Source organism: Mus musculus, chromosome 6, assembly GCF_000001635.26.
Source record: "Mus musculus strain C57BL/6J chromosome 6, GRCm38.p6 C57BL/6J".
Lineage (NCBI taxonomy): Eukaryota > Metazoa > Chordata > Mammalia > Rodentia > Muridae > Mus > Mus musculus.
Window position 1 is genome coordinate 16,138,780 of NC_000072.6, and position 144,179 is coordinate 16,282,958.

At 38.1% G+C, this 144,179-nt stretch overlaps 1 pseudogene; it reads left to right on the forward strand.

The window, feature by feature from the left end:
• On the forward strand, positions 98,846-99,459 carry Gm3148 (predicted gene 3148; annotated as a pseudogene).

Genomic DNA, 144,179 nt, shown 5'->3' on the forward strand with positions numbered 1-144,179 from the left:
TCTAAAGAAGAAATAGAAGTATTGAAAATATAGTCTTAAAAATGTGCATTGGAAAATAAAAATAAAATCATGTTTGATGATTCACATGACTCTAGTCACAATGGTGAAGATCAAAAAAAAAAGAAGGAAAATAAATACTGGAGATGTTGTAGGGAAAAAAGAATCCTCATTTAGTATTGATGGGATTGTCAACTTGTCCAGTCACTCAGGAAAGTAGTGTAGAAAACACTCAGAAAAGTTGAAAGCAAATCCGCTGTAAGAGCCAGTTATATATGTGTAAGACTCAGCTATATATATATATACATATATATATATATATATATATACATATATATATATATATATATACTGTAGTATATATAGTATATAACATATACTTTATTGTATATAAAACATATATGTTAAAACAAATACTATATTGTAGGTGTGTGTATTTAATATATACTATCTAATATACTATATATGTATATAGTATTGTTTATGGTTTTATTTGATTTCAGTCAAGTCTGAATTTAAGTGATATATTTGCTGTCTTATATATCTTCAATAAGATTGTTTTTAAATAAAAATTAAGAAGGAAACAATATATTGATAATTAATTAAAAATATCATTTTAAATGTTGATTTACAAGTGATGCATAAAATTCCATACATATTTAGTCTATTCTACTCTGTGAATTTGAGAGTAAGGGACCCCCATGCAAAAATAATCATCAACATAAGTAATTCACAAATTTATTAGAAAAATCACCTAACTTGGGAGGACGTCTGGGAAACAGGATGTGAAAATCTCAATACTGTTGCAGTATCTACCTTACTCTGCTGTAGCTCAGAACCAAACTGAAAGATTGGCACTTCAAATGTTGTTTTCTTCTTTGATGATTTTATGATCTCTAGATTATTCCTTTTAGCACATATTAGCTTTATGTGACCTCCATTGTTGGTATATAACATTAGTATATTCAATAAAGAACATAATAAATTGAAAGCAGACATTAATAAAAATTAACATATGTGATCCAGCTTATTAAGAGCTTCTGCTTAGTATCCTTTTGATCTCTCAAGTTCCCACAATGCTGTCATCAAAAGCCACCACACCCACATTTCCTGTCACAAAGGAATTGTGTTGATTGCTAAAAAACATGCCAAAGATTACTTTTGAAATTTTTGGTCTGGGTACTTCCATATAAAATGCTTAAATATGAAGATTTTTGATATGTAAGAAATTCCCCTTGAGTGAGGAGAAAACCAAAGGATAAGACAACATCCTTAATTCTTTGCAGAGGAGACAATATTAGATTGTGTTTAGATGAAACAAATAAACAGGGAGTGCCCCCCCCCCTAGATTTTCGTGCATGTGACTCACACATTAACAGCAGTGGGTCAAACATCAGTGACTAATAAGGCTAATAAGACTGGTTCTGTGTTGGAGCTAGCAAATCCTTTATCAGTCCTTCTCCCACTCTGCTTATGTGGCCTCTTTGTTAAGATTATGCCTTTCATCTATGGAACCCAATCTCTTTCATATACAGTTTCAGCAACGAGCTTATAAAATGTGTATTAAAGCAGTATTGACTTGTACAACAATAAAAAGTACAATTAGGCTTCCAACACAGAGAATTTCTAATTTGCATAAAAACCTCTCTAACCTATTCCTTTTACTGCAGAGCATAACCAAAAGGTTATATTCTGTTCCATGCACGGGTAATTACTCTAAAATCACTAGATAGATGTACCTATGTAATATTGTCCCATTCTTTATGCAGATCATTAAAACTGAATTCATATTCAAGATGTATCAATAGAAAAATACTATTAAAATCATTAGAAAAAAATGACCAAATACAATGGATGCCATTTATATAATATCACATAATATAATAATTTAAGATAGATTCTTATTCAAAACTACTGTTTTGATAGAAAATAATATCTTCCCAAGGGCTAAAGCAGACTTTTTAATCACACCTTTTAATTGGTGCTTCTAATTTATATGATGCTTAAGTTTAAAAGACAGCTTTGGTTATGAGAAAGAATAATTATGAAAACACATTGTAAAATGTAGGTAAACCAATTGCATAGCTTTAGTGATTATTTTGAGAAAATTGGAGTATTTTGATGAAACATTTTTGTTTCAGAGTGTAATTTAGTCCTTGTCTGATGAACCTTGTCATACAGAACACTCATTTACCTGGTATTCTTTAAAACTGTAATTTCAAATTCAAGACAATGAAGGCTTGTGAGACCCCTGTGGATTGCATAGTTTTGATATCCTTAAAGAACTTGTGGTGTAACATGTTCAGAGTGTGGCTGGTTCTCTCCTTCTTGCAAAGGTGGCATGATGATGCTGTGTGACCACTGTGGATGGCCTTCCCTATGGTGGTTTAATAAAGAGCAACACAGCTCCACCAGGGTAACACAGAATGACATTGCCTCGGGTCATTGCAGGGCATGTCACATCTTGTAACACAACATAACCTGATCCAACAGGTCAGGTGCCTGTTGCCTATTTGTCGGAAATGCCTTTTATTTCTCTTCCAGCAGAGAGGCCATGTCACCATGTATAATGAAATGTCAGTTCCAGCTCTGGGAGGAAGGAATGCCGATGGAAATCATTTCCTTCCCAATTACAGCAGGCTCTGTTCAGTCTTCAGTTGCGTAGAGTGTGTGTCGGTAATAAGAATGTTGTTAATATTATTGAAAGTGAGCTGAAGGAAGTCTATTTTAATTAGTAAAAACTTAAGAGTCGATAAATGTTGGTATATACACAGGGCTATATTATTTTAAGCTGTATAATAAAACCACAAAAGAGAGAGAACACTATGAAGAAAGTAGTGGTAATTAAACTTATTTTACAAAAAGAGTTGTATTTTGAAAGAATAGGAAAATTATAAATGGCTACGTGATATCTTTTTTCTTTTAAATTTCTATTAACCAAGATTATTAATTAAAAAGTTACTCGTATTGCTCCATTCCTGAATTAACTAACAGTGTTAGTCACATTGGTTAGAGCATTTAAGTATAAGATAGAGACATAAGTCACATCACCTGCCTCCAATGTTCGTTGAGGAACAAAAACAAAAACAAAAAACAAAAAAAACCAAAACAGACGCAGATTCCACATTGGAGAATGAGTAAATATTAGACTGCAGGATTATGTCTGCTAACCCTAGTGATGGATAAGAATCAATTGCATTTGCCGAGAGTAGGAAGCACTGTGTCAAATTTGCTACAAACTACAAGGACTTTTATGTAGAAGAAAGCAGGCTGACATGAAAACATTTCAACTTCAAACAGTGAGAAATCAGGTGTCCTGCATTTGAATCCACTAGGACTTTCTGTGAGTTTGTATACGCTCAGAGGAAATTCAAGTCTTCCCAAAAAGGCAAAACAAATATACTAGAAATGGGCAACTTAGAAAATGTTAAAAATAACTTTTTACACATAAGGGACTTTCTTTTGAAAGTGTATTGCGATATTTAAAAGACATAAGAATAAAGCTATAGCCTAGGTCACTAGAAATTTTGAAAGAAATAAAATCACACAGCAGCACTATAGAAATTCGTGTTAAAAAACTAATGTGTTTATAACATTACTCCATATAGTTGACTTTTGTAATGACTTCATTGCCATGAACTGTGTATTATTTGGCTGTAATCATCTGTTGGGTATTTAGGAAAATAATTCAGAACAAAGAACACAGTACAGAAGAGAGAAGCTGGCTTCTGTTTTGGGCGAGACATGGCACATTTGGATTGGTAAATGAGGACGTGAATAGGGGCGAAGTGCTGAGGACAAACCTTTCGTATTTTACAAAGTAGCTTTACTATTTAATCAGGACTATTACAGATTTTTTTCAGCTCAAAGGTGGCAGATGGACTTGCATTGACTAATAAGTTGTCATCTAAGTCAAATATGAGCCGTTTCAGAATTTTCCATCACTTCAGATAATTTGTCACATTGCTCACAAATTTCCTCCATTAGTTCCCATAATCAAGATTTGACTGTGCATACATTATAGGTAAGAGACAGAACCTAATATATGCATCAAGAAAGAACCATTAATAAACACAGTTGTCAGAATTCACTTCATAATTTTGTTTCAGAGTGTAGCTACTCTGTCGGGAAAGAAGACCACGGTCTTCCTTTGGCTATTGCAGTACTGAAGTAATGGTTCCCAAAGATGCAAACTGTTTCCTGAGAACACGAAGCTGGGGAAAGGGGAAGCCCTGGTATCACCCAACGGAGGTCTAACCACCTCCCAGGAGGAGCCCTACAGTTCTGATAATCTATGGATTGCAGGAGAGACAAGAAACAAGGCAACAATGGGCCATAGATAGTGGGTGGTACCTCACCGGGTCAGGAATGATTAATTAATTGTGAAACTTTGTGCTCTCTTTAAACCTAGAAGTCAGGTCAGTACCTCAAGGATAGGCCTGGGGTGTCACTGGACCATCTTATTTGCCCTTCTAATATGGTCACATCAACTATATTTTCTGTCTCTACTTGCCTATTCTTGTGTGTTTTAGCGGGCATTTTAGAGACAGCTGGCCCACTGGATCTCATTAGGGTTACCACTGTCCAGGCTTTTACTCTAAAACCTTCATTAACAAAAGGACAATGGTTTTTCAGCTTGAACGATATCTATGTCTCCAAATACAAACTATTTGAAGTCCTTGGCATACCTAACACATGCTTTCTTGCCTTGTTATGAAAACTAAAACCATAATCCAGAGCAGTAAAGCCTCCAAAGCTGCAACAGAAGAGTGCTGTTCAAATGCAAGAGGACTGTAGCTGCTGGTTGTCTGCTGACTCAACTCACCGATGCAGCACCATGTTCCCCATCAGGTCTACATTTCCAAGGTGTTGCATCAATAACGCAGATGCAGTTGGAACTGATGAAAGGAAAAAAAAAAACAAAATAGTATCCTCCTTCTTTTCTGCAAGCAAACCGACACTCATAGAGCTTATTAAAGAGTCACAAGTCGATTTATCTGAGCATAGAATGGAATAAGGGTGCCCAGGTGCTCCACATGACTTAGTAGAGTACTTTGAGTGTCTCAGTGTCTGTGTCATCTGTGGCCCACTCTAATTCATTTTCCCTGCTTCATTCTTTTTCCCAAACATCTGAAGAGGTAGATGAATAAAAATTCTGGGGCAATGATCCTGAGGATGATCACGTTACCCATCCTTTCTCTGCCTCTGTCTCCATCTGTCTCTGCCTCTGTCTCCATCTGTCTCTGTCTCTGTCTCTGTCTCCATCTGTCTCTGTCTCTCTGTCTCTCTCTGTCTCTCTGTCTCTTTCTGTCTCTCTGTCTCTTTCATGCCCACTCTGTCTCTCTCTGTCTTTCTGCCTTTTGAGGCTTTTGTTCTTATTGTTGAACATAGTTTTTTGTTGTTGTTGTTGTTTTGTTTTGTTTTGTTTTGTTTTGTTTTTCAATCTGGTATATTCTGATTACAGTGTTCCTTTCTTGACTGCTATCAGGTTTGGTATCTCACATGCCAGATGGTCTGATAAACTGTAAATCAAGCTGGGGATATATAGTGTTGGCTCTTTAAAACTAAAATAAAAACTGAAATATTCACTAATAATGTCCAAAGCATAATTCAAACCATTGTCATATCATGAGACGCTAACACGGTGAGAATTGCATCCCTTAGTTGTCTTCAGACAGACGAAGAAGGATTACTGCTCCCTACTAAATTTCCCAAAACTTTTCTTTGGCACGGTAGAATGGTGTAAGAATTGGAGTGGACTGCTGTGTTTTCCTTTGGCTTTTAACTTAGCTTGCAAAGAAAGTTCACACTATGTAAAGATTATCACAACTACATACCAACAAGTGTGCGGGATTTGTTACACTTACATGAGGAAGTCAGACTGCAAAGTAAAACCGTCGTTCTGTTTGTGGATGCAGGGATGAACATATGGCCCACACCTGGAATTTATAGAGGCTTTTACCTAATAAAACCTTCTGAGACATTCCAAGAGTGACAACAATGTGACATGCGGAGCAGAGCTGCCAGAGCTAATCTTCTTCACCTCCTGCTTCTTTTAAAACAGAAAACATAAAGCTAACAACTCCCTGCCCCTGCGATGCTTATGAAATGTGCATTAAGGAGGTGGGAACCCAAGTCTCCCGACAAAGGTGCCATTATATCATGGCCGCGAGTGTCTTTCTGGATTGTCTCAGAACGAGCTGGTTTATGAGGGAGATGACTGATCAGTAAGCATACGATTAAAACATCGAACAAGTCAGAGTGCAAACTCCAGTTCAAGGTTTAAAATGTTTTACTTAGAATGTTTTTAAAGTGGAAAACATTACTATGCGATAAAAATCCCCATACACACTGACATATGACTTTTAAAAAAATCTATTAAATTTAGCTGCAATTTAGGGGAATGTCATTTGTAAGGTAACACAAGCTCAACCTAGAGTTTAAATCTGAAATTACCAATCAGTAGAAGAAAAGTTGATGAGATCCAGATTGGAAAAATATCATTAAGACATCAGGAAGGACAGCGTAAAAACATGTGGAGGTGCTCACAGACATAAATCAATATAGTAAAAATATTTTTCACATTTTGCAAATAATATTTTCAAGCACTGAAGTTTACTTTCCAACAAAATTACAGTTAACCTGGACCCTATCCTGAACCTTTCTTTGCCCTCGTTCAGATTTGAGCAGATTACAATACAGAACTCTGGTGGAGCATATTTTCATGTTATCTCTCTGGGACTTTCAAACTTAAAACCTAACTCCATTTCAATAATAATCAGTGGCAGATGGGCAGAAGCAGAAGAATGCAACACTGAACCAAAGACTGTAAATATCTCTTGGGGTCTGAAAGGAAATAGAAAGTTCCAGAAAACTCAGCTGTCTATTCCTTTTAGATAACAGGGTACCACAAAAGCAAATTAGCAATGATAATAATAACAGTAATAATGAAAAAGTAAGAATAATGACATTATTGCCATAGCAGAGATGAGCACACCTGTCACTAAGGAACAAACATGTCTGACCGTTAGTTAGGGCATACTCATCGAGACCTGATGGAGAAGCTGATATGAGGCAGGGATCATAGGATCCAAGAGCTAAGATGGGAGTTATAATCTTATTTGTTAACTTTCCATCCCTGTAACATATTCATGAGCAAAACAATGTGGAAAGGTATTTTTTTTTCTTGTAAATTTGGTGGTTTTCATGCATGCTAGCTAGCTCCACTGCTCTCACACACGTGAAGAGGCAGGTCATAATGGTAGAAGAGTACAGTAGAAGAGAGAACTGCTAACGTGATGACCACTGGGAAAGATTGTATAAGAGGAAAGGACCATGTCTACAAGTACACATTTCAAAGCCAGGTTCTCTGTGACCTATTTCCTCCAACTAATAGTTCAACCATTAGTTCAAAGTAGTCCATTCATATTTTGAATCCATCAATGAATCAGATGATGTCAAAACTGTCATGGACCAATCACATCTCAATGTTTGTCTCTACCAGCTAGAGGCCATGTCTTCAACAAAGGAGCCTTTAGGGATACTTTAATTTCAAACCACAACACACAAAGTTCTTTATTAGAGTTGTTTTCAAATGGCCTTATGCTTAAAATCGTCCCTTATTTCTACCAGAATACAAAGGAACAAATTTTATTTTTTAACCCGATGTTGTGTAATCCTTCCACTCAAATAATCCACATGAACTTTCCCATCTAAATTTTAGTTTATCATTAGTCATATCACAATAAAATTGCAACTCAGTGATGTCACGATAGTGATAATCAAAAGTCTTGCCAGAGGTGTGAAGAAAAGGGAATTCTTTTATATTATTAATGTGAGTGTACTGAGATGCAGTTATGAAAATAATGGGGTTCTTTAGGGAAAAAAAGCCCAGAGATGTCATTATACAGTATTTGCTCATATGGTATACATCCATAAGGAAACAAAATTAGCATTCCTAGACATCTCTGTGGTCCATGTTGTTAAAGCATTATTTACACTTGATTTTAGTCAAACAGATAGGAAGTAATAAGCAACATTATTTATGATGAGGAGGATTTGATGTGTACTGATAAATGAAAGGCTACAGAAATGTGAGAGCTATGTATTTATATAAAGCGTATATAATGAAACACAGTTCAGTGAAGGATTAATATCACACTATATATATCATTTTATGTGTAAAATATAAAACACTCAAATAGATAGGAACAGATAATGGAAAAAAACAGTGATTAACAAAGGTCAGGAGAAGTCGCTAAGCACAATTAGTCAGTCTAGAGATATATTACTGTAAGGCAGTACTTGTTGATATGAGTCCTATATTATATATCTTAAAGGTGTTAATTGTATGTGCTTTTACCATAAAAAAGGGAAAGGAATGTAACAGGTATTTAACTACATTTGACTGACTCCTACACTCTGGAAGAATAGTTAAATAATGTGCTACTCTTTGTGGCAATTCATACCTCACAAATTATTGTTTGGTGTCTGGTAGCTAATACATAAACATTTTAAAATTAGTTTGGAGCCAAAATTTTGTTTATTAACTAACCTGAAACCTGTGGTTTAGATGTTGTATTACAAATATCCTTTAGAAGCCTTTGTTTTGTTTGTTCCAATTGATTTAGCGTCAAATTAAAGTCAGTGAGAGAAGACTTCATAAAACATACAAAATAATCTTTTTTGATTAATAATTAAGATTAAAAATAAAACGAGAGCAAATAGAAGGAAAAACAAAATCATAGCAAAAAGTGACTGAAGAATTAGGAGGGGCATTTTCTGAAAATGCTGGCCATAGAAAGCACTCACATTCCTTAGCCCATGCCAATCATTAAAGTTAATGGAGAATTCATAATAACTGCTAATAATTGAAGGCAGTAGAGAATTGCCAGCACATGCTGATCAGCAACGTTAATGGAAAAATTCTCACTCCAAACTGCTCGTTTTCGGATATCATCTCAGAATAGCAAAAAGCCATAAGTGTAAGTTGTGACTCTTTTGTTGACAGTTTCCATTACTTTGTATTAATCACATGTATGTGATGTGAAATAGGCACAGCCTATTGTGGCAACAGGGGTTTAATTATGACTCCATGTGTATTTGCAAAAGTGTATTTCTTAGGACTTTGGTGCCCTGAAAATGGAAGTGATCACCTGCTAATTATGCCCAGGATCCATGAGAGCTGTCTAGCATGATAATCCAGGCTGCACATTTGAAATCCTGAAAGGCTCCATTCTTCCTAGTGCATATCAAATGTGTCTAGTTTTCTCAGTGCATAAGACAACCAACAATTCCCCGGAAAATAGGCTGTGTGAAAGCGTCTCAGCACCTGTCTTCTTAAACAAACACAGCTTTGGCATCTTCTTTTCGTAAAACAATTCTTTTCATGTTAGATCATAGCCTCCCACTCATTTCTGTTATTTAAATTTTTCTTAGATTAGGAGAAGTTATCCAGTGAGCATGATGACCATCAGGCAACAGAATTCAGTCCACCAAGAATCACATATGCAAACACTGGACCAAAACTCACTGCTCTTATCTCAGTTCCATCTGCCAGCAACCTTCTCCAGAAACAACAAAAGTCTGTTTTCCCCGTAAGTGCTCCCTCCGTTGTCAGATTTTCTGCATCCTTCTTGCCTTCCCCCATCCAGCCACTCTATTCTTCATTCTATGTGTGTGCTCCCAACTTATTTACACTTTGACACCCAGTCTTAAGTCAATCTCTACTATTAGGCACTTTCTGATTATCATCTGATACCACTCATTTGAATGAGCTAGCATTCATTGTCTGTGTGGTGGATTTTACACTCATAGCGCCCTGTACTCTCTGTACTCTTGCACATATATTGCTATTTATATCTCCATCTCTTCATATTTCACAACTAGATAGGAAACTTTTTTTCCAGTAAGAGTTTTGCATTTTTTTCTTTCTCATAAGTTCCCATGGCTCTTACAAAATTATATATATATACACACACACACACATAGGAGCTGGAGAGATGGAACTGGAGCCCAGATTCCTACATTTAATGATTAGATCACAATTTAAAACCTCCTTCATGAAGGTTTTGGATTTACCCGATTCCCACATGGATCTGTTTTCTCATCCTTTGAATGGGAGAATTCTTGAGTTATTCACCGAAAACTGAACTATGAGAGCAAATACAGGGTCATGTTATTGGAAATATGCGGTATTATTTTAGTAAGTGCTCAACACAGATGATAGCATTCAAAGCTGTAGGTTTTATCTTCTGTGATAAAGATAGGCAAAAGCATATGACACATAGGCAAATGATATTACAGCAGTCTCTGTGCCCTAGTCCCCAGAGACTAGAATTGTGTGAGTCTGTAAAGCAATGGGAAATTAAGGTTGCAGGAAGAATTAAATACGCTAATAATGTAACCTTAAAATAAGCACTCTGAGAAGCTACTCATGCTCTGCCTTCATGGATATACTGGTAGCACTAAATAGAGTCTGTGTTTTTCAAAAAGAGTACGTTAAGTTAGGAGCAGATAGTCATAGAGGAAATAAGAGAGGAATCTCTGTGAAGAGAATACAGGATAATTGGTCAAAACATGTGCACATCTGCAATTCTCAAACAATAACAATTATTATTACAAAAGATATTGTCTTGGATTGTCGGGGTTGGTCCCGTGTAATCATGAATGTCTAAAAGAGAGACAGTAGGAGGGGGAAGGGCAATTGTGGAACAGTTCAATGTGAGACAGGATCTGTGAAGCAGCTGTCCATGTTCACTCAAGCTCTTGTAAGCAGACCAATAAGCCTGTTTGTTTACAAAGCTCTACTTGGCAGAATCTTCCTTTGATCTGTTAATCCCTTCCTGATTTGAGATGATAGACTTTTCTTATACATTTATCCAGGAAAGACAAACAAGAGGAACAGAGTATTTCACAACTAGGAAAATACAGAATGATAATCTTTAGTGAACACAGCCAACATCAACACGAAGGCAACAGTTTATACCTTTACAATGAGCATAAGTACAGCAAGATAAAAACTGAGGCTGAGACCAGAAATCTGCTCAAGGCCAGGTTGGACTACTAGACTTCACCCTCCTCCTCCAAAAATAAGTTAAAAAGCAACATTGCCAGATAAATTACAAATAAGTATAAACTGATCTAACAGAAACTTGTAAAAACCAATAGTCAATCATCAAATGTGCAATTTTCCCTTTCATATTCATATTGACAGCTTTATAGCCTCCTCTTCGCAATACCAACTACTGAGAGATCCTCTGTTTTCAAATTGACATCTTGGACCAAATATTTATGATTGTCTATGATAATGTATTAATTTGTTTGTTGTTGTTGTTTTGAGACAGGCTTTCTCTGTGTAGCCCTGGCTGTCCTGAAACTCACTCTTGTAGACCAGTCTGGCCTTGAACTCCAAAATTCACCCGCCTCTGCCTCCCAAGTGCTGGGATTAGAGGCGTGTCCCACCACCGCCCGGCTATGTATTAATTTTTATCTGGAATTTTATGTAAGAATAAATAAAAATATTGTATGTTTTTACTGTCAATATATAAACAAAAAAGAATAGGTATAGTTATTTACCTGATAATATGCAAAGAGCAAAGTGGATTATTGTAGAGAAATTCAGTTCAAAAACTTCTTTAACAACTATGGCAGGTTTCAGAAATAGAGAATAATGAAAAAAATGTGAAAGCAATTACTATTTAAATAGTTTTTATACGAAATTCTGGACAGGAAGGATGTGAGTTTCCACATGAAAAGGATTCGATATCTAGAGAGCACAATGAATGCAGTCAGACCAGATGTATGGCAATGAGGAGCAAGTGGAAATCACAGAGCGCTGGGTTAAAAAGGAGCAGCTAACAGAAGAAAACAGAGCCTAATGAAGAATACAAGTGCTTTACATTCTATGGACTGGACCTTAGATGCTGAATTCCTCAATAGTAACATTATTCCTGAAACAACCACCAGGGACAGCAAAGCTAAGCTCTCTTCCTGAAGAGACACAATGGTCTGAAAACCAAATGTTATAATACTGTTCCACAGAAAAACCTAAAAAATGACTCACAAACTAAGCGGCATTTGAAAGAACATAGAAAGGATGTATGGGTCAGGGAGAATGTTGTACCTATCAAATAGTAATAGATACATAAAAGACAAATAAGAAAACCTAAGGAAATAATTATTTAAAAACTAAAAGTGGTTATATTTTCAAAATAAAAGTTGCATAGATGACTGGGGAATGTGGCTTAGTGGAAGAGTGTTTGCTAAGTCCACAGGTCTTTGGCTTCAAGAGTTAGCAGCACATATAAAATTGTTCTGTGTCAGAGGCAGAGATGATGCCATGGTGATTGCAAGCTTGCTGCCCTTGCAGAAAAGTTTGGATGGAACCCCCACACTGAGTGACTCACTATTGCCTGAACTCAAGTTCCCGGGGGGATCCTGTGGGTTCCTGGATGCATATGCATGGACAGAGACACTCAGACACACACTCCTACGTAATAAAGACAGTAAATGAAAATATACATAGAAATTAAAGTTTAACCATTACATACCACATGACTAAGATGTAGTATTTGCCTAGCTGGCAAAGCATCAATGATTTAGTTACTAGAAACTGTCATAAACTACTAAGACAGGAGAGTCTGGATAGTGAAGGGAAGATTACTATGACATTTCTATAAGAGGACATTTAAGTTTGAAAAAATCACTAAACAGTACATTAAATAATATTCTTAGCAATATGAAAATACATGCCATAAAAATAGGGCTGTTGTAATTTGTTATAGTTTTTAGTACTAAATTTTAAAAAGCCTTTATACCTATCAACTTTTATAAAACTGAAAACTACTTTTTAAAATCCACATTTTTAAAAGAATGTAGATTGGTATCTGTAGCCACTAGAGGGCAAGTTTTTCATCAATCTCAGAGACAGAGACAAGGATAGATAGGCATATAGGATTGACTAGTACTGGTCAAAATCAGGGGATCCTTGTCAAAAATTGCATGCTGTAAGTATTGAAAATTTTAAATAATTATAGAACTTCATTCTCATAAAAACAATGTGATATAAATGACAGAGAATCTACCTTCACAGAAGTATTTTATTCTCCATTTATAAAATTAAATTACCAGACAAAATATTCTAGGATAAGTTGTTTGTTTTTAGCCTAACAGTGATTGTAAGTTCTTTTACAACAAACTAATGAAGTCATTTAATCAATTTTTTGTATGGAGGACATTAATCAAATGAGAAAGGGGTCATCTTTGGATATGAAGTTTACCCACCTGATAAGGAACTGTAGCAGCTTCAGGGAGGAAAAGAAGAAGAAATAGGAAAAGAGGGAGAAGGAGAGATACAGAGAAAGGAAGAGACAAGCAGAGACAGAGTTAGAAACAGTGACAGACAAAGTCGGAGACAGAGACAGACATAGACAGGGGAAGACAGACAAAGATAAACAGACAGACAGTGACAAAGAAAAAGTCAGAGATAGACAGACACAGACATACACAGGGAAAGACAGATTGAGACAAAGACAGGGAGAGAAAGAGACAGAGACAGAAGATGAGAAAAAGATGGGGCAAGAGAAACAGAAAGACAAGGAGACAGACAGAGCACAAGGAAGAGTGAAGGAATGTCATTGGATTGCTGCTTTGAAAACTGATGCAGAAGTAGGGACAAAATGAGCAACACTCATTGACTAGTAAAAATTATTAGACTAAACATATCTTAAAAGTTCCTTTTAGGTCTTTCAGGATTCCCTTTGTGTGTGACTTTAACTTTTGTGTGTGGCCATTGCTGCTACTGGACCAGAACCTTGCCGAGTTTACTTTGTTTAGGGCATGAAACATCATGAAAAATAGAATGCCCGTGACATATGTTGTCTAGATTGAAATATTTTGAGAAGACACAAGGGGTGATATTAACAGTTCTAGACCCAGGTCATGAGTGATGGAGAGCTTTCTGTATTACTATGACTGACACCGTGTAACAAAACTTCCATCACTCGAGAGCCAGCAGAAAAGAAGCAGCTGTGCTGGCTTTTAAGGCGTACCTAATTGAGGAACATCTGGTGGCAGGTAGCCAGCCCATTAAAAATCAATTAGACTCAAGCACTTGCGTCTGAGCCATACTGCACCAATCTCCTTCCACTCATCAGATCCACATGTTCCTGAATAAACACGCACACCACTCAAGCCAGGGCCTTTGAACTCCATGTGGCTGGACGTGAATTTCATCAGTGGCTTTCCTCTGACCCATGGAAAAGATAAGTGTTCTTGTTGATCTTCTCTTTGCTGTTGACAGTGTGAGAGACTAGGAAATGGTTTGAATAAAGCTCTCAATGCATGGAAAACTAAAGAATTCACTACTTCTTGTAGCTCTGGCGTGTGTAGAATGTATTCAATAAAGAACAGAGGTTTGGTGATGGTCATCATGGAATAGAATTAGGGGTTTCAAGGCAATCAAGATTTTTTTTTTTGTATTAAATTAGAATGCCAGTTTGGGGCATGGAAAATTTTTATATAAACTCTAGCTTATATGCTGTTTGCACATTTCTGTATTAGAATTCTCCAATGGCTTTTAAATAGAATGATTTGTTAGCCAGCCACTTCTTACGTACGAGATATCATCACAAAAGTTAGTATATGAGAAACAAATCCATGAAGGGCTAAGTATTTAGAAAGCTACACCAAGGAAAGCCAAAACAGAATTAAAGTCATCACTGGAGCGGAGCTATGAACAGCATCAGAGAAGGAGAAAAATAAGTTGTGGATAATTTACAGACCTATGAGTACCATGAACAATTGTCACTGAAGTAGAAGATAAGGATGATTTAAGAAAATAAAATAAGATAAAAGTTTATAATGTGATCATCAGATAACTAATATAGGTCCAAAAAGATATCCAACCAAATCATCACTGAGAAGAGAATAGCAGGACTCTGGGATTTTCTTTGCTTCTCCCTGCGTCCAAGGAACTAAAGGGTAAATCACAACTTAGCTTTTTCCTTTTTCCCAAGAAAGATTTAAAAGGAGAGTAAACAATGTATGTGATTCCTTAAAACTGAGACATTAAAAAATTAGAGATGTTCTTTGCCTTTAATTTGTTTAATCCAGTTTTCCTACAGATCAGGATAATTTTAAACACAAAATGTATAAAACAAATGAGTTAATTAATTATCTTGACTTCATAATTCAAACACCCCTTGTCCTTTCAAAGTATAGTTTAGTGACTGTCTATTTGTACTTATAATTTAATTCTGAAACTTGGAAAAAAGGTTGAAGATAATTTTAGTTCAGCCCCCTTCTACATGGGTGAAGTAATTGCAGCTTTGAAGAAGGTCTGACCTGGGGTCAGACTTGTCTCAGGTCATGGACCTTGTAAATGGAGACTGGACCCTGAAAGTTAGCATTCCTGGCTCTGAATCTGCTGCTGTATTTTTTCAACTGTTTTTAAAATGTAAGGTTTATGTTTTATTGACATGTTTATGAAGAGCTAAGCCTGATTATGGCATAACATAATTTAAACCCATATTGAAGCTTTGGAACTGAAATGTAAGCAAACTAACATTTGTTAACTATTCCTTATTTCCATGATTTTAATGAGCCACCATTCGGTGTTTATAATTTCTCATAATGCTCACTTATGTAGCACATTTATAGATATTTATCATAGAGATACTGCAACAAACATATATATGTATATATTTAAAAGACATATTATAAAATATTTATAATTCTATATTACAGTGTATCTAGAATATGATACCAAAACTTAGTCATATTCAGTATACATTGCCATATATATATATATATATATATATGCATCTATAGGATAATTATAAAAATTATGATTAATAAAATTTGTAGTTGCATCAATGTTAAATAGCTTGGTATATTTTTTGTATAGTGTTCAGGGCCATATTTCCAGGTCTATTTTAAAAATACCCTGCTCACTCATTCAAGGCTGACATTTCAAGTTGACTCTGCCTTAGAAAACACAAGTTTAAGCATTTTATTGTAAGGTATGACATTTTCTGACATGTGTTGCTCTCAAACCGAAGAGCACCCCAAGTGACAAAGGTACTTTGCACTACTTTACCCTCACTGAAAGGATGGGCCAGAGATCTGTAGAGCAATAACAATGTGAAAATCTTTATATGAAGTTGTTCACCAGAGACTTGTCAGTAGGCTGAGCCATATTGGATCTGGCAGTCTTACTACTGGGACAGTATTTGCCTTGAAGTCCTATCTTTTCTCTTTTTCAATGTCAGCCTGAAGGCTCTTAGACAACATATGTTCATTTCATGTCTTAGAGAAATTGCTTCTGGTATTGCGAATGCATTACCACGCCGAGCTTTCTTGTAAAACAGATGGTACATATTAAGGTCTCTGTTTCTTGTACAGTTTCACTAACAATGGCACCACATTCTTCACATTGACAAAAGTATCATCAGCATCATGCAGTGCGGCCCTAGACTGTGTCAGGATGGTAAATGAGCACTTCAAACGGAAAGATCAATGGTGTAGGTGAGCCGACGCCCTCAGAGAACTACAGATTGAAAGTGGTCATTTCTTGAAACTGTTCTCTTAAAATTTTTGCTGGGAAATACTCTGTTCTGCTCTTTAGAGACCGTATGTCAAATGGCTTTTCAAGTAAACACGATGGCAGACATAAGAACAGTCAACTTTCTGAAAAGATTTGAAGTGCACACCCTGACCTTTCAGCCAGCCAGGTTCAGTGTAAGCTATGGCTTATGAATTAAGCAAGGTATGATTCTTAACCAGGCTGTTTAGAACCTACTGGCGGTACTCTAAGAACTGGCCCTCACTGAGGTTGAAAAGCAAATTTGGGTACACTTTAAAAAGTTTACAGAATATGCTATGCTATAACATTTATTTGGAAAACTATAATGACCATTAAAAAGAAATTCTGTTAAATGAGATGTTTGCATTTGGCAAATCTGTGACTTTGGAAATTTACACTCTCAGAACTTTGCAAAATTGATGTCTAATTTGTCTACTAGCTGGTGATGATCTATATTTCTCCCACCTCCCACACTCCCTCTGTGTGTGTGCTGTAATTGTGCTTCATGAGCATGCAGGAGCTGGTGGAAATCAGAAGACAGACATTGGATCGCCAGGAGTGGAAATTACAGGAGTTTTCAATTCACCTGATGTAGGTGGTGGGAAAAATGACTCAGGTCATCTATAAGAACAGAACATTACCTTAACCACTGACCAATCCCTCCAGCAACTCTTCACGTTTTTATTAAACCAAGAATGTTTATTTTCTAATCTTTGTTTTCTGTCCTTTTCTGGAAGGAAGGGGTCATGTGATGTTTTTATTTTGGTGGAAATAATATAACCATACATAAAGAATAAGGGCATTTTTTAACAAGTCAGCTGTATGTAATATTTCTCAAGTCTTTGTTTTGACATCTCTTTTGTTACACACTGGGAATGTACATATACACATATGGGAAGAGAGATGTCTTTTTCTTTCCAAAGTGCTCTGGTCATACACCTATGATGCATAGGAGCTGCAAGAGTTCAATGAAGCGGATCACAGAAGGAAAGAAAAGACATGAGAGTAGGAGGGAGGCTTGTTGGGAATAAGGGTTTTCTTTGTGGGGAAGCCCTAAGGGAAGACAATGGGGGAGATGTGACTAAAATTAATTACACATATGCATGAAAGTTCCAATGAATAAGGAGAGAAAAAGAAGTCACAAGACAGGGCAGGTCTTTTTAGTTTTTTCCAACCAAGAGGAAAATTGCAACTTTTCTCTGTGGACTTTGATGTTATCTGTGGGCTTCTTGTGTGATGGAGGTGGATTCTCTCTGCCATGATTTTGTACGGATTCTAGTCTATTTTTTTCTTATAGTTTTCTATTTCAGCTTTGCCCATCATGTTATCACGTGCTTGAAAAAAACTATGGAATTAATATTCTCATGAATTTCGTTGAGAGAAAAATATGCCTACAGCCAAAAAGTATTTGAGAAGAGTTGGCTTTAGTGTTTTTTTTTTTTTTAATTGCTAGTATTGTTCACTAGTAAACTCATCAGTTCTGAGCTTTTCTATGATGAAATTTTTGTTTGATTCCAATATCTTGATTCTCATTACTGGTATATTCATTTTCTTTTTCTTTAGTGTTCAAACTTCCTAGGCTTTGAGTATATTGAGATTTACTCAATTCTTCCAAGGAAACACACGTATTGGCATGTGAGTGGTCAATCCAGTTTCTTGTGATATTTTGTATTGTTTGATCAACTATAATTGCTTATCTTTTATTTCTTACTGCTTCTGTCCCAATATTTTCTGTCATTTTTGCTGAGCCTAGAAATATTATGTGATTTGGTTTCTTTTTTAGGAAAATCAATTTAGTCTGACTGATTTAGTATCAATTTCAAATACTTCATTTTATGTATTTTTTCTTTCATCTTCATTATTTTTCTCTTTTTTTCTTTTTCTTTGGGTATGGTTAGATTGTATATTTGGAATCATTTATCCCTATGTATTCACATTTATTACTACAGATTTCTCTCATAGAATTGCTATTGCTCCATCCTATAAATTTGAATAGTTGGGTCACTATTTTTGTTGACCTCAAGATCTTTTCTTTTTTGCTTTTTACTGTTCTTTTTTATTGTTTTTGTTTGTTTGTTTCCAAACTGAGGATTGAAACTTGGGTCTTGTGTATGCTAACAAAGTTTTCTACATTAGCTGCATATCTAGCCCCATCTTTGTTTTGATGTTTTATTTCAAGCTAAGTTCTCAGTAAATTTGTCCCAGAGTGACACTGATCACGATTTGGAACCAAGGGCTTATTTGAATGTGTGAGTCCCCTGCCTCTGCCACCTGAGTTGCCAAAGTTACATGCTTATTGCTACCAGGCCTGACTTCTAAAGGTGGTTTTAAATTTTACTTTGTATTTTATTTGCTGACCAGTTCATGATCATGCTGTTGTATTTTCAGGCAGTTTTTTTTTTTAATTTTCCAATGTTTTTCCTATATTGTTTTCTATTTTTTATATAGGATTGTAGTTCCAAAATATTCTCCATACAATTTTAATTTTCTTCAGTTTGTTAAGACTTGACCTATACCTTTGGGGGCTCCCAGGAACTGAATGAACAACCAAAGAGCAAATTAAGGCTGGTCCTACACACACACACACACACACACACACACACACACACACACACAAAACCTCTGCACTTATGTAGCAGCTGTGCAACTTGGGCTTCAGGAGGGTCTCCCAACACCTTGAATAGGCAGCTTACCCTGACTCTGTTGTCTGCTTATGAATCCTGCTCCCCTAATTGTGCAGCCTTTTCTGGCCTTAGTTGGAGAGGATATGCTTAGTCCTGCAGTGGGTTGAAATGCTAAGGTTGGTACCTACTGGGTGGACTTTGCTCTTCTCAGAGGTGAAGGGAAGGGTCATAGTGGGGAGGGCCATATGGGCAGGGACTTAGAGAAGGGGGACTGAGATCAAGGTTGTAAAGCGAATAAATGGGGAGAAAAAATGCTTGCTCTGTTCCCAAGCACATGAGCTACTCTATTCTAGAGCAAGATCTTCAGACTATATATAAATATATGATCTTAAATAAATTCATTAGATATAGATATAGATATAGATATAGATATAGATTAGATATAGATAGAGATAGAGATAGAGATAGAGATAGAGATAGAGATAGATATAGATATAGATATAGATATAGATATAGATATAGATATAGGTATAGATATAGATATAATCTTGGCTTTTGATACAGTGATTTGAGTATCTGATGCTAGCATTTTTTTACATATAGGTAAAGTCTGATGTTTATTATTAATTATTGGTACGGACGGTCTCTTCTGAAAATCTAGTATGGAAGTCTCTTACAGTTTCTGTATTCCTTTCTTCAAATCTGTTGATATCTGTATTTCATATTTAAGATATCCAAAGTTATGTGCAAACATGCTAACAATTACTATATTTTCTTGATAAAGATATACACTTGTCATCTCGAATTAATGTGTCTCATCAAATTCTGGCTACCCTTTCTATCTTTTGGTTTCTATTTACATGTTCTTTAACTTTCAATTCGATCTACAGGTGTCCTTTGAGGTGAAATGAGTCTTGTCAGTAGTATGTATTTGAGTCCATTCAGGCTCTCTATGTTTTAAATGTAGAATTTACTCCATTTTCTTTCAAGGAAATTAGTAATGGAGAAGGGCATAGTACTGCCATTACACTAATTTTTCTGGCTCTATTATAGATCCCCTCTTTCCATCTTCCTATATGATTATGTAATTATTTCTAGATGTATTCTTTGATATTTTACTTCTGCTATTTCTTGTATCTACAGTTCTGTTCTGTGGTGGTCATACGCCTTATAGTTATAACAGGATTGTTAAGTCAATAACAATTTGCTTTGATTGTGGATAAAGATAGATTTACTTTCTCCTCCCTAGCTTTTTCTGATTTTGATGATGTCATAATTTACATTTCTGTGCTAGACATTATTTGCACTATTGTAGCTCTTCTACTTAAGAATATTGTTTTATCTGGGCGGTGGTGGTACATGCCTTTAATTCCAGCACTTGGGAGGCAGAGGCAGGCGGATTTCTGAGTTCGAGGCCAGCCTGGTCTACAGAGTGAGTTCCAGGACAGCCAGGGCTAGACAGAGAAACCCTGTCTTGAAAAACCAATATATATATATATATATATATATATATATATATATGTATATATATATATATATATATAGTTTTATAGTTCATACTAAATATGTGATTATTTACCACTATTAAATATGAGCAATGGACTTATTTTATCTGAAAATTATGTATTTAGTGTTGTATATTAATAATCAGATCCCTTTCTTTTTATTAGATCCCTTCTTGTTACTTTTTAAAAATAACTTTTTCCCTTTCTTCTCTTCTTTCCAAACGCTCTCATTTACCATTCCTACTCTCTTTCAAATTCATGGCCCCTTTTTTTCATTAATTATTATTATGTGTGTGTGTATATGTATTTGTAAACATACACATGTGTATGTATATCTGTATAGATGCACGTGTAATATATACATATGTATGCTAAACACACACAGACACACCCATGCACACACATATTGAGAAATACATATATGCGTAAATACCACCTACTCAGTTTGTATGTTGCATTTATACATGTCTGTAGAGCTGACCTCTTGGTATCCCATGCTCCAATGCCTCATCTCTACACAAAAAACAATAAGCATGTTAAGAGTGGGAGAAATAATCTTCCCCAGGGAAGAGCACAATAAGCTAACATTTATTGATTAATTGATTGATTGGTTGATTGATTGATTGATTGATTGAATGTGCATGTGCAGATATTTTTAAGGACGTGAAAGTAGAAGGGAGATTATTTTGGAAGAGGAAGGGATACAGCAGGAGCAGGTTGGAGACCAAAGCAGGCAACAAGATGGTCAGAGATCATTACATGCATGCATTATTGGACAATTTTAGATGCAGGAAAACATTTTAAAAGAGTGATTACTTGCTAAACTCTATCCTTCAGGTTTCTGAGGTTAAGATTTAAAAATAATTTACAATTAAAGTCTTACCAATGCATTAAAAAACTTCTAAATTTATACAAAATCCTTCCACAGACCTTAATTTGCATGACTAATTTGGAAGTATTCAAGAAAGAACAATAACGCAGGTCAAAAGAGCATGCACCAATAATTATAGATAAATTATAGACCTAGGGAGATTGGTGAATAACCTCTCCAGTTTTGGACTCTCGTGTTTAGTATTTTTTTTGGTTTCATACAGTGTTTTCAGGCTTTTCTTTTTTTTGAAATTCTTCTCACGCAATCTATTAAAACCAGAGCCTCTCCCTCCTCCACGCCTCCCTGTCCTGCACCCACCAGCACTTGACCTCTGATCCACTGCTCCTTTCCCTTGACAAAAGAGCATGTCTCTGTGAGCCCCTATGAACCGTGTTTAGTTGATTCTGTGTGCCATATTCTGCTGGTATCCTAACCCCCTCTGACTTCTCTGTACCCTTCTCCCCATCTTCCATGCTGTTCGCCGACGCTCTGTTTAATGTTTTGTTGGGAGCATTTGCATCTATTCACATAACTTGCAAGAGAAAACCTCTCTGATGACAACTGGGCCAGGTACCGAGCCAATGAGTATGGCAGAATATAATTAGGAATAATTTCATTAACTGTTTATTGTTGTCATTCTACTCTAGGTCTCTGGCCTATCCAGCTTCCTTTCCTGACCATCCAGGCAGTACTAGGTACAGGCTGCCTCCTGTGGTTTGAGCCTCAAATTAGACTAGTTATTGGCTGGGCACTCCCACAAGCCCTAAGCCACCATTGCCCCAGCAAGACTTAAAGGCAAAACAGTCATGTGTTGAAGGTTTTGTGGCTGGCTTGGTGTCCCAGTCCCACCACTGAAGGTCTTGCCTGGTTACAGAGATGACTGGTTCAGATTCCATATCCCCCATTACTAGGAATCTTCAGTAGTGTCAGGTTGTAGATTTCAGACAATTTTCAGTGCACTAGCTTTCCATATTGTCACCAAATGCACCACAAATCCAATCATCTCCTAGGTAATATCTATCTACCTATCTATCTATCTATCTATCTATCTATCTATCTATCTATCTACCTATCTACCTATTCATCTATATCTACCTTTGTATCTACATTGATACCTCCTGTTTCCACCTCCACCTGCCCCTCAGTTCATCTTCAAAATCTATTCCATTTCCCCTTTCCAGTAAGATCCATGAGTCCTCCCAGAGCCTTCTTTGTAATTTAGCCTCTTTGTGTCTGTGGGTTACAGCATGGTTATTCTTTACTTAACAGCTAATATCCACTTAAAAGTGAGCATGTTTGTTTTACTGAGTCCAGGTTCCCTCTCTCAGAATAATCTTTTCTATTTCAATCCATTTCCCTAAAAATGTCATGTCATTATTTTCAACAGCTGAGAAATAGTCCATGGTTTAACCTACTACATTTTCTTTAATCATTCCTCTGTTGAGAGACATCTAGGTTTTTTCCAGTTTCTGGCTATTAAAAATAAAGTTTCTATGAATATATCTGTGACATTGAATGAGCAACTGCCATTGTGGTAAGATGAGACATCTTTATGGTATATGCCCCAAAATTGTATGTCTGAGTCTTAAGTAGATCTAATCAAATTTTCTGAGTAACTGCCATATTGATTTTCATGGTGACTGTATGGTTTGCATTCTCATCAGGACTGCAGGAGTGTTCTACTTGTTCCACATCCTCACAAGTGTGAGATGTCACTTATGTTTTTGAACTTTGTCATTCTGACAGATATAATTGAATATCAAAGTAGATTTTTGTTTTGTTTTTCCATTAACTAATTAATCAGTTTACTTGATATCCTGATAACAGCTTCTCCTCTGTCTTCTCCTCACAGTCCCTCCCTCTCTCCTTGCTCCAATCTCTCCCCTCCCTTTCTTCTCAGAAAAGGGACACTTCCATTGGATATCAACCATCCTTGGCATAACAAGTTATAGTAGGACTTGATGCATTTTCTTCTATGAGCCAAGACAAGGCATCCCAGTTAGGAGAAAGGCAACAGAGTCAGATATCGCTCTTGCAGCTGCTGTTAGTGTACCCACATGAAGTCCAGGATGCACATCTGTTACATATGTGTAGCAGGACTAAGCCCATCCCATGCATGCTCTCTGGTTGGTGGTTCATTCTCTGTGAGCCCTTTAGGTCCAGGTTAGTTAATTCTGTAGGTTTTCTTGTGGTGACTTTGAACTCTCTGGCTTTTTCAATCCTTCCTCCTCCTCGTCCAGCTGTTTGCATCAGTTTCGGTGAAGGCTCTCAGAGAACTAATTTACTAGGCTCCTGTTTGCAATTATAGCAGAATATCATTAATAATATCAGGAGTGAGCTCTCCTTCATGGCCTAGATCACAAGTTGAACCTTGTTGGCAAAATCCTCAATTTCTGTCCCATCTTAATCCCTCCATGTCTTGTACACAGGACAAATTGTGGGTCTACGGTTTTGTGACTAGGTTGATGTCACCATCCCTTCATTAGCTGTCTTTTCTGGTTAGGGAGGTTATATATGCCCCATTGTTGGGGTCCTTAGCTAAGGTCACCCTCAGAGTTTCCTGGAAGTTTTCATTGCCCTATTTTTCTAGGTTGTTCCAGGGTTCCCTGCTCCCAACCAGTCTCAATTTTCTCTCTCACTGTAGTTTTGATTTGTGTTTCCCTGATGGCTAATGGCTAAGGATGTTGAACATTTCAAGTGTTCCACAACCATTTGAGTTTCTCTACAGAGAATTCTCTGTTTAGGTCTATACTCCATTTTTATTGGATTATTTGGTTTTTAGTCTGGTTTCTTAGCTTCTTTATATTTTGGGGAGATAAACCCTCTGTCAGATGTAGACTTGCTGAAAACTCCTTACTATTCTTTAGGCCCCTGTTTTTCTATTGAAAATGCCCCTTGCTTTACAGGTTTTCAGTTTTATGAGGTCCCATTTTTACTACAGAGTGGTAATAAAATCCCTTGGCTTCTGATTAAATGTATCTCTCCTATACTTCTTAGTTACATGTTTTTGGCAAAATACTCACAATTAGGCATAGTTTATCCATTTTCTTAGAATGTTGTATGTGCCCTACTCCCCTAGTCTATAAGGTGTCAGTGGAGAAACCTGTTACTAGTCTTTTTAGAACTTCCATATGTGTGCTAGCCTATTCTTTCTTGCATGTTTAAAGATTCTCTCTGTCTTCTATTTTGCAGTCTAATTAGAATATAGCTTGTTAAAGATTTTATTTTAAATTTGTAATATTTATTTGAAATAGAATTACATTACTTCCCTCTTCTCTTTCCCACCCACAGTCCATCTCAGCTACTCTCCCTTAAACTCCTCAGGTTACCTCACTCCCAACTTGATAGACTTTTTTTACGTTTTAATTGTTATACACACACACACACACACACACACACACACACACACACACACACATATATGTATGTGTGCACAAATATATATATCAGTGTGTGTGTGTGTGTGTGTACACACATATATAAAGTGTAATTAGGCTGATTCTATTATTGTTTGTAAGTATATGGCATCATGGCTGCTGAAGTCTTATTAGGATTGAATTTTATTGGAGACCTTTGACCTTTTGATTCTGAAATATTTATATATACATACAGAATATATACATACATATTTAGATTTGTGAACATTTTAGAAACTTTTATGCTATAATTTTCAAATAATAGTTTTAACATTTGCTCTTTTGATTTTGTTTCGTGTTTTCTAGGTGATTTTTTTCATTCCTTTTGAATGATTTGTTTATTTTCCTATTAATTTCTAAGTATATTTTCCAACAAATTTATTTTGAGCTCTGAGATGATGATGATGATGATGATGATGTTGTTGATTTGCTTAATCTTTACTGTTGGAGCTGGCTATCACATTCCTTTATTTGATTGATTAGATTTTTCAGCTATAGTTTTTTTTTCACTTTAAAATTCATTTTCTCTTTTAAGTTTCTTGCTTTGGTTGATTGATATTTTTCCATGTCATTAATTTTTTCTGTATTTTCTTAATATTTGTTAAATTCTCTTAAAATCATTTTTTGAGTCTTTATAGCTTCATTCCGCTTTGATCAGATTGTGAAAGCATTATTCTTTTGCGTGCTCATGTCTCCTTGGATTTGTTTCTTGGCTTATATTGATGTCTGTACATTTGGTGAAACAGACACATGCTTCAGTTTTCACAAGCTAGCAGTGCTGTAAAAGGGTCTTCCCAGAGGATGGTGAAGTTACAAGGGACTATAGTGAAAAGAATACAGTGCCTCTGTCATAAATTAGACTGAATCGGAATGTTTTTTCAAGGCCTGTGGTGGTGACGATTGCAGGAGTGATATGTATATCTAAAATAGTGCTGCTTGTTGCTGGGGTCTTTGGCAATGGTGATTCATAAGCTATTGTTCTTTTCTCTCCCTGCAGTATAGATTTATTTGAAGAGATCCTTCTCAGCTTTGGCTTGGATTTGCCTAAGATGACCCTTGTCTCAGCGGCATCTATTTAGTATACATATGGTTGAACCCTAAAGCACAGTTTTGCATGGAGTAACCAAGATGGTTACTTGTAGAATAGGCTCATTTTTTGCTATGTTCTCAGAGTATGTGAGACATCAGTATTTGTGAATTGTTCATAGAATCAAGAATGAGCCTTCAGTTATATACAGAGTTCCCTAGATCTGATGTTCCCGAGAGGCATGGATATTACTGGCCATTAAAACAGTATTCAACATATGGAACAGGAACTTGGCTTCAGAGCTAACAGTATGAACTGGCTGTCTTATGGTAATGGATAGCATATGGAATGTGAAAACATGTAGTATATTTTTGTAGCCTGAATCTACAGTGTTAGTATTCACAGATCAGCCATGCCTTATGGTGGAAGATATGCGTGGGTTTACCAGAAGTGATGCCTCCATCCCAAAGGTGTGGAAACACCAGCTACTTCTTCATGTTGAAGGCATGCATGCCATGTTTTTCTCTTCAGATATCTTCAGTAGGAATGGCCATTGAATCCATAGACCTACCATATGCTTTAACTCTCTTTTTAATAGTCCCACTGGGGACCATTATCTCCAGTGATAAAGCTTACACAACATTTACATTTAGTCCAACTTCCAAAGTATCCATGGTCTATAGCAGTCTCAACAATGTTAAAAGTCCAAAGTTCAAAGTGTCTTCTGAGATTCATCCAATCTCTTAACTATAATCCCCCAAGGCAAGACAGGAAACCAGCCGGGCAAACTCCAAACATCTCCATGTCAGATGTCTTCAGATCTCCACTATTTTTTCATCTTTGCTGACTGCAACAAACTTCTTTCTCCTGGGTTGGTTCCAATCCCTATTAGCAGCTTTCTTCAGCAGTTAGCCCAGGGCTCTGGCATTTTGGGATCTCCAAGGCAACTTTAATGTTACAGCTTCTTGTTTCAATGTCTGGGATCCACACATGATCTTCTGGGCTTCTCCAAAGGGCTGGCAGCACTTCTCTAGCTCTGCCCTCTGTAGCACTCTAAGCTCAGGTTGATCCACTCCACTGTTGCTGCATTTCTTCATGATCATCCAATGGTACTGGCATCTCCAATATACTGGAGTCTTCTGCTGTAACTAGGCTTTACCAATCGCCTTTCATAGGCTTCCTTCATGGTGCCAAATGTCAACTCCTTTGCATTACCCCTTCAGTCCTGGTCCATCAATTGCATCTAAGGCTATACCTTGACCAATGGCCTTCCATGACTTCTCACAGTGGCAAACCTCAGCTGCTCTTCATGACACCTTCATACCTTCAAAACCAGTACCACCTGGGTGACTCTTATAGATTACCAAGTCTATCTGCAGCATGAGGTACAAACATAGCTCTCTCTAAAACACAGCTTCTTTGTGCTCTCAAAAGACACTGCCCAGAAGATTTTTACATCTGTAATGCTGGTCTCTTCCTAATCATGGCAAATTTCTTAGCTCCAGGTAACCAGTATCAATTGTCCCATTATCCCCTTCTATTTTTCACTAAAGCCAGAGCCACTTGGACAAAGCTGCTGAGTTCTGCTGCTTGCAGGAGGTGGAACATGATCCCCTTGTTCTATTACTGTATCAGTAGCTTTCTGATTTTCAAGTCCTTCACTACCTACACTTGGCTGTCCTAGATCTTGCTCTGTAATTGCCCTGGAACTCAGAGATCTGCATGCTTTTCTCAAGGTGTGTCCTACCACATCTGGACTTAAGCTTTTCTTTACCTCAAAGTTACTCTGTCCTAGGGTGGTCTTGAGCTCAGAGATCTGCTTGGCTTTATCTTCTGGTATTAAATGTGTGTACTACCATGCCCGGATCTAAACTTAGCTGTGTAGGATCTTGCCCCTAAAGTCCCTTCATCTGTTATCTAGAACATAAGATTCAATTTTATTTCACTTCCGGGTGCCCCTTTAATACTTGAACCATATAATTTATACTTTTCCATTCTAAGCTTTCTATACTTGTTCAAAATGTTCTTCATGAAACTTCAGCAGATAGCCCAGGGCTCTGGCATCTTGGTATCTCCAAGCCAACTTTAATGTTACGTCTTCTTGTTTCAATGTCTGGAATCCACACATGATCTTCTGGGATCCTCTAAAAGGCTGGCAACACTTCTCGAGCTCTGTGCTCTGTAGAACTCTGTGAAATAAATAAAGTTGAAATTCACATTAATTTCCTTGATCTTTATTTTACAAGAAAAGAAGAGAAGAAGTGCAGGAAGGTTAAGAAGAAGAAGAAGTGTCACGGTGTCTAGTTTCTGTTTTCCTGTTCTGTCCATTGATGAAAGTAGGGTGTTGAAGTCTCTCACTATTATTTTGTTAGGAGAAATGTATGTTTTGACTTTTACTAAAGTTACCTTAATAAATATGGATGACCTTGCATTTGGAGCATAGATGTTCAAACTTGAGAGTTCTTCTTGATAGATTTTTGCTTTGGTGAGGATGAAGTGTCCTTCCTTATCTTTCTATCTTTTTTTATGAATTTAGGTTGAAAGTTGATTTTATTCTATATTAGAATGGCTACTCTAGCTTGTTTCTTGGGACTATTTGCTTGGAAACTTTTTTCCAGCCTTTTACCCTGAGGGAGTGCCTGCCTTTGTCAGTCACTGAGGTTGGTTTCCTGTATGTAGCAAAAAGTTGTGTCCTGTTTATGTATGCAGGGATGGTTCAATATACTGAAATTCATCAACATAATCCAGTATATAAACAAAGTCAAAGAAAAAAACACATGCTCATTTCATTAGATGGTAAGAAAGCATTTAAAAGAATCCAACACCCCTCCATGATAAAATTCTCGGAAAGATGAGGAATCTAAGTTCCATACCAAACATAGTAAATGCAATATACAGGAAACCAGTAGCCAACATCAAACTAAATGGAGAGAAACTTGAAGTAATCCCACTAAAATCAGGAACGAGATAAGGCTGCCCAGTCCCTCCCTCCATCCCAATCCAATATAGTAATAGAAGTCCTAGCTAGAGCTATTATACAACAAAAGGAGGTGAAAGGGATACAAATTAGAAAGGAAAATGTCAAAATACCACTATTTGTAGAAGATATGATAGCATACTTCACTGACCCCAAAAAGTCTACCAGAGAATGTCTAAGCTTGATAAGCAACTTCAGCAAAGTGGCTAGATATAAAAATTAACTCAAACAATTCAGTGGCCTTCCTCTATTCAAAGGATAAACAGGCTAAGAAATAAATTAGGGAACCAACACCTTTCACAATAGTCACAAATAATATAAAATAACTTGGTGTGACTCTAACTAAGCAAGTAAAAGATCTGTATGACAAGAACTTTAAGTTTCTGAAGAAAGAAATCGAAGATCTCAGAAGATAGAAAGTGCTCCTATTAGCCAGGTGTGGTGGCGCACACCTTTAATCCCAGCACTCCTGAGGCAGAGGCAGGCAAATTTCTGAGTTCGAGGCCAGCCTGGTCTACAAAGTGAGTTCCAGGAGAGCCAGAGCTATACAGAGAAACCCTGTCTCAAAAAACAAAAAAACAAAAACAAAACAAACCAACCAAACAAACAAACTGAGAAATACTGAATGGCTGAGAAACATCTAAAGAAATGTTCACCATCCTTAGTCATTAGGGAAATGCAAATTAAAACAATCTTGAGATTCCTCCTCATACCAAGCAGAATGGCTAAGATCAAAAACTCAGGTGACAGCAGATGCTGGTGAGAATTTGGAGAAAGAGGAAACTCCTTGGTTGCTGGTGGGATTGCAAGCTGGCATCGCCACTCTGGAAATCAGTATGGTGGTTCCTCAGAAAATTGGATATAGTATGCACTCACTGATAAGTGAATATCATCTCAGAAGCTCAGAATACCCAAGATACAATTCACAGAACACATGAAGTTCAAGAAGAAGGAAGACCAACGTGTGGATACGCTGGTCCTTCTTAGAAGGGAAGACAAAATATCCATGGAAGGAGATACAGAGACAAAGTGTAGAGCAGAGATTGGAGGAAAGGCCATCCAGAGACTGCCCCTCCTGGGGATCTATCCCATATGCAGTAGTTACCAAACCCAGAAACAGTTGTTCATGCCAACAAGTGCTTGCTGACAGGAGACTGATATAGCTGTCTCCTGAGAGGCTCTGCCAGTGTCTGACAAATACAAAAGTAGATGCTCTCAGCCAACCACTGGACTATGAACAGGGTCCCCAATAGAGGAGCTAGAGGAAGATCCCAAGAAGCTGAAGGAGCTTGCAGCCCCATAGGAGGAAAAACAGTATAAACCAACCAGTATCCTCAGTGTTCCCAGGGACTAAACCACCAATCAAAGGAGGGACCCATGGAAACAGCTGCATATGTAGCAGAGGATGGCCTTGTTGGATATCAATGGGAGGAGAGGCCCTTGGTCCTGTGAAGGCTCAAGGCCTCAGTGTATCAAAATGCCAGGTCAGCCAGGGGGAATGGGTGGGTTGATTAGCAGGAGGAACAGGGATGGGAAAGGGGGTTTGCAGAGAGGAAACGAGGAAAGGATAGACCATTTCAAATGTAAATAAAGAAAATATCTAGAGACATCTTTGTTCCGGGACCCCTCCAAGTGTATCCTGCACAGGCAGCTGGCCACTTTTCTGGCCAGAGGATAGGGATCTGCCCGACGGGTTTGAGAGTGCTTTGTCTGAGCATCGGCAGCAGACATCTTGGTTCTGGAACCCTACCGAGTGTATCCTGCACAGGTGAGAGTATGAAATACAGAAGCTAAAAGCTTCTGGGACAGGCGGGAACCACAGAGCTTCTAAAGCAGCCCCCTTTGCGGCCTGAGCATCGGCAGCAGACATCTTGGTTCCGGACCCCGCCGAGTGTATCCTGCACAGCTCCAGAGAATACCAGGTGGCGAAAGGCAAACATAAGAATCCTACTAACAGAAATCAAGACCACTCACCATCATCAGAACGCAGCACTCCCACCCCACCTAGTCCTGGGCACCCCAACACAACTGAAAAGAGTTGGCATTCTGTTCTTGTGGCTGTCTTCTTTTTGGTTTGTTGAGGGATTACTTTCTTGCCTTTTCTAGGGCGTGATTTCTGTCCATGTATTGTTTTTTTTTTTTCTGTTATTATCCTTTGAAGGGCTGGATTTGTGGAAAGATAATGTGTGAATTTGGTTTTGTCGTGGAATACTTTGGTTTCTCCATCTATGGTAATTGAGAGTTTGGCCGGGTATAGTAGCCTGGGCTGGCATTTGTGTTCTCTTAGTGTCTGTATAACATCTGACCTTTCTCCCTTACTTATTTTAATATTCTATCTTTATTTCGTGATTTGTTTTTCGGATTATTATGTTTCGGGAGGAATTTCTTTTCTGGTCCAGTCTATTTGGAGTTCTGTAGACTTCTTGTGTGTTCATCCGCATCTCTTTCTTTGGGTATGGGAAGTTTTCTTCTATAATTTTGTTGAAGACATTTGCCTGCCCTTTAAGTTGAAAATCTTCATTCTCATCCACTCCTATTATCTGTAGGTTTGGTCTTTTCATTGTGTCCTGGATTTCCTGGATGTTTTGAGTTAATATCTTTTTGCATTTTCTTTTATAGTTGTGTCCATGTTCCCTATGGAATCTTCTGCACCTGAGATTCTCTCTTCCATCTCTTGTGTTCTGTTGCTGATGCTCATATCTATGGTTCCTGATTTCTTTCCTAGGGTTTCTATCTCCATAGTTGTCTCCCTTTGGGTTTTCTTCATTGTTTCTACTTCTATTTTTAGATCTTGGATGGTTTTGTTCAATTCCATTGCCTGTTTAGTTGTGTTTTCCTGTAATTCTTTAAGGGATTTTTGTTTCTTCTACCTGTTTAGCAGTGTTTGCCTGTAGTTCATTAAGGACTTCTACCTGTTTAGCAGTGTTCTATAATTCCTTGAGGGATTTTTGTGTTTCCTCTTTAAGGGCTTCTACCTTTTTAGCACTGTTCTCCTGTATTTCTTTAAGTGAGTTATTAATGCCCTTCTTTAAATCTTCTACCACCATCATGAGATATGATTTTAGAACTGAGTCTTGCTTTTTGGGTGTGCTGGGGTATCCAGGACTCATTGTGGTGGGCGTACTGGGTTCTGATGGTGTCCAGTCTTCTTGTTTTCTGTTAGTAAGATTCTTATGTTTGCCTTTTGCCATCTGGAAATCTCTGGTGTAAATGATCAAGCTGTCTCTGGTTGGAGCTTGATCCTCTTGTGATTCTGTTAGCCTCTGTCAGCACTCCTGGGAGTCCAACTCTCACCTGAGTTCCAGTGGTCAAACACTCTCTACAGGCAAGCTCTCCTCTTGCAGGGCAGGTGTCCAGCAGTCTGGAGCTCTGATCCACCTCCTGAGTTCTGGGGTCAGAACCCTCCCTATAGGCCGACTCTCCTCTGGCAAGGAATGTTTCCAGGGGTCTGGGTCTCAGCTCTGCCTCCTGGCTAAGGATGAAGGCCTGAGGGGACCCTGCCCAAGAAGCTCTGTTGCTTTTATCGCCCACGTGCTCTCAGGTTATTAGGAGATCCTGGGTGTGCTAGAGGTCCTGTAGCATGGAGAGTCCTCTGGTGCCCTAGATGCCCTCAGCCAGGTTCATGCAGAAGATGGTGGGGCTGGCCATGACCAGAATGGATCCCAGCCTCTGGTCAGGCAAGGTTCCTCTGTCCCTGTTCCTGCTGGCACAAGACCCTCAGCAATTCTTTGGAGCTGATGTTGCATTCCACTCACCCATGATCCCGAGGTGATCCGGAGGTTCTGAGGTGTGGAGAGCATTCTGGAGCCCTTAGCAGTCTCCACTGGGCTCAGAAGGAAGATGGCTGGGATGACCCTGACTGGAACGGATCTACAAACAATATCTTCATTTTTTTTTTTTTAGAAAATACCTAATTTAAAAAATTGGAAATAAAAAACAAAACAAAACAAACAAACAAACAAAAAAACCACAGTATCTGAATATTATCCCTTGCAATGTAGTCTCCTAAATCAAAGAAACCAAAACCGTATGAATTCTTACTTAAGAACTGTAAATCCTTAAAAATAGAAGAGAATAAATGTTCAAGTCTGGATAACTGAACAACATAGTAAGTGTCAATATAATGGAAATGGTAATTCAGCTGCAAAAGTGAACTCACAGCAGAGGAGGCTGCGTGCATATGACCAAGGCAGCCGACATGCTAGCAAGGAGAAGTCATGAACTCCACCCCTAAGATAGGAGCTAGCTATAGTTGAAGGGGAAGTGAGAGTCAATTTTTTTTAAGACTGTGATCCCCTTCTAGGTGGACCACACTCCAGTGGTTAGCCCCATGCCTATGAATATATGTTCATTGCAAATTAGAGTCAGGGTTTTGTTTTTTTCCCAAGAGGTCATGAAGTTGAACGGTATTGGGAGATGGGTAGTTGACCTGAGAGGACCTATGTATGGGAAGGAATGGGGGATAATATTGTCAAAAATATATTATATACATGTAGAAATTTTCAAACATATAATGAAAATGTTAAACTAAGAAGGAATGTCTGCCCTCTTTTGTTAAATCAGCCTAAGATTTATATCTACAAAGTTTACTCAGTTGAATTTTGTTTTGCTGTAGTTATACTGAACCTTTCTATTTTAAGTTTTTTTGGTTTTGTTTGTTTTGTTTTGTTTTTGTTTTTGTTTTTAATCTTCCCATATATGACCAACATCTCCGTTATGGTCTTAAAGAAATTTCAGCAAACTACCTTAGAATTCGCCTTCAATTTCTTCAAAATCCTATCACTTGAGCATGAAGCTTTTATTTCTCTTGGTGGTGCTAATAACGTTCAATACTACACTGGACATTTGATACTATTTTTTTATACACTGGATTTTGTTAAGTCTTCTAAAGGGCATGATGTTTCTTTTCTTCTTAAAAGTGGATAATTAACTTGATTTAACTCAATTAAAAATATATCTCCTGAGGAATAGCTCAAATGAAAATTTAAATTTCCTGAACCTGGTTGTGTTATATCAGGTGGTTGTGTGATTTGTGGCTTACCTAGATATGTGATATTTAGTAAAATACAAAATATTGGGCCTGTACATTATGGCCTTTTGTTTTACTGTGTGTGTGTGTGTGTGTGTGTGTGTGTGTGTGTGTGCTTAAAAGAACTTTTCATGAGAAGTTTGAGTCAGTTAAAGACTTATTCATGAGCAACAGTTGCAGTGGAATACTCTAATATACTTTGAAGTTATCTGAACTCTCCCATGGAAATCTAAGAAACCGAACACCTGACCAGTAAAGTTAAAATAAACTCAAGCTATATACAACATGCAGAAGTACTTGCTGCTACAGATATAGGCATCTCTGGGAACAATATGGTGCCAGCAACGCAGTGGCAGGAAGTGACGCAACCAAATATCCCTCCACGTCGTCATAGCCTGCATCTAATGAACTATGAGAATGTGAGATGCATAACAAGATGGGAGATGTGAAGCAGGCTTTGGTGTGCCAATACTCAAAACACAAAACAAAGCTGAAAACCTGCACTCACGTGCTAAGCAGAGCCACCTGCAAGACAAGCTTCTGCAACCTAAATGGAAATCAGAAGCACAGGAACAATAAAGTAAACAGAGACTGCAAGGGAAAGGGAAATAAATTGGAAGCAGTACAGCTCAAAAAGTATCATCATCATGTAGCAAGAGCAGCAAGACCAGAATCACCAAGGACATGGAAAGAGAGAGCTATCCCTGTCTCTCTTCTCTATTGCTTTAATAGTTTCATGAAAAAGTAAACCCTCTGAAGGGAATCCCATATAACAAATGAGAGATTAAAAACATCCAATCCTCTTGGCTAACAAAGCATGCTTCAAAAATATGTCAATGACATGGGAAAAAGTTTGTGAGTAAATATGTTTCCATGAGAGAAGTAAATCAATGGAAGGGCAAGATGTAAAAGCAGACTTTAAAGAACTCTGTTAGATTTGGAATAAAATCGAGAAAGGGGGTTTCTATTTTGAATTCCAGAGAAATAATGGGTGGTACTTTGACGGGGGGCATGAGGAATAAATTGGATCTCCATGTGGGAGCAAAAGAAGGAACTACTGAGCTGAGCAAAACCTACTCAATTAACTGTTCCAGAACAAGAAAACCATCAGAAAGCAAGTAGTCTGATGAAGTAAATAGAGATGTGGTACAAAAGACTAGAACCAATTTTTTAAATCTGTTTTTTACTTATCTTTTTCTTCCTTTACATTTCAAATGTTATTCCCAAAGTCCCCTATACCCTCCCCCTGCCCTCCTGCCCAACCCACCCACTCCCACTTCCTGGCCCTGGCTTTCCTCTCTACCGGCATATGATCTTCACAATACCAAGGGCCTCTCCTCCCACTGGTGGCGACTAGGCCATCCTCTGCTACATATGCAGCTAGAGACATGAGCTCAGGGGAGTACTGGTTAGTTCATATTTTTGTTCCTCCTATAGGGTTGCGACCCCTTTAGCTCCATGAGTACTTTCTCTAGCTCCTTCATTGGGGGCCCTGTGTTCCATCCAATAGATGACTGTGAGCATCCACTTCTGTATTTGCCAGGCACTGGCAAAGCCTCACAAGAGAGAGCTATGTCAGGGTCCTGTCAGCAAAATCTTTCTGGCATATGCAATAGTGTCTGGGTTCGGTGGTTTTATATGGGATGGGATCCCTGGGTGGGGCAGTCTCTGGATGGTAGGACCATTCTTTATTCCTCTTGTCAGTCAAAACTCATAGCAACAAACAACAAATCCAGGGGAAACTGATGTAAAGTACATAATTCTACATAATATTTAATTTCTGTACATAACAATTTTTTGTGTCAGACTTTTTATTTATTTTTAATAAATTATTTTTAGGTTATAATTATATAATTTCCCCTTCCCTTCCTACCTCCTTGTATGTTCTCAGAGCTAAGCATTTAGTATTGGATAACCAGTTAACATGCTCTTTCCTGGTGAAGACTATTTCTCCAATTCTCAGCATTATTTTGTTGCCTGTTTTTTTTTAACCAATCAAAATAAAAGGTTCAAGTTCAGTCCACAGCATAGATCTAAGCCTCAGAGATTATTCCAGAAGTGATGGCAGAAAAAAAATTTAAGAACAAGAGGATCGGGGCTTTGGCTATAAAACTGTGTCTCCTGGGATTTCATAGGCAACCCCAGTACAATCTGGCCAAGTGGCTACATAAAGATGAGCTGAGCAAGGACCACAGCAACAAGCATGCTAAAGTAGATGGGGAAAGCCCACAAAGATGAGGCCTCAACCCTACACAGAGAACTGTAGAGCTGTTGTTAACATCTGAAGAATAATGCAAGAATCAGGAAAAACAGCAGTGTTGCTCATGCTCCCACATCCTAGAAATCCCTTCTTTCACTGTGACTAATATTTAGTCCCAATACCAATTATATTTGAAGAACACTATTTATTCAAACAAGTGGATGTTTATGTTTTAAATTTTCACCATCTCTGGGGCTAACGAAAGGATTCCAGATAATTTACTTTGATGTGCTTAAAATGCAAAAGCTGTGCACATTAATGTTGCTAATGAAATGTGGGACTCATCTGTTTATGTATCTAAAACTCCATAGATTCTAAATCTTCTGCTTAAAACCATGTCCAATCCACATGGAGACATAAATCAATTACTAGGCAACCCCCGTGATTACACAAAACCTTGTTTACCTAAATGTTTTGCTATTCCGGAACATTTCTGATAAACAACCTTTGGAGTCTGGTCTGAGTTTACTAGTGTGCATTCTGCATCAGAGGATTCTGCAGCACACCTGTCTCGCTGGGGTACTTGACTGTGAGCTGCAGTCAGCATCCATTGGATTTGTGAATCATTGCCTTATCAAAAATTTGATTATACAACACTAGTTGCTTTTGTTTGTTCTTTCATTCATGACTACAGGTAAAGTTTTATGTGGACTTAAATACCATAAAGGTGAAACTAAGATGACAATGGAGGCACTTAGAAACTGTCACTGTGATCAGCTATTTGAGAACTTGATCTGGTTTTATTCTCATCTCAGCCATAAAAGAGAAACGTTTGTTTGTAGTGATGATGTTGCTCTTGCCTTAACTACTGGGACAAGGCTTGATCAGTTACAAAGTCAAATAAGTGTATTATCACTAGCAAAATTTTGGACATCCTCGCCTCATCAAAAAATACATGGGGATTTTAATTAGCGGAAGAACAAGATCTGAGTAACTCATATGCCAAGTCTTACTTCAAAGAGATACCACAGTCAATACAATGCTCGGAGGATATTGCTCTTTCATTATTTACAGCACTAGAGATTTAAAACAAGGGAATCGTAATGGTCTGGGGAGACTTAACCAGGTTCTTCCTCAGCAGCAGGAAACAGATTATAAAACTGTGCAGGCTTTCCTTCAAGTGTTATTTTTCAGTAGATTTTTTTTTTGTATATTTCTATAACAAAGAAAGTCTGTCCTCTTTACTCATAAAAGACAATGAAGTAGATTTTCTAAGAAGAAGGATAAAATAGACACTGGACTCCTAAGTCATAGGGGCTCCTTTTTCAATATAAATGCATTTAAATGTGTTCAAAAACAAAGTTTTTAAATAATATCGCAACACTTCAAATGAAAAGATATAGATTTAAATGATAAAAGAGGTGAGTGATTCAGGTAGCCAAAAATTCAGTAAAGAAAATTAGAAAACATTTTCCACTAATTTCTACGCCAGATTTTTCATATGTATTCATTATGTATAATGTGCATATATAGTATATGTTGTTAATTTCATTAATAGATTTGTTTGTACAATTGTAGAACCCAAACCTGGCAAGTCCATAGTCAGTACAGCCAGTGTCCAGGAGCAGCAGGTTGAAAACTGTTAGGACCTGATACTGCGTTAGGAACACTGTCTTCAGTACTAAAGTTAAAACCTTTCTGTCCATGGGAACAGATCTACTAGATTATGCAAGATAGTCTATGCATAAACTCTGATTTTTTTTTCAATAGTAATCACATCTACAAAATATCTTCACAGTACCACCTAAATCATTGCACTGTCTACCTCTTGCTAGGCTCAGCTCAGCTGACACATAAAAACCATCATTGCTATTTGTTATTATGTAAATGAAAACCATAACAAAACAGAAAATGTAGTCTGGGTTCTGAAAAGACCTGGGATTCTAGAGATCAAGCAAGCAGAAGAGCAAAACATAGTTTTCTTCTTAGTAAATGTAGGAGTATATTTTACCGTGTGTGTGTGTGTGTGTGTGTGTGTGTGTGTGTGTGTGTGTGTGTAACTGTGCATGCATACATGTATACAGTCTAGAAGTCACCTTTGGGTATTACTCTTCACGGGCCCTTTAAACTTGTTTTTGAGACGGTGTCCAATTAGGATTAGTGGGTGTCATCGACTAGGGTAGGCTGGCTAGCCAGCAAACGGCAGAGATTTGCCTCTCTGCGTCCCTGTGATACCATGCCTGGCTTTTTATATGAATGCTAGGTATAAACTCTGATTACCATGTTGCAAAGCAGCATTTGGTTGACTGAACCATCCCCCCACCCCCAACACATTTTAGATTAATAGAAGAGATTTGCCAATCTAAATCCTTTTAATGAAACACAAAGAAGTGTGATGTAAAAACTCCCGTTTGCCTATTCGTGGTGTGGAATCATCAGAGGTTTGAGAAAAACACACCAAGAAGGAAGTGAGACTGCCTGGCCCTCCTCCCCCATACGCCATTAACTCGCGGTAGGATCTTGAGTATCCACTTAACCTCTATGCCCCTCAATTTATCTGTTAAAACAAAGACAGTTTAACAAGCAAGATTCTCCAATAGCCACCACAAATTCATTTGGTGACCAGGTGGAAAATATAAACAACTGCTGTGGACTGAGAATATGTAAATAGAGAGTTGCAAACCCAGTTTTCCAAACAAAGCACACTGGGGAATAAAGTCTCCCGTTTTCCATTTCTGAGTGAAATGTTCTTTAATCCTTTCTTTTATAAGACATATCTAAATTATGCCTTTATTCGTCATTCGTAGTAAATCTCTTATCTAAATTATAGCAGTAAGATGAACAGGAAAATATTTTGAGTGTGTGTTTGTGTGTATGAGTCTGTGTGTGTCTGTAAGGGTTTTCTGGGAAATATTCATAATTTATATAATTAAAGAGTACAATGAAGTGAAAGAAAACCTGACAACCATGTTGAAGAATCTACGGAACTGACTCTCTTGAAGAATTTAAATCTAGTTGCCTGCTGTTTTCGTTAAACAGTACACACCATGATAAATACTTGAATTCATGACCTAAGGCCTTTTTCAGGGACGGTTAAAAAGCGGTATTCTAACAAAGCAAGCTGGAATAGTCTTGGCTGGGTGTGCAGCTGAAGTGGAATGGTCATTCCGGTGAGAGGGAGGCTCCTGCTGAGCCTTGTGCTGACCTGCACATCTGAGGAAAAGCCACTTAGAAACAAGAGACTCCCTGCTTATTAGCCATGGGTTGCCGGAAGTCCTTGAGCATCAGTGAGCAGCTACAGACCTCACCTGTGATCCCTACTGAAATTAAATTTTGTGGTCTCTTCTCATACAATTCTTTTCCCCAAACCAATTTGCATAATTTGGTATAATTTGAAATGATTGACACAGGTTGCTAATTGTTAGGGTAGGAGCTAGACCCTTAAAGTCGCTAAGTCTCAAAGGCAAAGGTTAGAATCCAGTAGCTGGTAGTGTGGGTCGAATTGATATTAGTTTAATAATCTGTAAACTATGTAAGAAAATGTAATAGTCCTACATTACAAGGATAGTCCTTCCACTGAACAGTTTATTCAAATGTATAATCTAAATAATTGAGTGCCTCTGCATAAAATAGAACTTCCCTCCATATGCAAACACCATTTAATGGATAGTTAAATTCAAATAGATGGATAAAAGATACCAGGACGTAATTGGTTTGCTTTTGATTATTTCATTGATATCAATTTCCTTAAAGAGTAAGTCTGGACAAGGAAGGATTTATTGTCACAGAGTCTCTTCAACTTGACAGAGAATAGTGAAATGATTCAGCAAGGCTCTGCCCACCACTACACACGAAAGCTTGGTAGAAAGGAAAATCCTGACTAAATGTTTGATGTTGTCTACCCACGCTACTCATCACAAGTACCAGGTAAAATTTAATCTACCTTCTGGTTATGTAATATTTGTTGGAGACTTTTGGGGGATATGTTACTGTGCATCAACCTCCTTCATCTCTTTGGATTAAGTGGAGAACATGAATTAAAGCATAGAAAACAAATTGAGACCAGACAGCCTTTTGCTTTGCTGCCCTCTGTATTCTGTGCAATCCTCAACGTCACTCCCATGAGTTCAGCATAACCTTAAATTTGATCACAGTCTCAGAGGAGCGATGGCATTGTCTCTGTTTTCAATAGTAATCATCAAGGACCCGAACAAGTTTAACTTGCAGAGGTAAGTGAAGGGGAACACAAAGGAGATCTGCATTGTCTTCCCTGAGAAGATGTATTCTTTCCAAGGCAGAAAAATAAATACAGGAAAACACACTTGTTCTATTATAAAATGTATCACAAATTGATATTAGTGGATTACTGTATGGTGTTTGTTTCAATACATACAAACATGTGCAATGTTCAAATCAGAAAGAGCATTTCAACTTCCTCTGATGTTTATCATTTCTTTGTGATAAAAATATCCCAAGTGACTTCTAGCCTCCTCAAATATTCCACACGTATTCATTGTCCTATACAATGTAAGAGGATACTAGATACCAATTGGATGATAACCTTTTTCAGGTTTTCATTTCCCAGACAGTTCTAAAAGCTATTAAAACACGTTTACATGTAATATACAGAGATTTTATTTACTTTTATTATTATTTTATTTTCATGTTTAATCATAACATAATGATCAAACAGTGTTAAGTAAATGTTGAAAACAACCCAAATGTTATCACTTTTAAGTGACCTATGAGCTGTTGAGATTATGCTCTGAATTATCTATAAAATTTATTATAGCCAGTAACCTCAGGCTCAAAGATTAGGATTTAAAACTCACAGAAAGATTCTTTAAGGATATCATTGTGTGTTTAATTGGTAGCAATATATCTAAACTTAATAACTGAAGTATAGCAGGGACCAGTGTGGTGACACATACCTTTAATCTCTGCATTTGAGATGCAGAGGCAGCATGATCTCTGTGAGTTCAAGGTCAGCCTAGTTACAGTGAGTTCCGGCCATCAGGAGTATACAGTGAGATTTTCTCACAAAATAAATGAAATAAAATAAAACATACTAGGATAAAAGACACTTAAAATTGTTTTACAAATATTCAAAAAAAATCTCGTTTTTACTTCCTTTCAACACAAGTGTTGTCATAAACATGCTAAATATGACCTTTTCTAAATAATAAATGCTCATTTAATGAATAGAAATATCAAGAAAACAATTTAACTTAAGATAAAAAAGTATTTTGAACTTGAATACTCTTTAAATTCAACCACTTAGCTTTCAAGATTTTCTTTTAAAATATGTTATGATTGTAAAATGCTTACTTAATATTTATATTTTATTGCAAAGCTAACACAAATATATTGAATGAAATTTGAGATATACAGAAATGTACAAAGAGCTTCTATATTTTGTTTTGAGATATTTAGCTTAGTTTCTCTCCCCTCCCTCCTTTGTGTGTGTGTGTGTGTGTGTGTGTGTGTGTAGGATGGTAGTTGTGGAATTTTTAGGCAGGATCTAATTAAGTTGTCCAAGCAATTTTAGCTCATTCTGTAGTCCAGGCAGTTCTTGAACCTGTGGCCTTCCTCCCTAGTAACTGGTGTATAGGTCTACAAAGGCATTTAGACTCTTGATTGTTATTTCATACATAATTATATTGTTCAGAAGGTTTTCTCCAAGTGTTAAGTTTGGATTCACATTTGAACAGATATTTTGAAAAACGTATGTTCACATTGTCAAATTCTCCTGCAAAAAAAAAAATTCTTTATGATTTTGGCAAGAAGACAAAAGTGTCCCAAACTTGTGTCCATATACTGCTGACAAGCTTTCCTATCCTGCTGAAGCATTTACTGGATAGGTTGCAAAAGGACATGGTCTTGGGGCTGAGATGATATTTGAGAGACAGAGAGAGACAGAGAGAGAGAGAGAGGGAGAGAGAGAGAGAGAGGGAGAGAGAAAGAGAGAGAGAGGAGCTACACACACCTACAAGATTTACTTGTATATTTAATAGCCATGTAATTCTCAGAACTGCTACTTGCCTTTTGACATACAAAGAATGAAAGTTTTTATAAGGCCACCTTCAATGTCTTCCTCCAGCTGTAACACTGTGTCTACTGGAGAAATACGGACTTCATAAAATTCTTCCCTGTGTTACTGTTGAATGTTCTGTATTTTAATATATCTGTGCCAAATATGGGTACAAATTCATGTGTCTGTGAGACTACAAGAATTTTCATAGAGGTGGCAATGAATTAGCATGAACTGAACCATAATTTTACCTCTTTGTAATGACCAAAACAATGATAATCACATTAAAACTTTTCTTGGTGCACTGATGGTATTTTCCAAGATGATAAGTTTAATTTCCTTGAGTTTTGAGTCTAGCAGAAAGAAGTCATTTCTCTCCTGGCTTGGTTTCTAAAGTTGCTTATGAGCAATTTGCAAAGCTTTTGTAGGGAAAATGTTGAAAGTGTTTTATTACCATTAATCTTTTGTTGAGGGTGTGTATAATTCATCTCAGTAGCCATCAGAATTCCCAGAAGGTAAATTACTCTAGAGATCTCCGTGCCCTCACTGTATCAAATTGACCTGGCCCTTGTTTGCCAGTTTTGTGTACTACATTGCTTATTTAACAAGAAACAGAATGATTGTAATTCTGAGAAGGTCCTTTGATAGTAGTTTTGACACTCTGCCTGAATAATGACCCTCATTATAGTGCTGGTGACGGGCTCTGAAAGAGCTGATTTATGAATATATCACAGGTTCAGCGTTAGAGCTCCCTGTTCACTTCCTTCTGATATAGACTCAGATATGGACAGAGCCCTTTGAAATATAGAGAGACTGAGATAATTGCACGATTATGACCATTCAAATCATCTCTTTTCCTGACTTAACAAAGCTCTGCCATTTAATTTTTGACTGTCTCTGAAGTTATTAGGAACCTTTGACAACATGTTTATTAGAAGAATGTATCTCAGAATAACCGCACCAGAACTCTGGCAAAAACCGGTCCCTATTTTTTTTTTTTTTCTATTCTGAAGCCTCAGCTAAATTTCTATAGCAAATACTCATTAATGGCTGATGCGATAATAGAGTCTTAGAGGCAAGATTAGCTAAGAGCAAAAAGTCTGTGTCCTTGATAAAACAAATTACAAGACACTCTGTAAACACTTTTTTGTGTGTGCAGAATGTTGTTGATTTATTGTTTCCTCTATAGTGATTATTTAAATAAATGTAGCTAATTTAGTTCATTTGCCAAACCGTATAATTTTGTTCTTTGTGGAGGGGTTATATGAAAAAGCCTCAAGGAATCCCATCCCGATTAATCTTTTCACAAGTGCAATAAATAAGTAAAGAGACATGGCTTAGTTTTTCCAGTTAGGAGATATTTAAATAGCAGTGGAGGTAAACTGCTCTTAGGAGAAAGTCACATGAATGCACTTTTGCTTGTTAATAGCTTTAAGGAAACACAACAACAACAAATGTAGCACAGCTGTTTTATGGAGGACATGACAAACGAGGAGTTTTGTTCTTCTACCTTGGTCTTTTGGGAAAATAGTGCTTGTCTCATGTTTATGCACCTATCTGTCTCTATCTGTTTTAACAATATTGACTGCACCTGTAAAATATTATAAGACAATTTTCTTCAGAAAATTGTCACCCAACACAACAGAGTACTGTTTGACATTAATAGATGGCAGGGGGGTTCTTCTCTTACATTAAACCCTTTCCTGGCCATGAATAAAGAAATCAGCTTCCTTGTGATTACTAGAACAAATCTTGAAGTTGTCTTATTCTTAGCTGTTTCCTTTGGAGATTACCATCATCAGCTGGCTCTTTAGATTAAAAATACATACTTACTAGGGCATAGGTTGGAAGTTAATTTTAAATGAAGTCTAGTAATGACCTGGAGTAAATTTAATAAGGACCCTCCATTTCACAGCAGAAGCAGTGAGCTAAAACATAGTAAGGTCATTCTGAAACCTTTAAACAAAACAGCAATCAAATTGAATTTCTCTTAAAAGGCTGGGAAATTTTGTTTTGTTTGGTTTTTCAAAATTACCAAAAAACAAACAAACAAAAAAACTTTTATATTTGCAAAGCTGTTATTCTTGCTTCATCAACCTGTTTTTAGAAAGCCCCTTTCTAAAGGAGAAAGTGTTTATAACTTCTGGAGTATAGGTGTCTTAACAAAATGGATCTTTGAAAAACTTCCTTCACATATCGCATGTATATATTTTGTAAAAATTCTAAAGGTGGCATCTCCTTCCTTGCTTTCCTGCTTAAATGGGCCTCTTACAGAAGCCCACTGTGCTGCACGAAAGGATTTTAGAGCATAACAAAACCTTTCAGACCTTAATAACTATACATGACTGATCTGTCCTTTCTAGCAAGGTTAACCACTTCTCCCAAGGAGTTAAGTGGCATATAAACTATTGTTCACACCATTTGTGCTAACAGTATAGGATGACCTCAAATACCATAGTGGCCATACCAGGCACCTGCACTATGCATTTATCAACAAAGGGAAAAAGACCACAGGGCAGATCTTACTGTAAGTGTATTAGGACTCTATAAGGATAAATGTCTAAGCTCATTCCACAGCAAGAAGTAATTACAGAGCCATTGTTTCTATATTGTTAATGTTTTTTATGGTTCTTTAGAAATATGTGCTATTTAGTTCCTGAGTTGACATCTGTGGTGTATTGTATTTTATACAAAGCACCCAGACAAATGTGAAGAGCAAGCAAGGAACCATAAGATCATTTTGCTGTTACAGGAAATCAACAACAGACACAAAATATAGAAATGGGTGTAGTATAAATTTAGGAGTTAATTTTTCTACTTAAATTATCTAATTAACAATTGTCTGAACAGCCATGTTTTAAAGCTTTATTCCTTCAAAAATGTCCTACTCCAGTAAGAGGGTATCATTTTGTCCTTTGTATTCAGAATCTGTCTGATATTTGTGGCTTTATATTGCATCAACTCTTTCTCTGTGTGTCTTCCTATCCCTTAAAAAATCTTACCGTATTTTATATACACTTTATGTGCAGCTACTAAGAAGGACAGAAGTATTGTGATACTTGATTATACCCAGAGAGGCAAACACGGGCTATTCAGAAGTTAAGACAGATATTAGTGGTGCCTCCAGTATGAACCACTGAAGAACACATAAATAGGAAAGCATGAAATGGAAGATCATGTCAAATTAACCAAATACACAATCTTTGTGTTCCGGGAAAAACTGAAAGGTAATTTCATAAACACACACTGCCAAGAACTGACAGAATGAGCAGCTTAGGTCTTTACGTCTTCAGGTCTTTACTTTCTCCTAAAGATTTCAGTTGCACACATCCAGGCTTCATCTCTCCAGATGAGAAAGCAGCAATAACATCCAAAGTATCTGAATGGCAATGCCTTCTATGGGCCCCAGCAATCTCCACTGTGTCTAATCATATCCATACTTTGTGATTTTTAAAAGGAAATAATATGAAACTGACATTATGTGTTAAATAATATTTATTTCACGAAAACATAGCACTTCAGTATCAATTAGAGATGGAGAATCACTCATCTCTGGGGATAAAGCCCCTGATAAGTTACCTATGGATATCCAAATGGATAGCCCCAAACTCATACACATGAACAATGCTAAAAAGGATCCATCAGGTTGTATTTATATACTCACGTCTGCATTTGTATGTGTGTGTGAGAGAGAGAGTGTGTGTGTGTGTGTGTATGTATGTATGTGTGTATGTATGTGTAAGAATGTAATTAAAGTATAAGCAGTAAATTTAAGAGGAAAGGAGGGGACATGGGAGGACTTGGGTGGAGTATAGGGTAGGGCAGAAATCATGTCAATACAGTACCCATCTCTGAAATTTGAGGAAGAGGAGGAAGAGGAGTTGTATATCATGAATGTACAAGGAGACTTTGAGGTAAAGAACATGGAATCAAAACTGAAAGAGCTATGCTACAAGTATGAGGAAAATACTTATTTTTATTCTGAAATGAATTAAGTACTGGCAGGGAGGAACCAGGAAATTTTTGAAAGAAAGCACTGTGTACTTTCTGAGGATGTTTCTGCTAATGTTCTTAGGTCTTAGATATTTTACTCCTGCTTCTGCTTCCAGATATGAAGAGTACATACTAGTTCAGTCCCTTCTGTTGTCCAGCTGCGATGTCTTCAACAAGAGCTTTCATCCAAAAAGGAATAAAAACCTTTCCCATCTCTGCCTGGGTCTCACCACCTCTTTTACTTGTTTCAACTGAATTCACTCTATATTTAGTACTTCCCCTAGGTCAACATAGAATATGCATAAGGTACAGAAATAGCATTGAGGATGCAGGTAAATTTGGTTGTCATAAATTCTACATATATTGGCCATAAGCAGGGACACCTGGTTGAGCTTTTGAAGAATAAAACAGGAGCTTTTGTGTCACCGAAAGGAGCAAAGAGTAAACTGGAGACAAAGTTGGAGATGTCTGAGCCAGAGCAGTAAGTTCCTGGACCTGCAATTAGGACCAGATGAGTAGACCTGAAACTGTAAGGTGCAGAGAGTGAGAAGGGCTGACCCTGAGAGCAAGCACCAGGACTGTCCCATAAAGAAAGCTTAACCTATTATTCTACAATTGTTTGGTGTTAAAAATATGAAGTCAGGGCATTATGTAGATTTGTTTATTTAAGATTGATGGAAAGAATAAAGAGGACAAATGGCAGAAAAAGAGGCAGAGAAATCAGAGACAACATGGAATAGGAAAGATAGTTTAAGCCATTCATCCATCAGGGATCAGATATTACAAGATGATAAATAAAGGAGAATAGACTAACTTCAAATTCTGGAGACAGCATACATTCTGTTCAGTTTTCCCTCCTCCTTGTTTTGCCAGATCATGTTCCTTACTTTGATAGGATAGACTTGAAATATTTGAATGTGAGCACAAGTTGATGGGATCTGTCTCTTCACAGGGTCTCACGAGAAAACACCACATCATTTCCATGCATCAGTCTCACCAGAATCCTTGCATTGCTTCTGTGGACTAATTTATACAGCCTCAAGTTTAAACTACACAATTTGAAGGGCCACCAAGATGGATCCATTAGGAAAGTGCCTGCTACTCATGTATTAGAACCTGAGCTTCCATCTCCATCACCCATACAAAATCTGGGGTGTGTTTGCCTGCATGTGAAACCCCAGCACTGGAAGATGAGACAAAGGGATACCTGAAGCTCACTGGCAGCCTGCCTAGTGAAGCCACAAGCTCCAGAATCAGTGACAGACAGTGATGCAGGAAATGTGACAGAGAGTAGTTGAAGAAGAAAATACCCGGTATTAAATTCTGGCCTCAAAGTCTATGTACACACACACACACACACACACACACACACACACACACATGCACACATACACACATACAAATTAAGCAATATATTCTTGCCTGTTTTGAAAAGTTTATTTCTTTTAAAACTGGTTGTTATTCTCAAACTGTTTTGCGTCTAGCATCTTTTATGTAAAGGATGTTCCAAGGCTCTTAGAATTCCCACCAGAAGAATAGATGCCCTCTTTGGGGGCAAGCTGTTGTATCCAATGCACACCCCTCATGTGGCTAACAGGAACATAGTATATGAGTAATTAAGTTGGTTTGCTGAATACTCAAAATGAGTTATTAGGCAGATTTGGGTCTAAAGATAAACAGGTAACTATGGATAATTTTTAGTGATCTTGCTTATATGCTGCACTGTACCTTGTTTAGCTTCATCTATAAATTATTTAAAGATTAGTCTTGCTATGGGGCATGGTAGAGCACACCTTTAAGTCCAGCATTCAGAGGTAGTGACAGGAGGACTTCTGTGAGTTTGAGGCCACCTAATCAACATAGTTCCAGGATATCCAGTGCTATGTAGAAAGATCCTATCAAAAAACAAAACAAAACAAAACAAAGCAAAGCAAAGCAAAGCAAAGCAAAGCAAAGCAAAGCAAAGCAAAACCAACCAACCAACCAATACCAGAAAAGAAATGAGTCTTATAAAAGTTGTACTGAGACATAGCTGACCAACTTGTGGACAGAGATAGAATGTGCTTGTATCACTAATAATGTCTTGAAGGCAAATTTGCATGCTTGGCTCATTATGCTAACAGAAAGGGGCATGAATGATAAAGGTCAAATTTATAGGAATAAGGAATGTGTGCCCACAGTAATGGCAGCAACAATGAAATCACAGTGGCAGTGTATAAGCAAAAGTTTTCTTCTTGAACCTGGAAGAGGTGCTACTACTGCCCAAAAGATGAGAAAAAATGATGGTGGCTTTTGGGAGGTCCATGGTGCTAGCACTTTTTCTTTCTAAGAAAAATGAAGCTAAATAGTTGGAAGGGAAACTGGATGATATTAAAAATTTAATGTTAAAATATGCTTTCTTGGAGCCAACAGGAAGTTTCTGAGAGGCAGAATGTGAGGGACATGTAGAACCCAGCAAGAGTTCCCTGACTAAGTTGTGGCACAGGCCTTCTTGGGCTACAAGGGCAGGAGGTGGGAGGTAGACCAGAAGTTCTTACATTTTCTCAGGGAATCCATAGCATCTCTACATAAAGAATATGTGCACATACAAATAAGCAGTTCTCATGCTTTGGATAGATATTCTAACTGTTGAAACTTTATAGTATTGATGTCTTGATTTAATCACAGGGCTTAGAGTTTTCCAAAGTGGGAAATGCTTAAGATATGAGAGTAATAAAATAAAACAACTCAGCAAAATGCTTTCTGTATTTATGTTTTTCTATTTCTTTTGTTTCTAATTTTCTGTTGATTCTCACTGTGAATATCAAGCTGTACTTGGACTTGCCTCAGTATCCCCAATACTGGGATAATGGGGATGTGATATCATACATGAAACTAAATGTAAATAAATAAATGACACACATTTTAATGATTAAGAACATGTTGTTTAAAACTCCTATAAAAATTTAGGTGATTAAACAGCATATTCATATTTTAATTTAAAGTAAATGAAATGTATATAAAATGTTTTAACCTTACCTCCCACCCCTGCCCCCCAGCCTCTGTATAATTACAGCTTGTTTTAAGAGTGAGGTCATTATTTTCTTGTGTGTTCTATATTAAATGCAGGAAAATTTCCAGCCATCTCCTAGCAACTCCTCCCTTCACCCACACCACTGCTGCAGTATCTCCGTGAGTCATCATTTCCCATTCTCATCTTTCATTTACATTTAGAGAAAATTAACCTTCATTCCCTAGAAGAGACTTGGCTGCCAGAAACCATGTGCTAAACAAAGAACTTATTTTCCTTCCTCTGGAAGTGAGTTGCTGCCCCTGCTATTATCTGGACCTTGGATAACTGCTCTGTTCCTTAGCTGCTCACTTTGCTGGTGGCAGTGGAACTGCCCGTAGGGCTGCTGTAGGGTCAGCTGGTTGATGGCCTGTCTTTTTTCCCAGGTGTCACTGAGGAAGAATAATCCTGAACTCAGTGCGATTAAAGAGCCACAGCTTGCATTATTGCGTTTTCTGACTTTGTCTCTGGAACCCTATAAACTCTGTTAAAGCAAATCCCACAAGGATCATTTAAAAGGGGGTGGGGCTCTTTTGAATGCATTTTTCATTTTCCTCCACAATAGAATATAAATGCATTTCTTAAAAGAACCTTTAGAAATGCTGTAGGTTGCACAATGAGGTACATTCTTGCTCTATTCTTTCCTAGCAAAACTTTTTTTTCTGCTGGTACACATTATTGTTATTGACAGTTCTAAAGCCTGTAAAATAAAAAGAAATTAAACAGTGAATCAATAAAGATTAGCTATTTTCTCCAGATTACTAGCTTATCATTCTCATAATTGCAATAATGGTGGCTGATGGAAATTCTATTTATGTGAGTCATTTTATTCTTGTTATTTACTATTATTAATGTTACCATTATTATCTTCTTACCCTTCAGTTCACAAGATGTATCTTCTCAGTGAATTTTAATTCCGGGAGCTTGCTATTATACTGTACATAATCCTATCAAAGACTGTCCTTCATGCAACATTTTCAGTGATATATTATCCTAGAGACCATTAATGAATGAGCTTCATATCTTACTAATACTGTTTTAGATACTATTTTTATTAATTTTCCCAGCTGCAATTCTTCATACACTACCTGTGTCTGTCTTCTATTAAAGTTGTGTTTTCAATTTTTACATGGAGATTTCAAAGGGAACCATTAACTTTGTCTTTAAAATGGATTTTATTTCAGATCCTCGGTGATTACATTATCATAATGCCCATGCTTTGTTCTCCTATACTGTTAACAAGTTAATTTTCACCGTTTTTCTTTACTTTGGATTCCAATTTTGTGTTAACAATCAAAATTAAAACAGTAACACTGTGATCTGTCCGACATGCACGTTGTCCTCTCACTAGGATCAAGGCACTGTCATCAAATAAAGGAAAGAATGATGTCGACTATTGTACATAGTATCTCTGAGCACTATTACTTGAAAGTAAATACAGGCATCAGAGAGAGGGTACTGTGCTCCCTAGCGACCATTTACTTCATTCCTTATTTACTTCATATGAAGGGACAGAGTAAATGAGCAGCAAGAAAGTCTTTTAGTTGTCTTTGTTTTTCATTCTTCATTGCCACAGGGCTCAGATCACAAATTGTGGTTACCCAAAAATAACTCTTGTTGAGCTTTTTCTCATTTTTGGCTCTGAACCTTTTCCTGGGAATGTTGGAGGATAGTGTGGGTATCTGTCACATATACAGGAAAGGTCAAACATGGAAAACGTGGATTAAATAAGCTAAGACTCAAGCAACAACCCCATGTAATTATGTTAAAACATTCTGACAGGATAAAATTAGTAGCCAATATTAAAGCATCTTTAAAACTATACTCTATAGAAAGCATGTAAATAAGCTTAGTTCCATTGATGAAAGATTAAATATACATGTAATATTCTGTAGCGTAGATTAATAGCTAGGGAAAAAGCATTATTATAGTAATATCAACTTGTAATATATTTAGCGTATAACAGTAGCTCTTTTATAAACAATATACATATCAGTTTATATTGATATACTCGATTTACCTTTCCACACATTATTTGCTTTTCCATACACCTATCAATTTATGGCCATGTGCAATATATGCATATTCTAGGATAAATGGACTAAAGGCAATTAGAAAGATCAAGAACTGGCTGCACTAAAGAGTGAGAGGAGTAGAGACATCAGAGACATAGGTGAGGGAAGGAGACAATAAGGAAGGAACAAACATTCTGTTTAAATTGAAACAGTGACATTAACCCCCTCACTCTCCCTTTCAAAATAAGAAATCAAAGCACTCATAAAGTTGCCAACCTAAGACCACACCTGCCAGGTGTAGTGGTTGATGATCAATAACGCTAGCACTTGGGGTAAACAGGAGGAGCACCACGGGTTTGAGGCTGGCATGGGCTTCACAGTGAGGTCCAAATGAGTCTGGGCCGCATGTAAATAATGCCACTCGTTTTACCCTGCCAGAATGATTTAAGACAATTGTTTGTCCAATGGAGTGGTGGTATGAAATTGTGTCCAGTTTAGAATATTTGCTTCCTCCAATCCTGACCCTTTATCGACACTAAAAAATTTCAGGAAAAGGAGGAGCTCTTTAAATGAATTTTTAAATTAAAAATGTAGTCACATCATTTCCTCCCACCACTCTGACCTGTGAACCTTTCGAAATCATGGCATCTTTTTGCTTAAATTGTTATTGATTACACATACAGACATACATACACACAGAGAGAGATACACACACACAGAGACACACAGACACGCATGCATGCACTCATGCCCACATGCACATGCATAACTATAACCTCCTCGGTCTGTTTAGTGTTACATATACATATATACATATATATGATTTCAAGGCTGACCACTTGGATAACTAATTAAGGAGCTCACCACTGTGGGAGGCCCTTCTTTCACTCTCATGATTTTATAGTTCTTTGGCATGGTTGGAACTCATGAAGTTTCCTTCTTCTATCTTCAAATGTCTGTTGGTGTATTCATGAGGTCTTGTTTAGGCAGCCATATTATTGAGGTATCATGGGGATACTTCCTTGTCATTTTAGGCAATAACAATTTCATATCAGTTTTCTTGTTCCCCTCTCTTAAAAGTCTTTCTGCCTCCATTTTCAAGAATTTATAATAGTATATTATGATAAATATAGAGAGATAGCCCATAGCTTTGTAAATCAACAAGCTAATCATAGTTATGAACACATTATACAAATTAGCAAATAAATGATGAAGTTAATAAATGGGTAGGACAAATGAAGAAAGGACTCTCAACAGCAATGAAAAATACAATTAAAACAAAAGTTTAAAGTAGAAAACAATCAATCCATGTAAACAACCAAAATCATACACAATAAATTGTCTAAATTAAAAGTTTTATAAGTGCGCCCATGAGATCAACCTAGTTCAGTTGTTAATTACAGCAATAATAAAACATTTTCATTGTTAGTTCTGGCTTTCATATTTAGAAAATTTATTGAAAATAAGTATTATGAGAGTCTTCCAATACTGATAAGGAAATAGAGAAGAGATTCTAAATTTATACTATTGGTAACATGGAGAATTAACAACTAAATTATTATATAGTCAGTTATATAAACATGAAGTTTAGAAATATTTTCTATCTGCATTAGTTTTTTAATCACTAAGAGAAAATGGCTTGATAGAAGCATGACTGCTTGACAGAAATAACTTAAGATGGATTATTTGGGCTCCTGGTCAAGAGTGTAGAGTCTATCATAGAAGAAAGGCATAGTGGCAGGATTGTGGTGACATTGTACTGCCAGAAAGGACACAGAGATGAAGGCTGGGCCTCACACTTTCATCATTTTCCCTTTTTCATCCAGTCTCTTCTAGTCCATGCAATGGTACCACATACATTAATGGAGAATTTTCCTATGACAGTTTAACCTGTATGGAAACACTCTCACAGACATGCCCAAAAGTGTTGCCTTAGGTGATTTCTTTAGCCAAATTAAGTTGACAAAAAATAATTTGCCATCATTTCTGCTATCTCCAGTCTTCCACTTGATAACTACTAACTACTAACTACTAAATTCATAGTACTTGACTAAAATTAATGCTTAGATACATATGTAATTTTTCTACAATACTGTGAATATTGATGCTGTAAAAAATAAAATAGGGTGATTTTTAACAATAAAAATAAATGATAGTCATTCTACTTGTTTTGTGCAGGGTCTGCAATAGTTACTATAATCATAAGCACTCATTTCAGGGTTGGAAAGACAGCTCAGTGGCTAAGAGCCCATGCTCTTTGTGGGAAAGATCAGGGTTCAATTCATTTCCAACATCCATATTGTGGCTCACAATGATACCTGTAATTTCAGTTCCTGACTTCAACAAGCACTGGCATGCACAGGGATCTCACATACACCTAGGTATTCACATACACATATGACATAAAACAAATAAGTAGGAAGGAAAGACAAACAGACAAGAAACATTCATACCAATGAGAACCTGCTAAGGTCTGAGTTTGATTCAGAGCCGGCAGTAGAAAGCCCAGGTATTTTGTCATGGTAAAAAAGAGGATCAGAAAGTCCTGAGAAGATGAGTAATTCTCTTTCTCCCAAAATGTAAATTTTATGTCATGAAAGGGGCAAATTTCAAATGAATGTTTTTTTCTCTATACTTCATAATCAATCTTTTTCTTAATGAGGTAGCATCAAGTAATAGCCACAAACAGAAAATCTATATCTCGTGATTGTCTAAAATGAAGGAATAGAAGCCATGGAGCTGCCAATAAAAACTTTACATCTATAAGTGTATCATTCTAAAGAAATGTTTGTATTTGCTAACTAGAAAGTCATTTTAAGAAATATCAAGTTAATATAAGTTTGCATGACCTGCAACCTAAATTATTTATTATATGCAGAAAGCAGTATTGTCAACAATGATGTTCATATACAATTCTTGCTATAAAAATAATTATTTTTCACAGCTTGCTCACATAGGTTTACAGTGATACTGTTATGTTTTTCTAACTAATTTGTACTTCCTTATATCTTTTTTCGTTTTTGGCTTAAAAAATCAGAAAGTCTGTTTTAGGCTAACTGGAGGTTATATGTTCACAATAAATCTAGACATGAAAATCAATAGAAACACTTAAACCTGTGATGTTGCAAGAAGTGCCTCTCAAAAAAGATCAAATGCTAAAAATTGAATCTCATGTACACCATTTCATGTTATTACCACAGGTGAAAGCTTGTTGACATGATCTTATTTCTGTTTCAAGGCAACCACAGGACACTCTGAAAGCATGACACTATTAAAGGATCCTCAGGCTTAGTAATTGGGCTTCATAGACTTTGAGAGAATCATCAGCAGGCCAAGACTAGCTTCTCCACGCATTCAGGAGAGCACTAGGATTAGTCGTACACCCATGAATCTCAGACAATCAGCAGAGGAGAATGTAAGACTGACACATTAGTCTACATTTTAGGTAGAAATGGAGGAATTTATATTAGTTGCTTGTCTAATGGGTGATAAAACGCCATGACCAAGGCAACTTATAGAAGGAAGAGTTTACTTGCGGCTTATTGTTCTGAAGGGTAGGAGTCCATCATAATTATGACAGAGAGGATAAGAACTTGTAGGCAGGCTACCAGTGGAGCACTGGCTAGAAATTCATAATCAGATATACAGACTTGAAGCAGAGACTCACAGGAACTAGGGAAAATGTTTTGAAACCCTAAGCCATATACTTCCAACAAACTCCCACCTCCTAATCTTTCCCAAACAGCTACCAGCTGAAGACTAAATATTCAAATGTGCAAGCTGTGTGTGTGTGTGGGGGGGGGGGGGTGTATATCTCATTCTAACCACAATAATCCCTAAGAGAAGAAATTGTTCTGGCTAGTTTTTTTGTCACCTTGACACAAGCCAGAGTCATTTGGGAAGAGGAATTTCCATTGAGAAAATGCCTGTGGGAAAGCTTATGCTGTGTTTCTTTAATTAGCAATGAATACGGGAGGACTCTAGCCATTGTTTGTGTAACATTTCTGGACAGGTGGTCCTGGGCTGAGTTGGTCCCAGGCTGACCAACTCATAGAGGCAAGTCAGTAAACAGAATTCCTCCTCCATAGCTTTCCCTTCAGTTCCTGCCTATAGGTTACTGCCTTGAGTTCCTTCACAAGGGACTGTTTTCAGGATAAGTAAGCTGAAATAAACATTTTCCTCTCTGAGCTCCTTTTGATTATGGTATCTTATCACAGCATTGGAAACCCTAGCTAAGACAGAACTGAATGGGTGACCACGGTCCTGGAAAGCAAAGCAGGCATCAGTGTTCTTTGTCAGGTGAATATGTGCATTGCAAAGTAGCCTCTGAGAATCAGCCCCTCCTTTAGAGGCCCTTGTCCTGTGATAGCTTGTTTTAGGTCTTTAGCACTCTCCACCTGAGCAGTTCTATCTGTATACAGGAAATCCATGCAGATGAATAATTGCATTTCCTTTCTTGGCTCCGAAAAAACAATGCATTTTCAAATTTAAACGTAAAAGTGCCTATTTATTTTCTGTTTTAGGGATCTATAAAAGATTCCAAGTGGTAGAATATTAAATAAACTTTAGCTGCTGAGCTTTATCCAAAGGAGATACACTTATGGAATCTGTTTTCAGAAATTATGAGGTGGGAGATAGATAACAGATCTTTGTGCTTTTTAGAATAGCATTCACACATGTGTCAGTCAAAATCACTGTACCAAGTAGTTTTTGTGGACTATGATCCTACTAAGTATGGCAGAGATAAGAATAACATTTAGCTGCTTCTAGAAGAGGACTTGTGAGAAATGTGTATTTTTCAAGAAAAGAAAGAAATTCATAAAGTGTAACATGCCAAAAGCAATGAAGACTATGTTCATCATTATTGAATACAGAAAAATGAATAAGTAAAACATTCTTTTTTCAAAATGTATTTACTAGTTTATCAGTTTAACTTACCCCAATTTTTAATTCCATGATTAATTCAACAATCTCAAGATAATACAGCAAAGAATGCTGAGGAAAGAGGTGCAACAAAAGGCAGTGAGACTTTAAAATATTAAGGTTTATATTTCAATAAAACTGTGATGTGCCATTAAAATACAATGAGGCACTAAAATAAGCTCTCTGTTTATTTGCTTGAATTTTAAGTGAGCAGAAAAAGCAGAGAGAAGACAATAAGACTAGAATAACATGGAGCCAGATGTCAGGTTATTTAAGAACCTACTAGAAATTCAAACAGGATTTAGAATAATATAAAAATTATCAAGTAATAGAAAGGAAATCTGAAATCATCATAGAAAAACAACTCAACATTTTAATGGGAGGTGGTAGCTTCATACACAACACAAATTATTCTTTCCCTTGAGGTAATTAATCATTTAGAGCCATGTTTTATGAAGAATAAAATTAATGCTCAGATATACCAATGAACTGTTGGTCTTTCTACCATACTACCCAACAAAACAAAAGAAGTGATGATTCTCTATCTTAATCACTTACAGCCAACCATTGCAATCATTTAGCAATTTGGGATGAAATTATTTTCTTTTTAACCATGTTTATCACATGTAGATGATTTCTTTTAAGTTGGTATATCATTGGAAGGACATGTAAGAATGTTTTCTTTTTCTTTTTGATTTTTGAAATTATAATGAAATTATATCATTTCTACTTTCTTTTCCCCTTTTCAATCCCTTTCATATACCATTACTTCTTTCTGTACCCTACCCTTCGTTTCTTTCTTTCTGATATATATATGTACATTCATATTCCTGCTTACTACACATGTACATATTATCTCTAATATATTATATATACATATAATACATATATATGTAATCATTCTCACTACATATAATGTTACTTATATGCATATTTTCAGGCCTGACCATTGGTTACTGGATAGCTAATTATTGTGCTCATCCCTGAGATACTCCTTAGTCCCCTGTGGTTCTTTGTCTAGGTCTGAAGCCTCCTAAATGTTCCCTCCTATATGTTAGGATTTCTATTGGTGTGGTGTCATCCTTGTTCAGGTCACCTTTAGGCAACGTGTATCAGACCTACCAAGTGAGTTGTTGAGCCAAATCACAACTGATACATCCCAACACAAGCCCTGCACCTAAAGACTTGGACATTATTAAGGAAGAATTGTCAGGATGATTGTAAGCGCCAAATAACAAGATGCTTGCTGTGGAATTGTGCCTCCTAGAAACACCAGGCATCTAAAACAATATTTGGAGATAAATTAAAAATTAAACAACTTAAAAGTCAACAAACTAAACCTGTAAATTAAAATTTGAATTGGTAGAACTTCTATTAAACAATAGGCTTATAATCACTCTACAGAGAAACAAAATAACAACCCTTATTTTTATATATGTATATATACATATATAATGAAAATCTGATTATAAAGTCAATCATTTACTCTATTAGCTAAATTAATGTGTGAGTATTATTTGAAACCTATTAGTATAAGAAATCAGAAACTCATCAAATTGTATGCACTTTGCTAAGCAAAATTTTTTAACAATCCAGTGTTTCTGTTACTGAGCCACTACCTCAGCAGACAACATTTCACACGGGAGAGGTTATTGGTCAAACCACCACTCAGAACCTGACCCCAGAAAATTTATTATTGAAAATCCATTTTTTAGTGAAATCAGAAATGGCATTACAAGTATGTTTGTGGACCCTCCAGGGCAACATTGTAACAATCCAATCTAAAGAGAGATCTAGTCATATTTGTCAAATTGAGTTTAATTGAGAACTCTATTTTACTCCAACATACCATTTTTATTGGTTTTCTGGGAATATCACACCATATAGCCAGATCACACTCACTTCCCGGTCCTTCCTTGTCTGCTACCCCATCCTTATGACCTCCTACCAAAGAGAAGGAAAAAATAAGAATAAAAAGATAGAAAAAGAAAGTTCAGTTTGTTTTAGCTATATATTCACTGGAACATGGTTCAATTCTCAGCGGCCTTCTCCTAAAATAGAACTGAGTCTCCTGTCCTCGTGCACCCCCACCCCATCCCTACCAGAAACCATTAATTATGGAGAACTATATTTCAGCTGTACTCCAGCAGCACACTTTTAAAGAACTCTCTTCAGTAGCTCCTGTCTAGGCTGTTATGTTTGTGGATTTGCTGAGTGGGCAGGGGGTGGGTGAATAGGGTTTGTCACAGAAGCCTTCCAAGCCCCATTTCTTAACTGTTCATCTGCTGTCATCCATATGACAGCAAAAGTAGCCTCCTTGCTCCTCACAGTCAGAGCAAACGTGGGTCATGGACCTCCACATGGTTTCTGGCCAGAGCGCAGATCAGTATCATGGCCCCAGGCTTCAGAAGGATCACACAGGGTTCTCAGAGGCATTCCAAACCACAGATATCAACATGACTTCATCTAGCAATGCATGTCACAGCACGGCCCAGAAACATGAGTTCAGGCTACAGCGCAATACACAGACATCCATCCCAGTGGCCCCCAGCAAGGTAGGCTTAGCCAGTTGCTGGCTCCCAACATGCCCCCTCTCCCGAGAGCACTCTTTCTTCTCACTGTGGCAAATTTAAGTAATTATTTCAGAATGGGGCTTTTAAGTGACTAGAGGCAAGGGTGGAGGTTAATGAATTAGCAATATGCTTAATTTAATAATCATAAGTTCATTAAATGTACTTGGTATTTTTGCTATGTTTACAAAGTCCACAATATATCTAAGCCATTACTAGAGAATTAATGAGTGAAAATATTGATGTATAAGAAAATATTTATTGCTATTGGTTCTGAATTTTAACATATAAATTTTATTTTATTAAAATTATTTTGAAAATTTCACACATGTACACAATTTATCATGTTCATATCTAAATGCACTCCCTTCCTCTAGCTGGTACTTCAAACATCTCTTATCTTCCTCTGATTATTTTTTTAAATAGCCCACTAATTTCAGTTAGTGCTATCTGTATCACGTGAGTTGCAGGGCAACCTACACGTAGCTACCTTCCCAAACTGCTAAATATTATAGTAAGAGTAGCCTAAGGAGACTCCTAGTTGATAGGCAAGTCTGTCAGCTTCAAAGGTAGATGCAACATGGGGTTGATACCAATACACCATTTGTAAATGCAGAGATTCAAACTTTCCAGCATGCTCGCATCACATCTCCATGAGTATAACTGAGGAAAAGGATGCACAGCAGGCTGAGAGATTCAATGCACTGTTCGGAGGAAGTTGGTCTGGGTGTTCAATTAGTTGTCCACAAAGAAAGCTTGACTAATTTTGCATGATTTCAAAATCATGGCCAAAAAGGAAAAAGAAGAAAAACAAATCACTCTGTTGTTGTAGCAACTCCACCGCATATCTTTCCCTTTGGGTTCCAGACACCTTTAAAATAAATAAATAAACACGACTCACTTTAAAAATATCACCCAAATACAACAATTTCAAAGACGAACTTCTAGAAATTGGAAATTAATAGGAATCTATTCATTTATTCATCCCTAAGGGTACCTCCTTTCAGCTCGACACAGGCAAATAGATTTAGTTTTCCTTTATATAATATAAATAACATTGGAGCAAGATTGCATCTGTCATAGATGAAAATAGCATATTTATGTCTCCTTATCATCCATTCATTGCTTTATGGACCCAAAGTCCTCCAGGGACTATCACAAATCCACATAATGTTCCTGAGTGCTACATTTTGCATTTGGATCTATGATTTAGCTGACAGATGTGAATAAACACGTGAAGTCAGCGAACTCTACGATCACTGCACATACATGGAAACCAGAATGTGTAGATTTCTCAAAGGTGATACCAAGATTTCCTTAAAAGCTTTTTCTATGGCCTCTGCTTAGCTATTATAAAAATAACTGTCTGCCAATGAGCCTGCCTATATTTTACAACATTATGTTTCAGTGTCTAAGTTCTTTATTCACATTTTTGATAAATTTACTAAATGAGATTAGAATTTTATGAAGAAAATCTCTGGATTCTTTAATTTTGAATAATAGTAGTTATAATTACATTTCTAATATTTTCTATTGGCATTATAGAAAGTAACTTGAGGGACATTACAATTACAGTGTCTAATATCAGCTTAAGTGCTAAAATAATATTGCAATATCTCACTGTTTAGTTGTAGAAAACAATGAGACAGGGTACATTATAAAGACTTTTTTTATAATTAAAATCATGACTGTCTTTGTAATCTCTGATCCTTCAATGTCAAACTTCAACAAACAAATTCTTTATGAAGCAAAAATAATCTTTTAAAAGGCCTGCCTGTGCCCTCTTTCCTCCCCATCATTTTCTCTAGGAAACTTGATCTTTACACTACTACTGAGGGTCTACCTTCATCTCCTCTTGTATCTAACATGATACAAAGGCACTATGCTTTTGGCTTTTTCCTGTCTTTGGAAGTAATTGACATACAGATAATATATGCTTCCGTGTATGTTTATGTCCATGTGTTACACTAATCCTTTGTCCCCTTTTCATGTTCATTCAGTGTTCCAAAATTTCTCTTAAAAATATGTACTGTCTTTGGAGAGTTCTATGACATCAAATAGTCTTAACACCTAAAACAATTTATTCTACTTTGGTGCAAGGAACACCCACATCCACATAGAGAATATCTTCAGTAACCCATTCACACACTGTCTTGTCTTTCTTAATGATGACCTGATTTCCCATAAATACTTAGAACTATCTCCATGGAACATTTCCTATAAAGTCTAGCCCACCATTGCACAGCTGAATGGCGCTTGGCAAACATTGTTGAGGATTTTAAACATGGAAGAATGGTATATATCAGTGACAGACAATCAAACAAAGACTAAGGTATTTTGTCAGATATACACATAAATTCTGAAAACTTTTAAAAGTTTCATGTTCACAATTAAGATATTTAAACTCTAAAATTGGTATTTAATAAAGATTGGACATTCAGAAAATTTGCAACAGTATAGAAGTCTAGTTTGTTTATGTTTCTCTGGAATCAGCTGAAGTACATAAATGTCTCATAGCTGTGTACTTCTAAACTACTGATTCAGAACCTATTAAAAGTAATAGATTTCTCAGAAAAATACTGCAGAATAATCAAATTTAATAAATTCCATATTGTTAAAATTCCCGCACAGTAGTCACAGTCTTACTGCTGTTCAATAGTACTTCTGTTCTTATTCAACATTTAACCCAGCTACCTGCAAGACAGTGGGTTGCCATGCTTTGAAAGTACTCTTTCATGCAGGACCAATTCAAGTTCCTGCTAAATTTATATTTTGGGGGACCTGAAGAGGTGACACAGTTGTGAAAAGCACTTTCTGCTTTTTCAGAGGATCCAGGTTCTGTTCCAGAATACACATGACAATCGACAACTGTATTTAACTCCAGTTTCAGAGTCTCTGATGTTCTTTTATGATGTCAATGGGCACCAGGCATGTATGTTGCGCATACACATACAGGCACAACACACATACAAATGAAAACTCTTTACAAATAAATTTATATATTTGGTGTTGCAACCTTCACTTTTTCTGAATCTTACTGTGTTTGAAGGCAGGGATATAGATAGATAGATAGATAGATAGATAGATAGATAGATAGATAGATAGTTTATTCATTATTCAGTATGACTGTTTTCTTTACAAGAACATTGAAACACAGATTCACACAGAGGAAAGAGAATGAAAAGGCACAGGGAGCCCTTCCAGTCCACGCCAGCACAAGGGTACCTTGGTCACTGAGTCCACGGACACCCGCAAGGTACCCAAAGGACCCTCCACAGGATCTTAAGACCTCTGGTGAGTGGAACACAGCTTCTGCTACAATCCAATCGTGCGGGACCTGAGAATGCATTAATTAGGGAAGCATAAAACCCAGGCTGATCAGGGAGACAAGTCCCTTCTGGTCCATGCCAGCACCGGAGTACCTTGGGCACGGAGTCTACAGACACCCACAAGGTACCCACAGGATCCTCCACAGGATCTTAAGACCTCTGGTGAGTGGATCACAACTTCTGCCAGGAGGCAGGTTTGAACACCAGATATCTGGTCAACTTCCCTGAAAGAGGAGAGCTTGCCTGCAGAGAGTACTCTGAACACTGAAACTCAGGAGAGAGCTAGTCTCCCAGGTCTGCTGATAGAGGCTAACAGAATCACCTGAGAAATAAGCTCTGACCAGAGACAACTACAACAACTAACTCCAGAGATTACCAAATGGTGAAAGGCAAACATAAGAATCTTACTAAGAGAAACCAAGACCGTTCACCATCATCAGAACGCAGCACTCCCACTCCACACAGTCCTGGGCACCCCAACACACCCGAAAAGATAGTCCCTGATTTAAAAGCATATCTCATGATGACAGTAGAAGACATCAAGAAGGACTTTAATAACTCACTTAAAGAAATACAGGAAACACTGCTAAACAGATAGAAGACCTTAAAGAAGAAACACAAAAATCCCTTAACGAATTGCAGGAAAACACGACCAAACAGGTGATGTAATTGAATAAAACCATCCAAGACCTAAAAAGAGAAATAGACACAATAAAGAAAACCCGGAGTGAGGCAACAATGGAGATAGAAAACCTAGGAAAGAAATCTGGATCCATTGATGCGACCATTAGCAACAGAATACAAGAGATGGAAGAAGGAATCTCAGGTGCAGAAGATTCCATAGAGAACATCTGCACAACAATCAAAGATAATACAAAATGCAAATAGATCCTAACTCAAAACATCCAGGAAGTCCAGGACACAACGAGAAGACCAAACCTATGGATAATAGGAGTAGATGAGAATGAAGGTTTTCAACTTAAAGGACCAGCAAATATCTTCAAAAAAATTATAGAAGAAAACTTCCCAAATCTAAAGAAAGAGATGCCCATGAACATACAAGAAGCCTACAGAACTCCAAATAGACTGGACCAGAAAAGAATTTCCTCCCGACACATAATAATCAAAACAACAAATGCACTAAATAAAGATAGAATATTAAAAGCAGTAAGGGAAAAAGGTCAAGTAACATATAAAGGCAGGCCTATCAGAATTACACCAGATTTTTCACCAGAGATTATGAAAGCCAGAAGATCCTGGACAGATGTTATACAAACACTAAGAGAACACAAATGCCAGCCCAGATAACTATACCCAGCCAAACTCTCAATTACCATAGATGGAGAAACCCAAGTATTCCACGACAGAACCAAATTCACACATTATCTTTCCACAAATCCAGCCCTTCAAAGGATAATAACAGAAAAAAACCAATAAAAGGACAAAAATCACACCCTAGAAAAAGAAAGAAAGTAATCCCTCAACAAACCAAAAAGAAGACAGCCACAAGAACAGAATGCCAAATCTAACAACAAAATAATAGGAAGCAACAATTACTTTTCATAATATCTCTTAATATCAATTCCCCAATAAAAAGACATAGACTAACAGACTGGCTACACAAACAGGAACCAACATTCTGCTGCTTAGAGGAAACCCATCTCAGGGAAAAAGAAAGACACTACCTCAGAGTGAAAGGCTGGAAAACAATTTCTAAGCAAATGGTATGAAGAAACAAGCTGGAGTAGCCATTCTAATATCGAATAAAATCGACTTCCAACCCAAAGTTATCAAAAAAAAAAAAAAAAAAAAAAAAAAAAACAAGGAGGGACACTTCATATTCATCAAAGGTAAAAACCTCCAAGAGGAACTCTCAATTCTGAATATCAATTCTCTAAATGCAGGGGCAGCCACATTCACTAAAGAAACTTTAGTAAAGCTCAAAGCACACATGGCAGCTCACAAAATAATAGTGGGAGACTTCAACACACCACTTTCATCAATGACAGATCATGGAAACAGAAACTAAACAGGGACACAGTGAAACTAACAGAAGTTATGAAACAAATGGACTTAACAGATATCTACAGAAAATTTTATCCTAAAAGAAAAGGATATACCTTCTTCTCAGCACCTCACATAACCTTATCCAAAACTGACCATATAATTGGTCACAAAACAGACCTCAACAGATACGAAAATATTGAAATTATCCCATGCATCCTATCAGACCACCATGGACTAAGGCTGATCTTCAATAACAACATAAATAATGGAAAGCCAACATTCATGTGGAAACTGAATAACACTCTTCTCAATGATACCTTGGTCAAAGAAGGAATAAAGAAAGAAATTAAAGACTTTTTAGAGTTTAATGAAAATGAAGCCACAACATACCCAAACTTATGGGACACAATGAAAGCATTTCTAAGAGGGAAACTCTTAGCTCTGAGTGCCTCCAAGAAGAAACTGGAGAGAGCACACACTAGCAGCTTGACAAAACATCTAAAAGCTCTAGAAAAAAAGGAAGAAAATTCACCCAAGAGGAGTAGATGGCAGGAAATAATCAAACTCAGGGGTAAAATCAAACAAGTGGAAACAAGAAGAACTATTCAAAGAATTAACCAAACAAGGAGTTGGTTCTTTGAGAAAATCAACAAGATAGATAAACACTTAGCTAGACTCACTAGAGGGCACAGGGACAGCATCCTAATTAACAAAATCAGAAATGAAAAGGGAGACATAAGAACAGATTCTGAAGAAATCCAAAACACCATCAGATCCTTCTAAACACCATCAGATCCTTCTACAAAAGGCTATACTCAACAAAACTGGAAAACCTGGATGAAATGGACAAATTTCTAGACAGATACCAGGTACCAAAGTTAAATCAGGATCAAGTTAACGATCTAAACAGTCCCATATCTCCTAAAGAAATAGAAGCAGTCATTAATAGTCTCCCAGCCAAAAAAAGCCCAGGACCAGATGGGTTTAGTGCAGAGTTCTACCAGACCTTCAAAGAAGATTTAATTCCAGTTCTTCACAAACTATTCCACAAAATAGAAGTAGAAGGTACTCTACACAACTCATTCTATGAAGCCACAATTACTCTGATACCTAAACCACAGAAAGATCCAACAATGATAGAGAACTTCAGACCAAATTTCTTTATGAATATAGATGCCAAAATCCTCAATAAAATTCTCGCAAACCGAATCCAAGAACACATTAAAGCAATCATCCATCCTGACCAAGTAGGTTTTATTCCAGGGATGCAGGGATGGTTTAATATACGGAAATCCATCAATGTAATCCATTATATAAACAAACTCAAAGACAAAAACCACATGATCATCTCGTTAGATGCAGAAAAAGCATTCGACAAGATCCAACCCCCATTAATGATAAAAGTCTTGGAAAGATCAGGAATTCAAGGCACATACCTAACCATGATAAAAGCAATCTACAGCAAACCAGTAGCCAACATCAAAGTAAATGGTGAGAAGCTTGAAGCAATCCCACTAAAATCAGGGACTAGACAAGGCTGTCCACTCTCTCCATACCTATTCAACATTGTACTTGAAGTTCTAGCCAAAGCAATTCGACAACAAAAGGAGATCAAGGGATAAAAATTGGAAAAGATGAAGTCAAAATATCACTTTTTGCAGATGATATGATAGTATATATAAGTGACCCTAAAATTTCCACCAGAGAACTCCTAAACCTGATAAACAGCTTCAGTGAAGTAGCTAGATATAAAATTAACTCAAACAAGTCAATTGCCTTTCTGTACACAAAGAATAAACAGGCTGAGAAAGAAATTAGGGAAACAACACCCTTCTCAATAGTCACAAATAATATAAAATATCTTGGCATGACTCTAACTAAGGAAGTGAAAGATCTGTATGATAAGAACTTCAAGTCTCTGAAAAAAGAAATTAAAGAAGCACTCAGAAGATGGAAAGATCTCCCATGCTCATGGATTGGCAGGATCAACATTGTAAAAATGGCTACCTTGGCAAAAGCAATCTACAGATTCAATGCAATCCCCATCAAAATTCCTACTCAATTCTTCAATGAATTAGAAAGAACAATATGCAAATTCATCTGGTATAACAAAAAACCTAGGATAGCAAAAGCTCTTCTCAAGGATAAAAGAAACTCTGGTGGAATCACCATGCCTGACCTAAAGCTTTACTACAGAGCAATTGTGATTAAAAACTGCATGGTACTGGTATAGTGACAGACAAGTAGACCAACAGAATAGAATTGAAGACCCAGAAATGAACCCACACACCTATGGTCACTTGGTCTTCGACAAGGGAGCTAAAACCATCCAGTGGAAGAAAGACAGCATTTTCAACAATTGGTGCTGGCACAACTTGTTGTTACCATGTAGAAGAATGCGAATCGATCCATTCCTATCTCCTTGTACTAAGGTCGAATCTAAGTGGATCAAGGAACTTCACATAAAACTAGAGACACTGAAACTTCTAGAGGAGAAACTGGGGAAAAGCCTTGAAGATATGGGCACAGGGGAAAAATCCTGAATAGAACAGAAATGGCTTGACTGTAAGATTGAGAATTGATAAATGGGACCTCATGAAACTGTAAAGCATCTGCAAGGCAAAAGACTCCGTCAATAAGACAACAGGACCACCAACGGATTGGGAAAGGATCTTTACCTATCCTAAATCAGATAGGGGACTAATTTCCAATATATAAAGAAATCAAGAAGGTGGACTCCAGAAAATAACCCCATTAAAAAATGGGGCTCAGAACTGAACAAAGAATTCTCACCTGAGGAATACCTAATGGCTGAGAAGCACCTGAAAAAATGTTCAACATCCTTAATCATCAGGGAAATGCAAATCAAAACAACCCTGAGATTCCACCTCACACCAGTCAGAATGGCTAAGAACAAAAATTCAGGTGACAGCAGATGCTGGCGAGGATGTGGAGAAAGAGGAACACTCCTCTATTGTTGGTGGGATTGCATTCTTGTACAACCACTCTGGAAATCAGTCTGGCGGTTCCTCAGAAAATTGGACATAGTACTACCAGAGGATCCAGCAATACCTCCCTGGGCATATATCCAGAAGATGTCCCAACCAGTAAGAAGGACACATGCTGCACTATGTTCATAGCAGCCTTATTTATAATAGCCAGAAGATGGAAAGAACCCAGATGCCCCTCAACAGAGGAATGGATACAGAAAATGTGGTACATTACACAATGGAGTATTACTCAGCTATTAAAACGAATGAATTTATGAAATTCCTAGGCAAATGGATGGAACTGGAGGGCATCATCCTGAGTGAGTTAACACAATCACAAAGGAACTCACACTATATGTACTCACTGATAAGTGGATATTAGCACAAAACTTAGGATACCCAAGATATAAGATACAATTTGCTAAACGCATGAAACTCAAGAAGAATGAAGACCAAAGTGTGGACACTTTCCCTCTTCTTAGAATTGGAAACAACACCCATGGAAGGAGTTACAAAGACAAAGTTTGAAGCTGTGATGAAAGGATGGACCATGTAGAGACTGCCATATCCAGGGATCCACCCCATAATCAGCTTCCAAATGCTGACACCATTGCATACACTAGCAAGATTTTTCAGAAAGGACCCAGATATAGCTGTCTCTTGTGAGACTATGCCGGGGCCTAGCAAACACAGAAGTGGATTTTCACTGACAGCTATTGGATGGACCACAGGGCTCCCAATGTAGGAGCTAGAGAAAGTACCCAAGGAACTAAAGGGATCTGCAGCCCTATAGGTGGAACAACATTATGAACTAACCAGTACCCCAGAGCTCTTGACTCTAGCTGCATATGTATCAAAAGATGGCCTAGTCGGCCATCACTGGAAAGAGAGGCCCATTGGACACGCAAACTGTATATGACCCAGTACAGGGGAATGCCAGGGCCAAAAAAAAATTGGAATGGGTGGGTAGGGGATCGGGGGGGAAGGTATGGGGGACTTTTGGGATAGCATTGGAAATGTAATTGAGGAAAATACATAATAAAAAAATATTAAAAATTTAAAAAATAAAGTAAAGTAAAAAATAAAAACCAATCAATCAATCAATCAATAATGGAAAGCCAACATTCACTTGGAAAATGAACAACACTCTTCTCAATGATACCTTGGTCAAGGAAGGAATAAGGAAAGAAATTAAAAACTTGTTAGTGTTTAATTAAAATGAAGCCACAACATACCCAAACTTATGGGACACAATGAAAGCATTTCTAAGAGGGAAACTCTTAGCTGTGAGTGCCTGCAAAAAGAAACTAGAGAGAGCACACACTAGCAGCTTGACAACAATCCTAAAATCTCTAGAAAATAGAAAGCAAATTCACCCAAGAGGAGTAGATGGCAGGAAATAATCAAACTCAGGGGGGAAATCAAGCAAGTGGAAACAATAAGAACTATTCAAAGAATCAACCAATTGAAGAGCTGGTTCTTTGAGAAAATCAACAAGATAGATAAACCCTTAGCCAGACTCACTAGAGGGCACAGGGACAGCATCCTAATTAACAAAATCAGAAATGAAAAGGGAGACATAAGAACAGATCCTGAAGAAATCCAAAACACCATCAGATCCTTCTAAACACCATCAGATCCTTCTACAAAAGGCTATACTCAACAAAACTGGAAAACCTGGACGAAATGGACAGATTTCTAGACAGATACCAGGTACCAAAGTTAAATCAAGATCAAGTTAACGATCTAAACAGTCCCATTTCCCCTAAGGAAATAGAAGCAGTCATTAATAGTCTCCCAGCCAAAAAAAGCCCAGGACCAGATGGGTTTAGTGCAGAGTTCTAGGACCAGACGGGTTTAGTGCAGAGTTCTATCAGACCTTCAAAGAAGATCTAATTCCAGTTCTGCACAAACTATTTCACAAAATAGAAATAGAAGGTACTCTACCAGACCTTCAAAGAAGATCTAATTCCAGTTCTTCACAAACTATTCCACAAAATAGAAGGAGAAGGTACTCTACCCAACTCATTCTATGAAGCCACAATTACTCTGATACCTAAACCACAGAAAGATCAAACAATGATAGAGAACTTCAGACCAATTTCCCTTATGAATATCAATGCAATAATCCTCAATAAAATTCTCGCAAACCGAATCCAAGAACACATTAAAACATTCATCCATGCTGACCAAGTAGGTTTTATTTCAGGGATGCAGGGATGGTTTAATATATGGAAATCCATCAACATAATCCATTATATAAACAAACTCAAAGACAAAAACCACTTGATCATATCCTTAGATGCAGAGAAAGCATTTGACAAAATCCAACCCCCATTCATGATAAAAGTCTTGGAAAGATCAAGAATTCAAGGCCCATACCTAAAAATGATAAAAGCAATCTACAACAAAACAGTAGCCAACATCAAAGTAAATGGTGAGAAGATTGAAGCAATCCCACTAAAATCAAGGATTATCAAGGTTGCCCACTTTCTCCCTACATATTCAACATCGTACTTGAAGTCCTAGCCAGAGCAATTCGACAACAAAAGGAGATCAAAAGGATACAAATTGGAAAGGAAAAAGTCAAAATATCACTTTTTGCAGATGATATGATAGTATATATAAGTGACCCTAAAATTTCCACCATAGAACCTCTGAACCTGATAAACAGCTTCAATGACGTAACTGGATATAAAATTAACTCAAACAAGTCAATGGCCTTTCTCTACACAAAGATTAAACAGGCTGAGAAAGAAATTAGGGAAACAACACCCTTCTCAATAGTCACAAATAATATAAAATACCTCGGTGTGAGTCTAACTAAGGAAGTGAAAGATCTGTATGATAAGAACTTCAAGTCTCTGAAGAAAAAAATTAAAGAAGATCTCAGAAGATGGAAAGATCTCCCATGCTCATGGATTGGCAGGATCAACATTGTAAAAATGGCTACCTTGGCAAAAGCAATCTATAGATTCAATGCAATCCCCACCAAAATTCCAACTCAATTCTTCAACGAATTAGAAAGAGCAATCTGCAATTTCATCTGGAATAACAAGAAAACCTAGGATAGCAAAAACTCTTCTCAAGGATAAAAGAACCTCTGGTGGAATCACCATGCCTGACCTAAAGCTTTACTACAGAGCAATTGTGATAAACACTGCATGGTACTGGTATAATGACAGACAAATAGACCAATGGAATAGAATTGAAGACCCAGAAATGAACCCACACACCTATAGTCACTTGATCTTCGACAAGGCAGCTAAAACCATCCATTGGAAAAAAGACATCCTTTTCAACAAATGGTGCTGGCACAACTGGTTGTTATCATATAGAAGAATGTGAATTGATCCATTCCCATCTGCTTGTACTAAGGTCAAATCTAAGTGAATCCAGGAATTCCACATAAAACCAGAGACATTGAAACTTATAGAGGAGGAAGTGGGGAAAAGCCTCGAAGATATGGGCACAGGGGAAAAAGTCCTGAATAGAACAGCAATGACTTGTGCTGTAAGATCGAGAATTGACAAATGGGACCTCATGAATCTGCAAAGCTTCTGTAAGGCAAAAGACACCATCAATAAGACAAAAAGGCTACCAACAGATTGGGAAAGGATCTTTACCTATCCTAAATCAGATAGGGGACTAATATCCAATATATATAAAGAACTCAAGAAGGTGAACTCCAGAAAATCAAATAACCCCATTAAAAAATGTGGCTCAGAGCTAAACAAAGAATTCTCACCTGAGGAATACCGAATGGCTGAGAAACACCTGAAAAAAATGTTCAGCATCCTTAATCATCAGGGAAATGCAAATCAAAACAACCCTGAGATTCCATCTCACACCAGTCAAAATGACTAAGATAAAAAATTCAGGTAACAGCAGATGCTGGTGAGGATGTGGAGAAAGAGGAACACTCCTCCATTGTTGGTGGGATTGCAAGCTTGTACAACCACTCTGGAAATCAGTCTGGCGGTTCCTCAGAAAATTGGACATAGTACTACCGGAGTATCCCACAATACCTCTCCTGGTCATATATCCAGAAGATGTTCCAACTAGTAAGAAAGAAACTTTCTCCACTATGTTCATAGCAGCCTTATTTATAATAGCCAGAAGCTGGAAAGAACCCAGATGCCCCTCAACAGAGGAATGGATACAGAAAATGTGGTACATCTACACAATGGAGTACTACTCAGCTATTACAAAGAATGAATTTATGAAATTCCTAGCCAAATGGATGGACCTGGAGGGCATCATCCTGAGTGAGGTAACACATTCACAAAGGAACTCACACAATATGTACTCACTGATAAGTGGATATTAGCCCCAAACCTAGGATTCCCAAGATATAAGGTACAATTTGCTAAACAGAGGATCCAGCAATACCTCTCCTGGGCATATATCCAGAAGATGTCCCAACCAGTAAGAAGGACACATGCTCCGCTATGTTCATAGCAGCCTTATTTATAATAGCCAGAAGCTGGAAAGAACCCAGATGCCCCTCAACAGAGGAATGGATACAGAAAATGTGGTACATTTACACAATGGAGTACTACTCAGCTATTAAAAAGAATGAATTTATGAAATTCCTAGGCAAATGGTTGGGCCTGGAGGGCATCATCCTAAGTGAGGTAACCCAATCACAAAAGAACTCAAATGATATGTACTCACTGATAAGAGGATATTAGGCCAGAAACTAGAATAACCAAGATATAAGTTACAATTTGCAAAACACATGAAACTCAAGAAGAACAAAGACCAAAGTGTGGACACTTTGCCCCTTCTTAGAATTGGGAACAATACACCCATGGAAGGAGTTACAGAGACAAAGTTTGGAGCTGAGACAAAAGGATGGACCATCTATAGATTGCCATATCCAGGGATCCATCCCATGATCAGCCTCCAAATGCTGAAACCATTGCATACACTAGCAAGATTTTGCTGAAAGGACCCTGATATAGCTGTCTCTTGTGAGACTATGCCGGGGCCTAGCAAACACATAAATGGATGCTCATAGTCAGCTATTGGATGGATCACAGGACCCCCAATGTAGGAGCTAGAGAAAGTACCCAAGGAACTAAAGGGATCTGCAACCCTATAGGTGGAACAACATTATGAACTATCCAGTACCCCGGAGCTCTTGACTCTAGCTGCATATGTATCAAAAGATGGCCTAGTCGGCCATCACTGCAAAGAGAGGCCCATTGGACACACAAACTGTATATGCCCCAGTACAGGGGAATGCCAGGGCCAAAAAAAAAGGGAATGAGTGGGTAGGGAAGTGGGTGGGGAGGGTATGGGGGACTTTTGGGATAGCATTGGAAATGTAATTGAGGAAACTATGTAATAAAAAAATAAATAAATAAAAAATGCAGACCAAAAAAAAAAAAAGAAGGGCTTTTGCCTTGTCTTACTGTATTTTGTTTGCTTCTGTTTGACTATTGCCTCTTGGAGGCCTGTTCATTCCTGAAGAGTGACGGAAGGGCAATTGATTTAGAGGAGAGGGTAAGTGTGGGGAACTTGGAAGAGTGGACAGAAGAGAAACTGTGGTCAGAATGTACTGTATGAGAGAAGAATCTATTTATTTTTTTTTAAAGTGAATTTTAAAAATTCTGCTTGTGAAATAAAAATAATTAAAAGACAAAAAAGAAAAAAGAAAAAGAAAAGACACAGGGAAAGAGTTTCCCAATAGCTCCTCAAAGGAAACTAACTGTGATTAAACTGTGATCCTAGAATTCCAGTTTTTACAAATGGGAGAATATGTTTCTCATGCTTAAACCACACAGTCCTAGAACACTCTGGTGACTGGAAGTCCTAAATTGTTATGGATGGAGAAGCATCAAGCCTTACCCCCCCACACACACACACAAAAAAAAGAATTTGGAAATCAATTTCCTGCTAACCTGTTTGAACTATATCCTAACATATAGTGAGGCTCCACCCTGTCATAAGAAGTAGCTTTGGAGAATAAGCTTAGGCTTCCAGTTGAAGCTGTACCAAAAACGGTCCAGGGCCACTTGGCTTGCCACCCATCTCAGGGCAATCACACATAGCAGGATCTGAGCAGCTGTTGGATTTGAGGTGAAGTTAGATGTTTGTAAAACATAGTATTTGGTGAAATTTATAACAAAAGTCTTCAAACTTGGCCAGTTTGATAGCAGACAGCATGTTCCCGGAAGCTTACACCTAAGTATTGTTTTGGTTTGTTTGTTTGTTTGTTTTGTGTTTCTCCAACATATCTGTGAGCCCTTGCTAATCACTCAGTTAGCATCTGTGGCACATTGGTCAGACTCTGTAGCCTGTACTTGCAGATCTCTGACTAAAATCAAGTCAGCCTGGTCCAAAAATGCCTCTGAAAATTCTCTGTGGCTTAGGAGGGGAAGAGAAAGCAGATGATTGGGGTGATTTACATAAATTCAATATGTTAATGAGTCATTCTTATCTAGTTAGTATAAAAGACTAAGAAAATCCACCTGACAAAATAGCCTAGCAACAATTTTTGCTTTTTTTTTATGAAATAAAATAATTCTAACCCAATAGCAGATAACTTTAGGAAGAAAATATGCTCAATTGCACTAAAATTACAATAGCATGGTATTCCATTAAATTCTGTCTTTCCATTTGACCTTTAAACACAGATATTTTGTATAATAATAATGCTCATATCTTATTTTCTATGATTGCCAGTCAGGGTTTCAGAAGAAAATAGACAACACACCAAAATTAGGAAAGTTAAAAATTATCATTCACTAGGAGATCTAAGTGCAGGAGATCTGCTATACTGTATGGTGACTAAAACTAAGGATAATATTAGTCTTGAAAAGTGCTAAGACAATAGATGTAAAGTATTTTATCACAGAACTGTTGCTATGTGAGATAATGCATGTTTAATTAGCTGTTCAACGGTGTTTAGCTACTTCAAAACATCATGTTGTGCTTGAAAAATGTAGAAAAAAATGTAGACTTTATTGTTTACTCATTTTAATCATAAGCAAATTTGGAAAGGACAACACCTTAGAAAAGGATGATTTCTAAAAACATAGGTAGTAACTAAGGAAACCCAGAAGGTAGTATAGATGCCTAGAAAAAGGTCCTAGTCCAGTCCTGGGGCTGAAGGAGCAAAGGCCAATCCAGACATGAAAAGTGCTCTATACAGAGTGTGAGTGGCAGAAATCCCCATTGTCAGCTGAAGAGCTGGTTCAGGCTTCCGTGATCTTGCAAAGAGAAAATGTAGAGGGGCACCCAAGCCCCGCTCCCCCTTTCATTGTGTGATGCCAGTGTTTCCCGTTGTTAGGAGCAAAGGAATGCACCCTTGTTAATGAAGGCTGTGCTGGCCGGGCACACAGCAGAGCGGATGTGCACCTGTTTGTACTATATTTCATCAACTTGGCATGTTTGTCCTTGCCTAATTACTCTCCTATTACAGAGAATGCTCCTGTTAAAAATAAATGAGCAGCAGTTTTATCAACATGTTGCTTTACTAGTCTTTTTTTTTAATCTGAATAATTCATAAGGTAGAGCCCAACAAGTATATGATTGCTCTGGGGAAAAGAATAGTTTCATCGGAGAAACATCTGTTTTCCCAATTTTGTTTCTATGCCATTTTTACAGTGCTTCAGGTGTGATTTATCAAAAACTATACAAAAGTGTATATGCCGACTTGCTTTTAGTTTTCTTAGAATATATTTGCCTCAAAAGCATCATTACAATAAGTAGTAGAGAGTACAGCTGTATCTTTTAGAGATGAAGAAACCAAAGCTAGGTAACGTTACTGACTTGGGTGATGTCATGTGAAGAGTTGAAACAGAATCAAAGGTAGCGTAGCTGATGTTGTTTAGGCTACAGGCTATGCTGCTGTAAAAGTTCCTCCCTGTGATGGATCCCTCCTCATTCAAAATTCACTTCACATCCCCCACACTGCAGACAGATGAAGCAGGAGCAGGGAGGAGCAAGAAACTTCTGTTTCCCAGCTGCAACCACAAGTTTCACATATGGAATCCACTCCTATCCAAATAGCTCATCTGAATCATACGCTCTCGTGAGGATGGCTAGGAGTGTTCTACCAGAACACTGCAGTTCTACAAGAATTATCAGTTCCATCAAAGGCAGTGCGATGGAATGAATGTTGAGGGCAATCAAGTCCCTTTCATGGCACCTCCCTCTGCTCACTCAACTAGCAATAAACATAAAACTCTATCACCTTCACTGAGGGGAAATGTGGTCGCTTGTGTTGTACGATGCATGTGCTAGAGGAAGCACAGGACTCTCCAGTACAGGCAGTGACTCTGTGAGCACCTACAGTTCTAGGACTTAAAAATAAAGCACATGATATACGATGATGAGTCGAAGTAATACAATTGCAACCTAAACTCGGGGGGCGGGAGGAAGAAGCCACTATATGCCCCTGATTATAAATCCCTAAGACATTAAGTAAACTTCCTGTGTGAGCCCACCTGTTGGCTATGGTCCTGGAAATAATTCCTCTATCCATTATTTTCAGAAGTCTCGCTTTTGGCCTTTTCCAAAATTTTCTCTGCGACCACACCAATGCCATGGCTGATGAATAGCCCTGACACAGCCTTATATTGCTTGAATAAAATCTATGAAGATAGGTTGTTTTAGAGGTTCAGCCACAGCATACAGGAGTAAGCCATGCTAGAGGCAAGTAATGCTTTCTTTCGGGAATTTGTTTGCTCTCCGTTCCATTGAATTCTATAGTCGGAAAGTGCACTGGGGAGAGATTGTGACTTAACCTCTTGCCACGATTTGGGCCTGATAATAGCCTTAATGCTGTCTCAGTTTCTCTGAAAGCAGCAAAATTTGATTTGGCTTGTGGATAAAGTTCAGAAATTGTTATATCTAGATGGGGAGAAAGGATTGTAGAGAGAAATGAGAAGTCTCTGCAGCCATCTCTTTACTGAATGCCTTAAGAACGACCCCCTGGGGGGTTTTACATTATTTTTCTGTTTTACATTTGTGTATTTATTGTGAGTGTGTGCAAGAGTAGCTTTGCACATGGAAGGTGGGGACAATTTGCAGGCATATGCTCTCTCTTTCCACTACATGGATTCTCTAGAGATCAGCAAACCTGGGCTGTTAGGTTAAAAGTAAGTACCTTCACCCACTGAGCTCAGGCGCAATCTTGATGTTTGAGAACTATAAAGAAGAGAAAACTGAGAGCCAAAGTTGAAAAGGGGAGCAGCCTTCTGGAGGGTAGGGGCAGCAGAGTGTGAGCAGATATTTACTTCTAAATTTTCCCTTCGGCCAAAATAGCTGTGAACCAAGTTGCTGAATTATAGATCTGGACGAAATTTCAGACACAGTCTTGCTTTTAATTTAGAGTGCATTGAAAGCACCCAGGGACATGTTTGCTCCATTTAGCCTTTTCTGTCTCTGAATGGGGAATCTCATGCTTCTTCCAAGCAATATTTGTTATCATTTAACTCTGACACGGGGTCATGTGATCCCCCAGTCTTGTCTCTACCCTCCCGACTCTCCACAGCATAGCAGGTTGGAAGTAAGAGCATCAGACAGAGCTGGACTGTCTCTCGTCAATGCCAAGAAACTCTCACTCCGACTTGACCCAAACTTCATAATCCTTGAGAAATATCCAGTCCTCCTACAGCTCGTGATCGTATTCGAATGGCTTGGATTCGAACATTTTATTCTTCTGGTAGAATAGTTAGAAATACAAAACACTTTCAAAATATGTCAAGTCTTGATGAGCAACAGTTAATAGGTCCTTCTGTTTTGTTTTTCCCTTGACTCAGAAATAACTCAGAGTAGAATGGATATTGTACCCTTAAATAAGAAAGTCTCAGTAGGAAGCTACTTAAGCAAATAAACTGTGTCAGCTGTGATTGAAGTCACACAAGCCTACGTTATGTTGCAGTTTGTAAAAGTGTCCTATAATAGTACTCATGAAGTGCCGAAAAAGGAAAACTGATAGACTACTTCGGAGGGAAAACCCTCTCTCTTCACAAGGGAGTTTTGAATGAAGACACTGGGATTTCCCTCTGAAGTAGTCTATCAGTTTTCCTTTATCGGCAGTTCAGGAGTACTATTATAGTTTTGTATAAGATGTAAAATCGTTCTTGAAAAACGAAAAAAAAAAAGAAGCTGTAAAACTGTTATATAAAGTAATTGTGATGTTCAATAAAGCACTTAAAAAATATCTTCAAATTTACCCCAGTGCCTCAACTGTGTTTGTGTTCTTTCAGCTGTTGCAGGATGGTAGCAATAAGTGGGTTAGTCTCTGATTATAGGGATGGCATGTTTTTATAGAAAAGGAAACAAAGTTTCAACGCATAGAAGCACAATAAAACATTTCCACTCTAAAATAATCCTCACATGACACATCTAAATAGTTCTTTGCCAATTCTATAAATGAAAAGAAGAAAAAGGCCTTCTAATAATACCGCCTGATCATTTCTCTTCTCTATATAGCACTTTTAAATTGAGACAAAATTATTAAAAATAATTACTTGGAAACACAGGGCACTACCAAAGTTGTGCAAAATCCTGAAGTAACTTCTTTATGAGCTGTATTGAGGGGAAGCTGGGTTTGTGGTTTTCTTTGCTTTTGTTTTTCATGAGGCACTTTGCATCCTGCAGCTAAGCAGTGGAGAATCACACTTGCAACTTTTCCAGGTAGCAGGAGGAGAAGTCCAAGGTGGAATATTTAAAAGAAATTTATTTCTTTTAAATATTTAAAAGAATATTGAAAAATAATCCTTGAAGCAGCATTATCATGAAAGGTTCAGACTCCTAACATCTAAATATGAAATCACTAAATTTATGGCTGTCTATAAACTATATAAAAGGACAGAAGAAAAAGCAGGTAAATAATTAAGGGAGATTCGTCTCTTTTAAAAAATAAAGTGAGCTTTGAGTTTGTTGACATGGTTCAGTGGCACTTGCCACTTGCCCCTAAGCCCAATGACATGTCTTTCTTCCCCAGAACACACACAGTGGGAGGAGAGAACCAGCTCTTACAAGTTGTCCATGGACATCCATACTTGTGGCATCGACCACATGCATGTGGGTGAACATACAAACTTATAAACACACACACACACACACACACACATGCATGCACGCATGTTCATATGCATGGCACACCAAAACTAAAGTAAATGTAATTTTAAAACCTTGAAAAATGCCAGCTTCTACTATGGTCTGTGAAAATCTTTGTCTTAACTATATTCCTCAAATATGCTCAAGTCTGAGAAACAAAACAAACAAAATGAAACGAAACAAAACAACAGACAGATGGACAAACAAGAAGCAGGAGACTCACATCCACCACTCAGAGCACAATACTTGGAACTATGTTAGAGTAGACTATTGCAAACAGTTCTCATTGAGCTCTAAACTGAAAGCGATTTACACGACCAGTGACCAAAACAATCTTTGACTATCTTGTTAAATGAACGTAGTACAGGAGGAAAATTAAATAAAACAAAAGGAAGAGCATGAATGAAGATTTAAAACAGGACAGTACGTGAAGAAAGCCAGGGACTACGTATGTCATGACTGCAGCTATACAGGACTCTAGTAAACACACGGAACAAAGCCCAGTGGGAGCCTGGGCTTGGTTAGGGATCAGGTGGAATTCAATGTGACAGTAGAAGGGTCCATGTTTCACTGAAGAATGATACCCTGGACTCACGTAGTGTGTAAACTCAGAATGTTTTATTCTGCAGAAGTCCAGCATGCTGGGTTCTCCGTTTACCAGAATAGAGAGACACCCACTTGAGCTTGCAGGCTTGATTTAAAGCGTACTAGGAGGGTAGATGACCTCCATGATAATCTGTTGAGTCCATCTCCACGGACATTCCCTCACTGGGGTAAGGGGGCTAGAAACTTGCTGGAGGAGGTCTGGAACCTGCTGCGGACCCATTGTCCTTGCCTCAGGACAAGTGGCAGGGCAGCTTCTGAGGCCTGGACTTACCTGGAATTGCTCAGTTCTCAGAAACAGAGATTTAGGCCTAGTCTCTTTAACTGCCAACTTGAAGCCTGTCATGGAATCAGTCTGGCCTTCTCAACACAGGACTGGATGATGAGATTCCCCCTATAACACTTATGTTTACATTAAATATCCAGTTTCTCCACACTGCTTCTAATTCAAAATATAGATCAAAGTGTCTCTCATGAGGGGCAGTGGCGATGACTCAGTGGCCTGTAGCACTTGCTGCCTGGCTCCCATCCCTGAGTCCCACATGTTGGAAGGAGAACTTGTCCTCTGCTGTCCACGCATATATGTTCATACTGTGGCCTGGACAGACGCACACAGTAAAAGCGCATGAATAAGTAAGTGTTTGAATAAATAGAATGCTTTAGAATCCTCTTAGGAGACTGGAGACGGTACTCAGGTTCTCTCCGACTCGGAACCTTTGTGACTCTTAGCGGATGGATCGCCTAATCAAAAGAATAAGGCGAAGAGGGACAAAGATGGTGCTAGCAGATTTCACAGAGATTTAAAAAAAAATCACAGAAAATTGGAGATCTGATGGGAATCTTAACAATGTGAATGTGTAACACACATATATAATACATATTATATACGTAATATATACATTTTGTATACATATCAGTGAATACAGATTATTCAGTAAAGGTTTCTGTATATGTGAGGAAGACGCATTCTATTAGCCTTTAATGACATGTCACTATTTTGCATACATGTCTGTTATTTACTATCTTTTACTGTAATATCTTTAGATAGCCCTGATTGTTTTTTGTTACAATAACAATACATTCAACATTCTTCTGGATATAACTTTATAAGCTCAGCTATTTTTTTCTCTTTTTGTTAGATTTCTAGCAATGTATAGAATATGGAAATCTGGGTATTACATTTTTGGTATATTTTATCATATGTCCCCACAAACGATGATATAGTAGATACATATTCTTCACATTGCTATTCTTATTAAGACTTCACATTATTAATTTTTGTAGGAAAGAAAACACTGTTGACAGTTTTGTGTTTCTTTTATGTGACTTTTTGCAAATACATTTTTTAAATTACTGTTTCTACTAATTTTTATTTTTAAAATATTATTTTATTTTTTAAAATGTTTATTTTCTTTTTGGTTGTCATTAAGTGTAAATCTGTGTAGGTGTGTGCATGTGAGCACGTGTGCCCTAGAAGCCAGACAACAGTACCAAATTTACTGGAGCTAGAGTTCTAGAACCTGACGTGGCTGCTGGGAAAAAAAAAATAGGTCTCCTGAAAAAGCAGTAAATGTTCCGAAGTGTCCAGTCCCTCACCTGCCATCTACAGTCCCTCACCTGCCATCTACAGCATTATTTGAAGTGTCCAGTCCCTCACCTGCCGTCTACAGCATTATTTGAAGTGTCCAGTCCCTCACCTGCCGTCTACAGCATTATTTGAAGTGTCCAGTCCCTCACCTGCCGTCTACAGCATTATTTGAAGTGTCCAGTCCCTCACCTGCCGTCTACAGCATTATTTGAAGTGTCCAGTCCCTCACCTGCCATCTACAGCATTATTTGAAGTGTCCAGTCCCTCACCTGCCGTCTACAGCATTATTTGAAGTGTCCAGTCCCTCACCTGCCATCTACAGCATTATTTGAAGTGTCCAGTCCCTCACCTGCCATCTACAGCATTATTTGACCATCTGTTTCTTTGTAGACTGCTACTGCGAAGGTTTTTCCACTTAGCATCATTTACATTGCTTTATTGAGTGTTGTTATGCATATATTTTAAGATAATTTTTTTGTCTTTTTACCTTAAAATACCTATTTTGAATTTCAAATGTATTGGGACGTTGATTTCTATGACGTGTCACTCATGCACAGTCTCCATCAGGAGGAAGCAGAAGTTTTGTAACCTCACAGTGTATCTCATGAAGCCTCCTTTATTAATCTCTTTCTCCATAGCCCAGGTCTTTGTTTTGTTACTGTCCTATTTTGGTGAAGAGGCACTCTAACCAAGACAACGTATTTAAGAAAGCATTTAAATGGGGGCCTACTTAGAGTTTCAGAGGGTTAATCCTTGATCTCTGTGAATTTAATGCTACCCTGGTATACATAGGGTTAGGGTTAGCCCTTCCTTCGAAATGGATATGTTAGCATCGTAGTTCCTCAATTTTACTTTGACTGCAATATTCTCAATTTCCTCTACACTTTTAAAGTATAGTTATGAAGGATACAAAGTACTACATGGCTGGCATTTTTTTCCTTCAGTCTGTTATCCAAAACCTTAGTCAACTATCTATCAATTAATTAATTAATTAATTTTTATTAATTGATTGATTGATTTGTGCTTGGCTTGTGAGGATGCATCATCTGCAATTCCTATCTTTACTGGAAAGGTTTTGCAGTTCATTTACCTTGGTGGGCTCTTGATAGATTTCCTGTCCTTTTCCTTGGTTTGCTATAGTTCTGTTATCTTAAACCTTGGTGTGACTTTGCTGTGTCCTGATTTCACTTTCTAGTTTTTTTGTTACTTCTTTATGGTATTCTCTGAGAGCTCTGAATCGACTGTTTGGTGTCTCCTGCTAATTTTCAGATTCTCAGGCATCAGTCATTCATTTGTCCTCCCCCTCCCTCTTTCTTATCATGGTACTGTGTGTCCCCATGATACATGTGTGCAGCTTTGCAAACTCTGCAGTAGTTGTGGGATGCTCGACTCTGCCCTTGTTGCTATTGTGTTAATCTTTATCGTCTTTGCTTTTCTATTTGGACAGCTTCTCTTGTGATCAGAAGAGTTCAGAGATACTTCCCTTACCTGCATATAATCTATGAGTAAGTCAATTGAAGGCCTCCTCAGTTTGGCTAAGGTATTTTTGACCTTGAGGTTTTCTGCTGACTTTAAGGCTTTCTGTTTCTTTGCCACTTCCACCATTGCTTTCTGTTGAAAGGGTTAATGATAACCCCTAGTGTAGTAACTGTAGATGCTTTAAGTTTCATGTTCAATAATTCTCAAGATGACACATTATCTGAGTCCTCATCTGATGGTTGTTCTGCCCTTTCAAAGTTTGTGGTGTGTGTGCTTGTGTGTGTGTGTGTGTGTGTGTGTGTTTCCATTTGCTGTGAATTTTCTTTGTATCTTGTTGGTATAATAGATGATCTGGATACTAAAATAAAGTGGCATATAAGTCTCCAACTCCAGCTTCTGAAAGCAGTTTGCCTTGCAGTCCATCTGAGTCCTTTTGTAAGCCTGTGATGCTGTGCTGTGAACTTCCCATGTGACTCTAACTCATCTTTCTCCTCCTCCTAGAGACTAATGGCTAGAGCAGGCTGGAGCTGTGGTTTCCCCTTCCTCTGGGTTAGCTAGAACTGGCATACACATCCATAGCCACAGCCACACACACGCACACACACACACACCAACACCATCATCCCCAATTAGTTTAGGATCTCATTTAAAAAATGAATTTAAAAAAATGGGAAGTTTCTCTTGAGGATAGTCTCAGTTACGAAGATCCACCAGCTTGTTTCCCAATGGTTACTTTTTGTCTCCCCCTGCTGGAAGGATGAGAATTTTCCCCACTGATCACTGTTGATGTTGACAAGCTCCTTAGGGTAAATCTCTCAAGCCTGAGAACTCTGCACCCCAACATCTGGCCTATAACTGTCAGACTTTTCGACACTTAGCCTCCTGCAACTAATAACTGCAGTTTAGACTTTCCCACCCCATTGCTCATTCCTATTCATCAGTGGAGTTTAGAAAAGTGACACTTCTTTGTATGGGTCTAACTATCTCTCCTACACTGAGCATTTTGCTCTGGTCTTCATTACACTAATGCCCCTTAGTTGTGAATTGTTCAGTTTTTCACCATCCAAGTTATTATTAGAATGAAGCAATACCTCCCAAACTCCCTCTGCTCCTCACTAAAAAGAAAAGTCAGCACATTTAGTTCTAAAGATGTTCACTGGTTTTTAAATTCTAGGTGGACACTATGGCCACCTCCTTACTGCCAGGTTGATGTAGTTTCTGAAAGCTTTGTAAGCATCCTTATTGGGCCTGCCTCTAAGTGGTGTCTGTTATCCTGCTGCTTTCAGAGGTTTTCTTCAATGCTGTCTCTTGGCGATTTTATTATGGAGTGTCTTCTTTTCCAGCGACTGTATGAAGTCCTGGCTTTTAAATCACTTTGGATTTGAAAATGTTTTAAGGTGCTATGATTCCAAATGTTTTGTCTCTTCAGCCATCTTCCTGTGAGACTTCCTTGGCCTATTTTTTTTTTACACATACTAGAAATGCAGAAGGGTCTAGGCTGTGATCTTCCAACTGTTCCTGAGGTCACCCCATTCATGAGGTCTCTTCCCTTGAGACTTAATTACCTCTTTACATGGTCCACACCTTAGCACCATCATCTTGAGATCTCAGTTTTAACATATGAATTTATGTTAAATTCATTCAACCATAGGAGAATTCTAACCCTTCATGAGGTTGTGTTTGGAGATAGAGTAAAGCAAATTTAATAACATGTGGTTAGAAGTTGATAGAACTGATGGCCTTAAAAGAAAAGAGAGAGGTTTCTCTCATGCTAGTTGCATGCATCAAGCAAAGGCCAAATGAAAATACAAGAGAGAGGAGCCACATGCAAATCCCCAAGGATCTTACATCAGATTTCAGGCAGGCTGGAACCCCCATCTCAGATGATCATCTTCCAGTACACTGAATGAGAAGCATTGTATCTTGACAGTGCCTATTGATAGTATAGATTCTCCAGAAATCACTTTGTGACTAGAAGAGATAGAAGGAAAATATAGATTAGGTTTTCACAGTAGTTTGTTGAAAATAAAAAGATAAAACTTAGCTGAAACAATATGCCAGTCAGGAGATTCAAAGCTATAGAATAATTAAGACAAGTAACATCTAAAAATCAATATGTTGCCAGTATAATAAGGTTCAGTTTTTTTTTTCATTTTATTTTGATAACATGGCTTCATTGTGTATTCCAAGTTTTCCCCTAACTCAAAGTGATCCTCCTGCCTTAGTGTCCTAAATTATGAAATTACAAGTATAGTGTATTCTCATCGCTGTGTCCAAATACTTGGTGAGAAGCAATTTAGATAAGAAAGGTTTTATTTTGTCTTACAGTTCAGGGTTGTGTAGTGCACCATGACAAGAATATATTGATGGAGGATGGTGAGGCTGGTGTCACATTGGAAGCAGAGACAGGAATGCTGGTATTTGTGTCTCTATTTCCTTCTTACTCAGTCCTTGAGCCCTGACCAGAGAATGATGTCATCCACATGTAGAAGTTGTTTTTCTATCAAAATGAATTAATTCTAGAACTCCCTCATAGACATGCTAAGAGGCTTCTCTGATGAGTGATTTTGAATCCTTTGAGTGAACAATATGATCCCTCACATTTCACCAGGCATGCTGCAATAGATTTTTGACTTTTGCTTTAGAAAATGCACCAAACAGCCAGGTATAAGGGCTTACTCAGATAATCTAAGCAGTTAAGAGGCTGACTACTAGTAGTTCAAGGACAGGTGAGGTTACATGTGGAGTGGCAAGCCAGCTTATTCTACAGACTGAATAGAAGAAGAAGAAGAGGAAGAAGAAGAAGAAGGAGGAGGAGGAGGAGGAGGAGGAGGAGGAGGAGGAGGAGGAGGAGAATGCAGCGACTTAGAAATATGCTGACACCAGACTAAATACACTCTAATTTACTATTTACCTTTTTATTCAGGGTATGATTGATATGTGGACATTATTATTAGCTAAAGAGACTAAATATAACATTCCAATACACTTTCAAGATAAGTTGTCCATGAAGGTAATATGGTAAAAGAAGAAATTTAGAATCTAATTATTGATTAAACAACAACTGGTAAGAACACCATATGGTGAAGGGGGAAAAACAGACAAAATATATCATACTTTTGTTTCAAAAGATATCACATGGTATCACAGACTTTCAAAATATTTATCTGAAATCTGTTTGGGATCATATTCAGTATAGACAGGACGTGTATAGGAGACCATCATAAACAATGAAATACTCCTATATAGTTAAGCTTATCTCAAAAGGCTGCTTTTCAAAGGACAGGTGAATACCTTTTTTCGTGTTAATCATGTTTCAAATAACTCGCTATTTAGAGAAATGGAAACTTTTTCCTAAAATTTCAACGACATTCACCAATATTGTGTGGCTCAGTCAAAAGTTTGGATTGATGATAGCACATGATTCTGGATGTTTGTGAAATTTGCCTTCTTTAGGAGTGTGTGAAGTATCTGAACAAGAGTCTGCACAGCACAGCACAGCATTGATGACTTTTACTGATGGGGAAAAAAGCAACTGTATCCTTGGATTGTTTGGTATTTGAATGTGTATTCAGTGTTTGGTAATTAAAATGTGTATATATTATTAATTTATTATATTATTATTTATTATACACACAAATACACACACACACACACACACACACATATATATATATATGTATATATATATATATATATATATATATATATATATGTATATATATATATATATACATATATATATATATATATTTGTGTGGAAGTAGAAGTGCAGTCAACTGCAGTTATGTGTTTGAAAACTCTCCTCTGTCTCCTATTTAATACCCGCCCCCCTTTTCTTTTCCTAAATATGTGTGGGTTTTTAAGCATTTACAGTTTTCAAGGTAATTGGTAATACTGTCAATTTGCCCACAAAGGGCATAGGGCACTGTGCTGTCCTTATAGAACTTGCAGTCTCACAAGGGAGGATAATGTAAGCATAATAATAGTGTGGTAAAGTAATGCCCTTAAGAGTGGAGCAAAGAAAGTGCTAACAGAACTCCACTCCTTCTAGGGCTAAGGCCCCAGGGGTGTAATTCAGCTAATCAGGAGGGCATAAATTCCAACTTTGTTCCATTCCTCACTGTCAGATGACAGGGCCAGAAATCTACTCCCATTGAGATCTATGACTTTTGCTATATGAAAAAAAAATTGACTTCTTCTCTGCTGATACGGACTCCTACTCGGCTTGGTTAACCTGCTCTCACTTTCCTTAGGAGGATAATTGAAGTCAAGGAAGTTGCATGGAGTGATCCGGAGGTTTGCAACTAGAAAAATTCTTAGATTTTGGGGCATAGGTAGCCTTTCATGTACAAAGTTCTCATTTTAACCTACCTCGGGCTACTCAGCTTTACTGATTTGTCGTTAATTAGGATTGAGATTTTCATTGAAAAATTGAATAGGAGTATGCTTTTCTGTATGCATTTCAGATCATGTTGGCTGAAGCAAATAATTGTGAAGGCACTGGAGAACTGAATGCATACCACAGGGAAGAACCAACCATCCCTGCCCTTGACAACCTGCCGGGGAACCCTGCTGGGCTCCCAGGTCACAGAAATATCTTTCTGACATCGCATGTGAAAGCTGCAGAATTTCTCTCCCTAACAGCTAAGAAAATACCAATACTACTTCCTCACTTTTTAATCACGTCCCAAACTTCCATAAGAAAAGCTCTGCTGCTTGCTGTTAGACATTCACAATCTAAGAACTTATAGAGGTTTAACTTCTATGTATGAGTTCTAGTTTTGCTATGATAAATGAACAGCAAATGGGGATATAGCTAAGAAAGGAAATCCATATTAATTATGGCAAAGAAAGCAGGACGCATTGTCTCTAGAATGAACCGATGCCATTATCCCTTTGTGTATCCAAGACATTTGAGAAATATAGACTCCCAAGAAAGAAAGAAGGTCTTCAATCTTATTTTAAGGAAGAAAAGACTGAAACATTTCTTCGCATCTTTTAAACATGCCACTGAATGGCTGCCAATAGGACTTCTTCACTACTAAGCATCAAAATATTAAATTAGAATCAAGAGCCAACAGCCTACAGCCGTCTGCACTTAGCAGCAAACCTTTTCATTATTCAAAAGGAGAAATAGTGTTTAAAAAACAGTACACCAGTCAGGTCCAAGAATGCCTTTGCTAGGTTATTGAATGCCTTTCTGCTCTGTTCTCTGTAATTTCCTGCTAATAAATAAACAACAAATTGAACAGCCTAAAATGAAAAGATTTTTTGTTGAGTAATGTTAAACTTATGAAGAAACCATGTGAATTCACCTGATGTTACAGTTACCAGACGAGACTCTCATGACATGGTATACTTTACCTGTAAATCTGTAGTTTAAAAGGACACAAATTTTTAGACATTAAATATCATTCTGAGGAAGAAAGAGTGTCATTCTTATATTACTTGTAACATAAAGGAAAGTAAACAATTTGCCTTTTCAAAGATGAAATTAATGAAGTCCCATAGAAAAACAGGATGCCTTGAACACCAGAGTCTTTGTCGTCTGTTCCTAGGCTCTGAAGCTATTGTGAAGTATGTTTTGCTTTATAGAACAACTCAAATGTATGCTCTTCACTTAACTCTTGACTCCTTAGCCTCCACGGACTAACCAAAACAAGAAGCTAAATATCACTGAGCATTAACCTAGTATCAGAATTTTCCACTTGAAACAACATCGTTCTCACCAACTTGACACTTCACCTCTTAAGATTTATAGTTCAGGACTAAAGCTACAAATAACTTTTTGTTATCTATAAGAGAAAAATTCTGATTGTATGAATGAGTCAAAAATGAAAGTTTTCACATTGTTTACTGTTTCTAACTATAAAAGGAATCTGAGGACTCAGGACCCATGATTGGTTCAGTTTCTCCTGATCAAATACAGATTTACTGTAAATGCACAAGTGAGAACAAACATCCCACACTCCACCAGGTACCTGTAACTTTGTTCTCTGTCTCGATCTATCTCTCTGTCTCTCTGTCTCTCTGTCTCTCTGTCTCTGTCTCTGTCTCTCTCTCTCTCTCTCACACACACACATACACACACACACGCACATACACACGAAGTTCCATAAACAGTTATTTCTAAAATACCTGAGGATATGCTAGTGAATGAAATATATTCATACAACATATAACTTCATTAAACCAGGATTTAAGCCTAATGTTAGAATTGATCATTTATAATTATCTAAGTCAAAGTTAGTTTGTATTCTCATTAATGCCTTTATTGCTTTAGTCCTTGTATGGAAATGTTTGTTATTGTTGTTATGTTCTTTAGAATAATAAAAGAATGGTTTTGTGATTTGGCCTTTATTATTGTGTGTTAATCTGAATGTCCATTTGATCGTTACATTAGAAACCTAGGAATTAGATTCTATCAAATGTCATCATGCATCATGAGGATGTGGTGTTATTTCATCCACACAAAATCACAGCCCCACATTCATGGAGTAGGTGTCAGCATCACCTCTAAACACCATCAACGAATGTATCCAAACTAGTTGCTGTCATCTCTCCTGAACCTTGAAGTGATTAAAGGTTAACTTTCCCTGTCTTTTTTTGTGATTGTTTCTCTACAGTGCAGCAACATTCTTTATCTCCATTGCAGTAAACTTGGAAAAAGTTGGGATATTTTCTATGCAGTGTCAAAAGGAGGAACAACAATATGAACTAACCAGTACCCCCAGAGCTCGTGTCTCTAGCTGCATATGTAGCAGAAGATGGCCAAGTCGGCCATCATTGGGAGGAGAGGTCCTTGGTCTTGCAAAGATTATATGCCCCAGTACAGGGGAAAGCCAGGGCCAGGAAACAGGAGTGGGTGGGTTGGGGAGCAGAGCGGGGGGGGGGGGGGTATAGGGAACTTTTGGGATAGCATTTGAAATGTAAATGAGAAGAATATCTAATAATAAAAAAAAGAAATCCCTGAAATGAAGAGTGGTTCTAGTCTTTTGTCTTTTTCCTGAAATTATTAATATGACTTATTTAGTAAATACCTAATAAAGTCTTATCTAAGGAGGAGTGATAGTTCCAACAGATGAACAATTGAAGATCACTTTGCCATTTGTAGTCATGGTTAGTATATGGTTTTCACTCATATAATTATCATTCTTTCTTTCATTTCCTTCTTTCAAGTTCATAGCATAACTTAAATGTTGGCTGATCTTCTTCATGATCCCAGGATTCCTGAACTTGTGCTCAGGAAACTTATACTGTGGTTACAAAGGGAATCACACTAGCCTCAATTCTCTCCACTGAGGAAAGTCAGTGTTCTACCACCTCATCTAAGAAAAAGTAATCAACTGGGGATGCTGATCAGAATGATTCCTGTGATTCCTCCAGTACTAAGCCTTATCATATTAATTTAATGAATTATATTATATTATATCCTGATATATCAGCTGCTCCAACCTTAAAGAGATACATGGATTAAGCATGTTCCTCATGTATTTACTAAAAATTAAATAAGAACCACGTATAATTCGTGTGGACCTCTTCACCAACAGCATTTAATTCATATGATCCCTTCAACATCATTCTTGAAAATAACTTTTTTGGAAAATGACATATCACTTAGTAGAAGTTAAGAAAAGGATGGCTTCAAAATGCTAAGTCTCTGTGCTGAAATGTTTTTCATGGCGTTATAAGGCCACCTGCACAACCCTGAAGAAATGTATGGCTGCAGGAGAGTGCAGAGCACAGCCTTCCTGCATCTCACTTGTCTCTGAACAACCTTCCAGCAGCACTGACAATTGAGAATGGTGTGGAATGTTTCAGGGAATAAAAAATTAGACCTAATTGAGTAAAATGAAGGGTAATTTAAGATATCATACTTTGAGAGAAAATATACATCCGAATCTAGTTTAACCTGTCTACCCTCTCTTTTGAAACAAAAATTACATCTTCTAAAACATCATTAATTTATCACCCTATTAATAAAGTTTCAATTTGCAGAGGATTTTTATACCTTGCATTTTAGTTTCTAACACATGTGCTATAAGAGAGTGATGAACATATATTTGGTATTTGGAAATATCTCTTTGTGGACTTAAAATAGATTATGTTATAATTGATTAGGTATAATTATCTAAAAAAGACACTTGCCATTGTTTTATATAATTATGAGCAGAAATTTACCAAATTTGAAATTGTTTTAATAGTTGAAAAGTAATTATATATATTTTCTTTCCCAAAACTAATTGGAGGTTAACTCCACAGGAAATCGAGCTGTGATTTATGACAGTACATTTGATAAGGATATTTTTAATGAAGATATTTTAGCTATCCAGTGATCGTGGACCTGACAGATTTTGATGGTAGCTGTAAAGTGATTGAGGCTAGTCAGGTGATAGAAAACGTGTGAATACGCCACCTTGCTTTCGCTGGAGTGAGGTCGAAATTAGTCACAGTAATGAATGTCCTGGAGTGCAATTTCAAATGTAATGGATGATGTGTGAAAAGAAAGAAAGAAAGAAAATGTTACTTCTCTTTAGAAGTCATTTTTAAAATGGAGCCTCTTTAGATGCTGGAAGTGTCTGTTACTGTACAAGTTAACTCTTTCAAGAATGTCTTCTATTATCTCTACCTAGCAACTGGAAAGAGCAATACAAACCTTTAGAAATTTCTTTACAGACCTATGATTCAGAAGGTTCTTCTCCATATCTGCATGTCGTAAACCTCCCATCCACCTCCTCCAAATCCCTACATACCTCAAGGGCTCTTAAAGGCTTCACAAATTCTTCTGCTTATACCATCCCACTAGTACACTGGGGTCATTCTGTGCTATCAGGGCTCTCTCTGTGTCTGTCTCTGTCTGTTTCCCTCTCTGTTTCTGTGTGTGTGTGTGTGTGTGTGTGTGTGTGTGTGTGTGTGTGTGTATGTGTGTGTGTGTGTGTGTATGTGTCTGTCTGTCTGCCTTTGTCTCTGTCTCTCTCTGTCTCTCTCTCTGTCTCTCTCTCTGTCTCTCTCTCTGTCTCTCTCTCTGTCTCTGTCTCTCTCTGTCTCTCTGTCTCTCTCTGTCTCTCTCTCTCTGTCTCTCTCTCTCTGTCTCTCTCTGTCTCTCTCTCTCTCTCTGTCTCTCTCTCTCTGTCTCTCTCTGTCTCTCTGTCTCTCTCTGTCTCTCTCTCTCTCTCTCTCCATCATTTTCACCACCTGAGTTATATCTTTATACATGTCTCTTCAATGAGTTCACTGTCTTGCTCTCTTTCTGCTTAACATCACAATGAATATTGGTTTTTAACTAACAGTCTCTTTTGGGAGCAGAAGTCTGTGCCTTATTCTCTGCTCAGGATTCTTTCTGGTACTGATCCTCAATACTTTCATATGTTACTGTATTTGCAGATAGGTTCTTTATGACACAGCTATGGTAAAGTTGAAGAAGGTAGGTAGCTGTTCTGCATCCCAAGATGAGAAGAAAATACAAACACACACGGAGAAGACTGCTCAAAGACATGAGACAAAGGCATCTACAAAACAATGAACACCAACTCTCAAAATGAAACAACCTTGATAACATCTTGATTTTAGACTCTTATCATCCAGAACTATGAAGAAAAAACTGTTTTCTTTAAGTTGCCCAGATTCTGGTACTTTTCTCTGACAATTATGATCACTAATTTCACTTGTCAGTTTCACAGACACATTTGGGAAGAGAGTCTTAATAGAAGAATCGCCTTCTTCAGAACAGCCTGTGGTCATACCTGTAGGATTTTTCTTTACTGCTAATTGATACCAGAGAGCACAGTCTATTGGGGGCAGTTCCATTCTTGGGCACATAGTCCTAGGTTTTATAAGAAAAATGAGCTGGGTATATACTGGCACATACTTTTTAATCCCAATACTCAGGATACAGAGGCTGGAGACCTCTGCGAGTTTGAGATCAGCCTGATATACATAAAGAGTTCCAGTATTGTCAGGGCTATGTAGAGAAACTCTGTCTCAAAAAGAAAGGAAAGAGAGAGAGAGAGAGAGAGAGAGAGAGAGAGAGAGAGAGAGAGAGAGAGGAAGAGAGAAGAAAAACCAGCCAACCAACCAACCAACAAACAAACAAATCCTGCCTGCTTTTCACATCTGCTCATGAACCAGAAAAAATAAGCCAGTAAGGAGACTTCCTCTGTAGTCTTGGCTCCAGATTCCTTCCTTGAGTTTCTGCCTCTGTAGTCTCATTTATGGATTACTTTTTGGAAGTGTAAGCTTAAATGTGCCTTTTAATTCTCTCTTTTCTTTCTCTTTTTTTTTTTTTTTTTTTTGGTTGTACTGTTTGTCACTGTAACAGAAAAGCAAACTATAACAACAGTCTTAAGCAACTAATAATTTGACATCAATTGCCAATGACTTATTTTCTAGTGTATCATCTCTAGATCATCCAGTCACAAAAAGTAAGGTATTTGTCTTATTCCCAAGATTGTTCCCAATATATTGGGTTAGTAAAGTAGCAATTATTTGGTAAGTTCTCAACAAGTTATGTCTGGATGAAAGAATGGCAGTTAGTAAGCCATATGCATATGTGTAAATTTCATCTTTTTTCTAAAGTAACAGTATACCTTTGGTCAACAATACTGTTTGAAGGATGTTAAAAGTAAAGCAGAGAGTTCTGACTTGTAATTATCCATATAAAGACATTTCAATGAAACAACGCAGGATTCTGAGCTGGAGGCTCCTTGTATTCTATGTGGAGAAAGGTATAATATTAAAGTCCATTAAAATTCAACTTTAGTCTTAAAATACATGCCATCAGAAAATGTTAAGTAATTTAAATTATCCTTAAACTTCAATTATGATATCACTAATCCAAAGAAAACTGAATCTGAAAACAGCAAGGTGAGCTCAGCTATGAGAAACTAAAAAATACAAAGAAGCAAATGGCCTAGAGTCTGAAATAACTCTGAAAACATGTCACCTAGATGTGTGTTCTGTAACCTATAACTTCAGAGAGAAGTTCCTGCCAGCATTATTTGCTTTTCCTGTGGCTGTGATAAAATATTCAGAGAAATGCAAATAAAAATAGAGTCCCTTTGGGGTCCCATTTGAAGGGGCCATCATGATGGGGAAGGCATGTTGGAGAAATCATGAAGATATTTTACCCAGAGTGAAGAAACAAAAACTGGGACTTGAGAGATGGCTCAGTGTTTAAGAATACTAACTGCTCTTCCAGAGGTCCAGAGGTCCTGAGTTCCCACAACCAAATGGTGGCTCACAACCATCTGAAACAAGATCTGATGCACTCTTCTGGTGTATGTCTGAAGACAGCTGCAGTGTACTCATATAAATAAAAATACATTTAAAAAAAAAAAAAGGAAGAAACAAAAAACTGACTGAGGCTCTTGCTTACCCTACTGTTTCTTTTCCATTCATTTCAGGCCTCCATTTCAGGGGATAGCACTGTCCACAGGTAAGGTAGGTCATTCAACTTTAATTAACCCATTCAAGACATTCTTTTATAAGAATGCATAGAAGCTAACTTAATCTAGATAATCCCTAACATTATCATGAATGCTATCTAGAAATGCCCAAAGGTGTGTGTCCTAAGTGTTTCTATATTCTGTCAGTTTGATAATCAATACTAAAAACTATAAGTACAGCACTGTCAACTTGACACATCAGTATATATCACTTTTAAATCATAACCTTTCACCCCTAAGCTCATGGGCATCTCAAAACGCAAAATCCATACAGTCTAACTTCGAAAATCCCCATAGTCACAAATAATTCCTATACTGTTTAATGTGTAAGTGGTTAATCTATTCTGAGTCTCTGACAATCTCTAAACTGTGAGACCCTGAAAAGTCACAAGCTGTATACACCCAACATACAAAAGCACATAATGAGTATTTTCATTCCGAGAGAGAGAGAGAGAGAGAGAGAGAGAGAGAGAGAGAGAGAGAGAGAGAACATCGCAAGAAATCATAGGACCAAAGTAAGAACAAAGCCTAGCAGGAAAATCATCAAATTCTGAAGCTCTATTTCTGGCATATGGAGCTCATCATGAAATCATCCAGGTTCCAATATTCCTGTATAAACATACCAACCCTCTATCTCTCCTGCCAGAGGCTCACATAGTCTCTCTCTGGTGGCTCTATACTCTGCCTACAGATTTTCTCAGTGGATTTCCTATGATCCTCATATCTTTACCATCCTAGACTCTCCATGGCAACTTAGATTCGACTAGCCATCTTCACACAATGGCCTCTCATAACTTCTTTGTAGAAATTATGACCATGTCACATATTGTCTGTCCTCAGGACTTCTTCACTTTTTCATATATCATATTTTAGTCATTCTCTCTCTCTCTCTCTCTCTCTCTCTCTCTCTCTCTCTCTCTCTCTCTCTCTCTCTCCCTCTTGAACAAGAAAATTCATTAATCTCATATTCTTGAAGGCAGCTACCACCTGAGTCTAGATAAATTGCTCCATTCTGAGTTATCAGATTAGAGTCACTCTTTCGGTCCTTGGTCTCTTTTTAGCCTCTCCAGGTCTTGGAGCATCCAATAGGAGCCTCTATCCAACTACCTAAGCATGACACTTTGTCCTGGTGTCCTCCATAAATCTTGGCTATTGAGCCAACCCTTTTACTATCCAGAAGCAAAGATGTTTTGCAATGGAAGCAGCTCACATGTAAAAGGAGCTCTTATCATATGAAGCAAGCTGGGTATGTTTGACCAGTCTGACTATGACCACTCATTTTGGAACTCTCAATTTCTTGTATGTTTTGAGAAAGCAGTCCAGAGCGCAAATAAACTTCTGTGGGTTTACATCTTTTATAGTAGCAATAGGCACCCTGTAGCATCTTTGCTGCCAGCTTGGGAAAGAGAGGTGACTCTTAAAACTTTCCTGTCTGTATACATATGGATGATGCTTCCAAGTTCTGCTGGCAAGCTTGAGTTTCAATCTATACATACCCCCTTAGATTGCACATGACCTTTGTGTGCTTTGGTGACTGTATCTATGAAATCGCTTTCCTAGGCATTTAGTTTTGAACAGGAGTGACTTCCGCAGCATTCTTCTTTCAGGTTTTATGTATTCAGGTAAATTTTCATTTTTATAATGTGTAAGTTGATGAGTGGAGGTAACTTGAGCTACCTTCAGGGTGCCTCTCTTATTGTAGAGGAATTTTAATCCAGCAACAGGACTGCTTTGGCAAGGGATCACACCCAAAGTCCTTCTAGGTCTGAGTCATCTGGCTGGATGGCACACACACCACACACCTTTAATCCCTCTGGCTGTAATACATACCTTGCTCTAGCTAAAATACGGACACACCCTTAGTACACACCTTTAATCGAAACAATGGCTTCTAATTGAGGAGCAGTCGAAGTAATAAATCAGAGAAAAATATGACAGAATGGGCTAGAGATAGGTTAAGCCAAACTCTCAGGAGAACAGCAGAGGAAGGGAGGCTACTTAAGAACAGCGCAGGCAGAGAGAGCCAGTTCATTTGAGCACAGCTGAGCTCAGTTCAATTTAGAGCAGTTTGTTTCTTGCAGTCAGTGCAGTTCAGTTCACTGAGTTCAGAGACAGTTTTTCCAAGCAGAGCAATTCAGTGAGAAGCTGAAAGAAGCCAATTAGAATCAGTCAGTAAGAGAGGTGTTTGAGCCCGAACAGCTGAATTAAACCATCAACCATAGTTCAGAAACAGCTAGAAAGGGTGAGTTTATTCAACAGTAAGTCCCAGAGGCTGAATTGTCCTAGACTCAGGTTAGGAAATGGAAGCTGGAAGCTAAAGCCTTCAAGAGGTATAGAGGCTAGAAGCTTCCAGGCCTAGAACCAGGGATAGTTAGATAGAAACTCTCTGGATTCAGTCCAAGCCATGGATTCATGAAGCTTGGATAGGGCTCTCATTTCATCCCTTCCTCTGAAGAAATAAGAGCAATATTTATACCTACTGTTCCAGTGAAGAGAGTAATGTTTCTCTTTAACAATTAGAATCCCCATATTTTGTACTTCCTTGGCACCAACTTTGAATTTGCTCCCACAACTTTCCCAAGTAAACTATAAAGAGGATATACATATATCCTCTTTATATATATATATATATATATATATATATATATATATATATATATAGTATAGGTATATAATATATATGTGTGTATATATAGCTCCCTCATTATCTATCTGAATAGAAATAAGAAACAGTAAGCAATAGCCTCAATTTTATGCTGTGTTGAGATTTTCTTGCCTACAGAAATTAATCCTTTACTTTTAAATTCAGTGTCTTACGGGTTCTTGGGGCATGACTAGAATTCAGTGCTATTCTTTGCTCTACTATTACATGAGTGTTTACTAACTCACTTCCTAATATAAGCCTTGATCCCTCTGAAACCTCATGAACTGTCCTTTACTGTAAACACTTTCCTCTGCATATTAGTCTTCCAATCTCCTACCAGAAGGTCCCCATTAAACCATGCTTGCAAGACTCTAAGACTTTTGTAGCTCACTGCTGTAAACTTGTAAAAGAACCTTTTATTCTCCAGATGTAATTGTCATCTCAGAGGCTTACTGCTGAACCTCATCCTTTGTAGCTCCCTTTAAACTCTGGCTGGCTGGATAACTAAGCTGTTTGGCCTAATTTCCTCTCCAAGCTGACTTATTCAAGCTGGCTTTTCTTGGCTTCTGACCTTGTTCTCCTTGACCTCAAATTACCTCTGGCAATCTGTTCTAATCTTCTGGATTCTTCTCATTCTCTGGTTCATCTGTCTTCATCTGCTATCTGTCTCTGAAAACCTGTGCCAGTAAACCCCCTGCTCCCCTCCTTCCTTGGTTTTCCTATGTCTCTCTTCCTGTGCTGTTCTTGTTTGAGTTAGATTTTTCCTATCTTTGACAAATTCCATCAAATCTTTGTCTATAGTTACTTTCTTTGTCTGCTCCTCAGTTAGACATCATTTTCAAACAAGCTGCTTGCTTCTACAATCGAAGTTTACATTCATTGTTTGGGATTAAATATACGTTGTTCCAGCTGGATCACACAGATCTAGAAGATATTTGGATGTGATCCCTTGCCAGAAAAGCCAAGTTGTTGGATTGAAATTTCTCTACATAAACTCTTATGAATCTCTCCCAGTAAACTAGTTCCAAGGCCAATGAAGCACATGGTTAGGGCTTTTAGAACAAAGAATTAACTCCTTCCTATTAATTTTCTGTTTTTTGGGTTGTTTGTTTGTTTGTTTGTTTTGTTTTTTTTGTCTGTTGGTATAATAAAATACACTGACAAAATTCAATGTAAAGGTGAATGCATTCATTTTGACCCATAGTTCAAGGATGCTGTCCATCATGGTTGCAAACATTTAAGGTGGCATAACTTATAACAATCACAATCAGGAAGCAGAGACTAGTGAGCGTTTGCACCTTTCTACTTCCATCCATTTGCCTGAAAAGTTCATGATATCTTATTCATTTTTCAGTTGGGAAATATCTATGTTATTTTCAGCTTGTGGCTAATATGAATAAAGCTGTTATGGGTATAGTTGAGCAATTATCTTTGTGTTATAGTGGATTATCTTTTGATATGTTCCCAGGAGTGATATAGCTGGGGTTTGGCTTAGAACTATTCTCAATTTTCTAAGAAACTCCAAAGTTGATGTCCAAAGTGGTTGTACAAGTTTGCATTCTCATTAGCATAGAAGAGTGTTCCCCTTCCTCCAAATCTGAGCCAGTACATGCAGTTCCTTGAGATTTTCTGTTTGCTTGTTTTGTTTTATCTAGCTATTCTGAGGGCATAAGATGGTATTTGTGAATTTTTTGGATTTACATTTCCCTGATGATTAAGGATATTGAACATTTCTTTAAGGGCTTCTTTGCCATTTGAGATTCCTCTGTTGAGAATTCTCTGTTTAGCTCTGTATCTATTCCCTTTTATAACTGAGTTATTTGGTTTGTTTGTATCTAATTTCTTAAGTTCTTTATATTTTGGATATTTGTCCTCTCTCAGATATTTTCCACTCTGTAGGCTGTCTTTTTGTCCTTTTGATGGTATCCTTAGCCTTGCAAAAACTTTTCAGTTTCATGAGATTCTAAGGGGCACATCAATATACTCACAAAACCTTCAACTCCAAATGTGTCCTTCCTGGAAGATATGCAGAAATAAAGATGGAGCAGAGACGAAAGGAATGGCCAATCAAGGACTGACCCAACACTAAACATATACTATGTAAGATTGACAATCCCTGACAGTATTAATAATACTCTGTTTTGCTTGCAAACAGAGCCCTAACATAACTTTCTCCTGAGAGGCTTCATCTAGCAGCAGATAGAAACTGATGCAGAGACCCACAGCCAAATATCAAGAGGCTCAAGGAGTCTTGAGAAAGAGTTGGAGATAGGATTGAGTGAGCTGGAGATAAGGACACTAAAAGAAGAACTACAGAGTCAATTAACCTGGAACCATGGGGCTCAGAGAGACTGAGCCACTAACCATAGAGAATGCACCGGCTTGATATAGTCCCCCAACACACATACACACATTGTAGTAGATACGCAGCTTGGTCTTCATGTGGGTGCCCTAACAATGTGAGTGGAGGTTGCCTCTGGCTCACTTGCCTGCCATTGGCTTTCCTTCCCCTAAATGGACTACCTAGTTTGGGTTCAGTGAGAAATTTTACACTAGGCTTATAGTGACAGGATATCCCAAGATGAGGTTGTACCCAAGCTGGGAGAGGAGAAGAGGGTAATGGGGGTAGGATTTGTAAGGGTGGGGCTGGGAGAAGGGGAAGGAAGGAGGTGAGTGATCAGATGTAAAGTGAATGAATAAATAAATAAATAAATAAGACTTCAGCTTATTTGCTGATTGTCAAAAAGTTTTATTTATTTTGTGTTTTTAAAATAGGGTTTCTTGGCAGTACATTGAGCTCCGTAGAGACAGTGCTGGGGCAAGCAGGAGCCGGGCACTGGGCAACTCTGTGCCTCTGTGCCTCCATGGGCAAAGGAGATCCTAAGAAGCCAAGATGCAAAATGTCCACATATGCATTCTTTGTGCAAACCTGCCGGGAGGAGCACAAGAAGAAGCACCCAGATGCTTCTGTCAACTTCTCAGAGTTCTCCAAGAAGTGCTCAGAGAGGTGGAAGACCATGTCTGCTAAAGAAAAGGGGAAATTTGAAGATATGGCAAAGGCTGACAAGGCTCGATATGAAAGAGAAATGAAAACCTACATCCACCCCCCAAAGGGGAGACCAAAAAGATGTTCAAGGACCCCAATGCATCCAAGAGGTCTCCTTCGGCCTTCTTCTTGTTCTGTTCTGAATATCGCCCCAAAATCAAAGGCGGGCATCCTGGCTTATCCATTGGTGATGTTGCAAAGAAACTAGGAGAGATGTGGCACAACACTGCAGTGGATGACAAGCAGCCCTATGAGAAGATGGCTGCCAAGCTGAAGGAGAAGTAGGCGAAGGATATTGCTGCCTACAGAGCTAAAGGAAAATCTGATGCAGTGAAAAAGGGGGTGATCAAGACTGAAAAGAGCAAGAAAAAGAAGGAAGAGGAAGATGATGGGGAGGAAGAGGAAGACGAAGAGGAAGAAGAAGATGATGAATAATTTGGTTCTAGTGCAGTTTTTTTTTCTTGTCTATAAAGCATTTAATCCCCCTGTACACAACTCACTCCTTTTAAAGAAAAAAATTGAAATGTAAGGCTGTGTAAGATTTGTTTTTAAACTGTACAGTGTCTTTTTTTTTTAATTTTTATTTATTTATTTATTTATTTATTTATTTTTGTATAGTTAACACACTACCGAATGTGTCTTTAGATAGCCCTGTCCTGGTGGTATTTTCAATAGCCACTAACCTTGCCTGGTACAGTCTGGGGGTTGTAAATTGGCATGGAAATTTAAAGCAGGTCCTTGTTAGTGCACAGCACAAATTAGTTGTATATGGGGACAGTAGTTTGTGGGTTTTTTCCTTTAGGTTTTATTTTGGGGTTTTATTTTTTTCATCTTCAGTTGTCTTTGATTCAGCTTATACGAAGATAATTGTTGTTCTGTTAACTGAATACCACTCTGTAATTGCAAAAAAAAAAAAAAAAAAAAAAAAAAAAAAAGTTGCGGCTGTTTTATTGACATTCTGAATGCTTCTAAGTAAATATAATTTAAAAAAAAAAAAAAGAAAAGAAGAGGGTTTCTTTATGTAGCCCTGGTTGTCCTGGAAGTGTACTCTGCAGAACAAACTGGCCTGGAACTCAGAAAATCCTCCTGCCTCTGCCTCCTCAGTGCTGGAATTAAAGTGCACTACCACGATCTGGATAAGATGTATTTTTCATCTATGCTCCTGTTTACTCTGCTTGATCTGTTACTTAAGAATCTCTCGCTATCTGTCGTTCTTTTCACTTCATTGAAAGAGAAGAATACATGCTCATTGTTATAATAGTCAAACTGACTAAATGAATCTCAGCAAAGCTTGCCTCAAAATGGAGTAATTAAAAGGGGTATAGAACAGTCCGTGGAGGGCTGTCTAGATGTCTTCCCAATTTAGGATGGTTGACTTATTGGGATAATCACTGAAATCCCATTTCTAACTCTGAAAAAATCTAAAATAAAATAAAATGACTTATCACATAGAAAACTATTTTTGACATATGAAATATCAATTATAATTTGTCAGGTATATGGTTATTTGACTAAGAGCTGAATTTACTCATTTAACATGGTATATACACATGGTATATACACATTTAACATGGTATATACACATGGTATATACATATTTAACATGGTATATACACATAAGTGAAGAAGTAGGAGCTGCTGAACTCAAATAAATCTTGTAAAGCAAATTATCCATATTGAATTAAGCCTTGAGACACTAAATTTGCCATGTGGGATGAAAAAAAAATGCCCTTAGAGACATTCCTCTTGAAACATGCCAAATGGAACAATGTCCTTTTAGACAGTTTGCCAACAAGGAAGTATTTAATGTAAGAAAAGAGCAGGACACATTATCATGTAATATTATATCTGTATTTGATCTGGGATAGAAAAAATGTGAAATTCAAATACACTCTGTAATGTAGTTAATGTGTTAATTGGTTATATAGTATGAGTATGTTAGCTATTAACATTAAAGGAAATGTTGAGGGGTACATGGAATTTCTCAACTCTATTTTTAAATCTCTTTTAAATCTAATATTAACCAAAGGGAAATACTCTAAAAAATAGGTGTAGGAACATGTTATTACATGGATAATGCTTTTTATGAGCCAATTAATTGTTTCTTATTTTCAATTTGTAGGTAAGAATTTGACTTAAAAGTATCATAATCAATCCATGAATGTATGGAAAGGTTATAATATTTTCTTTTAAGTAAAATCTTAATTTGTTGAATTTAGGGGGAATGTTGCCAATGAGACAAACAGGAAAAAAAACCTAAACTATGTGTCATATTCTGAATAAAGCCATGTACAAAATACATTTAACTTCTAAATCAAGACAGCTACTTTGTCCACACTTAGAAATAACGTGTTCATAACATGACTCACTAAAGAGTCTTGCACATAACTGACAACAATCACACTTTGTTCATTGTCTGTGAAGTCTTCACTGCATTCATGTTCATAATTAGAACCTACATAGGCTTCTGATGGAAAGTTCTGTGACAGAATACTATAATTCATAAAGATAGACTCAGCCATGTTTTCACCAGACCTGGTATACTCTTCGTTCATTTTCTCAAACCTTCCCTTGGCCACGTATGTTTTACTTATATCTTCAAGTTGACAATGGTTGCCCTTGAAACATAGAACACACTAAAGAAGGCATGATATAGAAATCCCCCCAGGAGAGAGCTGGTCTCCAAGGAGTGCTCTCACTACTAAGCTCAGAGGTGAGATCACAACTTTTGTTTAAATAACTGTCCAAATTGGGACCAGCCAGAAGTGCACAGGGCACAGGGACAGTGGAGCAGCTGGAATAGGATCCATCTGGTCTTCATCTCCACAAAGGAGCTAAAGCTGTTCTACAGCCAAATCCTGCCCAGGCAAGAGCTGGTCTTATCAGGAGTACTGATACAAGCTTACAGGCTCACAAGAGGGAAAATCTCCAGGCAGAGACAGCAAGACCAACTAACACTAGAGATGACCAGATAGCAGAAGGCAAGCACAGAGCCTTACCAACAGAAACCAAGGCTACTTGGCATCATCAGAACCAAGTTCTCTTACTACAGCAAGTCCTGGATACTCCAACATACTGGAAAATCAAGATTAGGATTTAAAATCACATCTCATGATGCTGATAGAGGACTTCAAGAAGGTCATAAATAACTCCCTTAAAAGAAATACAAGAGAGCACAGGTAAACAGGTAGAAATACTTAAAGAGGAAACAAATCCCTTAAAGAATTACAGGAAAGCATAACAAAACAGGTTATGGAATTGAACAAAACCATCTAGGATCTAAAAATGAAAATAGAAACAATAAAGAAACCACAAAGGGAGACAACCTAGGAGATAGAAAACCTAGAAAAGAGATCAGGAGTCACAGATGCAAGCATCATGAACAGAAGAAGAGAGAATCTCAGGTGCAGGAGATACCATAGAAAACATTAACAGAACACTCAAAGAAATGCAAAATGCAAAAACTCTTAAACCAAAATGTCCAGGAAATCCAGAACACAATAAGAAGACCAAACCTAAGGATAACAGGTATAGAAGAGAGTGAAGATTCCCAAATTAAAGGGCCAGTAAATATCTTCAACAAAATTATAGAACAAAATTTCCCTAACCTAAAGAAAAAGAGCCCATGAACATACAAGAAGCCTACAGAACTCCAAATAGATTGGACCAAAAAAGAAATTTCTCCTGTCACATAATAACCAAAACATCAAATGCACAAAATAAAGAAAGAATATTAAAAAGAGTAAGGGGAAAAGATCAAGTAACATATAAAGGTAGACCTATCAGAATAACACCAGATTTCTCATCAGAGAATATAAAAGCTAGAAGATCCTGGACAGATGTCATCCAGACCCTAAAAGAACATAAATGCCAGCCCAGGCTATTATACCCAGTAAAACTCTCAATTACGATAGATGGAGAAATCAAGATATTTTATGACAGAAACAAATTTGCCCAATATATTTACCCAAATCCAGCCCTTCAAAGGATAATAAATGGAAAACGTCAGCACAAGGAGGGAAACTACACCCTAGAAAAAGCAAAATATTAATCTTCTTTTAATCTTTTAACAAACCAGAGAGAAGATAGCCACATAAATATAATTCTACCTCTAACAACAAAACTAACAGGAAGCAACAATTACTTTTCCTTAATATCTCTTAATATCAATAGACTCAATTCCCCAATAAAAAGACATGGATATACTAACAGACTGGATATATAAACAGGACCCAACATTTTGCTGCATACAGGAAAACTCAGTGACAAAGACAGACATTACCTCAAATTAAAAGGCTCAAAAAAAGTTTTCCAAGAAAATGGTCACAAGAAACAAGCTGGAGTAACCATTCTAATATTGAATAAAATCAACTTTCAACCAAAAGTTGTCAAAAAAAAAAAAAAGGTAAGGAGTGATACTTCATACTCATGAAAGGTAAAATCTTCCAAGATGAACTCTCAATTCTGAATTTCTGTGCTCCAAATACAAGGACACTCACATTCATAAAAGAAATTTTACTAAAGATGAAAGCACACATTGCACCTTACACAATAATAGTGGGAGACTTCAACACCCCACTCTCATCAACGGACAGATCATGGAAACAGAAACTAAACAGAGCCACACCAAAACTAACACAGGTTATGAACCAAATGTATTTGACAGATATCTATAAAACATTTCATCTTAAAATATATATACCTGCTTCTCAGCACCTCACTTTACCCTCTCCAAAACTGACCATAAATTATTGGTTACAAAACAGGCCTCAACAGATACAATAAGAGTGAAATAATCCTGTCCATCCTCTCAGATCACCAGGGATTAAGGCTGGTCTTCAATAACAACAAAAACAATAGAAAGCCCAAATACACATGGAAGCTGAACAATGCTCTACTAAGTGATAACTTGGTAAAGGAAGGAAGGAAGGAAGGAAGGAAGGAAGGAAGGAAGGAAGGAAGGAAGGAAGGAAGGAAAGAAAAAGAAAGAAAGAAAGAGAGAGAGAGATAAAGAAAGAGAGAGAGAGAGAAAGAAAGAAAGAAAGAAAGAAAGAAAGAAAGAAAGAAAGAAAGAAAGAAAGAAAGAAAGAAAGAAAGGAAGGAAGGAAGGAAGGAAGGAAGGAAGGAAGGAAGGAAGGAAGGAAGGAAGGAAGGGAGGAAGGAAAAAGGAAGGAAGGAAGGAAGGAAGGAAGGAAGGAAGAAGGAAAGAGAGAAAGAAAACACATTTTAGAATTCAATGAAAATGGAGCCACAACATACCAAAACTTACGTGACACAAGGAAAGCAGTGCTAAGAGGAAAACACATCACTCTAAGTGCCTCCAAAAGTTAACAGGAGAGAGCACACACTAGCAGCTTGACAGCATATCTGAAAGCTCTGGAACAAAGAGAAGCAAATATACCAAGAGGAGTAGAGGGGAGGAAATAATCAAACTCAGGGTTCAAATCAACCAAGTTAAAAAAGAAAGAAAGAAAACAAAAAAGAACTAGACAAAGAATCAACCAACATAGATATCAAGAATATCAACAAGATAGATAAACCCTTAACTAGACTAACCAGAGGGCACAGAGACAGTATCCAAATTAACAAAATCAGAAATGAAAAGGAAGACAAAACAACAGAAACCAAGGAAATCCAAAAAATCATCATATACCTCTACAAAAGTCTATATTCAACTGACTTAAAAATCTAGATAAAATGGACAATTTTCAAAACAGATATCAGGTACCAAAGTTAAATCAGGATCAGATAAACCATATAAACAGATCCATGACCCCCCAAAGAAATACAAGCAGTAATTAATAATTTCCCAACCACAAAAAGCCCAGGAACAGATGGATTTATTGCAGAATTCTACCAAGCCTTCAAAGAAGACCTAATACCATTGCACTTCAACCTATTCCACAACATCAAAACAGAAGGAACACCACCCAGTTCATTCTATGAAGCCACAATTATGCTTATACCTAAACCACACAAACACATAAAAAAGAAAGAGAACTGGAGACCAAATTCCCTTATGAATACTGGTACAAAAACAGTCAATAAAATTCTCACAAACTGAATCCAAGATCACATCAAAACAACCATCCATTATGATCAAGTAGGCTTCATCCTAGGGATGCAGAAGTAATTCAATATACAGAAATCCATCAATGTATTCCACTATATAAATAAACTCAAAGAAAAAAACTACATGATCATTTCATTAGATGCTGAGAAAGCTTTTGAAAAATCCAACAGCCCTTCATGAAAAATGTCTTGTAAAGATCAGGAATTCAAGGCCCATACCTAAACATAGTAAAAGCAATATACAGCAAACCAGTAGAAAACATCAAACTAAATGGAGAGAGACTTGAAGAAACCCCACTAAAATCAGGGGTTTTTAAAATGTGGAATAGGTTGAAGTGCAATGGTATTAGGTAAAACATCACTATTTGAAGATGATATGATAGTATACTTAAGTAACCTCAAAAATTTCACCAGAGAACTCCTAAACCTGATAAAAATAAAAAAAAAATAGCAAAGTGGCTGGATATAAAATTACCTCAAAAAAATCAGTGGCCTTCTTCTACTCAAGGATAAACAGGCTAAGAAAGAAATTAGAGAAAAGACACCATTCACTATAGTCACAAATAATATAAAATACCTTGGTCTGACTCTAACCAAGCAAGTGAAAGATCTGTATGATAAGAACTTCAAGTCTCTGAAGAAAGAAATCGCAGAAGATTCAGAAGATGAAAAGATCTCCCACACTTATAGACTGGCAGAGTTAATATAGAAAAAATGGCCATGTTATGGAAAGCTGATTCAATACAATCCCCATCAAAATTTCAACTCAATGCTTCATAGAGTTAGAAAGAGCAATTTCCAAATTCAGCTTAAATAACAAAAAATCCAGGAGAGGGAAAACTATACTCAACAATAAAGTTCTGGAGGAATCACCATCCTTGACCTCAAGCTGTATTACAGAGCAGTAATGATAAAACTGCATTGTATTGGTACAGAGACAGGCAGGTATATCACTGGAACAGAACTGAAGACCCAGAAATGAACCCACACACCTATGGTAAATCGACCTTTGACAAAGGAGTTAAAAGCCATCCAGTAGAAAAAAGACAGCGTTTTCAACAAATGGTGCTAGTTAAACTGGCAGTTAGCATGTAGAAGAATGCAAATTGATCCATTCTTATCTCCTTGAACAAAGCTCAAGTCAAAGTGTATCAAGAACCTCCACATAAAACCAGATACACTGAAACTATTAGAAAAGAAAGTGAGTCCTTCCATGGGTGATTGTTTCCAATTCTAAGAAGGGGCAAAGTGTCCACACTTTGGTCTTCCTTCTTCTTCAGTTTCATGTGTTTTGCAAATTGTATCTTATATCTCGGGGATACTAAGTTTCTGGGCTAATATCCACTTATCAGTGAGTACATATCATTTGAGTTCTTTTGTGATTGTGTTACCTCACTCAGGATGATGCCCTCCAGGTCCATCCATTTGCCTAGGAATTTCATAAATTCATTCTTTTTAATAGCTGAGTAGTATTCCATTGTGTAAATGTACCACATTTTCTGTATCCATTCCTCTGTTGAGGGGCACCTGGGTTCTTTCCAGCTTCTGGCTATTATAAATAAGGCTGCTATGAACATAGTGGAGCATGTGTCCTTCTGACTGGTTGGAACATCTTCTGGATATATGCCCAGGAGAGGTATTGCAGGATCCTCCAGTAGTACTATGTCCAATTTTCTGAGGAACCACCAGACTGATTTCCAGAGTGGTTGTACAAGGCTGCAATCCCACCAACAATGGAGGAGTGTTTCTCTTTCTCCACATCCTCGACAGCATCTGCTGTCACCTGAATTTTTGATCTTAGCCATTCTGACTGGTGTGAGATGGAATCTCAGGGTTGTTTTGATTTGCATTTCTCTGATGATTAAGGATGCTGAGCATTTTTTCAGGTGCTTCTCTGCCATTCGGTATTCCTCAGGTGAGAATTCTTTGTTTAGCTCTGAGCCTCATTTTTTAATGGGATTATTTGATTTTCTGGAGTCTACCTTCTTGAGTTCTTTATATATATTGGATATTAGTCCCCTATCTGATTTAGGATAGGTAAAGATCCTTTCCCAATCTGTTGGTGGCCTTTTTGTCTTATTGACAGTGTCTTTTGCCTTAGAGCTTTGCAGTTTCCTGAGGTCCCATTTTTCAATTCTCGATCTTACAGCACAAGCCATTGCTGTTCTATTCAGGAATTTTCCCCCTGTGCCCATATCTTTGAGGATTTTCCCCACTTTCTCCTCTATAAGTTTCAGTGTCTCTGGTTTTATGTGGAGTTCCTTGATCCACTTAGATTTGACCTTAGTACAAGTAGATAGGAATGAATCAATTCGCATTCTTCTGCATGTTAACAACCAGTTGTGCCAGCACCATTTGTTGAAAATGCTGTCTTTCTTCCACTTGATGGTTTTAGCTGCCTTGTCGAATATCAAGTGACCATAGGTGTGTGGGTTCATTTCTGGGTCTTCAATTCTATTCCATTGGTCTACTTGTCTGTCATTATACCAGTACCATGCAGTTTTTATCACAATTGCTCTGTAGTAAAGCTTTAGGTCAGGCAAAGTTTGGAGCTGAGACAAAAGGATGGACCATCTAGAGACTGCCATAGCCAGAGATCCATCCCATAATTAGTCTCCAAACGATGACACCATTGCATACACTAGCAAGATTTTGCTGAAAGGACCCTGATATAGCTGTCTCTTGTGAGACTAGGCCAGGGCCTAGCAAACACATAAGTAGATGCTCACAGTCAGCTATTGGATGGAGCACAGGGCCCCCAATGGAGGAGCTAGAGAAAGTATCCAAGGAGCTAAAGAGATCTGCAACCCTGTAGGTGCAACAACATTATGAACTAACCAGTACCCCGGAGCTCTTGACTCTAACTGCATATGTATCAAAAGATGGCCTAGTCAGCCATCACTGGAAAGAGAGGCCCATTGGACATGCAAACTTTATATGCCCCAGTACAGGGGAATGCCAGGGCCAAAAAATGGGAATGTGTGGGTAGGGAAGTGGGGGGGGAGGGTATGGGGGACTTTTGGGATAGCATTCTAAATGTAATTGAGGAAAATATGTAATAATAAAAAATATTAAAAAGAAAAGAAAAGAAAAGAAAAGAAAAGAAAAGAAAAGAAAAGAAAAGAAAAGAAAAGAAAAGAAAAGAAAGTGAGTAAGAGTCTTGAACATATGAACACAGGGGAAAATTTCCTGAACAGAACACCAATAGCTTGTGCTCTAAGATCAAGAATTCACAAATGGGATCTCATAAAATTGCAAAGCTCTGTAAGACAAAGGACACTGTCAATTGGATAAAATGGCAACCAACAGATTGGAAAAAGATCTTACCAATCCTACATCCGATAGAGGGCTAATATCTAATATATAAAAAGAACTCAAGAAGTTAGACTCTGCAGAAACAAATAACCCTATTGAAAAATGGAGTAAAGAGATAAACAAAGAATTTTCAATGGAGGAATACAGAATGAATGAGAAGCACCTAAAGAAATGTTGGGGGGGGGGGGGCGGAGGGTATGGGAAACTTTTGGGACAGCACTGGAAATGTAAATGAAGAAAATACCTAATAAAGAAAAAAAGAAAAAGAAAAAGTAATGTTCAACATCCTTAATCATCAGGGAAATGCAAATCAAAACAACCCTGAGATTCAACCTCACACCAGTCAGAATAGCTAAGATCAAAACTTCAGGTACAGCAGATGCTAGCGAGGATGTGAAGAAAGAGGAACACTCCTCCATTGTTGGTGGGATTGCAAGCTGCTACAACCACTCTGGAAATTAGTCTGGTGGTTCCTCAGAAAATTCAACATAGTTCTACCTGAGGACCCAGCTATAGGCATATAGCCAAAAGATGCTCCAATATGTAATAAGGACACATGTTCCACTATGTTTATAGCAGCCATATTTATAATACCCAAAAGCTGAAAACAACCCAGATATCCCTCAACAGAGGAATGGATACAGAATATGTGATACATTTACACAATGGAGTACTGTTCAGCTATTAAAAACAATGACTTCATGAAATTCTTAGGCAAGTGAATGGAACTAGAAAATATCATCCTAAGTGAGGTAACTCAGTCACAAAAGAACACACATGGTAAGCACTCACTAATAAGTGGATATTAGCCCAGAAGCTCGGAATACCCAAGATACAATTCACAGAGCACATGAAGCTCAAGAAGAAGGAATATCAAAGTGTGAGTTCTTCTTTCCTTCTTAGAATGGGGAACAAAATACCCATGGGAGGAGATCCAGAGACAAATTGCAGAGCTGAGACTGAAGGAAAGGCCATCCAGAGACTGCCCCACCTGGGGATACATCCCATATACAGTCAGGAAAACCCATAGACTTTTATGGATGGCAGCAAGTGCTTGCTGACAGGAGCCTGGTATAGAAGCATCCTGAGAGGCTCTGCAAATGCCTGACAAATACAGAGGTGGATTTTCTTAGCAAGCTATTAGACTGAGCACAGGGTATGCAATGGAGAATCTAGAGAAAGGACTGGAGGAGCTGAAGGGGTTTGCATCCCCATAGAAGGAACCAACAATATGAACCAACCAGTACCCACAGAGCTCCCAGGGACTAAACCACCAACCAACGTGTACACATAGAGGGACCCATAGCTCCAGCCACATATGTAGCAGAGGATGGCTTTATCTGGCATCAATGAGAAGAGAGGTCATTGGTCCTTTCAAGGCCTGATACTGCAGTGTATGGGAATGCCAGGAAGGGAAGTAGGAGTGGGTGTGTGAGTGGGGGAATACCCTCATAGAATCAAGGGGTTTACAGAGGGGAAACCAGGAAAGGGGATAACATTCGAATTGTAAATAAAGAAAATATCTAATTAAAATTTCAAAAAAAAAGGATGCATGATGTAGTATTTGACTAAAATTGTGATATCTCAGATGAAGGAAACTTTATCTCTACAATATCTCTATCTCTAACTACAGAAAGAAAAGTAAATAAACAAATGTTTTTTTTTTTTTTAATTAGTGACCAGCTAATGTTAATACATATGATTCTGACCTGAGCAAATCTCAGTGTTATACAAAACCACTGGCAAGCTTCCAATCAAGGTAACTCAATCAATTCGTGCAGAATTTCTTTGTAGCCAGTTGCAAAAAACAAAAAACAAAAAAACAAAAAAACAAAAAAAACAAAAAACCCACATGTAATAGGTTCAGCCAGAAGCTATAAGTCCTACCTCCTTATCAGGATGCTCTCGTTTTCAGGGTAATGACAAATTTGAACCATGAACATCTCTACAATTTATCGGGCTTTTAAATTTTTTCCTTAACATAGAATAGTTGAACACAAGTGGCAAGTGCATCTCATAAATATTGACCCATAAGATGATACAAATGGATGGAGAGCTAAGGAATAGCTCACAGGGCCCATGTTTTAAAAATAGCTCCAAATGCAAATCAAAACAACCCTGGGCTTCCACATCACACCAGTCAGAATGGCTAAGATCAAAAATACAGGTGCTGGCAAGGATGTGGAGAAAGAGGAACACTCCTCCATTGCTGGTGGGATTGCAAGCTCCTACAACCACTCTGGAAATCATTCTGGTGGTTCCTCAGAAAATTGGACATAGTACTACTGGAGGATTCCTCAATACCTCTCCTGGGAATATATCCAGAAGATGTTCCAACTGGTAATAAGGACACAAGCTCCACTATGTTTCTAGCAGCCCTATTTATATAGCCAGAAGGTAGAAACAACCCAGATGTCCCTCGACAGAGGAATGGATACAGACAATGTGGTACATTTACACAATGGAATACTGCTCAGCTATTAAAAACAATGAATTTATGAAATTCTTAGGCAAATGAATGGATGTGGAGGATATCATCCTGAGTGAGGTAACCCAATCACAAAAGAACACACATGATATGCACTCACTGATAAGTGGATATCAGCCCAGAAACTTAGAATACCCAAGATACAATTTGAAAAACACATGAAACTCAAGAAGAAGGAAGACCAAAGTTTAGATACTTGGTTCCTTCTTAGAATGGGGAACAAAATTTCCATGGAAGGAGCTGAGATGAAAGAATGGACCATCCAGAGACTGTCCCCCCCAGGGATCCATCCCATAAACAACCACCAAACCCAGACATTATTGCATATGCCAGCAAGATTTTGCTGACAGGACCCTGATATAGCTGTCTCTTGTGAGGCTATGCGAGTGCCTGGCAAATACCTGTGAGTGGATGCTCACAGTCATCTATTGGATAGAATGCAAGGCCCCCAATGAAGGAGCTAGAGAAAGTACCCAAGGATCTAAAGGGGGCTGCAACCCTATAGGCGGAACAACAATATGAACTAACCAGTACCTCCCCAGAGCTTGTGTCTCTAGTTGCATATGTATCAGAGGATGGCCTAGTAGGCCATCAATGGGATGAAAGGCCCTTGGTCTTGTGAAGATTCTATACCCCAGTACAGGGGAATGGCAGGGCCAGGAAGCAGGAGTGGTTGGGTTGGGGAGCAGGGCAGGGGGAGGGTATAGGGGATTTTCAGGATAGTATTTGAAATGTAAATGAAGAAAATATCTAATAAAAAGGTAAAAAAAAAAAAAAAAAGCTCCTTGGAGAAACATAAAGAAGGAAATAATTTTCACCAAAAAAGAAGTAAAATGAGTAAAAAGTATACTTTCAGTTTGGCTTTCGAGTACAAGACTTATGGAAGCAACATTATATCAAGCACAATGAGGTATTTACGTGCATCAGAAAAGAATCAAACCATTTGAAAGGGATTATCTTCAGTCACAAACTGGAATTATAAAGATTGCCAAAACAAGAAGTGCAAAGCACAAAGAGAAGGAAGTAGACATCTCTCTCTCTAATCCTCATCCATACTTGAAATTCTGAACATAACTTAGGGAATATAACACAGAATGTCCTGATCAATAGATATACTTTTGCTATTGGTGTCAATATAATATTACAAAAAAATAATAAAGTAACACAAATAGTCATTTTAATTGGATCTCCAAATTTTCTCATGTTGTTAGTAACTGAAAGCATAAAAAACAATCCTACATCATGTTATTTTCAAATATGTGTGGTCTCAGGTAGCATGTTCCCTATAAATCATCCTATGGGCTTTCATAGACAAACCTTAAAGGAAGCTTTGGTTCTAAATGTGTGGTAGAGTGCATCATAAACATCACATTTAACCATTACACTCAACAGAAATAAGAGATCTTTCTTTCTCAGAATATTAGCAGTAATGTGGCCAGCTAAGGTGATATAATACCTCTCTCTGCAGATCTCCGTTTTAATAGGTGAAGAAATGGAGTGTGGAGAGAGGGGAAAACAGATTTTAAAAATGGTAAGAGGAAAATGTAAAGAAGAAGAAGGAAGAGAAGAAAAGGTGAGAAGATGAAAGTGGAGGAAGTACAAACAGAAAGGGAAGAAAAGAAAGAGTATGTGGTGGAAGGGATTTACAGGAAACTTTCCCTGTTTAGGTTCATTATACTCAGTCATTAAAGGAGCTAAAACTCCTATCTTTTGGATGTCTCCAACTTGGTCATATGTACCATTTCAACACTAATATTACTTGGGATATAACTTATGACGGGCATGGTGGTGCACACCTTTAATCCCAGCCCTTGGGAGGCAGAGGCAGGTGGATTTCTGAGTTCGAGGCCAGCCTGGTCTACAGAGTGAGTGAGTGAGTTCCAGGACAGCTAGGGCTACAGAGAAACACTGTCTTGAAAAAAAAATTGAAGATACTATTTGAAGTAAGAGTTGATTAACCTTTTTCAGTAGTATTGGTTTAATTAACCACTCATTCTCCTGATATGGTACATTTACAATTTATGTACTTTATTTACAAGATTAGGTTGTGAGAGAAGAGAATAAATTGCTTACTGAATTACCAATTACAAATTCTGTGATACTAAATATACCTTTGAGTAGATATTTTTAAGTTTATGAAAAAACTTCTAAAATATTTTCTTAACCCAAAACTAATTCTCTAGTTACCTTGACAGAAGCAAAGTTAGAATTATGCTGCTTGTTCAGGAAAGAAGCATTTAAATTACAAACCATTCTATTCTGTTGTATTAGGGAATTGATCAGAAAATGATGATCAGCTGAATATGTATAAATTATAAAATTTGTTAATTTGTAGTTAGCCTCAGAAGAAAAAGCACAAGACTTGTAAATAATTATTATGCTCCATTTTATTTCTACTATCATATGTGTATCATGATAATTTACGAACTCAATAGAGAGAAATACAGTGAAATAAAAAGACAAAGAAAATACTTGCTTGAGTTCTGATTCTGCAATTTGCTAGCTATGTGACCTGAGACAGTTGATTTAATCCAGCTCAATGTGTTTCTTGGTATAGGAATGTTTTGTAGGGATAAAGCAGGGTGGTGTCTGAAAACATCTGTTCCATCTAATAGTTGGAACAAAATGCTCAAAATGAGGTCCACTTACCTGGGGCAACACAACAGTATCATGGTGCTTCAACAAGAATGAATTGCTTTCTAACATCAGTCTCACGAAGAGAGTTACACTGCCGCTGCAGAGACTACAAAATTAATTCTCTCAAGCCTCACTGCAGAAGACAGAACACTGTATAGGAGAGGCGGAAGAGCCATGAGGCAGAGCACAGAGGGGAAAAACACTTCCACCCCTAAAATGGTATAATAATACAGCAAATACTGCAGGAAATGTGGGAGAATATAAGCTTCAAAGATCAGCTGATCCGGGCAGTAGTGGCGCACGCCTTTAATCCCAGCACTCGGGAGGCAGAGGCATGCAGATTTATGAGTTCAAGGCCAGCCTGGTCTACAAAGTGAGTTCCAGGACAGCCAAGGCTATACAGAGAAACCCTGTCTCGAAAAACAAAACAAAACAAAAAAAGATCAGCTGATGCAAGGAAGCTGATGCTTGTCTCCTGTGCACAGGGGCGAAATACAAATTAGGAGGCTTATAAGCATTAAGGAAGGAAGGATTGTTATTAAATAAAAGAATCAGAGAGAGAGAGAGAGCATTAGTAAGAATTAGGTTAATTTGAAAGATAAATCGGTTTATCACTTCCTTAGTTTGTATATGTGTGTGGTTGAATACCTATGTATGTATACATAAATGCATAATTTATTATGTAGTAATTGTGCACTAGTTTCATTCCAGAATCCACCAAGTATTGTTTACTATGTTGTCTCCTAATGGGTCCACGAAGTTCTAAGTTACTTAAAGAACTTAGTGAATGTCACTACAATATGTGACTGTAGTTAAAAGGAGGGGATTCTCACACGTAAATTTAGTTGAAATATTTGAGTCTTGGGTGCATAAATGTTGGTGAGCTTTTGTCTATTTCTGGGCATAGGACACAGGAAAGAATGCCTTTAAGACTTATCTGTACTAAAATGTGCCTTGGACACCCGCCAGCTACCCACAACACCCGCAACAGGATCTTAAGACTTCTGGTGAATGGAACACAGTGTCTGTTCCAATCCAATCATGCAGGACCTGAGACTGCATTAGTTAGGGAAGCAGAAAACCCGGCCTGAGTAGGGGCACAAGCCCCTTCTGGTCCGAACAGCACCGGGGTAGCTAAGGCGCAGAGTCGGCTGACACCCGCCAGCTACTCACAACACCAGCCATGGGATCTTAAGATTTCAGGTGATCCGGCCACCCTCCCGGCCAGAGGACAGGTGTCTGCCCAGCCCAGGAGCCCTTGGCCTCAGGATCTGTGGGAGCCATCTTGGTTCCGGGACTCCGCCGAACTTTGGAACTTAGTCTGCACAGGTGAGAGTGTGCACCACAGAAGCTGACAGCTTCTGTGACAGGCAAGAGCCACAGAGCCTCTGAGGCAGCGCCCGTTTTGGGCCCCAGGCATCCGGGCCACCCTCCAGACCAGAGGACAGGTGTCTGCCCTGCCCGGGAGCCCTTTGCCTCAGGATCTGCGGGAGCCATCTTGGTTCTGGGACTCTGCTGAACTTAGGAACTTAGTCTGCACAGGTGAGAGTGTGCACCACACAAGCTGACAGCTTCTGTGACCAGCCAAAGCAACACAATTTCTGGGAAAGGCCCTGTTTTGGGACTTCATCTTCGGCCAGGAGGAGGTCTAAACACCAGATATTTGTGCACCTTCCCTATAAGAGGAGAGCTTGCCTGCAGAGAGTGCTCTGACCACTGAAACTCAGAGGAGAGATCCTGTCTCCCAGGTCTGCTGATAGAGGCTAACAGAATCACAAGAAGAACAATCTCTAAACAGAGACAACTATAACAACTAACTCCAGAGATTACCAGATGGCGAAAGGTAAACTTAATAATCTTGCTAACAGAAACCAAGACCACTCACCGTCAGATCCCAACACTCCCACTTCGCCCAGTCCAGGGCACCCAACACACCGGAAAAGCTAGACCCGGATCTAAAAGCATATCTCATGATGATGGTAGAGGACATCAAGAAGGACTTTAATAACACACTTAAAGAAATACAGGAGAACACTGCTAAACAGGTAGAAGACATTAAAGAGGAAGCACAAAAATCCCTTAAAGAATTGCAGGAGAACACTGCTAAACAGGTAGAAGACATTAAAGAGGAAGCACAAAAATCACTTAAAGAATTGCAGGAAAACCAAAGCAAACAGGTGATGGAACTGAATAAAACCACACAAGACCTAAAAAGGGAAGTAGACAAAATAAAGAAAACCCAAAGTGAGGCAACACTGGAGATAGAAACCCTAGGAAAGAAATCTGGCACCATAGATTCGAGCATCAGCAACTGAATACGAGAGATAGAAGAGAGACTCTCAGGTGCAGAAGACTCCATAGAGAACATCGGCACAACAATCAAAGAAAATACAAAATCCAAAAAGATCCTAACTCAAAACATCCAGGAAATCCAGGACACAATGAGAAGACCAAACCTACGGATAATAGGAGTAGATGAGAATGAAGATTTTCAACTCAAAGGACTGGCAAATATCTTCAACAAAATTGTAGAAGAAAACTTCCCAAACCTAAAGAAAGAGATGCCCATGAACATACAAGAAGCCTACAGAACTCCAAATAGACTGGACCAGAAAAGAAATTCTTCCCGACACATAATAATCAAAACAACAAATGCACTAAATAAAGATAGAATACTAAAAGCAATAAGGGAAAAAGGTCAAGTAACATATAAAGGCAAGCCTATCAGAATGAAACCAGATTTTTCACCAGAGATTATGAAAGCCAGAAGGGCCTGTACAGATGTTATACAGAAACTAAGAGAACACAAATTCCAGCCCAGGCTACTATACCCAGCCAAACTCTCAATTACCATATATGGAGAAACCAAAGTATTCCACGACAAAACTAAATTCACCCATTATCTCTCCACGAATCCAGCCCTTCAAAGGATAATAACAGAAAAAAAAAAAAAAAAACAATACAAGGACAGAAACCACGTCCTAGAAAAAGCAAGAAGGTAATTCCTCAACACATCTAAAAGAAGACAGCCACAAGAACAGAATGCCAACTCTAACAACAAAAATAAAAGGAAGCAACAATTACTTTTCCTTAATATCTCTCATCAATGGACTCAATTTCCCAATAAAAAGACATAGACTAACAGACCTGCTACACAAACAGGACCCAACATTTTGCTGCTTACAGGAAACTCATCTCGGAGAAAAAGATAGACACTACCTCAGAGTGAAAGGCTGGAAAACAATTTTCCAAGCTAATGGTAGGAAAAAACAAGCTGGAGTAGCCATCCTAAAATCTAATAAAATCGACTTCCAACCCAAAGTCATCAAAAAAGACAAGGAAGTGAACTTCATACTCATCAAAGGTAAAATCCTCCAAGAGGAACTATCAATTCTAAATATCTATGCTCCAAATACAAGGGCAGCCACATTCATTAAAGATACTTTATTAAAGCTCAAAGCACACATTGCACCTCACACAATAATAGTGGGAAGCTTCAACACACCACTTTCACCAATGAACAAATCATGGAAACAGAAACTAAACAGGGACACAGTGAAACTAACAGAGGTTATGAAACAAATAGATCTGACAGATATCTACAAAACATTTTATCCTAAAACAAAAGGATATACCTTTTTCTCAGCACCTCACAGTACCTTCTCCAAAATTGACCACATAATTGGTCACAAAACAAGCCTCAACGTATACAAAAATATTGAAATTGTCCCATGCATCCTATCAATCACTATGGACTAAGGCTGATCTTCGATAACAAAATAAATAATAGAAAACGAACACCCACGTGGAAACTAAACAACACTCTTCTCAACAATACCTCGGTCAAGGAAGGAATAAAGAAAGAAATTAAGGACTTTTTGGAGTTTAAGGAAAATGAAGCCACAACATACCTAAACTTATGGGACACAATGAAAGCATTTCTAAGAGGAAAACTCATAGCTATGAGTGCCTCCAAAAAGAAACTAGACAGAGCACACATTAGTAGCTTGACAACACACCTAAAAGCTCTAGAACAAAAGGAAGCAAATTCACCCAAGAGGAGTAGACGACAGGAAATAATCAAACTCAGGGGTGAAATCAACCAAGTGGAAACAAGAAGAACTATTCAAAGAATCAACGAATCAAGGAGCTGGTTCTTTGAGAAAATCAACAAGATAGATAAACCCTTAGCCAGACTCACTAGAGGGCACAGGGAAAGTATTCTAATTAACAAAATCAGAAATGAAAAGGGAGACATAACAACAGATCCTGAAGAAATCCAAAACACCATCAGATCCTTCTACAAAAGGCTATACTCACAAAACTGGAGAACCTGGATGAAATGGACAAGTTTCTAGACAGATACCATATAAGAAAGTTAAATCAAGATCAGGTTATTGATCTAAACAATCCCATATCCCCTAAAGAAATAGAAGCAGTCATTAATAGTCTCCAAATCAAAAGAAGCCCAGGACCAGACAGGTTTAGTGCAGAGTTCTATCAGACCTTCAAAGAAGATCTAATTCCAGTTCTTCACAAACTTTTCCACGAAATAGAAACAGAAGGTACTCTACCCAACTCATTCTATGAAGCCACAATTACTCTGATACCTAAACCACAAAAAGACACAACAAAGATAGAGAACTTCAGACCAATTTCCCTTATGAATATAGATGCAAAAATCCTCAATAAAATTCTCGCTAACCAAATCCAAGAACACATTAAAGAAATCATCCATTCTGACCAAGTAGGTTTTATTCCAGGGATGCAGGGAAGGTTTAATATACGGAAATCCATCAATGTAATCCATTATATAAACAAACTCAAAGACAAAAACCACATGATCATCTCCTTAGATGAAGAAAAAGCATTTGACAAGATCCAACACCCATTCATGATAAAAGTCTTGGAAAGATCAGGAATTCAAGGCCCATACCTAACCATGATAAAACCAATCTACAGCAAACCAATAGCCAACATCAAAGTAAATGGTGAGAAGCTTGAAGCAATCCCACTAAAATCAGAGAGTAGACAAGGCTGTCCACTCTCTCCATACGTATTCAACATTGTTCTTGAAGTCCTAGCCAGAGAAATTCAACAACAAAAGGAGATCAAGGGGATACAAATTGGAAAAGAGGAATTCAAAATATCACTTTTTGCAGATGATATGATAGTATATATCAGTGACCATAAAAATTCCACCAGAGAACTCCTAAAACTGATAAACAGCTTCAGTGAAGTAGCAGGATGTAAAATTAACTCAAACAAGTCAATGGCCTTTCTCTACACAAAGAATAAACAGGCTGAGAAAGATATTAGGGAAACAACACCCTTCTCAATAGTCACAAATAATATAAAATATCTTGGAGTGATTCTAACTAAGGAAGTGAAAGATCCGTATGATAAAAACTTCAAGTTCCTGAAGAAAGAAATTAAAGAAGATCTCAGAAGATGGAAAGATCTCCCATGCTTATGGATTGGCAGGATCAACATTGTAAAAATGGCTATCTTGCCAAAAGCAATCTACAGATTCAATGCAATCCCCATCAAAATTCCAACTCAATTCTTCAAGGAATTAGAAAGGGCAATCTGCAAATTCATCTGGAACAACAAAAAACCTAGGATAGCAAAAATTCTTCTCAAGGATAAAAGAACCTCTGGTGGAATCACCATGCCTGACCTAAAGCTGTACTACAGAACAATTGTGATAAAAACTGCATGGTACATGTATAACGACAGACAAGTAGACCAATGGAACAGAATTGAAGACCCTGAGATGAACCCACACACCTATGGTCACTTGATCTTTGACAAGGGAGCAAAAACCATCAGTGGAAAAAAGACAGCATTTTCAACAAATGGTGCTGGCACAACTGGCGTTTATCATGTAGAAGAATGTGAATTGATGCATTCCTATCGCCTTGTACTAAGGTCAAATCTAAGTGGATTAAGGAACTCCACATAAAACCAGAGACACTGAAACTTATAGAAGAGAAAGTATGGAAAAGCCTTGAAGATATGGGTACAGGGGAAAAATTCCTGAATAGAACAGCAATGGCTTGTGCTGTAAGATCGAGAATCGATAAATGGGACCTCATAAAGTTGCAAGGCTTCTGCAAGGCAAAAGACACCGTCAATAAGACAAAAAGACCACCAACAGATTGTGAAAGGATCTTTACCTATCCTATATCAGATAGGGGACTAATATCCAGTATATATAAAGAACTCAAGAAGGTGGACCCCAGAAAATCAAATAACCCCATTAAAAATGGGGCTCAGAACTGGACAGAGAATTCTCACCTGAGGAATACCGAATGACAGAGAAGCACCTGAAAAAATGTTCAACATCCTTAATCATGAGGGAAATGCAACTCAAAAGAACCCTGAGATTCCACCTCACACCAGTCAGAATGTCTAAGATCAAAAATTCAGGTGACAGCAGATCCTGGCAAGGATGTGGAGAAAGAGTAACACTCCTTCATTGTTGGTGGGATTGCAAGCTTGTACAACCACTCTGGAAATCAGTTTGGCAGTTCCTCAGAAAATTGGACATAATACTACCAGAGGATCCAGCAATACCTCTCCTGGGCATATATCCAGAAGATGTTCCAACCGGTAAGAAGGACACATGCTCCATTATGTTCATAGCAGCCTTATTTATAATAGCCAGAACCTGGAAAGAACCCAGATGCCCCTCAACAGAGAAATGGATACAGAAAATGTGGTACATTTACACAATGGAGTACTACTCAGCTATTAAAAGGAATGAATTTATGAAATTCCTAGGCAAATGGATGGACCTGGTGGGCATCATCCTGAATGAGGTAACATAATCACAAAGGAATTCACACAATATGTACTCACTGATAAGTGGATATTAGCCCAAAAACTTAGGATAGCCAAGATATAAGATACAATTTGTTAAACGCATGGAACTCAAGAAGAACAAAGACCAAAGTGTGGACACTGTGCCCCTTCTTAGAATTGAGAACAAAACACTCATGGAAAGTGTTACAGAGATTAAGTTTGGAGCTGTGACGAAAGGATGGACCATCTAAAGACTGCCATATCCAGGGATCCATCCTATAATCAGCTTCCAAGCACTGACACCATTGCATACACTAGCAAGATTTTGCTGAAAGGACCCAGATATAGCTGTCTCTTGTGAGATAATGCTGGGGCCTAGCAAACACAGAAGTGGATGCTCACTGTCAGCTATTGGATGGATCACAGGGCCCCCAATGGAGGAGCTAGAGAAAGTACCCAAGGAGCTATAGGGATCTGCAACCCAATAAGTGGAACAATATTATGAACTAACCAGTACCCCAGAGCTCTTGACTCTAGCTGCATATGTATCAAAAGATGGCCTAGTCGGCCATCACTGGAAAGAGAGGCCCATTGGACTTGCAAACTTTATATGCCCCAGTACAGGGGAACGCCATGGCCAAAAAGTGGGAGTGGGTGGGTAGGGGAGTGGGGGGCGGGAGTGTATTGGGGACTTTTTGGGTAGCATTGGAAATGTAAATGAGGAAAATACCTAATAAAAAATTAATTTAAAAAAAATGTACCTTGATGGTGGAAATGTCATTCAACTAAAAGTATTCTTGGTGACTTTCGTGAGCAACATTTCTGAGTAGGATGCCCACAGACAAGAAATCAAGTCTCATCAGTTAGATTCCTAATTTAGAGCTATTGAGATTACACATGAACCTTACTGTGAGTAGAGTAGACATGTTCTTATGTAAGGGTGTTCTTATATTTAAATTTGGAAAAGATTATTTTATTAGTACCAGAATTGATCTTTGAAACATAAGAACATTAATGTGTTTTCATTGACTTGCCAGTCTCTCAGTGACCTCGTGAAGTTATAACAAAACAGAAAAAGAACCTAATGTATTTCCTGAGTCTGGATTAGACATAATATCTAAGAGATGAGATGAGTATATCTCTTATAAATGAAGAGATATCTCAACCATAAAATACTCAAGCATGAGTACTTAACATCCTTCTCTAGGACCCCAACATAAAACAGATATCATATGTATCTGTAATCATAGAGTTGGGAAGACACAGAAAGGAAGATCCTGTGACCTTTTAGTCATCAATATACCTTAATTTGTTAGCTATGCTATTGAAAGACTGTGTAGGATGTAGGCTGTCTTTCTGATAATAACTTTCAAGAGTGGCTTCGGGACCCCCCTTATGCACACATAGAAATGCAAGTGGACCTCCATACATGTATATGCACACACATGTAAACATACCTAAAAACATGCACATAGAAACACGCTCTACTGAAGGTCTCACACTATTCATTATGACAAAAATTCTTGCCTGTTAGTAAGATATATTGTCAATTTAAATATTGCAACTAGCAACTGTAGGAAAAAATCAGTGCTCCCATTTGGATTACTTATTTTTCTCATCACTATGGACTTAGGTAGTATAGTGGCTATTTCTGGTTGTCAACTTGACTATATTTGGAATGAACTACAATCCAGAATTGGAAGGCTCACCAGTGACCCTTATCTGGAGGCTGGGAGATAGAAGGTTCTGATCTGGATCTTGGTATGGAGATCTTGAGGCATAATGGCAATGGATTCCAGAAGATTAAATCTCTGAGTTCAAGGTCATCTGGGATTAAAGGTGTGGTGGAACACACTTTTAATCTGGGCTACACCTTCTGCTGGAGACAATATAAGAACATTGGAAGAAGAGAGTCTTGCTCTTGCTCCCTCACCTGCTTGCCGTGTGGGACTGAGTAACTGCTAGATCCTTGGACTTCCATTCACAGCTACTACTAAACCATTGGACTGCAGACTGTAAGTCATCAATAAATTCCTTTACTATATAGAGATTACCCATAAGTTCTGTGACTTTAGAGAACCCTGACTAATACAGAAGTTGGTACCCGGAGTGGCTCTAGAGGAGCAGAAGTATAAGGATGAATCTTTTCAAATACTGGAATTGGCTTATTGATCCACCAGCACTTTTAATGACTGGAACCTCTCCAGATTCTCTTCCTCCTGGGAGCTCAGAGAATTTTGAAGATCCAAGGTTGAAACTATATTTCAAACTTAAAGAAGCTAATGCCCTTGATTTTCTTGATGAATTAGGTGATTCTGTGTACAAAGCTTTCTACATGATGGGGAAAAAAATCGAAAAATGATTTTACTGGCTGGCTGCTCTTAGCATCTGAGGAAAAAATGATGAATGAAAGGAAGGAGTTGTGTGATAACATTGAAAGGCTCCAGACACAAGTAAACAATCTAAAAGTTGCTAAGTGTGTCCTTGAAGAGAATCTTCTCTCCTGCAGCCATAGAGCTCAAGTTGAAGAAAATCAAACTGAAACCCTCATTGTAAGGTTGGCTGAACTACAGCGAAAATTCAAGTCTCAGCCTCAGAGTGTGTTGACAGTTAAAGTAAGGGCACTAATTGGCAAAGAGTGGGATCCTATAACTTGGGATGGGGATGTGTGGGAAGACCATGTTGAAGCTGAGAATTTTGAATCTTCTGATTCTCAAGGGTTTGCCCCATCTGAGGAAGTAGTATCCTCAGCCCCACCTCTTGAAATAATGCCTTCAACACGTGAGGAAATTAATTCTGCAGAGTCTGACAAACCAGCAGTGACTTTCACTGAAGAAAATGCCAGCCAAGACAATAATGATGTTTCTCAAGGCCCACCAATAGTTTCTTCTAGACCTGTAACCAGAATCAAAGCAAAACAGGCTCCTAGAGGGGAGGTAGAAAGTGTAGTCCATGAGGAAATTCACTACACTACTAAGGAGCTTAATGAATTTGCTAATTCATTCAAGCAGAAATCTGGCAGATATGTGTGGGAATGGATTTTAAGGGTGTGGGATAAGGGTGGAAGTAACATAAAACTAGAGCAGGCTGAGTTTATTGACATGGGCCCTCTGAGTGGAGATTCTAGGTTTAATACGGAGCTCACACAGTTAAAAAAGGTGTCAAAAGTTTGTTTGAATGGTTGGTTGAAGTGTTTATCAAAAGATGCCCTACTGGAAATGACTTGGGGATGCCTGATATTCTGTGGCTTAGTGTTTGTACTGGCTAGTTTTGTGTCAACTTGACACAGCTGGAGTTATCACAGAAAAAGGAGCTTCAGTTGAGGAAATGTCTCCATGAGATACAACTGCAAGTCATTTTCTCAATTAGTGATCAAGGGGGAAAGGCCCCTTGTTGGTGGGACCATATCTGGGCTGGTAATCTTGGTTCTATAAGAGAGCAGACTGAGCAAGCCAGGGGAAGCAAGCCAGTAAGGAACATCCCTCCATGGCCTCTGCATCAACTCCTGCTTCCTGACCTGCTTGAGTTCCAGTCCTGACTTCCTTGGTGATGAACAGCAATATGGAAGTATAAGCTGAATAAACCCTTTCCTCCCCTGCTTGCTTCTTGGTCATGATGTTTGTACAGGAATAGAAACCCTAACTAACAGTGTTGATGAAGGGATTTTAAGACTTAGGGAAATTGCAATGCTAGAGTGGATATATTGTGTAAAACCTAATCTTCCACCATGGGAAAGTCCAGAAGATATGCCCTTTACCAGCTCTATAAAACAAAAACTGGTGAGAGGGGCACTGGCACATTTGAAGGGTTTTATTCTTTCCCTTTTCCTGGTGCCATACCTTAGCATTGGAGATGCTGCTGCTCAATTAGATGAATTAAATTCAATGGGTTTAATTGGATTCTGAGGTAATAAGGGCCAGGTGGCAGCATTGAATCGCCAGAGACAAGGTGATCCTAGTTATTATAATGGACAGCATAGATTAAACAATATTTATAATAACATACCCAGTAATGGTCAGTAAAGGAGAGGTGAAATTTATAATGGCATGACTCGCTTGGACTTTTGGTACTGGCTAATCAATCATGATGTTTCCAGGAATGAAATACATAGGAAGCCTACTGCATAGCTGTTTGATCTGTATAAGCAGAAAGATTCTCAAACAAATGAAAGAAAGGCTACATTAGATCGTGGTAAAGGCAATCTCGGCCAGATTTGAGCCAGTTTACAGATCCAGAACCCCTTGAATGAAGGGGTGACCAGGTTCAGCTGAGGAAGGATCTTGATAAGACACCTAAAAGTTTTGTTGTTACCATTTCTCCAGTTCTTCCCCAGAGGACCTATGGCCTTTTACAAAGGTAACTGTACACTGGGGTAAAGGAAATAATCAAACTTTCTGGGGTCTATTGGATACTGGTTCTGAGTTGACACTGATCCCAGGAGATCCAAGAAGCATTGTGGCCCTCCAGTTAAAGTAGGGGCTTATGGAGGGGCAGGTGATTAATGGAGTTTTGACTGATGTCCAACTCACAGTAGGTCCAGTAGTTCCCCGAACACATCCTGTGGTCATTTCCCCAGTTCCAGAATGTATAATTGGGATAGATATACTCAGAAATTGGCAGAATTCTCTTATTGGTTCCCTGAACTGTAGAGTGAGGGCTATTATGGTTGGAAAGGCTAAATGGAAGCCTTTAGAGTTGCCTCTGCCAAAGAAAATAGTGAATCAAAAACAGTATCATATTCCTGGAGGAATTGCAGAAATTACTGCCACTATCAAGGACTTGAAAGATGCAGGGGAGGTGGTTCCCACCACATCTCCCTTTAACTCTCCTATCTGGCCAGTGTAGGAAACAGATGGATCATGGAGAATGACAGTTGATTATCAAAAACTATATCAGGTAGTAACTCCAGTTGCAGCTGCTGTACCAGATGTAGTTCCGTTACTTGAGCAAATTAACACATCTCCTGGCACCTGGTATGCGGCTATTGATCTGGCAAATGCCTTCTTCTCAGTACCTGTCCATAAGGACCAGCAGAAGCTATTTGCTTTCAGTTGGCAAGGCCAACAGTATGCATTCACCTGGCCCCTCCTACAACCAAGAAAGAAGCACAATGTTTAGTGGGTCAATTTGGATTCTGGAGACAGCACATCCCTCACTTGGGTGTGTTATTTAGGCCTATTTACCAAGTGACTCTGAAAGCTGCTAGCTTTGTGGGGGGCCTGGAACAGGTGAAGGCCCTACAACAGGTCCAGGCTGCTGTGCAGGCTGCTCTACCACTTGGACCATATGATCCAGCAGACCCGATGGTACTTGAGGTGTCTGTGGCTGATAGAGAGGCTGTTTGGAGCCTCTGGCAGGCCCCTGTAGGTCAATCACAGAAGAGACCTTTGGGATTTTGGAGCAAAGCTCTACCATCATCTGCAGACAACTATTCTCTCTTTGAAAAACAGCTCTTGGTGTGCTTCTGGGCCTTAGTGGAAACTGAACGTTTGACAATAGGACACCAAGTTACTATGCGACCTGAACTACCCATCATGAGCTGGGTACTATCAGACCCTGCAAGTCATAAAGTGGGACATGCACAGCAGCAGTCTATTATCAAATGGAAGTGGTATATACATGATCAGGCCAGAACAGGTCCTGAAGGCACAAGCAAGTTACATGAAGAAGTTGCTCAAAGCCTATGGTTTCTACTCCTGCTACAATGCCATCTGCTGCCAAGCAGGCGCCTATAGCATCATGGGGTGTTCCCTATGATCAGCTGACCAAAGAGGAGAAGACTAGGGTCTGGTTTACTGATGGCTCTGCACGTTACATAGGCACCACCCAGAAGTGGACAGCTGCAGAATTACAACCCCTTTCTGGGACAACCCTGAAAGACACAGGTGAAGGGAAATCTTCACAATGGGCAGAACTTTGGGCAGTACACATGGTATTATAGTTTGTAAGAAGAAATGGCCAGATATATGATTATTCACTGACTCATAGGCTATAGCAAATGGATTGGCTGGATAGTCAGGGACTTGGAAAGATCACAATTGGAAATTTGGTGAGAAAGACATCTGGGGAAGAAGTTATCTATCGTCATGGTATTCCACACAATATTGCTTCTGGCCAAGGAACTCATTTCACAGCCAGAGAAGTGCGACAGTGGGCCCACGATCATTGAATTCACTGGTCTTACCATGTTCCCCATTATCCTGAAGCAGCTGGTCCGATAGAAAGATGGAATGGCCTTTTGAAGATGCAGTTACAGCGCCAAATAGATGATAACCACATGGAAGGCTGGAGCAGAGTTCTTCAGAAGGCAGTATATGCTTTGAATCAGCGTTTGATATACGGTGCAGGTTCCCCCATAGCCAGGATCCATGGGTCGAGGAATCAAGGGGTGGAAAAGGGAGTAGTTCCACTCACTATCACTCCTGGTGACCCTCTAGGAAAATTTTTGCTTCCTGTCCCCATAACTCTAGGTTCTGCAGGCCTAGAAATTTTGGCTCCAGAGGGGGAAGTGTTCCTACCAGGAGCTTCAACAAACATTCCATTGAACTGGAAGCTCAGACTTCCCCCTGGTCATTTTGGGCTTATAATGCCCTTAAACCAACAGGCTAAGAAAGGAATAACAGTGTTAGGAGGGGTGATAGATCCAGATTACCATGAGGAAATTGGATTACCTCTTCACAATGGAGGTAAGCAAGATTATGTCTGGAATGTAGGAGATCCCTTAGGGAGTCTTTTAGTACTACCATGTCCTGTGATTAAAGTCAATGGGAAACTACAACAGCCAAATCGAAGCAGGATGACAAAGTACTCAGACCTATCAGAAATGAATGTATGTGTGAGAAGCCACATGTGCCGTTGCAGGGTGGTGCTGGCTACTGCTGGCCACCACGCATACAAAGATAGTAAAGTTTTTTGCCAAGATGAGGTTTTTGAGAATTAACCAATCAGATGAGAGACAAGTTAACCAATCAGATGAGAGACAAGTTAACCAATCAGATGAGAGACAAGTTAACCAATCAGATGTAGGCATGCAAATGAGGTGATAAGCATAACCCAAGCACAACCAATCTGGGTGTGAGACACGCCTCTCCTAGGTCTATATAAGCAGCACCAGTTCTGGGCTTGGGGTCTCTTCGCCTCTGCAATCAAGCTCTCCCAATAAACGTGTGCGGAAGGATCCTGTTGCAGTGTCATTCTTGCTGGCAAGTTGGGCGCATACAAGAAGTGGTGCCGAAACCCAGGAAAAGAAACATCTTAAGGCACGAGTGAAGACCTCCTGCTACAGGGAGGATTCAGAACTGCATTGCAGGGAAGGAGCGGTTAATAAAGTGTTCCCATAAAATAGACTGCTGAGAAGGATCTGGCATGGATTCAGAACTCTTCAGCTGAGGAACGGTGGTGCCGGTAAGTCTCCCAAATTGATCCCCGGGTTAAAGGGGGATATGTTTTTTAAGAAAAAGGAAAAGAAAAGGGAGGAAAAATAAAAGGAATCAGTGATAAAGAAAAGGAAATAGTGAAGGAAAGGAAAAGGGAAAAGAAAGGAAAGGAAAGAAAGAAAGGAAAGGAAAGAAAGGAAGGAGAGAAGGAAAAGAGAGAATAGAAGGAAAGAAAGGATTGAGACAATAAGGTTCCCGGCTTTGGGACAAGTTAAGGTTCATGAGTTATGCTTTTTTCTCCCATTGACCCTCTGTGGGTAGGTCTGATAGTTTTGGTCTTGTTTGTTCTGATATATGGACTCTGTTACTGTTTGAAACTGTGTGTAGAGGCAGTCAAGACAGGTCAGAAAATCCTTACAGAGCAACAAGAAAGTATGTTGGAAGAGGAGAAGGGCTTAAAAAGAAAAAGGAAAAATAAAGGAGACACAGTGTTCTCAGGTGGACAGAAAGGACAAAACAAAAGAGCCGAGGCGGAGGAGGAAGGCGAATTAGCTTCTGCGCCCCCTCCCTATGCCTCCTTGGCAGCCACCTATAGGTGGACCTTCTGTTCAAAAGTTTGGAGAGAAGTTAGATTCTCCTTGCTGGGATGTCCTATTTTTACCAAACAAGCAGGGCGGAGATATCATGAGCCTCTAGATTTCAAAGTAATCAGGAATTTGGCTGAGTCTTTGCGGACATACGGCTTAACTGCCTCCTATACTGTGGCTCAAGTAGAGCCCTTGAATAGACACTGCATGACGCCGTCTGATTGGGCAGTCTTGGTGAAGGCATGCCTTTCACCTGGGCAGTATTTAGATTGGAAAGCCTTCCTTATTGAATTTGCAAATGAACAGGCAGCGGCTAACTCTGCTGCAGGAAATTCCGCATGGGATAGGGATATGCTGCTTGGTCAAGGTCGCTTTGCACAACAACAGACAGTGCAGATGTTTGAGCAGGTGAATCAGATTGCCATAAGGGCGTGGAAATCATTGCCCACCTGTGTTGACGTGGGTGAGAGGGTCTGTTTGTGTTTCCCCAGGATCATCGACAACAGCTGTGGGTCCCAGAATGGCTGATCAGAGCAATTCAAAACAAGCAGAGCTATGAGGACATGGATGTTCCTGTGGCTGGAGGTGCTCCTGCTAGTGAGAACTGAAGAGCTCTGTGTTCCTGAAACCATGCAGAAGACGCATTCGGGTGTTTCCTCAATTCTTTACATCTAATGCTAGATTTTAAGCCTTAATGGAACTCGAATAGAACCCATCATTGTTGGCAATTTTACCTCTTGGCTTACCTCTGCTTTTTCTTTTTTTCTTTTTCTTTTTTTCCATTTTTTATTAGGTATTTAGCTCATTTACATTTCCAATGCTATACCAAAAGTCCCCCATACCCACCCACCCCCACTCCCCTACCCACCCACTCCCCCTTTTTGGCCCTGGCGTTCCCCTGTACTGGGGCATACAAAGTTTGCGTGTCCAATGGGCCTCTCTTTCCAGTGATGGCCGACTAGGCCATCTTTTGATACATATGCAGCTAGAGTCAAGAGCTCCGGGGTACTGGTTAGTTCATAATGTTGTTCCACCTATAGGGTTGCAGATCTCTTTAGCTCCTTGGGTTCTTTCTCTAGCTCCTCCATTGGGAGCCCTGTGATCCATCCATTACCTGACAGTGAGCATCCACTTCTGTGTTTGCTAGGCCCCGGCATAGTCTCACAAGAGATAGCTACATCTGGGTCCTTTCAATAAAAACTTGCTAGGGTATGCAATGGTGTCAGCTTTTGGATGCTGTTTATGGGGTGGATCCCTGGATATGGCAGTCTCTACATGGTCCATCCTTTCATCTCAGCTCCAAACTTTGTCTCTGTAACTCCTTCCATGGGTGTTTTGTTACCAATTCTAAGGAGGGGCAGTGTCCACACTTCAGTCTTCATTCTTCTTGAGTTTCATGTGTTTAGCAAATTGTACCTTATATCTTGGGAATCCTAGGTTTGGGGCTAATATCCACTTATCAGTGAGTACATATTGTGTGAGTTCCTTTGTGAATGTGTTACCTCACTCAGGATGATGCCCTCCAGGTCCATCCATTTGGCTACGAATTTCATAATTTCATTCTTTTTAATAGCTGAGTAGTACTCCATTGTGTAGATATACCACATTTTCTGTATCCATTCCTCTGTTGAGGGGCATCTGGGTTCTTTCCAGGTTCTGGCTATTATAAACAAGGCTGCTATGAACATAGTGGAGCATGTGTCCTTCTTACCAGTTGGGGCATCTTCTGGATATATGCCCAGGAGAGGTATTGCTGGATCCTCTGGTAGTACTATGTCCAATTTTCTGAGGAACCGCCAGACTGATTTCCAAAGTGGTTGTACAAGCCTGAAATCCCACCAACAATGGAGGAGTGTTCCTCTTTCTCCACATTCACGCCAGCATCTGCTGTCACCTGAATTTTTGATCTTAGCCATTCTGACTGGTGTGAGGTGGAATCTCAGGGTTGTTTTGATGTGCATTTCCCTGATGATTAAGGATGTTGAACATTTTTTCAGGTGCTTCTCTGCCATTCGGTATTCCTCAGGTGAGAATTCTTTGTTCAGTTCTGAGCCCCATTTTTCAATGGGGTTGTTCGATTTTCTGAAGTCCACCTTCTTGAGTTCTTTATATATGTTGGATATTAGTCCCCTATCTGATTTAGGATAGGTAAAGATCCTTTCCCAATCTGTTGGTGGTCTTTTTGTCTTATTGATGGTGTCTTTTGCCTTGCAGAAACTTTGGAGTTTCATTAGGTCCCATTTGTCAATTCTCGATCTTACAGCACATGCCATTGCTGTTCTGTTCAGGAATTTTTCCCCTGTGCCCATATCTTCAAGGCTTTTCCCCACTTTCTCCTCTATAAGTTTCAGTGTCTCTGGTTTTATGTGAAGTTCCTTGATCCACTTAGATTTGACCTTAGTACAAGGAGATAAGTATGGATCGATTCGCATTCTTCTACATGATAACAACCAGTTGTGCCAGCGCTAATTGTTGAAAATGCTGTCTTTCTTCCACTGGATGGTTTTAGCTCCCTTGCTGGAGACAATATAAGGACATTGGAAGAAGAGAGTCTTGCTCTTGCTCCCTCACCTGCTTGCCGTGTGGGACTGAGTAACTGCTAGATCCTTGAACTTCCATTCACAGCTACTACTGAGCCATTGTTGGGAATTGGACTTCAGACTGTAAGTCATCAATAAATTCCTTTACTATATAGAGACTATCCATAAGTTCTGTGACTCTAGAGAACCCTTTCTAATACAGGTAGATTTTGCAACAATAAGAAAATGTTTAAGAAAATCCCCCTGTAGTTTATAGTTTTAAATTTGTGATTTGTACTTCTGTGTGTGTGTGTGTGTGTGTGTGTGTGTGTGTGTGAATCAAAAAGAATAATTAGAACAATTTTTTTAAAAAGCTATTCAGAAAACACATTGAAACTGAACATCATCCAGACAGTACTCTATGGCTCTTGAAATATACTCAGGGAATTTCAGTAGACTGACTGTCTTCCTATAAGAGGCAATGTTATAAAAGCATTCATTTGTATATCTAAAGAGGTCTGTCCATTTGTATTCCATACACAATGAGCTACTAAGATTTTACTATAAAGCAAATTAAATGCTGTTTTTAGTAATTTGTGCCTATATAAATGTACATAAATAATATAATACATGTGTATATATAAGGTTGATTCCTGTGAGTTCCTCATCACTGGGAAATAATAGTGTTTCCCAGACATGGCTCTATCCTGTTCAGTGTTTCCTTTCAGCCTTGTTTTGCATTATACACTCTTACTGTTTTTCTCTGTGTTTTAACAATTTGGGTCTTGTTCTAGCATCATTGATGATCAATTAATTGCGAGCTACAAACATCCACTGTGGTAGTGGTTCTCAACTTCTCAATGCTATGACATTTTAATACCGTTAATACAGTTTAATGTGTTGTGCTGACACCAACCATAAAACTATTTTGTTGCTATTTCATAACTGCAATATTGTCACTCCTATGAATCATAATGTAAATATCTGACATTTATGATATCTGATATGTAAGCCACAGGTTGAGAACTGCTGCTCTATGGTAGTGATAATCTCATTAATGGTGAATGACAAGCACTTCAAATCTGAGAAAGGATTTTACATTTATATTTCAAATGTTTTGTGCCCCTCAACCCCCACTCATTGTCTACTTCTACATATATTGATATCTCAGGAATTTATATACATGAAAGTTCCTGAAAATTCCTGTGGACCTCCTCTCTGATATAAATGTACTGATTTTTGCATAATTTTAAAGAGAAAATTCCTTGACTAAATTCTTAGAGAATGGGATTATATTAGTATGAATTGTTAACATTTTGTCTACTACTTAGCCTGAATTTAAAAGTAAAGTGAACACATGACAAAAAAATTAGAAGTGTGTCTAGTACTTAGTGTTCTAGTTCTATGTGTTTGGGCTGATTAGCAGGACCAAAGCTTTCCTGGAATTCATGCTGGGAAGAATTTACCCACTGAATAGAATACTTATAGAGTAGCTACCTTGCTGGGAAAGAGAATATTAAGCAAACTTTGGTACAATGTCTGAGGAGGTGAACTTATTTTTCAAGATTGTATTTATAACGTATTCTTAAGCTCTCTTGCGGGCAGGAAAGCTGAGATGTGGAGAGGTTAAGCATCATGCAAAGCCTACTTGGAGGGTTTTAGCCCAGGGGTCTGTCAGGCACTGGTGCACGCACGGCTTCTCATCCTCTTCTCAATGTTCCCTAGTAAGTGCCCTCCAGGGAAATCATCCACTCCTTAAGGTAGAGTGCGGGTCCTCTGGTCTAGTGATTCATTGCTTACTTGTACTTCACTACAACCTTTATAAAGCTCCACATCATGCCTCAACAAGTATGCCATTTCTCTTTTCCATCCTTTCTCCTACAAGATTCTGAATTGCTACTAGGAGCAGCATCACTTTCCCAATGTCACTACCACCCTAATTCACAGGCTTTTTATCCTATTTATACCAGATCATTACATTGTACTTAGTATGAAATTACAATGACTCATACGTAAGTGCAACTTTCTTGAATTTAATTAGACATGGAAGGATTATTAAATATTTTTACCGCATACTGTACATTTGATTTCAACATTAAGTTCTCACTGATATTAATGTATACACCATATAAAAGAATATGTTCCTCTGACTATGAACTTACAGTACTTTTCATAATTTAACACATTTTTTGGGTGCTCTGATTTCCATTTGGCTTGTAAAGTTAGATGTTCCTTTTATGAAAGATGAACACATTTTGAACACAAGAGAAGAGCATACCAAGGCAATCTGAACTCTCCATTTCAAAACTTCCTCTGACCATGTCAAATAGCTTAGATTTGATAGTTGCCTATAAAAAGCAGAAGCATTAAGTAAAATGGCCCTTATTCTATTTTAATTTTAAAATATAATGGTTTAACAAGTTCTCTTTGTAGACTCCATCACAGGCAAGTCTCTACTAACTTATTCAAAAAACTAATTTGAGCAGTTTCAAGTACTCCATAGTTCTTAACAAATTGATAGTAGGTTTGCAATATGAATTCTACTGGTGTTAGCACTGTGCTTGCTTTATGTTTTTTTTAATTGAAATAAAGCTAAATATCTTAAAAATAATATCACATTATATAGCCAAAAAGAATATGGATTAAGAGAAACCATCAAGTTTCAAGGAAACGATCCAAGTAGTAAGGTAACAAAAAGTTCTTCACATTGCAGAAAACACATAGGATGCCTATATGCCCAGCCTAAGAGTATTAAAGGTGTAGTATAGCTCCTGACCATTCAAAACAGCAGCACCTGCAGGAGTATATAGACCTTAGCCATGGCTATTCACTTTTAAAGTTCTTGGATTTATTAGATTCTGAAAATGAATATTATTGAAAAAATAAACACTGATTTTAAAAATCTAACATGAGATCATATACAGATATATGGTAATAATCTGTTTTTATTACAACTTCATCATCTGAATGGGAATTACAGTGTTAGTGCTTTCCAAAGATGGTTTTATATGCATACACAGTGAGGGTGAGTTCACATAACAGTCTGTAAGGCACATCAAATTTATTCTATAAGGTAGATAAAGGTCTTTTAAAGGTCTACCTCTACTTGTGGAATAAATTTCTTGTCACATGTGATTTCTGAGTGTAGCACTTTTTCTTTCTCTCTTAAATATGAATTGTTTCCAGAAACAGAATGGCTAAATAATTTTAACTCTCTGTATTTAAGAAAAATTGCACATGACATAGTTATTAGCATTAAAAGAAATGCTTTATTCATTACACAGAAAATTACTTTGGGTAAATTGGACTAATAAATCAATTCACGCAAAGAAGGAAATGTGATGCTGAAATTTGGCCATCATGAATTAATACATTTAAATTAAAAATCAGAAAAACAAAAAGCATTGTGGCAGGAGCAAAAATTATTTACCTATTAAAAACATATGCAAAGCAAGACTGAGATATGTTCAGAGGATATACTGATTTTAGCTAAAAGTCAACTATCATAACATTCATTTTAGGTGCAGAAAAAGGCTTTGCCATTCTTACAGGTCTGAGGCAATGATATGGCTGTGTACATATTAACAACAGAGATTTTCTTGTTATTTGTTGAGGAAACACACATTCACACATACACATATATATGTGTATGTGCCTGTGTGTGTCCAAGTTTCATATATTCTTTAGTTCATTAATGCTAGTTTGTCTTTGTGCCTGTATTTTATTTTCTGTTGTAATCTCTCAGGAGAATCTGTAGGGGGAAGTGTCTGTGTCTGTATTTCAATCTCAATTTCAATTAAACAGACTCCTGGCTGACTTTATTACTGTGGTTGAAGTTTTGTCTGCATTCAACCTTGCCAAGTCATTGTAATTTATGTTGCTGATAAGACTTACTAAAATTTTATTTTCTCACATTTGGTGGATAATATTCTTTCTTTTCCTATCTTTCTCATTGTAGAAAATTTAGGGTAGGGTTTTTTCTTCAATTTTTAAAAAATATTTTCTTTTATTCATTTTATTATTAACTTTCTTGTATTCATCTTTTCAGTCTTTTTTTGGGGTCTTCCTTCCTTCCTTCCTTCCTTCCTTCCTTCCTTCCTTGGGATATTCTTTTTGAGTGTTGTGTATTTGTTATTGTATTTTATACTGCTCTATGATATACTATCACCTTTTGCCTGATTCAATTAGTAAATGAGGTTTCCCTCACCAAAATGCATTCTATGTCTCATGCCCTCTGCTGAAGATTTTTCTATGAAGATTTTTTTCATACCAACAACTAAATTGTGTTTTTCACTGATCTCTGCTAATTTGCTCCTTTTTTGGGAATATTAATCCAATTTATTTTATAGTCTGTTATGACTCCAGTCATTTTGGAGCATTATTTTGAAAATTCATCATCAGTTATTGCTTCTTTTAGTTTTGTTGATTTTATCATTTTATACTATAAACACTTTTTAGAATTGAGATACATTTGTGAGCCCTATCAACCCAAACTACATAGGATAGAGGAAGAGCCAACCTGGGGCTAGCATTTTGGTATATTTTTTAGTGAGAATAGCTCTGGACATATCTATCAGCTCTAGCAAGGCTTGTGGTCAGGATATTCTGTGTACCTCTCAAAGCAACTCTGTCTAGAAGATTTTCATTCTCTAATTCACGGCCATGCTTTAACTGCTCTCACACAGAGGATATCAAGACACTCTGCTGTTGTTGCAACCTCAAGGATGCACAAGAGGTTTCTGGATACTTGGCATATGACTAGTAAACAGGTCATTTGTCTATTCTATGTTTTTCATTTCAGGTATGAACATGCTTTCTGCCTGTCCAGGTTTTGGATAGTAGGTGTCTTTCACAGGTTTTCCTGCATTCACTTGATGCCATCTGCTTTAAAACACTTCATTGTTGACAATTATATAGTCTATCATATTTGCCTTAATATCAAAGTATGTTATGGTTTTTATAAGTATATTTTTCTGCTTGCATACATGGAATTGAGAAAGGTAAGGAAAGCTAAAGAATATCTTTTGTGTATTTCCTTGAAAATGATGTCTATCATACTTTTCTCAGTGTATCTAGTATTTATCTGTCTCGGGATATTTAATTACACTGTGAATTCTGCATTTGTATTATTTTCTAAAAAGAAAAACTGTTTTTAGTTATGGTGTGGCTCAGCTTTGGCACACACCTTTAAGCCTTCTGGCTGGAATGAAGGCATGTCCTTAGTACACACATTTAATCCCAATCAAGGAAGGTAAACTTAGTTTGGAGAACAAAACACCCATGTTTGAAAGTAATGTCTACTTTTTTTCCCCTTCTAAGAAGGACTAAAGCAACCACATTTGGTCTTCCTTCTTGAGTTTCATGTGGTCTGTGAATTGTATCTTGGATATTCTGAGCTCTGAGTGAGCTAATATCACTTATCACTGAGTACATACCATGTGTATTCTTTATTGATTGGGTTACCTCACTCAAGAAGATATTTTCTGTTGAGGGAAATATGGGTTCTTTCCAGCTTCTGGCTATTATAAATATGGCTTCTATGAACATAGTGGAGCATGTGTCCTTGTTATATGTTGGAGCATCTTTTGGGTATATGCCCAGGAGTGGTATAGCTGGGTCCTGAGGTAGAACTATTGTAGCCATCCAGTGGCCATGGATGAACTGGGTTTTCCAGAAAGGGGGACTGCAAGTGAAAAGGACAGGGCAGGGGTGGGGGTGAAAGAAGGATGAAGCCCCGACAAAGTTCTGATCAAGGCTCCAATTTTAATATTTCAGGACTTTATTTATATAGGGCAAGCCCACAGAACCCTTTTTTTTTGTTTCAGCTGGATTATGTTGCAAAGCAAGTTCAGTGAACAGTCTATTCTATGTCACTGTAGGAAGTAGCACATGCAACCAAGACTGATGACTTCATCTAGGTCAATAAGGTCCAATTTGGCAAACACTCAATGCTGGGAAGGGCACAATTCCTCCTTTTTTGTTTTTAAAGATGAACAGTACAGTAGCTGGATGGGGGCACAAGATTTACTTGTTTTGGGTAATCCTGTCTAGGGTAAAGAATGGCCAAGTGACCAAGCCTGTCTTAGGTAAGTGTCTATATTTGTCCTTCTTACCCGTCATGGAGAACAAACATAGCATTAATGTAGGTCTCTGTCTTAGGTCAATAGGAGCTCAAGAACACTCTTGGAAATCTCTGACTAGCGGCCTTCTATAGCACAGTCTTTCCCATTCAGACCAAAGCAATGAAGAACATATGAATATGCACTCAATGCATTTCTACATAGCAATGGATAACTGCCATAGTGAAATAACTAAGTTTGCTGAAAGCGATCCTATATGAAGGCAAACAATCTGTTTAAGATACAAGGTCCAAAAGTCAAAAGGAATAAAATTATAATTAAAGATAGAAATCTCTATTTCCCATTTGCAAGAATCTCTAACTTCCGTGTCTAAGGTAGTCCTTCAAAACAGAGAGAACTTAATCTTTTATTCCTTCAACAAGGAGGACTATGTACAGCCTTCCATGAAGAATGTTACTTTTATATCAATTATTCAGTAGTAGTATAGGATTCTGTGGCTAAAATTCGAGATGAACTAGCCAACAGGTAAAGAGAAAAAGGACAGAGTCAGGGGTGGTTTGAATCCTGATTCTCCACTTCCCATGGCTTACAACTTTAATTTCTACACTGCTTGGACCATTAATTATAATTATATCAGTGGGAGGAGAGGGCCTTGGTCCTGTGAAGCCTTGATGCCCCAGAGGAGGGCAATACCAGGGAGTAGAGGAAGGAGTGGGTGGGTGGATGGGTGGGGAAGTACCCTCATAGAAGCAGTGGGAGGGCTTATGGAATAGGGTTTTTTTGGAGGGGAAACCAGGAAAGGGAATAACATTTTAAATGAAAATTTAAAAAAAAAAATCCAATTAAAGAAAAAAAATTTAAAAAGTAAGGGATATCTAATTGAGTGCCAGACAAAATGATGAATCAGAGAAAGTTTAACACAGTAGGTTATACCCAATTATAAAGTAGAAATTTCTGTTTTCTTTGGAAACTCACTTGTGCCATGTCATATTTTCCTGGAAGCTGTGTTATGAAAGTCACATGATGTTTTTCTGGAAGATGTCTTGAGAGGGGATGTTTTTTGAAACAGACATGTAAAAAGCCATTTGATGGTTTACTGGAGCAGATTCTTGAAAGGGCTCATAGTGTTTGGAAAGAGAATAAGTAGAACCCCACAGACAGTGAAAGGATGCTCTTGCATTGTTATGCCTTCCAATGGTTCATTGGTCTTTAATTCATAGAAAGAAACATGCCAAAGAACTTCTCATGGTCCTTAAACTGATTCTGAACTCTTCCACTTACTTTTGATGAGTCTGCAGATCCTTGAAGCTTCTGCTGGATCATAACTCCACTACTCATTGTGTTTAGTGTTTGCTATTGAACTGGACTGTTGATATCCTGATAAGAAAGACTGGGAATTGCTCCCTGCAAAGAAAGAAGAAATACTTCTTTCTTTCTTTCTTTCTTTTTTTTTTTTCTTTTGGTTTTTGAGACAGGGTTTCTCTTTATAGCCCTGGCTGTCCTGGAACTCACTTTGTATACCAGGGTGGCCTCGAACACAGAAATCCACCTGCCTCTGCCTCCCGAGTGCTGGGATTAAAGGCATGCACAACCACGCCCGGCCTTTTTGTTATATTTTAATTAGGTATTTACTTCATTTACATTTCAAATGCTATCATTAATGCTATCATTAAAGTCCCCTATACCTTCCCCCCTCCCCTCCCCACCCACTCCCCCTTCTTGGCCCTGGTATTTCCCCTGTACTGGGACGTATAAAGTTTGCAAGACCAAGGGACCTCTCTTCCCAATGATGGCCGATTAGGCCATCTTCTGCTACATATGCAGCTAGGGACACGAGCTCTGGGGGTACCTGTTAGTTCATATTGTTTTCCACCTATAGGGTTGCAGACCCCTTCAGCTCCTTGGGTACTTTCTCTAGCTCCTCCATTGGGGGCCCTGTGTTCCATCCAATAGCTGACTGTGAGCATTCACTTCTGTGTTTTCTAGGTACTAGCATAGCCTCATAAGTAGCAGCTATATCAGGGTCTTTTCAGCAAAATCTTGCTGGCATATGCAATAGTGTCCAAATTTGGTGGCTGATTATGGGATGGACCCCCGAGTGGGGCAGTCTCTGGATGGTCCATCTTTTTATCTCAGCTCCAAACTTTGTGTCTGTAACTCCTTCCATGAGTGTTTTGTTCCCAGTTCTAAGAAGGGGCGAATTGTCCACACTTTGCTCTTCCTTCTTCTTGAGTTTCATGTGTTTTGCAAATTGTATCTTGGGTATTCTAACTTTCTGGGCTAATATCCACTTATCAGTGAGTGTATATCATGTGAGTTCATTTATGATTGGGTTACCTCACTCAGGATGATATCCTCCAGATCCATCCATTTGCCTAGGAATTTCATAAATTCATTGTTTTTAATAGCTGAGTAGTACTCCATTGTGTAAATACCACATTTTCTGTATCCATTCTTCTGTTGAGGGACATCTGGGTTCTTTCTGGCTTCTGGCTATTATAAATAAGGCTGCTATAAACATAGTGGAACATGTGTTCTTATTACCAGTTGGAACATCTTCTGGATATATGCCCAGGAGAGGTATTGCTGGATCCTCCGGTATTACTATGTCCAATTTTCTGAGGAACCACCAGACTGATTTCTAGAATGGTTGTACAAACTTGCAATCCCCCCAACAATGGAGGAGTGTTCCTATTTCTCCACATCCTCACCAGCATCTGCTGTCATATGAATTTTTGATCTTAGCCATTCTAACTGGTATGAGGTGGAATCTCAGAGTTGTTTTGATTTGCATCTCCCTGATGATTAAGGATGTTGAACATTTTTTCAGGTGCTTCTCTGCCATTTGATATTCCTCAGTTGAGAATTCTTTGTTTAGCTTTATGCCCCATTTCTTAATGGGGTTATTTGGTTTTCTGGAGTCCATCTTCTTGAGTTCTTTATATATATTGAATATTAGTCCCCTATCTGATTTAGGATTGGTAAAGATACTTTCCCAATCTGTTGGTGGCCTTTTTGTCTTATTGACAGTGCCTTTTGCCTTACAGAAGCTTTGCAATTTTATGAGGTCCCATTTGTCAATTTTCGATCTTACAGCACAAGCCATTGCTGTTCTATTGAGGAAATTTTTCCCCTGTGCTCATATCTTTGAGGCTTTTTCCCACTTTCCCCTCTATAAGTTTCAGTGTCTCTGGTTTTATGTGGAGTTCCTTGATCCACTTAGACTTGACCTTAGTACAAGGAGATAAGAATGAATCAACTAAGAACTACTTCTATACAGATCCACAAGTCCCTTGACCTATTAAATATCTTTCTCCCCACCTCTGACTGTTGGGCTAAAAGGGAGGTTAAAGCATTCTAGTACCCTAAATAGTCTAAGGTTTAAAAAAAAATCTAAGCCTGTACAACTACTTAAGAGGGAGCAGTTCAGAGGGAAAAAAAAGGAGAGAGTTTTACTGGGAGTATTTTATAGAGACAAGTTGAAGAGAAAACATACTAGAAAAAGGTAAGAAGAGATCAGAAAGGGTAGGGGTGAGGTTATTCAGTAGTAAGTCCCAGAGGCTAAAAGACTGTGCAGAGGCTAGACGCTTCCAGGACTGGGATTAGCAGACTGAGGCAGTAAGCCTCCAAGACAAAAATTACATCAGGAGAATAAAAGTTACTTTTACATTTTTGCTTCAAATTCCTTTATATAAAACTCTTTTCGTTTTATAATTTCCTGACAGAACATACAATGATTTAAATTTATAGAAAAACATAAATGTTTAATATCACTGTTGTCAAAGAGAACTTAACATTTAAACTTAAATGAGTTGCCTTAATATTCTGAGTCCATATTTTTTTTTCCTCACGTACGCTCTTGTACTCTTATCTTATTGTAAAGGTCCTTCCTGAAGTAGAATTTTCCAGAAACCTTCTCAAAGCCTTTAAGGAGAAGAACCAGGTTTGATGTTACCATCCATGTCTTTCAGAGAGCTGTTTTATGGAGTACAGGCTCATACTTCAAGGCTTCCTTCCTGGTGTCAATGTCAATGGGCTCTAAACATGTCCAAATGTCACATTTTCCTTTTCTCTTTGAGGGTCAGTCACGGGATGTAGGCTGACTTTAGTGCAACCACTATCCTTAGAGTAGAAGTCTTCTCAATAGAGTTCCTTTCAGTGGAAGATAGGGTGCTGGGCTGTGGCTTGCTTTCCTTATTACATCCCACTCTCTGAGAACTCACGAGAGACCAAACTTGATGCAAACCACATGAGGCTTTATTGGGGAAAGCCAGAGCTCTGGGGATGACTCATATCCCACGCAGGGGTAGAGGAGTCGACCTCGAGGGGGTCCCAGTTTGTATAGGCCCTCAAGGGGGAAAGGAGAATGGGGGAGTAGGGAATTTCCAGATCTAAACAATGTCTATTCTCAAAAAATGGGTTATGGGAGAGGTACAAGGAAAGAGTCTGGTGCAGGTGTAGCAACTCCGGATTGGCCCGGCTATGGTTGCTGCAGAGATTTTCCGACTCTTCCCCAGCAACCAATATCACAAACACCTGGCAATGGGGCTTCATCAGTGGGCACACACATGGATTCAAGGAACGGTCAAAACATTGGCAGACACACAGGTTCAAGGAGTGGCCAGAGCATTGTGAACCTCTATTTTTCTAAATCAGTGAAGCTAGTTCTGATAACAATGAAATCTATTTTGCCAATTTCAGGGCTTCTGTGACCTTTTACATTCTGTCAGGATCTTTCAATCCTTAAATTTAGAAATGGACTCAAAAGGAAGCTTGAAAACAATCTTATTGGAATTTGAAAATAAATCAAAAGAATAAGAAAGTTATAAATCTCTGTAGCTGCTGAGTGGAGGGAGATGGAAAAGAGGAGTCAAGCAATGGCAGTTGGGGTTCCAAAAAGCAGGGACACTCAACAGTGGAGACCAGCAGCCTAGCAGAAATGGAGGACAATTTCAGAAAAAAAAAAAAAAAAAAAGAGTAAGAAGACCTTGAGTGCCAGAGAAAATACCCTTATGCTTTGGGGCATTATCTGAAAAAAAAAATGTGGAAAAAAAAGAAAAACAAAAGTTACACATTTGAGTTAGAAATCAGAAGAACAGTTTAGCAACACTTCTTTTTTGTTTCTTTTTTTAATTAATCATTTTACTCATTTACATTTCAAATGATATCCCCCTTCCTGGTTATCCCTCCACAACCTCTCCATCCCCTCCCCCTCCCCTTTGCCTCTATGAGGGTACTTTTCCACCTATTCACCCACTCCTGCCTCACCCCTCTAGCATCCTCATCTTCTGGGGCATCCAAGCCTCCCTCCCCTCCCATGGATGTCAGATAAGACCATCCACTGCTACATATGTATCTGGAGACCTGGCTCCATCCATGTACTTTGGTTGGTATAGTTGATTTGATCCCTGGGAGCTCTGGGTAGTCTAGTTAGTAGATATTGTTCTTCTTATGGGGTTGCAATCCCCTTCAACTCCTTCAGTCCTTCCCCTAGCTCTTCCATTGGGGTCCAGGGGCTCAGTCTGATAGTTGGCTGTGCTATCTGCATCTGTATCGACCAGGTGCTGCTAGGACCTCTCAGGTAACAGTCATACCAAGCTCCTTTCAGTAAGCACTTCTTGGTATCAGCAATAGGGTTTGTGTGGGGCTGGGGGTGGTATCTGCAGATGAATCCCTAGGTGGGATGGTCTCTGGATGGCCTTTCCTTCAGTCTCTGTTTAATGTTTTCTAGTGGAAGCTCTGAAAACAACTATACTAAGGGAGGAGATTCTCAGAGGAAATAGAACTTTATATCAATTAAATCAATAGTGAGATATTCCATCTCATTAGCCTATCTTCAGGAAAACTGACTTTCCTAAGGAGTGGACTCCTGGTGATTGATGGGCTCAGCTGCACTGATTTTTAAGAAAGGAGACCTGAAAGTAGCATGCAGTGTTCTAGTCCTTGGAGAACTTCAGAATGTCTTGTTTTCACCCAGTGGGTAGAGGTAGAGTTCACATTCTGTTCTTTTGACCAAGAGGAAGCTCTTTTTACCTTCACTGATGGGACAAAACCTTGATATTGTCACCTTTCATGTTATACTTTAAATCATACACGAAAGTTATGCTGTTCTCCTTCCTAGTATTAACCAGGAAAAAACGAGGTAAGATCCAAAATTTGACGTTGAGTGAGCTGTTGGGCATACTGAGAACCACTCAAAGTCCTTTGCCCATATTCAAGAACAGGATTCTTTAGAGCTCCCCCCATACCCCATCAGTAACTCAGCGGCAAAGCCCCTCCATCATTAATGGAAAATGCAACTAGTTTCTCTTGGCAATCAAGCATATCCACAGACAGCTAGAAGTGACTTCACGACAATCAGGCATCCTTACAGCCAGCTCTCAGGGATCCTGATATGAGACATGTCATCTCCAGCTGCCCAAGAGGCCACAGCACAGCTGTGCTATGTCCCTTTGCACATACGCTATAGACCCTGTCTCATGTCCCTCTGTGCATGTGTTACAGGCCTGATAAAAGACCCGGTTCTCCCTGCCCCCTCTCCCCTCCTCGTTCTCCCTAGGCTGCCTCAGTCTCTCCCTCCTAATAAACTTCCCATGTGAGCCCTGCTGCATGGTGTGATTTGTTTGGGACCTGCCGCTTATTTCTAACAATTTCCACCCGTGTTTTCCCTAGGCACATGCTCTGTATGCCTATAAAGCCCACCATCATGGCCTGACTTGTTACTGTCTCCAACCGCTCTCAGAGATAGCCATTTTGCTCCCCCCCCCCCAACAAATTCTTTGCTTGGAGTTTGTTGCATGGTGTGATTTTTGTGGTATTCCTTGGCTTACAATTTCAGGGATGCAAAAACCCTTTCAGGAGGGATCTATTGTCACTCATTTCCAAGCCTGGTTCACACAAACCAAATGAGCTTGATCAGTTGGCCTTAGTAAATTCATCACAAATTTCTTTTTTTTCTGCATCATGCAAATTATGTATTGTCTAAGACGGAAATTTTCTCTCTATTCTTGCCCCAATTTGAGGGCCAGAGCCGAGATCCAGTTGTTCTGAGCTAATAGACGTTTGACGTGCTGTCCTAATACTTTTGACCAATAAACATTACTTGAAGCTCTATTTCCTAGGTCCTAGGAAGATGACTCAATCTTCCATGTAATTATTCAAGTACAGACTTGAAGGAGGCTTTCAACCATTCTACATTCATTCTTTAACACATTAAGATGTAGTATTTGGAAAACACCCTTTTGTAACAAAATATTTAATAATAATTGTAT